The sequence below is a fragment of the Coloeus monedula genome (assembly GCF_965178545.1).
Source record: "Coloeus monedula genome assembly, chromosome: 3".
NCBI classification, from domain to species: domain Eukaryota; kingdom Metazoa; phylum Chordata; class Aves; order Passeriformes; family Corvidae; genus Coloeus; species Coloeus monedula.
In genome coordinates this window covers 11,664,137-11,808,315 of record NC_138783.1, presented here as the reverse complement: position 1 = coordinate 11,808,315, position 144,179 = coordinate 11,664,137, and the positions used below count along the sequence as shown (strand labels likewise).

Sequence of the window (144,179 nt, the reverse complement as noted above, 5' to 3'; positions counted from 1 at the left end):
CCTGAAGTCATGCACAAAGTTCACTGTGAAATAAATGGAGTTTTGAAATGATTGCTTGACAATGTCTTCATACTGATATGTATTTTCATGGAATTATCCCACAAAATATTTTTTTTCTTCCTTAGAGTTCATTGCCTAAGAGCAATACTAGGTTTTGTTTAAGGGCAAGAAAAGAAATGCCTTTGTACAGCTGTAATGATCTAATCTACATGTGAGTAAATGCTCCAGGGAATACCTTGCATGTTGCCTTGCTGGTGCTCTGAAATGCACTTCATAACATGCTATGATATTTGTAGAACCAAAAAAGGGCTTTTAGAAACCTGTTTCTTTTCAGCCCTCTCAGACTCCTATTGCCTCAGCTCGGGCTTTTGTTGCAAGAATTGCTTCTCCTGCTCTGAGAGATAACCCAGGCCATCTGCAGCCAACTTGCTGCCCTTGCATGCACCGTAGTCCAGGATTGGTGTCACAGGACCAAATACCCCTCGAAGGAAGCTGTTCTTACTGCTGGAAACTAACACAAACCATGCTGCTTTCCTGAAATGGGTTCTCTGTAAATATACAGGAGAGGGCTGCTTCTTGACAATCCTTGCTAGCTGAATTCTCAGATTCTTGCTGTTCTTCTGAAGCCAGTGGTCATTCTGAGTGCAATGGCCAGTGGGGAGGTCGCAAACACATATAGTCACCTGCCCACGGTCATGTAACAAATGTTTCTGCTGTAAGAGGTTCCTGAGCTCCTATCTCACTGGAAATAGGCTAGCCTAAGGACATTCAAGGCTTCCAGCAATTTGATTTTACTGTCCTTGCATACAAGCCTAACTGAAACTAGACTGGTCCTGGTGAACTCAAACAGCAAGAAGATAGCTAAGTAATAAAAAAGACTCTGGCTGTCCTAGTGGGGACATAAACCAGAGTGAAGGAAGAGCATAGGGATGCCAAAATGTAGAATAGGCCAATTTTGTTCATTATTAGCTCCATGCTGTCTAATTTACTACACTTTGAAACAGAAGTATGGAGCAAACAATATTCTGTCAGGTGTATGTACTATAAATTGTATTTTGGCAATGAAGTTTAGCTCACTAAGCTCATTTGAGAAACTTTACTCAGAACCAGCTTCCTTTCCATCCTCCCTTAGATAATTCCCCTATCTCACTGAAGAAATGAAAGCATACTAACAAGACATGCAAAAAAGTCCTGACAGCACCCTATTAATTCTACAGAAACAGACTGATTATTTGTGAAAATGAAAAAAATCTTCCCTTCTGAACAGAATTTCCTCGTTTATTTGTTCAATAATAAATGCATGTTAAAAGTCCAAAGTTAATCTACTTCTCAAAATCATTCTTTGCATGTTCCTCCCCCTCACCTTCCACTGCTTATGTAGCCAGTAGTCCTGTCATCTCTACACAAGCTTTTCACTAAATCCCAGTGTTCCTGTGGATTAAACCAAGAACATGAATTCTTTCTGTGTGTTTAAATGCTAAAAATAAAGCATCAGATTTTCAGCTGACATAAATCAGCCTGATTACACTGAAGACCCATGAAAGCAGGGAATAACCCAGCATACCAAATCCAGCTCAGAAATTTCTGAAAGTTGCCCACGTACCTGCTTCAGTGTGTACCCATACAGACAAACGGCAACACAGAGAGAATAGGAAATATAGACTTGCTTCAGTAGGCTTTCCACCAGAAATGCTTTAATTTACCTGCTCTTGATTCTAACATACATTTGCTAAATTTTAACTAAGCTAAAGGTGTACAAAATAAACACTGTAGCAAAGCTAACCATAAACAGGTGCAGAAAGAACCTGTTCACCCGCTTATGTTATTTGCACAGGTAAGACCTAAGCATGCCTCAGATGATACTCCCATGATTTTTACCCCATGTTACCACAGATTTCCATCCTCAGGATGAAATTTGCTGGTCATGCCTCTGCAATGCTGTTTCATGATGTCTGCAGAAGTACTAATAAAAGCAGCTGGAAGGTTTATGCTTTTTGTTAAGTTTGTGACAGTTGTAAATATTTTGTACTTTAATGAGATGATAGAAATCTTGAAACTCCAGATCTTATGCTCTGTTGCGGATTGCACTATTTGGGCCTTAAGGCTTTTGTTTGGAATGTCTCATGCCAAAACCACTGGCTAGGGACAGAGCAGAATCCTAGGATTTACCCAGGCCCCCCTGAGCTTCAGAAAGGGTCACAGCACTTGTCTAACATTTCCCAAGACATATTCAGCAATGGAGCATCCTTAAACTTCTGCTGCAGTGTTTTACTTTCCTTCCTGATAAAAAGATTATCTAATGTTTAAATTTTAGGTTTCTTACTGAAAATGAAGTCTATTACTTCCTTCTTGGCATATTTGTCATGAAGATAGGGAACAGATCATTCCTTTCTTCTGTGCATTCTTCAAGATTAATGTCATGTTTCTCATCAGACTTCTCATATTTAAAATATATAATTTTACCCTGCAAATGAAATTATATGGACTTCCCAATTTCCTTACTTCTCTCCAGATTCTCTTCAATGAATCTGGAAGAGCAGTGGCTGAGACTGAGCACAATGATTCAGTTGTGCTTCTTCCTGTTCTGTAAGATGAGTGTATCTTATAAACCAAACCTGTTGGTACACCCTGGTATATATTTTCCTGGTTTTCAGCAGTATAATTATCTTTACTTCTGGTTTTAGTCTCAACAATTTGCAGGTCCCTTTCCATAAACAATTTACCTGGCTGTTCTCCACCTACCTTACTATGGTAGATTATTCCTACCTAAACTTTGCATTCTGCAGTTGTCCCTACTGACATTCATCCTATTCCCACTAAGGTCCAAGAAAATTTCTCCCATTTTTGAAATAATTTTAAGCTCCAAAACTGTCTTTCACCACTCTGGCAATCCCTTCCTACCTGGAGCTGAACAGGCAACTGCAGAAACTTTGAAAGATCTTTCCATCTTGATAGTGTTATGAACTGTGGCTTCCCAAGTAGTTTCTTTGCCTTTTAATTTTTTCATGCAGGTCCCTCTTCTTTAATTTGTTATGTGCTACAGTTTAGTAGCACAAAAAATGCTGCTAAAACCTTCTTGAAAGTCAGTATATAACATCTGCTATTACTCTGTTACAGATATTTGTTAAATTTCTTTAGAATGAAAAACTCTGTTTACTGTTTTGTTTTGCTGCTGTCTTCTAGCTGCCTGCAAAAATTCATTTAAATCGTTATGTGTGAGGTAAAATAGGGTTTTTTTCCAGTCTTTTTATTCACTTCCATGGTAGTTAAGTTCAGGAAGAAACTTTTTCTAGCAAAGATGACACTCAACAGTGGGATCTTCCAAATTCTTCTTCTATTAATAACATCAGTACAAAGTCCTTTAAGTACCGATTTCTATAGATGTTAAGGTTAGCTCTTACCACATATGGCTGTAAAAGCTGAAACAGTATCAGCTAAGCAGGAAAGAGCAGTGAGAGCCAAACTTAGCCATGTTGTGAAAAGACATCTTGCAGAGGAGGCTGTGTAGTACTTCTACCTTCCAGAACTATAGTACTAAGCAACAGAATTATCCTTGGACTTGTGGGTGGTTGTCTGCTACTTCTGCTTTTCTGTGTGCCTTCTGGCAAGTAATTTAACCTTTTCCTGCTACAGATTTTCTGCCTATATGATGGACATAATGATGCTCACCATCCTTTTTAAAATGTGCTTTAACAGCATGAAAGACAAAAAAATTTCTATAGAGTGCTAAGGTGTTATTTATGAATCACTGTCCCTGGGCAGAGGAAAGTGAAATTTAGAAAATGGTGAGGTTAAAAAACCACAAACAGGTAGCATCCAGGGTAATAAAGGTAATATATATGAAAACACCTAAGAAGTTTCAGAGTTCATTGTTCTGCTCTTAAAAGTAAATGAAGATGTAACATATGCTTTTAACTCCTCTTTCATTTCACCAGCTGTCTCATGCAACCTTTAACTCCTCAGAAGAAATAAGCACATAAGAAGTGCATTATTGGTTGGAAAAAAAAATCCTGTCAAATTTTGCTGTACCATACTCACTCCACAAACATTAATAAGAAATGAGGATTTATGGAGTTCAGTGCCACTTTTTTGTAAGATTATTTTTTTCCCATAAACTTAAGTACCACTCTTGTCTAGACCTTGATGACACAAGGTAAGCTGTCATCTCAAAAACCAGCTATCAATGCAAGCAGCTATAGAGATTCTATGGAAGAGAGCAGAACAGGTCAAGCAATTTAAGCCCCAATAATTAAACTTTTCTCAAGAAATAACAAGATTAAATAAATAAATAAATATTAGTATCTATAATACTAAGTCAGTTATATATATTTTATGACTCATTGTGAAAGAATGTACAAAAAAAACAAAAAAAAGAGAAAAAGAGAAGAAACAAGAGAATGTTTACCTGGGAGCCTTTTTAGGACCTTTGTAAGACCAGTCTGGCCTTGACTAGACCTTTCTTTCAATTTAACTTACTTGAAATATTTGATTAAATTTTGTTTACACCTGTATCATGCCCCTGACTTAAATATCATTGAACATTTTGTCCCACCACGTTCTGTCATATTCCTTGAAAATTTGAAGTAGTTGCTGAAACAGGAAAGTAAAGCTTGAAATCTGACGTGGGGGTTTTCCCTAGTGAACTTTAAAGGTACCCAACACATGCTGGAGGGTGGTATTCCTCTAAAGAACTTGTCGAAGCTATAAAATTATGTGGTAACATTTGTAAATCCCATTTGCTAGAGTGTCGCCAAGTTCAAACCAGCAATGGAAGTGGTCCTCACACACATTTCCATATGCTTGCATTTCTGAAGTACTTCAAAAGGAGTGTCTCCTGCTTGCATATGGCCTGTGGAAGGCATTTACAATTCTGGAGTGCTAACTGTGGGATGGGAAGCAGCTCTGTACAGGAAAGGTGGTTTCCATGTGCAAATGCAAAAAACTAGAATTGTATCCTCATCAGAGACTTAGCATTTACTTTTTCTTTCTTAATTCCCTTTATTGGCATATACTGGGGTTACACATTTCAGATCTGCTTTTAGCTTTGCTGTGATAGTCAGCAAATGGAAGGCCATTCCTAATGTTTTGTTCTTTTATTCTTTCCTCTTTTATTTTCTTAAACTCTCTGTTACTCCCCTTCAATATCAACCTGATTATATCTTCTTTAAAACATGCTCACTTTTGCTCTCCCTTCCACTCACCACACCCACATGTTCATGATAAACTGTTTTCATCAACTCATCCACCAATTTTGAAAATACAACACTGTAATCGTTAGTTACACCCTTCTACATTTCTTATTTAACTCAAATTGTCTCAAGTTTTGTCTTGCAACTCTGCTTTTGCTGACAATGCAATATATTGACATTAAACTTTGGTTTCAGGACCATTCTCTTTATATTTCTCACAATTCTGTTGTATAGTCTGGACTATATCAGCCAAACTACCTTATAAATTCATTGCCAGCTGAATAGATCCCAGCTGAAATGTTGTTTCTCACTTCAGTGTGGATTCTAAGAGTTTTAACATGCCCTTCCTGACTTTCATCAAGTCACAAATGTTACTTGAAGAAGAATCTTTTATTTCCATATGGATAGTCTTCATGATTGTCCACCACTTCTAATGGGGAAGGAAACACTGGCAGTAGGCAGCACAGCTTCGGAATATTCTCGTGAATGGGATACTTTCCCAAATGAGACCACATACCTCAACAAGGACTTGAGCCACACATTCTGAATGGTTTTAGCTGTGCTTTAATTTTCCCCAGGATCTGGAAAATGGGAGTAAACTTTCACTGCATGATCATATAGCTCTATCTGTATCTACAAAAATTGCACAGAAGACATTTGTGTCTGGATTTCAGCATAACCCTGGGAGCAAGATCCATCCCCTCCTCCATGCCACATCGGAACAAAGCTTTCAGTTACATTTGCAATGCCACACTGATGGTTTTGGCAGTGAACAGCCACTACTACACAAGTCTGAGATGTCATCCAGGTTTCACAAGTACCCTCACCCATAGATTTAGATATTTTCATCATGAAAAAATATTGGAAGACATTTGAACTTTCCATTTGATGCATACAGATCGCAGCTGAGCACATTTTGTGATTTTTTCCCTGTACTTGGCACAGAATTTGGTGTACCTCAAATTCTGTGTTTAGTTTTGGGCCTCTCCCTAAAAGGTGAGATTGAGGTGCTGGAGTGAGTCCAGAGGAGGGCAACAGAGCTGGGGAAGGGTCTGGAGCACAAGTCTGATGAGGAGCAGCAGAGGAGCTGGGAGTGTTTAGCCTGGAGAAAAGGAGGCTTGGGGGAACTTTATATCACTCTGGACAACTGCCTGAAAGGAGGTTGTAGCCAGGTGGGGGTCAGTTTCTTTTCCTAGGTAGTAATTGATAGGATAATAAAACAGCCTCAGTTTGCACCAGGAGAGATGTAGAAATTGAAAGAAATTCTTAGTGGCAATGGTTGTCAAGCTTTGGAACAGGCTGCCCAGGAAAGTGGAGTCACCATGCCTGCAGGGATTTAAAAGCCGTGTAGATGTAGCACTTGGGGACATGGTTTAGTGGTGGTCTTGGCAGTGCTGGGTTAATGGTTGGACTCGATGACTTTAAAGAACTGTTCCAAACGAAACAATTCTGTGATAACTTAAAGTGTCAGGATAATAAAATCATTTTTGGCAGATTATTTCTGCCAGGTGTTTTTGATATAAGTGTTTGATAATTCTGAAGGCATAATCTCCACATTTCAAGTTGGTAGGTAGCCTCACTCAAGGATTTCCATAACAAGGCCAATCATAGCTTAAGAAGCAAATGTAAATCAATCACACTAACAACCAAGTAATCAAACAACTCAGCTCCTCATCTGTTGTAAAGAAAGTTTGTAGAGTTCTTGCAAAAACTCTAAGCTTACTGTTCCAAGACTGTTTTTCAGTTCAGTACTGTTTCTTTCTTTGAGCAAGCTCTACAGCCAAAAGTATAAAAAATAAAAGAAGCCAAAAATCTGTCCCAGGTCGAGCCAACTCTATCATGGTATTTCCTATTATAAACAAACCTTTGGAATCACAAATCAAAACTTAGTATCTATATTGTTCTTTTTCTCCCCAAGTTAACTTTGTTCTTATCCTCCAAACTCACTTTATCCAATTATCTTTGAGGGATAGTTTCCTTTATATATACACAAACCATCATTGCAGTGATTGATAATATAAATAAGCTGTAAGCACACATTCCAGCTAGGCTTGTACTGATGTCCATTTGCTTGTAGCATTGTGTCAGGGACATTTCTGACCAAACCTAACAATTAATTAAAATACCACTCAGCTACACAGAGGGAGGATGCCTCACACACCCAAGGGAAATGAAGAGTCTCTGTCACACTTGCTCCGCCTTTTGGACTGGCATAGTTTTTGAAAGTAAGCCTAGTATGAGACCTGGGCTTAGATTAATCCATCTTTTAAGACTGTCACACAAAGTATTTCCATAGTCATTCTTTTTTATTATTCTATACTTATATTTTTTTCAGAAAAGATGATTCAGTTCTTTTCCTTGTCTTGCTAAAGCATCCTGCTTCCTTTTGGGGTAGGCATAAAAAACAACAATCTCTTACTGTGAGGTGTTCTTGCTCTTCCTTACAAGCTCAAAGAGGAATCATTAGATAATAATTTTACAGGTAACCAATGACCATATTTGTGCTTTCTCAGCTAGGCCAGAAATCATTTAGCACCTCAAGTTTTCCAGTCCAGCAAAATCTGTATCAGAACTGTCCAGCTCAGCCTCTACATCTATAGACTGAATTAATGTGCAGAGGTATATTTCAGTGCTCTTCCAAGTACAAGTTTTCACAAGACTCTCATGTGCCATTTTTCTTCCCCTGTGTACTCATACAGGATTCTTTGGTTCTTCCAATTACTACTTCTTTAGGAGGAAACTTTCTGTGTCATCTGACATCACAGACTATGACCACCAGAAGGTCTATTATTGAGAGACATTTCCTAGCCCTTTCCTATATTATTTTCATCTGCAAAACTCAGACTTCTTAGTAAGGGCCAACAAGCCCATAACATCAGGGTGTATCTAAACTTAAAAAGAGAGGATTCAACTTATCCCAAGATAAAAGCAATTCACCCAGTTATTAAGATGTCTCTCTTCATTTGTTCCCTTTTTGATTCCTTCTGTTGTACTTCCATCAGATAGTCCCATAAACAAAGTTCATTATTATTTTATTATTAGTTTTCTAAGATACTTCGAAGTCTTTATTTAATGGAAAAAATAAATCTTGAACAGAGGAGCAAGCTATTTAAAACAGGCTGTGCCACTACCAGTTTCCTATGCTCTCCTGAATTTTCACTTAAAGGAAGAATAAGGAAAAAAATCTAAATAAAATAGGAAAATATTTTCCTTCTGCTTTTTCCCCCAATAGAAGGCTCAAAGACTTCATACCATGCAAGAGAACACATGGCACTTCTACAGATCTTAACAAAAGCACCTACAGTGAAAACAACTACTTTCTGCAGAGGATCTTTTAGAGGTAAAAGGGCTCTTCAGACAGGGCCTCTGAACAGGCTGTTGGTAGGTTCCTCTTCATGAAGAACTCCAACGTGCAGTTGTACCCACCATTCTCTGAGGAAGATAATGCTTCCCTTAACTTCCATTTGATGGGCCAAAGCTCAGCACCAAAATTAAGCTTTCCAGACTGCAAAAGTCCCCCATAGTAGGAGCATGAGTTCATATAGAGCTGGTAGGTCCACAGTTGGGAACGTGGGTGAGGGCCCCAGGCAGGGCTGGTTAGAGCCATTAGGGCCTACTCAAGACCCTATTATAGAGTAAATAGTAAGAAAAGTGAGAATATGGCCAGATTCAGAAATAATAGTAATAAAAACAAACAAAAACCCCGATATTATTCACTTTGCATGAATTTTAAGAGAACTGCTTGAAGAAGATTCCTTGGTAAGGTACCATGCTTTGGGAACTATTAAGTGAAGTTCTGAAGGCTGTCCTTTAATGATACGAGTTATTTGAATAATGAAAGCTTGTAGAAAAAGAAAAGCACCCAGAAAAAAGCAGTCATCATAAAATAAACTACTAACAACACAGAGTGTATATCTCCACCTGTTTTGGTATGCTGTTCTTTAAATTATTCAGCCAGTAGCCACAGACACATCTTCATGTGGGCTAGGAAATATGCTTCACAAAGATTTCCAGAAGACCAAAGTCTTTTTCCACCACATCAAAAAGCCATGCAAAAAAGTATGCTGAAATAGAAAAGAAACTCCAAGTACTTGCACAGACTTCTTTACTTGTTCAGTTCATATTTGTTCATGGTAGCTTTTGACAAGAAACAGGACACAGTTCACTGGATATTTTTTTCAACTATGATCCAAATAATATGATTTTATTTAATTCTTTCCCCACATGATGAACTTATCACACAAAAGTTTTCAGAAGAGAAAACACTCCAGCCTTTTGAAAATAGAAAGGGGAACCAACCGCCAAACTAAGAAGCAAAGATGATGATAAGTGCAATCTGACCTCATCCTGGCAGCAATGTTGGTTGATCAAAGCAAGTTAGACATGAAAATCTAACACATGAGATTTGCCAGTAATTTCAACTCCACCTTTGTCAGTGGTGAGTGAGTCAATGTCCAGCAAATCCATTTCCATACCAGCACGACTGGAATAACCTTTGCATGACTGATAGACTGCTTCTGAAAGGACCACTGATTTTGATCCCTCAAGCACTTCAGAGGGCAGTGTTAGTCCAGTACCTTGAAGAACATAAATTTATAAACAAATACAAGATCAGATCACAACATGCCGTATGCTAGACTGTTTGGGGTTTTTTCCAGCACATTCATGTTATCCAGTAAATAAGCATTTGGAATGTAATAATTTAAGTGTAGGAAGGGAAAAAAAGGCACAAATAGTAACAATCACCAGGGCCATTAATCTCCTCAAAGCTACCTGCCAGATCTTGGCAGTAGAGGCAATAGACTAGTTTTTTTGGAAACGACACAAATACAGTACTGTGGTTGATTACTTGTCCAGATATATTGGTTTGGCTCTACTTATATGACGTAAGTGGCACACATTGTACAGAAAGTAAGTAAATACTTGAAAAACATGAAGTCTTCATGGCAGACAACAGACCTTTAAAACAATCAAAGTTTTCCTAGAGCTGTTACTTTCAACATTGTTGGCATAGTTTATTTTGCCCCCAGAGCAATGGGACTAAAAAGGTAGAGATGAGAAGAGCCCGAACTAGTACATATTAAAAGAAAAACAAAACCCACAAACCATCTGCAAAAATTAATGGGATGATTAAAAAAAAATCTAGCCAGTCAACAGCCATTGCACCTGGATCTGCTCCTGCACAATTTCTGATGGTAAGAAGATTAAAGATGATTCTATCCATGGCACCCAGATAGCCTTAAACTAAATGTTCCAGCTGAAAGGAATGCTGAACATGAGAAGATGAAACAAAAATCCATCAACAACAAATGTCAGTGGTTGGCACACAGCAAAACCACTGCCTGACCTGCGATCGGGGACTGGAGCTCTCAGACATGTGAAGCTTTTCAGAATGTAGCAAATATTCCCAGTCTCCCTTTTGTGATGATTCAGAAGGATTTCTTTGGAGGATCTGGGCTCATCTGCAGAATTTTCCAGTTCAACAATGAGAGAATCAAGGACCTGTTTGCATTCTCTAATGAAATGTAAACTACTTAGGAGGCTTCCCACGAGACCCCATCAGAAGCCAGAACTGTCTTCCCCATGAAGTGATCTTAAAACCTCTCTCTGTGGATATGGTCCATAGGCATGTGTGTTTGTGCTTTAGAAATGTTGATTTATCATTTTAAGTTTTAATACAGTTGCCAGACAGAACCATGATATAGCATAAGGTTAAGATAATGAACAGGGCAATTTCAAGAAAGAGCTTTTCCTAGCAGCAGCATGAGCCACGTTCTTCTTTAAAACAGGGCAACACCAAATATTTCATTTTGTACGAGATCACCCATATCAAAAGATTACCCTTTTCTAAAACACAATACTACTTTTCATGTTGGGAAAGGTTTATGTTAAACTCCAACGACTTGGAGCAGTTATTTGATGCAGTTGATGCAGTACCTTGTACTGCAAGGATCTTATTTTTCCCTCTGGTGACAGAGGCTTTCCTTAGTTTGGAACTGCCTGACACAGTTACTTCTGGAATTGAATATACAGTCCAATCCCAGAGTACAGATATCCCATATCTGTAATTTTATACAACAAAGTAATCTTACTTTAAATCTAGACTCTTCAAAGCCCTAAAAGAAAGGAACACCCTAGCACATCTTATATGCAGATATGGAGGCTGTATGGTTTATTCTCTTCTTTCCAGTCTTCTTCTTGCAAGATGTTTTTCTCACCATCAAGCAAATTATTTCGGCCAATATCAAACTACACTAATACCAAAGCCACAAAAAGGAAAAAAAAATACTGTCCCCACCAGAGACAGTTAGAAGAAGAGCTGGCTATCCTGAATCCTATGGTGGGTTTACCCCAAAGAACCTATGCTTCCTCAGTAATTTTGAAAATCTGTTCTTGAAGGATAAGAGGAAGAATTTGCTGGAGTGACAAAATGCAGAAAAAAAAGTACTACTTCAGATGGACTCGATAAAGTAGCTCCAAACTGATAATATCCTGAAGTAAAACCTTTGCCGCTGACTCCAGCAGAGATCAGATCTCCTCTGTAACTTTGTTCTGTTTGGTGGATTTGGATTCACTTGAAAATATAACATATGGTTGGAATCTACATGATACACATTGACATAGTACCAGTATTTCCAGTTCAGGAGATTTTTGGCCATGACAGGTGCCCCTGAAACGAGTGCAACTACTGTAAACATCCAAATCTTGACAAAATTCATTGTTTCATAGCTGCAGAAAAAACTGGGTCTGAGTGTGATCATCCTAGTCTCCCTTTCATGGTCTCCCAAAGGAATAGGGAACTGGCATGAGAATGAGAGGGAAAGGCTCCAGGGCATCTTTCCAGCTCTAGCTGGACATGCCACTTTTCTCCTGCAGAGCCATGTGTGGGCATACGAATCTCCACACTCCTAACTTTGGAGTCTACAGAGGCACCAGAGGAGCCCAAGTCACACTTTCAAGACAAGGAGTTCACTCAAAGGCACTGAAAAACCAAAAAGGAGGTTGCAGACAAAGTGCGAAACTCCTTCCCAGCCTCCTCAAAATAGATTTGTGTATCCTTTCACTGAGATTCTGTCTTGTTACTTCAGTTCTTCCATAACATTATTTATCAGAGTCTCATCATTTTAACACGGTAAATTTGCCTGCCAACCAGGAGGAACTGAAATTCATGAACTTCCCAGGCCCAGGTTCAGAACTGAAGTACATATTGTTTCTTCCCGCAGTTAGAGACACACAGCTGCTCCTGTGTCAGCCAAAGCAGTGCTCAGACATCCAAAAGTCTGAGAGTTTATTTTTATCAGTCAGCAGTCCAACAGAGGGTTTACACAGATTGGTTAGAATCCTACATTTATGTGTATATTTTATTTATCTATCTGTCTATAAAAGAATATTTATATACATATATATTTATGATACATGCATCTCTTAAAGCAAAGTCAAACCTATCATCAACTGAATATTTAATGCAGATGCATTACTTGCCTAGAAGAGAATCTGCACGAGGGAGTCCTGGTGTACCAGCAAAGTGCATTTTGTACTTTGGTGCAAGATTATCTCACCTCCATTTCCCCTAAAAATCTTGGTAGAAGAGGAAATTAAGGGAGACAAACTGAACTGTGATGCTTAGGGAGTCCCTTGATTCTGCCTGTCACAGTTTTAAGCCTGCTCAGGGCCTCAGGGGAGTCTGGCTGTTCTTACTCCTCCTCTGCCAACCAGACAGTAACGGCCCAGTGCTTTTATTCATTACCCTGAATGTAATGCACTAAATTTAACAAGTAACACACTCAGCGGGAATTTATTGGCCTTTTGCAGCATGATTGCAAGGTAGGATATGGATATGGGTTCCAATTACTGCTGACATCCAGATAAGAGGAACAAAGCCTATATATGATTGTTATTAATCAAAGGTGATATCTGGTATTACGAAGAAAAGGAAAACAAACCAAGAATAATTTAAAAATACTTAACTAAGTACCTTTTTCCTATCAAAATGTCAGTTGTTGAAAATAAAATTATGCTGGCATTTTCTAGCTAGGAATAATAAAAAGGATAAGCATAATATACAAAAATGGTCAGAAAGAAAATGTAAATAACAACTGCTATTGATTATAAAATGACATGCAGAAAATTCACATCCCATGAGATGTAATATGCTGTGTGAAGCCTAAAAAAGAAATATGCCTGGGTTCACAGCTATAGAAGTATTAATAATCACTAAACAAAATGAAAATTCTGTGTAATATATTCCAGGGAGCTGAGATTCATATTCATCTGACAGTATTAAAAGATGGGATAGGAAGAAATTAATTTTTCTTGTTCACATCTGGAGTTTAAATAGGTACAATATGAATGGGCAAAGAACAAGTCAAAGACCACTGCATCAAAATTACAGAAACCAACAGATGTGAAACACATGTGTATCTCTCCCAAACCTCTCCCAGGTGTGCACAGAATCAAACCCCTGAGTCATATGGGATTGCTTTCATTTCATAACACTGCAACCCACAGCATGTTAAATACTACGGTCATTCAGAGCAGCGAGAGGCAAAGGATTTGGATTCATAGTGTTTAGAATTGCCACTCAGCTTGGACCTAGAAGATGAAAGTCCTTTCCGAGTTGTCTAAACTGTTAAGGTCAGTAGAGTGGGACAAGAGAGCTTATGAAGTTTCTTACTACTATTTCCAGTATTCAGGCTGAGCACATCTGAACCATAAGCAGGATGAATTACTTTTCAAAACCAGAGGGTTAAAAAGAATTAAAATTTCTGAAAGACACAACAGTAAAATTTGCTTGAAATCCAGTGAGTCTGCTATTCACTGATAGGCTGCCTTATATGCCTATAACTTATGTATTACTTAAAAAATGAATCAGAAAATGGGAAAATTGTGTTACAAATACCACAGTGGTCCTTCCTGGATCTATCCTAGACTCTTTCTTGCTTCTTGAGAACAATTTTTATTTCCCAGTCCCTTCAGTGTTTGTAAAAGGCAATGTATGTGCCCACTGGGACCAGAACTGACACAGTAGCTGTCTCAAACAAACCATCACAAACTTCTCAGTGAGGCTTCCAGAAAGGAATGTAATGCAATGACCTGCAGAACAAGCTTGAAAGAACTTTGACAATTCTCCAGTCTTTAACTAAAGATTTTTTTCTGCAAGACATCACTGTCACACCCTCTACATAAGGCATGGCATATGCATGAGACTTACAGCACATATAACTGGGGTTAGCCTGCCTTTCATGGATGCTGCCTCTCACCTGTGAGAAGCAAGAGACCAGTTTTTGCTGATATTGAGGATTACATTTTCATCTTGCTTGTGTGGAAAAGTGCCATAAGCAGTGATCATGCCCTACACACACAAGATATATAAAATACAAGCTATAAAGATTTACACATTTCATCATATAAAGAGGGGAGACAATTTTAACAAAGGCCCTTAGTGAAATAGAAAAGCAATCATGTTTTCTCACTGCTTTTTGCTACTTTACCGGTATATGAAAATGTTTTCATTGTGGGTACAGCAGGAAGGAGAAGAGAATAAATAGGAATAACATATTTTTAGAAAAAAAAGTATTTTAAACACATCCTATATACATTATATACTGTATATTATCTATCACATGGCATTTGCTATGTATATATGAATGACGGATTGTATGAGAGTATAAAATCATTTTAGCTGAATTTGATGCTGCAAGGTTTTACTGATAAATATTTGATTACAAATATACATGATTTCAAACTGGGGGACAGTCAGCTCGGTGATGCAGCCTCGGATGTCGAACAGATCTTTTATTTTTATTAATAGCTCTAGCATTTTCTTGCAATAGATGAAGTTTGTCACTGAGGCTGAAACGGAAACAGCTAAAATTTTGATTCATCAGAGCATGCAGATATGTTTATAAATTTCAGCTTGAGATTAGTGCTCACCAGGGCTTTGTAAAGAAGGACTTTACTAAGTAATGACTTAGTAAATACACCATTTCCCCAACATTGACTGCAGATTACTGCAGTAACTACATACTACTTCTGTAGTCCTCTAGCTAAAATGCATGCTAGTGTTTTACAGTCCTTGCTCACAGTAAAATAAATGCACAGAAGGCAAGTTTCTGTGATTGTCTACACACTGTTTTGCAAAGGACATGAAACTAATGTTGTTTCCTCATATTGCAGCTAGAACCTTATATGAGTAAAAGCCCCATGGGTGGCAACAAATGTTGAAACTTCAGTCTTTTGTTCTCAAATGTTAATGACAAAAATCCAACAACATTTTCTGAAAAAGATTACAATTTAAAATGGTAATAGTGCATTTGTCTCAAGAGAATTTGTATTCTGCCTGCAAACCAATCAAGATATGGTAAAAGGATTTAGAGAGAAATCACAGCTGAATGCGTAAAATCCTGGGAACAAAGAATGGTACCTGCATGCAGGAGACAGCTGGCAATACCCATCCGTGGACAGAGAATGCAATTCTCTTTATTCTTCCAAATAAAAAACCTTCTAAATTCTGGTAGTTTCTGCTATATGTGACAGTTTTTGTTCACAGCACACTGTCAAGGAAGTTACTATGTCCTCCATATTTTTGCTAGCCCATAACATGGATGTGTATTAGATCCAGACTCTTCTGATTGGAATAAAAATCACCGAAATGTGGATCAGGTTGATAACTCTAATGTAAAATATTATCTTCTCCTTCCCCCCCCATGCCTCCCCCCCCCGGAATTTCTCACAATGCATTTAACACACTAATCCTTAAGAATCATTTAAGCAATAAGAGTAGGAGAAGGCATCACATTGGAAGGGAATAATTTCATGCCTCAGATGTGTTGTGAAGCATGAGGATGAAGAATAAGTGACTTCAGTCACCTGAGAAGTGCAGTGATTCCCAGAAATGCACTGCCTAAAGTATCTTATTCCTATTATTGCATGGAAATTATTTTAGAAAAGGTCACACCCATGGAGCTAGTAAGGATGATTAGATTAGAGTGATCAAGGTGGCAACCATACAGCTTGTAATTCACTTTTTAATAAATAAGTTCTCCCATCTTGCCTTTAAATATAAAGTGTGCATTTTAAAAATTGAAAAGGACCTCCTTGCTCAGGTGAAGTTCCACCCTGGCCAAGGTCTGCCACAGCAGCTGGGAGAACTCAGTGTTTGAGCCACTGTACCCACATCAGGAGACTTTCATGGTGACGTTTGTCCAAACCCAAAACAAGCATCAGCATTGGGAAGTGCCCGTTTTCCCTTCCTCTGAGTGATTCCTCTGCCACAGTCTTCCAGGATTTAGGAAGGCCAAAGAAGTAAACATATGTTCTGCACCACTGTACAGGCAAGAGACACCGGTGCTCTCTGGGTCAAACATCTGTTTGGGTTAGGAATGGGTGCTTCAAATTTTATTATTAGTTTTGTTAGTTATCACCATTTTGCTCCTTTTACAGTGAAAAATTACTTCTATTCTTCAGAGTTGAAAAAAATGGTGTCTTTGTGCTGATTTCATTTTTAATAAAAAAGAGGTTTCAGAAAACCTGTAAAAATGAAAAACTAAAAAAAATCATCTTTCATTACACAGATAACAAGCTACAGTTCTGCTTGCTGAGACATCATCTCATGGGTCCTACTAGGCAAATTATCAAATATTGAATGGAAACAACACTTTGGTTTTGGAAAAAAATCATCTTTCTTTTGAAATGAATTGAGCTGTAGCCAATTTTTAAAGTTATATCATTAATCTAAAGTTTCATCTTTAAAGATCACCCCTCTCATTCTTGGTATATGTTGTAATTTGACAATACTGTAAGATATATTCTTCCTTATTTATGTCATTTTCTATTTCTTTAAGTCCATGATACTATTTTTTATGACACGATTTTTTTTAATTTGCCTGATAACCTCAGTAAAAAACAAAGAAAAAAAAAGTTAAAAATTTAAAGAGCCAGAGGAAAAGAAAAGGCATTTCAGATTTTAAACCAGAATATTTTGTATTCCTGTTAGTCTGTTATGGCTCTGAGGAACTGATCAGAGTATCCGAAGCACTTTTGACTTTGCTGCCACAATGAAATATTTAAATTAAGGGACTTATTTTTGCTCCCCTGTTCAAGTACCTCATAAGGGTAAAATGTGATGAGAAATCAAAAGGGTGAGGCACACTTGAGGAGGTATTCTCACAGCTTACTCAAGGTACATAACTCAGACATGATTCCACATAACGAAGTTTAGCAGCCAACATACACCACAGAGGCAATAATGTGTCAGAGGATAGTAAAGAACATTATTTAGTTCTAAACAGCAAAGAAAGTCTGATATTCAAGATAAATTTACAGGGCATTTACTGATTGCTAGAATGCAAGAAATGCTGTAATTTCCTCTTTCTAGCCTGAACTTCTACTGTTCCATTTTTAGCAATTGTTCTGGCAATAAAGGGAAGTGAGTGTATTGGTCTCAGCACCTGAGAGCAGGAGAGATCCTGCAAGTGTTTGTCTTTCACATTAGAGAGGATCAGCTGTGGAAGGACTTTGGGGACTCAGAAGGACTTGACAAGCTTTGCATCCTTGGGAAGAGATCTAATTTGCTGCCAGTTGTGGTAAACAGTATATACTGGGCTGGGTAGTGGGTTTAATTACCTACAATAATGGTTCCCAGTATAAGCACTCAAACTGCTAATCACGAAATAATTTTCTCTTAGTCATCATCTTCCCCCTGCCCCTCCCTGCTTTCCTTGTGATCTGGTTTACATGCCCTCATTTGCAAATATTGTTGGGACGATGTCAGGTTGCTTCAGGCCAAACAATGAGATTTCTCATCTATTTTTATAAAACTTAATCCCACTGGCAATATTGGCTTGATTTCTCTAGTGGTTCCAATGAAAACAGTGTTTCATTTGGCTTTAAAACTTTGATCACAGATGAAACATTACAGGACTATGCCAGTCTATGAGGGCCAGGCATCAAAACCAGCTCTAAACAAAAACTGAAACTATGTAGTCTGTATTTTCATTATAAAATCTGAAAAAAAAAAAAAAAAAAGGTAGGGGGATGGGAATAACCCTAAAAACCCCATAAAAGTTTTTTTATATAAAGAAATAAATCTATTAAATAGCAATATACCACTGCTATATTGTAACATGCTGCTGATGTATCAACCAGAGCTGTGGGGTCTCAGATGGGGCAATGTTTATTAACACCCAGCAGCTGGATAGTTTATCAGCCAACCAGCACGCACAGTTTCACACCCCTCTTCTGTAATTCAAGGGGGACCTTCCCCTCCAGCTCACTCCCACTCTGAGTTTAACTCCACAGCAAAACTTTTATGCTATCGTTGCAAGGATGTCTAATCCACACTAAATACACTAACTAAGGAATACCTCCAGGGCCTTTTTGGATGGTTTTGGTTATACATATATGCTAAATCTGCAGCTTTCTGCATTATCCTCAGTAGGAAGTCACCATCTCTGGTTCATGAAATGTCATTTTCTTTGTCTGGTATAATAGGCAGGTTTCAAACATTATCAACAAACGCAGGCTGGCAGATTAGCTCAGAAGGACACGTTCCATAGGGGCAAGATGGATGCGCCTTCTACACTTTGACCTTCTAATCAAGAGACCTTGGCACAAATAATTTGGTGGGGAAAGGGGAGGGAAGCTGAGAAGAAGTGTCCACCCTGCCATAGAATGCACAGAGCTGTATGCAAGAGCCCTGTGATGGATAGTGGTGCAAGTCCATCAATTTTTACAGCCAGCCTCTTTTTTTTTTAATGGCGAGATTCCACAGAAAGAATAGTGCCAATAGGAACCACAGGTGGGATGAGTCCCAGCAGCACTATGGTGTGCACTGCCAGATGCCAAGAATCTGCAGCCTCTGAAAAATAGAAACACAAATCCTGCATCAATAGTCCTGTGCTTCTCTGGAACACCCTCTGGGATCTGCCAGCTTTGGGAGAGAAACCTCCCTTGCTTTTTTAAAGGTATGAAAAACCCATGGACAAATTAAGTAAATAACTGTTATTGAAATTTCATTGATTATCCCTTCCATCAGTAACATTAATTGTGAGTTTTTCATAGAAAGGAGAGGGGTTTATGTCCTGGCTTGAAATCACTAAAATTGCACGACCATGTTACACTGCATATAAATCTTGGGAAAGAGCACATTTGAAAACTGGACTGAAGAAAATGGTGGATCTTCCTCCTTCTCCAGCCTGATTTTGTTCACTCAAAGGTCCATATGGTGAGGTGCTGGTCTGCCTGCACCTACCCCAGGGCCAGGGTGCTGGGCCCTGATGTGTTTTGGTGGCAGGTGCCCAGCGCCTCCAGGTTGGACCCCCCTTCCTCCTGAGGAGAAAAGGAAAATCAGGGAGGCATCTACAGAAACAATATGTCACTTCCTCGTAGCTTTGCTCCCTTGCTGCAGGTACCTAAGATGGGGCACTGTGTGCTAAAACCAGACCTCTTGTAAATATTTCATATTCCTGAGACAAGCAAAGAAGGCCTGTCACCACCCTGTGCATTTCTATTATTTAAAGGGTCACTAATCAAGCAGTGAACTTACCTTTCCGACAAATCTCCATACCAGACAATCAATATTCATCTGGTGCTAGCGGTACCCTTTCCCCGCCCGCCCAGCACAGGGGTGCAAGCCGGACTGTCCTCCTCCTCCCTGGGGATTAACACAGCCTGGGCAACGAGCCCTGAGGACTCAGGAGGGTGTGCTGTGTCCAGCACCCCCAGGAAAAGGTTTGGAATTGTCACCAACTGCCGCAGCGGGTACAGTAGTGGCGGGACTAGGAAGGGTTAAAGTTTTGTCTGTGACACTGAAATTGAGGCCAGCTGTAGGTCATATTCATGTCCCAGTCACAGGAAAATGAACCTGTGAGACAGAACCTAATTATCTGCTAAACCAAAAGCCAGTCTCAGTTCAATAACTTACGACAGAGCTGGCAGCCAGATATAGTGTTGTCATGGTAACGCCGAAAAAAAATGCACTGCAGTAGAGAACAAGAAGGAAAAGAAGGAGACTGTAACCCTAAATATGCTGTAGCCGTTTGATCTTGGACAAGTGGATATGTCTAAAGAGCCAGATTGCTACAACTGTCAATCCACTTTAATATCCTCTATAATTACTGAAATGAAAAATGCAATTACAGTGTGCTCTGAGCTAAAAACCAGGAGTAACTGGCTAACTGGGAATTAATTTTAGAGGGAACAATATCGGTTTCTTTCCCCTCTCAACACTCATGGACTGAGAAGTATGTGGGGGCTGGAGAGCACAGACGCCTGCTTTCTGCTAGTCCAAAATCACTGCATGCCAATCAAACCCTTGCTTTTCCCTATCACCTTCCCCTCCTCCCTCTTCCATCCACAATCCATTACAGACAAGGGAAAAGTTCAGTAGAGCAAAGCACAGAGATCTTGCTTTGTGGACTGCAATGTCTGAACTACGTGAAGTTACAGGCAGCTTGAGTTTAGAGCTCACAGAAAAACGTCCTGAGCGTGGCCCCTTACATGAGACACACAATAAGTAAGAGCACACCACAATGGACCCATGCTCCCAGAAGCCAGGGGTCAAGGGATCCCATCCTCCCAGCATGCTCCTATTGGGAGCTGAGCATAGCACCCTCAAGCAGAGCTGGTGCTGGATGTGGGGCTTTTTCCAGCTGAAGCCCTCCAGGCAGCAAAACAAAGGACATCATCCTTGGATTGCTCGCTGAGGTGGTCAGGCACATGGGCACAGACCAGCAGCTCAGCTGTGGACCACCAGCACCTTGGCTGTGGACCACCAGCACCCTGCTCTGCCAGGCCCCTCGTCACAGCTGAAAAAAAGTTTATGGCAAATCAGACACAAGTGCGTACCAAACACAAAATCAAATTGGGCTTTGAAATATATATTCAAAAAGTCATATATCTATACATATATATATGTGCACATATTGCTTACTGCTCTGAGGACCACAAAACCAATCTCTGTTTGTTTTGGTCAGAGATGCAGATTTGATGTCGGAAAGATCAGCAGTGATTCTGTGAAAGAACATGTATCTGTTTATGTGTATTAAAGACAGAGATTGGAAGTGAAACATCACGGTTAGAACAGTATAATTAAAGCAAATAAGCCACTTATTTGGCACTTCTGTATCGGTGTTTCCAGCTGGCTGCCAGAGCTATCTGTGCTTTTCAGAGCAGCTTGCTGAACAGTGAGACTTCACTCCCAGATGCTGGAAAGTACATGGTTTCAGACTCTCACATAGACATGCTATTCAGACTCAAAATGTTCTTGCCATTATTAATTGCTAGAGACTTCTGAAAAAATTACAGTATTTCAGATGGTCAAGATAGAAAAATCGTTTCCAACCTGAGAATGTGACCAGGAAATATTATTGTCCTCATATTTTTACTCTGCACAGGCTTGCTTTCTTCTGACTGGGCAACTGAAGACCAGATTTGACATTTCTTTTCCAGAAAAAACGCTTTTATTCTAGTAATAATGCTGTCTGAATAAAAAATACTCATTTAAGTATAGTGCCTTCTGAAGAAGGTTATGTATCAATCATTACTGAACAGTGCTGTGTATGTGTAATGAAAAAAATGGAATATTCATTCAGCAGCATGTTATTGGCATTCTAGTTTTTTGAATAAAAAATGCAAAAAAAAACCCCACCAAAAAACCAACCAAAACTCCACAAAACTCCACAGTCAACATATCATGTAGATCTTCATATCTCCATATAGTTTGAGACCAGCATCCTGATCTTGTAAATATTTACCCTTAGTACCCACTCCATGAGTAGTTCAGTTGAGGTAGTAGATGTGTCTGGTATCGACAGAGAAGTGCAGCACGACCTTTCTACACCTGCACAGTTTTTGTCAGCAGTAATGCAGATCAAAGGATGTCCATAGCAATATTTTCAATGAGCCAGCCTGACACTTGGCATACATAAGGTCTCTTAAGGTCTGCAGGTCCAAACCTGATTAGGGTGGTCATTAATTTGGTCTGATTTTCATCATGGAAAATATGAATGACCTCGTGCTTTTCTTTCATTGATAACTGTATTTCTGAAATTTTAGCAACTTGCTTTTGTACCAGTCTGAGAATTGTGCTTAGTCTTTTTAAATTGTTTAAAGGATTTTTTAGGAAAATGTCTTCTGTAACTGCTGGAAATTGGCTTTAATACACCAGTTTTCAGCCTTCAAGGAATCGATGTAAAAAGGTAACTCATTTTTGAGAGAAATTTCCCAACAAGGCCTCTGATTCTTTTCTACAAGGATCACTCTCACAGCAAATTCAGAGGCATGTAAATAGTGCAAAAGAAGAGAAAAATTATTGGGAAAAGGTATTAACTTCAGCACAGGGAACAGAAATTCTGCTTCCATTTAAAAACTAAACTGAAAAAGACCCTGGTCTTCACACATGGTAAAAGGAAAAAAGTCTTGATTTTGCTACTCAAATGTGCTTTGTTTCCCACCTGAGCCTGCAGACATCCTGAGACAGCACTTCCAAAACCAGTGGTCGTCCCTTTCCCTCTCACTTACAAGGATCTGCTGAGGAGAGACAGGCTCATCCTGGGGATGAAGCAAAGGAGAGTCGCAGTGTGGGTCTGCAGAACCTCTGTGCTCACTGTGAGTCTGACAGGGCCACTCTTACAGCTGCAGCTTTTTCGGGAAAGAATCACCCACCCTCACCTGTGATGCTGGCAGCACACTTATCACTAACAAATCCCTGGATTGTACACTTTAAGCTGCTCATTGCAGCTATGAAAGGGGTAAGCTAGAGTACTGATATGTTTACACAGCTGAAATCCAAACGTGCGCCTCAGTTGGTGTTCTGACATTTGTTGAAAACAGACCAAAAAAAAGACCAATTAATGAAAACTGAGAGCACCATTTTGTAGTGGCAGAAGCATTACAGACAGGTATTGGTTAAAAAGTCTACCTTTTAACATCAACATTAAAAAAAACATAAAGAAGAAATTAAAGAAAGAGAAGCCATGACCTGACCATTACAGCAGTAACTGTGGTCAAATGCTGTCTTGTGTCCCTGTATGAAACTCCAGCTTTCATAAACCTAAGCTACACCAATTTTATTAATCTGTGTTTTTATCCAACCTCCTGAAAATACAAACTCAAAAAAATGAAGCTGGTTGTAATAATCACAATGGAGTATTTTAAGGTAGTATTTTAATTTTCTGAACAAAATAGTTTGAAGTTCTCCAGAGTACAATGGAATGGGACAGGTAACACAGGATTTGGTTTCCTATGTATTAAGTGTCTGTTGCCTTTTGTAACGATTTGAAGCGTCTGAGACATCAATATGAGGCTGGCAGATATGTCACACAGTCCCAATGGACTTGCCATCTTTGGGAGTACCACCAGTAGGATGCCCTAAGGCAAATGGCAACTGTAACTTTACATTTTCTAAACATTTCTAATGACTTACAGCTCCTCCAAAGTCCCAAGCACTAAATTTGATTCAGGTCTGAAAGAAATACCAAGTAACCACATGAATCCATTTTGATTTGTCTCATCAGCTGCACTGTAATTTCTCCTAACAAACTGGCATTATACTGCAGAGTAGCTTTATTTGGTCTAATCCTCCTAAAATCAGCACTTACTATTAGATGTTAAATTTTGTTCTAGAAATGAGAACTCAATCACTGTATTAAAAAATGAGAATTGTGAATTACTTCAGGTAGAGTTTTTTGGTAATATCATACAATTTACAAATTTTGATGCTATAGTTCCTTTAAAAAAGTCACAAATAGCTGACATGAATTATCCAATAAAGCTGCTATATTAAAAGCTAAAATCTCTGTTTAAACTAAGCAGTTAATATTTAAACTCATGTTCCATTAAAAATATGCCAGGATAGTTTTGCATCAAGTTAAATGATAAACAGTGAGGCCACTTGATTTGTTTCCATTTTTGTTGCAGTTTTTAGATTCTGAGCAAACCAGCTGAACATTACATTTCTTTGCTTGAATCTAAACAGAACCTTTCAGTCTTGGAATATAGACAATTTAGACTCTTTTTTCCAGAGCTAGCATTCTGCTTTTGTACAGTCTTCAATGTAAACTTCTCATCTTGTTCTTGAAACCTGTAACTAGGTAGGAATGATGTTCTGACAAGGGAAATGCTTTCCAGGGTTCACTACATAGTTCCCCATGTAATTTGGGAATATGTTAAGTGCAAAAGGATCCACCTCATAGTATGGAGCCTTTTGAAAGTGGAAATAGTTTAAGAAAGTGTTTTGTAAGGATGGTGGCCACTCTTCAAAATGTTTAAATTTGATGATGACATTTTAGTGCCTGAAGCCAAAGGCTCGCCTTGACTTTAACAAGGTCGAAGAATTCCTTTACAGAAACTACAAGGCTGCAAGGTACCTCTGTCTTCCAGGACATGCTTTGTACTGATAAAAACATCACAGTGCCAAATGTCACAGTTCTGATCTAATCCACCTTTAAGTCCCTCCATTGCACAGAACAGTGTGTTTCTGGAAAAGTTTGCCAGTAAGCTATATGCATCAGAAAAAAATATTGGCCCCAGGTAAAATCTGTCATATAACTGAACATTAAAATTCTCCCTGCCAAGAAAACACTTAGAGAAAACAAATTAGGTGAGCATAATGTTGCAGGTTACACAGAGGCATTGCACCTTGGAAATCCATGAAAACCACTTACTCATAGCTCCAATATTTTCTCAGTCTTCCTTGGATGCAAATGAATCTGCAGAACATGGAGGTATTTGTAATCAAGAAAAGATACCATTGTTATCACACCAAAAGTTCAGAAAATTAAAGTAATTAAACACATGCACAAAAGAAAGGAAAAATTCTGCCAAGGGTGCTTAAATATGTTGGTACCAGCTATTAGTCACTGCATTGAATTCCTTAGGAGACAGAAAAAAACCCCCACAACAGAGAAGTATCACTTTACTTGTCCTGATCTTATCCCTTTCCCTGGGCATGTCCTAGTGGCTATTGTCAGAGGGAAAGGATTCTGGGCTAGATGCTAGCAATCTGCTAGATTGTTAGCATTTCTTTCCACGCCAGAAATGTTCTACTGCTCCTTAAGATGTGCTGCAATAAAGCCCACGGACAGTGTCTAGACACAGCACAGAGCTACGGCCTTTCAAAGTCATTTGATGCACTTGGGGCTGTGTTACACATGCATGGTTTTAATGAGTTTCTTACAGGTTTTCCAGGAGTACTGTGCAGCAGGCAAGAGACACACAAAGAGAGAGAAATCCTTACCTTTGATTTCACACCTGTTGCTACAGACACTGCAACGTGTTTCACACTATCCTGTTTAAGGGGCTTGAACATGGAATGGCCATCAGATATTTTTAATCCTCTGTATGCTAAGGATGCTTTTCCTTTCTTAGTTTCACAGAGGAATGCATCTGTTGGCAAATTTAGGCACAGCTTACTCATTGGCATAGATTCTCATACATGCATTACCTTATGCCACCTTCCTTTTTTTAACCAGTGTCCTCTAGATGATTTTGTTTTGCCAAGTAAGAAAACTGAAATTTTGCACAACGTGGTAGCTCCTCATAAAACTACTGGAAAGAACATTTCCAGGTTGGTTTTGAACCTTCAGTCACTGGAGGTCTGATGCCACCTCAAAGCCTTCACCTTGGGCAGTGGCCTTGCTCCAAAAGGGGTGTTGTGCTACATATCAGAGCAGCTGAAGTGAAGGAAGCTTGGGATAGTATTTACTTACACTGGTTAGTACAACAGTTTCATGGGTACTACAATCACTAAGCTCATTCCCCTCCCTCCTTGAATGGGGAATATCTCGTCTTTACAGTACGTTCTATAGATCAGGCAAAAGAAAAACAAAATAAAAAGTACAGCTGAAATCTTTAGAACTTCTGGGCCATTTTTGTTACAGAAAGGCTGTTACAATCATGAAAATTTATTGCACAATGGGAACTCCCGGTGTGCCAACACTGCCACCCCTTTGGAGCACCCCACAGGAATTCACATGCAGGACAGCAGGGCTGTGGCATCACATGCTTTGAGCCTGACTTTTCATCCTTCCAGTGCAGGACAGCTACTGCCTTTGGAGGTGGGAAAAAGGTAAGGTAGGTCCAGGAGCTGTGCCCATCACCTTCAGCAGGCTGTCAGAAAAGGGAGTTTCTTTCTCCATGATACCAGGTCCTGTGATGCACTGCACACGTGTATTTCTGTAATCTTGCACTGTACGTAGGAAAACAGAGTTGTTGTCCAGCCAACTAATCCTTCAACAAAATCATGGAAATTCTGAATAAGGCACAAAAAAAGGACCATGTTTGGAGTATCCCAAGATTTGTGAAATGAAATTGATTTCCATTCAAATCAGGTCTTTTACTCTTCTTGAAAATGTCAGGGTGTCAGCCTTGGCCATTACCGGACTGTGATTTATAGTTGAGGCAGAGCGATAATACTCAGGTGACTGTCTGGAACTGCACTGCCGTGTCTGGAAAGGCTACAGATGACAGCTTCCTCCTTTCTTAACCAACTTGCATTGCTTATCTAAGGTCAGTCTTTCCCCCCTGTCCCTGCTCCCCAAACACATGATAGGAAAATGATAAAACATATAGGGTTGCAGATATACTGAGATCAGACAAATAAGCCTTGTGAAGGGACTGGGTTACAGAACTCTGGAGAAACACATTAAAAATAATCCTTTAGCTAGCTACATCCTAGTTGTTTGGATGGATACCTGTAAAATGTGAGACTGATTGCCTGGCTTCAACACATGGGTATGTTTTAATCCATCTGTAGGATCTATTTCTGTAACTCAAGCATACAAGAACACAGAAAATGCTGAAACCAACTAAGCTTTCAATAGTAAGAATAATAGAGCTGCTGTTATTTCCTTCTGAAATTAAACACAATTTGTTCAATAAATAGATTAATGGAGGTCAAAACCTACCTGGTTATTAATTACTCAAAGAATGATAAGCTAATTCTGTTATTTCTCCCATTGACATAAGGTTTTGCTTAAATAAAGGCAACAGAAGTACTTAACAGTTTAGGTGATAAACACCTACTGATTTTAGCTGGAATTGGGCACCTTCAAATACCTCAAACAAGAATTTTACAAATCCTTTTCTCTCTTTATTCCTTTAGCTATACTTGTGCTCTGAGTATAGTGAAGCAAAGAAGAGAAACAATAAGATAAATGAGCAAGTAAGTCAAACAAAAGAGGAATTACTAGCTAGCTAGTTATACCATTCCTGGCATCAGCTCACTCATTCTACTATGCATATTTGCAGAGGATATTGACAAAATGGGAAAGACTCAAACAAGAACAAGCAACATGGTCTGATCTTCCCAAAAAACTTAGAGTAAGACAATGAAGACAATCTCATTTGCTTTTCAGTGAAAATCCTAAGAGGAGGAAGGAAGCAAATGACCATTTAAATTGTCAGGAAATTTTTTTGTAGCTGGAAACTGATGCTAAACATATTCTAATTAGAAATAATGCCTATGTTTTTAATATTGATGTAGTAGACTACTGGGAGACTGTTCCAGGGGGTTATTCTCTGCCATCCCAAATTATAAATATACATGCTAACCAAACAGAAATTGTTGGTGTTGACGTGGGAGTTGCTTGGTGAATGCTTTGGCATGTTTTATGGAGGAAGTCAGACTGGATGATTGAGTTTGCCTTGGCAGCGGACAGGATATTTCTGCTGTGTGTGGGAGACACAAGGGAGGAGAGCAAGGGGGAGGGAAAAGGAGGGAAAAAAAGAAAAGAAAGGAAGAAAGGGAAGAAAGGAAGGAAAGAAAGAAAGGGAAGAAAGGGAAGAAAGGAAGGAAAGAAAGAAAGGGAAGAAAGGGAAGAAAGGAAGAAAGGAAGAAAGGAAGAAAGAAAAGAAAAGAAAGAAAGGAAGAAAGAAAAGAAAGAAAGGAAGAAAGGAAGAAAGAAAAAGAAAGAAAGGAAGAAAGGAAGAAAGGAAGAAAGGAAGGAAGGAAGGAAGAAAGAAAGAAAGAAAGAAAGAAAGAAAGAAAGAAAGAAAGAAAGAAAGAAAGAAAGAAAGAAAGAAAGAAAGAAAGAAAGAAAGAAAGAAAGAAAGAAAGCTAGTTTCTTGCCTAGTCCATGTAAGGTGCAAGTCCTGTGTGGTATCAAGTTTCCTGGTTTATTGAATGGCACACGGTAGCTGGAAGCAGAGAGGATATAGGATGGCATCCATGGGACTCATGGATGGCATTCAGCCATAGGTTTTACCACAGGCAGAAGAGTCTGCAAGTCCTCTCAGAAGACTACTGCAGGTATTAAATTCTGCTGTCATTTCATCCAAGCTGAAGGATTTTTTCACCATGGTGAAACCACCCAGGATTGAGACACACACATTAGACTGCTTCATACAAAAATGATGAGCCAGAGACTTTCTGCGGAGCTACTTCTTTGCAATTTCTTTCTTACTGGCTACTACAGAAGATCATTGGGACCATTAAAAATATTAATCTAAAAAATGTAAATGTGCATGTCAAAACAAATCTGTAGAATTTCAATGGATCCCATAGCTTGTCCAGATGCAACTCTCTCTCTTTCCAACCACTTCAGTAAGTTACTGTGAACAAATGAAGAACAAACAGCAGAAAGAAGATGGTAAAAGAAATGTATAAAATGTTCCCTCACACTGCCACACTAAATCATGACCTTCTGCTTTGCTAATATTTGCTTTATACAGAAGTCTCAGAGCTCCAATAAAAGGTCCCCCTGTGACAGTCACTGCACTCCCATTAGTGAGTGGTGTCCCTCACATGAAAGAGTCCATGGTCTGCCTGGACAGCACTGGGAAAATGGCAGGGAAGGAAAGTAAAGGCTCGAGGGAACTTGTCTGCATTCATGCTGGGTGCCAGGAAGCGACCCTAAATCTTTAGCCATTGATGCAGCAAAGATGAGCACGTAGGCAGCAGTTTGGAAACATTTCAAACGGTTTTAAAAGTGTTAGTTATTGCATGTAGTAATTTTGATTTCCCACTAGCATTTAGGGAATGATTACCAAATTTCAGAAAGCCAAGCTGCAGCCTTTGGAATTTATTAACTCATAAAAGCCTACCAAACCTCAACACTCAGATACTGGCAACACCCACAAGAAATCTAACCCTCTGAGTCAGCCAGGAAAGGTTTCCAATGCTGCACTGGTAACCTGCTTCACTTCTAAACATCCAGCCATTGTTTAAAAAGCGGGTGCCTTGATGGCTCCTAAAACATCAATATTTTGACCATACTCCTCTATTTCAGAAGGATACATAAGTTTGAGAATTAAGATCCAAAATAATATGCCAACATAATAAACAACAGAAAAGCACAGTCTCCTACATTTATTTAAAATCTAACAGTAAATCTAACTCCCTGAATACCCCAGTGTGTGTATATAAATATACCAGCAAGAGCTATAAGCACTGTGTATCCTCAGACTTGTGACAAATCTTCCCAACAGAGGGATGAACCCTGTGTTTGCAGTGGAAAGCTATAAATCCCACCACAAAATGGCTGTGCCAGCCATTTCACGTGCTGGGCTTGCTGAGTGCTGATTCCTGTGCTGTTGGGACACCATGCCATAGGGATGGAGAGGCGCCGTGTCTGGATTAGGCTCATGCCAGCTGCTGCAGGATGGCTGCACTCTGTGAGTTTATGGACCTGCCTCCTGTATGCCCAAAGCAGAACTAGGCTCCCCAAGAGCAAGGGCCCACTGTCAAAACTTCTGGAAATATGAATCTGGCTGAATGCTGGTAGCACAAGTTTCATGAACATCGCCAGCAGAACCTACCCCTGCTGAAGAGAACAGCAGAAAATTATCCCATAGCCTGCTTCCCCAATCACAGCTATTAAATCTGATGTTCCACAAATGAACCTCCATTCTGATTGTGCAGAGATCAGGAGTATCATGCCATTCTTCAAAAGAAAAGGAGAAAGAAGAGCTTTATCTGGAAAACTGCAACCAGCAACCTAATACATAACCTCTGACTGCTGGTTGTTTCTGAATGGAGCCAAGGCAGGAGATGCATATTCTGCAAATATTTACAGGTAGGGGCAATTTATACGTCCTTCAAGATGAACCACTGTGGAGAGAAATGCAAACAATGGGAGAAAGGCTAATTTAAACTCTTAGGAGAACAAAGCCAGCATCTTGTAGGGCCTTACCGTGGGGCTGTGGAAGGGGCTGAAACAAAGAGATGAAGAGAAGAGGAGGAGAGGTGATCGTTACTCACTAGTAATATTGTGATTCTATTTCACAGAATAACTTTAGCAGAAGAAAAGCAACCACCTTGTCCAATTCTCTGCTGTACCTACACCCACATGGACAGAAGCATTTTAGAAGTAGAGAGTAAGTGAGGATCCCACAATCAAACTTTTTCTAGACACAAAGTTTTCCCTTGCACTTCAAAGGCAGTTTGCAGAGGAGAGAGAGTGTAGAGGAACAGACAGTGAACCATGAAGACTTTTCAACTGCTAACTGTCTCACTTGTATGAAAATCAGTATATAAATCGGATAAACAGAATCTATTTTTTTATGCATTGAAGGCACTCACTTCATCTGATTTATTGTCATCCGATGGAAATGCTTTGAATAAAGTGATGCACTATGAAGAAATGCATTCTACTAGGAAATGCTTGAGTTTGAAATTAAATCCTGTGCTAAACTTTTCAAGAAGTATCTACCTTCACTGAAGTCTTTTCATGTCCCTGGTTATTTCTACTTTAAACTTCTCATTTATTGTACTTTAAGCCCCATCAGTGAATGTAAATGGGGTTTCACTATACGTTTAGTGCATTCAAGCATTCTTTGTTACAGTTCCCACCCTGCTGCATTATGTGAGCTCTGCCACGGAAGTCCAGCAGTCGGTTTGTTTTCTGCTATTAATAAAAGAACCTACTTTTCCCCACTTCTTTGAAGAAGTTGAAAGGGCTACATGTTAGAGGGGGAGGTGGTGGGGAACAGACTGTGGTGTAATCCCCAAACGCAAATGCTGTCTAGATTAGAAACCTCCCTGAAGAAAATTTACAAATGCTAAGACTGTGCTTTTTGTGTGATGAACACTAGAGCAATAACTTAGCCACATACTGAGTTCTGCTTAATGCTTAGGGAGCCTACTAGGTGAAAGGAATTAAATGAGAAAAAAAAAATCTTCCAGTTGGCTCTGTGCCGATACCATCCAACCCTTTCAGTATCCGGTGACTTACTAATGCAACTATTTTCATATGTATTTCATCACTGAGGTATCTTAATATAATACTTAGGAATCTGTTAAAATAATAATAACAAACACACAAATGGGATTTACACTTTGCCAGTGTTTTTGTCCAGGAAAAGCTTAATTAAAGGGGTGGGATGTGTCTCTGCTGAATAGCTGTTTTTCCTTCATACCTTCCCATGCATGACACGCACACATCCAAGAAAAGAAGTTGGGGGTGGTGGTGGTGGAAGAAAACCACCCAAAACCAAAACCAAAATTACCAGCCCTAAACTACTCAGCACAACCCTGTTGATTTGCTTGGCCATTTAAATAAATGAACGTGCTCTTTGTAGAGAATCACAGCCCCAGTGCAACAGCTAATGAGTAAAAGTACAGAATATTATCTGCCTTGTTCCCTATAGGATGCTCATATTGCTCAAACTATCATTGCCATATCTCATTTATCCCACAATTACAACTAATCCTTAACTCCTAAATAAGTTGGAACAGGCACTTCTGAAAGCCTACCAGATAAACTTTAGTCTATAATCAACTGTAAGATTCTGCAATTAGTTTTAAATCCTGCTTAATAGGTTAAAAATGTTTTTAAAGATGAAATAATTTTATTAGTGTTGATTTTATTAATCTGACGTTCACTTACTCTCTAAGGCTTCCATACTCCATCCACTTGTTGCTGCTCAGGCACTGCAAGTGAAGCTCATCAACCAATTGAGCTGGATTCTGGTCAGAATATAACTCACCAAAAGAATCACTCTAGTGTTGCCAAGGAGTGCAACAACACAGCATCCAACCAACTCTGAAGATGCCTATTATAATCATCAAACAATGAAAAAACTTAACAAGGTGATGAATGCCTCAGATACATTGTTTGGATAAAACCACTTTAAATGAACATAATAAAATAAATCTGCTTTTAACTGAGTGATACAGTTTCAGCTGGCATTTTTATAGTATTCCAGATATGTTTTTTCTATTGTGTGACTACATAGCTAGTCATAGACCTCAGACAGCATTCTTTCTTATTTTTCTTTTTTGTAGGCTACATTTGGTCCCTAAGAGGAGATGACTGCTTTTCAGTGTGAAATTATGTACCTAGTCAGGAATTGAGCATAATCATCACATGGGCGAATCGAAATGATGGCTACATTTACTGCCTACAGAAATTTCTGCTGCACTGCATATTAACACACTGAAAATGTTGTGTTAGCTTATCGTGGATGTGCTGATTTTCATTACCCACGGAAATGCAGAACATCTTCTGTTAAACCTCACTGACATTTTTCATCAAGTGAATAGAGCAATGCCCTGAAATGTGATAATTGTAGATTCTTGTTATACAACTTCGAGTAAAATATTCTTCCCTCTAATTCCAACAGTAATTAACTTGGATTGGAATTCCCTTGACTCATGTAGCAGTCTTCAGCACTGTATTAATGGATCCTAGAGTTTATATGGTTTGAAAAGGAATCCTGTCCCATATATGTAATATTATATGAAGGTGCTAAGGACTTTCAGGCTAATGCAAAGAATTGATCAAATCACCCCAACTTGAGCTATGAGCTTTTTTTTTTTTTTTTTTTTTTTTTATTGTTTGGGTGAAATATGAAATGCTATATTGCTGAAACTTAAAATGCCTCAAAAATGAAGCTCCAGAAAATTGTTGCATCTCCCATGAAGACTAAAAATTAAAGTAGACAATTAGCATAATAATAACTCAATTGTACATGGCAGACAAAAGAGAAGCTAATACTTCCCTCTGCTTTTTGACTGATGTTTTGTTGGGCTGTAGCTAAACAGCACTTTAAGTTGACAGTAAATTAGCAAACAATATGAGGGAGGAAAAAAGAAAAAAAAATCATGTAGGGGTTAAGATGTTTATGTAAAACAGTGATTTTCCTTTTTAAAATTAAAACGTACAAATAAGCTGGTGTCAGAGCCTAGGTGATCCTTCATTTCCACCGCATTGAGCAGGCTCCCATCAGCAGCAGACAGCCGCTAATATATGCGTCTGGCTCAGTCTGCTCTACCAACTAGGAACCCATCGAATTGTTAATATCAGTCCTTTTTTGTATGCACCACACATCTTTTTCACTCTCTCTCTCTCTTCCTCCCCCTTTGCAAGAGCTTGTGTTTTTGTTTTTTGTTTTTGTTGTAGCACAAGCTGATTACTCCAAAATCACATATTAAAGGGCATTTAAATGCATTTTGCACCGAAACAACATCAAGTCGTATAGAAATATATGATTCCTATACATGGAAATAAATACAAATTCTGTACATATATCTAAGCATAACATACTGAAGATGATGCTTTCTATTTATTTGTGCTAATAGAGACAGCTTTCATGTACTGTCACTGGGTAAATGGGACTGCTTGCTGCATGGTCTCTGTAGGCGTTGTCACGTAGTCCCAGAACATGGAAACACCTTGTTGATCTTGGTGGATATCCTGCCTGAGCGAAGACCCTGCTTCTCCTTCCCCTTCATCTACCCCTGCCCTACCTGTGTACCTGAGGTTGGGCTGGCTGTGGGGAGACTGGGGAAGAAGGGGGAGCAGGAAAAGAGGAAGGCAGTGCGCCAACTTTCCCATCACTGTGGCAAGGGGCAGCAATGAGTATGATGGCCAGAGTGGAGCCACTGGAGTCATCCCAGTTCAAGCAGTAATGCAGAGGCAGGGCTGCATATTTACGACTTTTGCTGGAGCACCAAATAAGCCAGGCAGGGGTTTCTAATGATTCATTTTCTTCTCACTCTCAATGCAGGGCAGAGCGTAGTTGAAATCTTCAGACTGACAGAGACAAAACGTTTCACACCACAGTTTCACCTTCATTGTACATACAGTGCTAAATGCAAAATTATTTCAGAGTGCTGAATGTGAACTATCCTCATTCAAGTAAATTTTGCTGATTGAGAAATAAATGCAATGACAATCTTTAATATGCATAGATGGGTGCATCGTACAGCTGATTAAATCTATAAGGATCTTTATTTTGATAAATACTATGGGAAATTTAAATTGTATATAGATGTATATACCAACACACCATATAGTGTTAGCTCATTATATAGCTTGAATGAACAGAATATGTGTTCACCTGCCCAGTATCTTAAATAACCTCTTTTCAGTATTGAAAACTGCTACAGAATATGTGTAAATTTCTAACAAAGTGCTTCACGAGAGTAGCACCTATCTGAGTGCATTTGTCTTTCCTATACACATTCAGATCTACTTTTCCAATATTGCCTAAACAGAAGCCAACGTTGAATATCACATCTGTGTTAAAAAAGTTACCTCAGTATCTAAATTTTTACACGTAGCTCTTTTGGGTGTTCTTAGCATGTGGGATTGACAGTTTACGAAGAAAAGAATTACATATTTACAGGAACTGTATCATCACTGTAATTGCTAAGGCAATATTTTTTATGACTATTTAAAGACTAATTACATCTTGAGCAACTTGAAAACTATGTACTGTGCATAGTTTCTGTCTCTTAAGAAAACAAGACAAGAAGAAAAAGTATTATACTAACAGATAAGAGCAATTTATTTTAACAATAGTGTTGATGCTTACAATAAAACACAATTCCTCCCACACAAGTGGAAAAAATATACTGCAGCCAAAATACGACTTTTGAAATGAACAAATAGTTTAGATGCCTGATCTGTGTGAAGCCTTTGTTTCAGTGAAGTCTGATGTATCAACAAGGTCCTGCAGCATCTTGGTTAGACACAGGAAACAGAGAAAAATGATTCAGAACTAACTCACTTATAAAATATTAAGAAATACATATCAAATGATGTGTTTTAGATCAGAAGTTTGAGAAAAATAAGCAGTGCAGAATAACTCATGTGCTTGTGAATCTTCTTACGCAAAGTCAGTGAGGTACTTAACACATGAGGGACAAGCTAAAGCTCACACTGGCTTTTTTCAGAGAGGTAAAAAATACAAGAAGTGATGGAGAAGTTAGAAGTTGAGACTGGTGCTTAGAGCATTGTGGGTTCACTTTAAATCAAACAGGTACAAGAAATATGGTTCTGAGTGCAAAGGGATTTTAATGTTGTAGTATGATTTTTAAACCAATATTCTCTTTCAGTTTAAAATGTAAATTAAATGAGAGAATATACTAAATGCCATATTGTGTTCCCACTAGAACAAAGAAAAGGGATGGCAACTAACTACAAAATCCTCTTTGTCCCATGTACAGGAAAAGCTAAGCAACAGTTTTCCTGTAGACTGAAATCATTATTCAAACAATAGAATGAATGTTTTCTAGGCCTTAAACATCAGTGTCTATGTTTTATGTTTTAAAAATCACTTGATGCTGTAACAGTAAGGATGAATATATACTTTGCGGTACTTATATATCAGAATTGTCTACAATAATAATAATAGTAGTAATATTATGGCTGGAAGTCTTCTGTATATTTTAGTATCTCTTTTGAGTGGGGGTTTTGTTGTTTTTGTTGTTTGGGGGGGTTTAGGTGCAAACTAACATTCAGGTTAAATTTTAATTCTAAATATTACTGGACATCTAGTCCAGTTTTCTAAACATATAAATATGTAACATCCTAGTGTTGCACAATGGGTAACAGTTGTTCAGATTTTTTTTCTTTTTTTTTTCTTTTAGGAACAGTTCTGATGCTTAACATTTGAAATAGGTATATTTTCCTTTTTACCCTTCCAGGCAAGGAAAGCTCCTTTGGTTCTCTAAATTCTGCAGAGAAACAATCACAGTCCAAAGCTGCTGGTTCCCCTCCGCCTAGGTCCCAAGAGCCTGACTTGTGATTGTTGCTAAAAACCTCACAAGTTAGGGTCTCAGGGACTAGGAAAAGTCCAATATGATCCAGTAGAATTCGTCTTCCAATAAACTGAATTGTTTAGTAGTCATAATCGCTGTCAGCAAAACTTTCACTGCTATTGTTAAATAGAAAAAAAACCAAACCCGAAAGAAACTCTAAAAACAATGTCCCCCCCCCCCCACCCAAATCACCACCACCTCCTTCCCCCCAAATAAACAAACCACAGTTTCAAGTAGGGGGCAGAAAAGATCAAATAAGCAGGCAAGACGCATACATACATTCAAACAATGTATCAGCTGACCGAACAGACTTTTCTGAGAGTATAGTCCTTAACTTTTGAAAAGAAAAACCAAAGAACACAGGAAAAAAATCTTCACTGCCTTGTCTCGCAAGTAGCTGTGTTACTATAATGCATCAGAGGGAAGCGTCTACAAATGGGTTAAAATCTGCTTCCAGCAGATTTGTACAGTAACAATTTTATTCTCTTTCCTTAATGCCTGAAAGAAGGATTAAATGCTTGTTAAGGGGGTTCTAATTGAAATATTTCCCCATTATACTTTTAGTCCTGCTGTTCAGGTGGGCCCTGGGTTGCAGAGTACTTTAAACCCATTCACGATGCAAGGATAACCTTTGGGCGTGTATTCACTTTTTGCCTCTTCCCCACGTTCAACATTTAATCCTTCTACAGACTGCTAGAAAAAGCTTCTTCCTTTCCAATGGCAAAACTAGCCTTCACTCCATAAGCTGCAGAAAACACTGACATGCAGAGATTGTTGTCACTTGAACCAGATTACTTAAAGCACACATAACTTTCAAATACTGTCGATACAGTAAGAAGAAATGCTCGGATTTCCCAAATAATTTTGTTCTGAAGCCGAACACTTTTAATGGCATAACCACAATCCTGAACTACTTTTGCATTCATTCTCCTCCGATCTTTAGCCTTGTTTGCAGAATGAAAAAGAAAATTTCTACTTTAGGGACAGGATCCATCGTGGCTTTTTTTTTTTCCTCCATCAGATCCCAGAGCAAAAGAAACAGCAGCCATAAAGGTCCTAGCCACTGGAGCAGAATCTGGCATAGAAAACTCAGTGCTCTTCGGGAAGCCGTTCAGCTTTAAAAAGGAAGAAAAAAAGAGAAGGGGGGGAAGAATTAGAATCTCTGCTGGTCGAACAGGTGAACCATCCATTTACAAGAAAGCTGTACAGAGTGCTCTGCTGAAGAAAAGATTTGCCAGTGCCCCCCACCCCCACCCCTGCCCTTCACCCTCCCCTCCAGACTGATACTTCAGATTTCAGAACATTTTGGATTATTTACAATATTATTTCAGCTGATGATATAATGCAACATTATATAAGAGCCGTTTCTTTGTCACTGTGCACCATTCAATCAGTTATGCCTCAGACACAAAATAGTTAAATGAAACAAAATATATATGTATAGCAGTCCCTAGATTTCATTCAATTTCTTTTTTTAAAGCTGATCATGATTTAACAAACAATTTTGACCACAGCTTTCAAATCAATAATTAGAATGAAAAATCTCTCCCCTCTATAAATATGACATTAACATAATTATACCACCCCCATCGCATAGACCCATCCTCTTTAGGGAATACATCTGATGCTCTGAAGATGGAAATCAGTCAGATTTTAGTTGCTCTCAAACGTACCTTTGCTTCTCACTGACTGACTGGCTTTACCTTCCATGCACACACACGGTCACAGCACACACACGCACACACACACACACATGCGCACACACACACACACACGCACAGAAAGGCACGGCAAAGCAGCGGATGCTGACTCAGAGCAGTTGTGTGTGGAGGGGGTGGTATCGGCTGGTATTTTCACTGCACTCATCATTAACATTAACTCACTCTCTAGCATCCACCCTCTCTCAGACCTGCTGGACTGCAGCATTTGCATGACGCTGTCACTCTAGCCCTTGTGGGTCAGATGTTAGAAGAAAAAAAAAAAACCTCAAGGCTCTCATAAGGAATGCCTTCATTTCTTCCAAAGGGTCCCTCTTCTTATTTTTCCACCTTTCTACTTCCTCTGTTGCTGTGTCTCAGTTGTTTGACATCTTTCCGGAAGAAAATGTCTTGAGCTGCAATAAGCCAGTAGTCAGTCGGTCCTCCCCTCACCTCACACTCCTATTCCCACCCCCTTTTTTTCCTAATCAATAAGACAGATCTCCAAATGCAGTTGTGAAAACAGGCTCTGACACACAGACTTTCATCCTCGATCCTCTGCCTCAGGAATAGCAGGCAAGCCAGGCTCACACGTGATGTAGAGAGAAATAATGCCAGTAATTCTTGAACAGTCTTAGGAGTTTATTCTACGCCTTCTTCATTTTTTCCTTTGCTCGAATAAATACCAGTGGGAAGGACAAACTAGCTCTCAAAAGCTACAAGGATTCATTTCTTTAGAAAATAATGAACATTAAAAGACTAATATTAATCTTCCCCAAAATTAATGCTATCTTCCCCCCCCTTTCATTGTACTCTTTATAAGTAGGAATTGTCTCATAGCCAAAACCCTGCCAGGGTCTGAATCACCATTCACTGTGCTGAAATCGTGAGTTTCTGGGCTTCAATTGGCATTTAACTGGACTAAGCAAATTTTTTCCTCTTTTTTTTTTTCTCTTTTATTTTAGACTTCTTAGTTAAAATAAAATAAAAAATAGCAGCTGCTTGCGTCAGAGGGAGCACTGCAAGAGAACAATGGCAATACACCCTCACCACCACACTGAGTACTGAAAATGCATGTTCGAGCCCTACTTGTGTATTTTTCTGTATGGTATTTGCTCCGTTTTGGTAGAGAAGTCTGAAAGCATACACGTACACCGAATACACACACAGAGAAACTCAAGACGCGTATAGAACATACACAACACAAAACAAAGCACAAAGGCTGATAACTGAAACACAGGCACGAGTTGTCTGACAGGCTATGAAAATCCACAGAGCGTAATTATTGTGTGCATTTTTACCTTGTTCCTTTGTTCTTAAGGCAAGGGACTTTAATGGCTTACGGTGTTGACAGTCTTTCGGCTTTTCCCTTTTTTACGCCAACAGTATTTGGGAATTACTTTTCCAGACAATACCACACCACTGTGATTCGCGGTACAGAAATTATTTACCAGAGGGGGGGGACAGGTGATACGCAATTCACCAGCCAATTCTCAGAGCTGCCTGGTGCTGTGGAAGCCCTCGGCATAGCCGGGCGGGCAGGTCCCAGGATGCAGCGCTGCAGTCCCGGCTCAGGTAGCCTTTTGGCAACCTTATGGCAGCAGCAGCAAATGGGAAGGGCATCCACTTGCAGGAAAGGTCCAAAAGAAAATACCACACAGCCCCAAAGTAAAGGAAGGAAGCCAAAATGCCAGGTACACGCCCTAAGCCCGGTTAGTGCGCACTTGGGATCAGCCGTGGTGATGGTGATTAATTTCTTGGGAGAAGGATGGAGAAAAGTAGACAATTAGGAAACAGTTAAGTTTGTAATCTCAGAGAAAGGGAGAGATGGAGACAGACACACACCCACAGACAGAGAGCGCGCGAAGAACGCCAAGCATGAGACAACAAGAACAAGACCAAAATCAGATTTGGGAAACTGAAAAAATACAGGATTACAGCATTCAGCTTAGCATTTACTGAGGTATAAAAAAAAAAGAAAAAAAATTACCACATGCACAGCATGGCTTAAAATACTTATTGCCATCAACAGCCTGTGACGGATGCCGGCTTCTTACTGCTATACGTACATTAGATTGGTCATCGCCTCTTAATCTCCTTTTGCTCAGACCCATCCATTTTTTGCTGCTCCAGCATCTGTGCCCTTTATGCTTTTTTTCTGTATAGTTACCCACAATACCCTGGATAAATTAATGTCATGACCTCGCTACGGCTATCAGACAGAAAAAAAAGTCTACTATTTTAATAATTGAACGTGCGCGTACAGCAAACTGCCTACTGATAGCCCAGCTTTGTGGACTGCCTCCAAAAGCAGCCTTTGCTAGCTCTGCGAATCAGAGACAACAGATGCAAATACTGGCCACAGAGCCCCAGCTCTCTTCCTTGCCTTTTTTTTCAAAAAAACCCACCCTTTGCAGTCTGTGCCACTTCATTTTCCCTGTGCCTGTCCCCTCAGTGGTTAAAAACATTAGCCTGATGAAATTAGAAGCTTCTGAATAAAAGGATGAAGATGAGTGAAAATTATAAATGGCTGCAGATTCTGGGAATTTATATCCAAACAGTGAGTAGGGAAGAGTACCCAGGTTCAAGTGCTGAGCCTCACTTGGGAGCACCTCTGGGGCCAATGGGACTGCAGACTAGATTAAATCAATAGTCGTCTGAAACGAGATGTTGTAATCAATCAGCTCAATTACCACTGTCATAGATCTGGGCTTAAGGTCTTTCCTGATTCCACTCTTCTAATCATTAACCCTTATACATCCTCGTAATAGGAACCCACACTTGCTCTGCTGCCCTACCTTCAGACCATCAAAGTTTAGCTTAGCATTTTCCCCTTTTTTTCCTTTCCCTATTTAAAAAATATAAGAGCGGGTCAACAAGAAATATTTTAAATGTGAATATGGTGAGATTGGATGCACTCCTTTAAGTGTACCTATTATATATGTGCTGCTGTGCACTTATATATTATTATTATGCCTCCGGGAGTGGCTGGGTGGATCAAAGACTGCTGTTTAATTAACATTCAACTCAGCTGTTTCCTTGGAGATTAAAAATAGAAGACTAGTTGAATTAAACTGAAGCTGTTCACTCCTTTCACTAATCCAATATTACAGAACCCTCCTCCCCTCAACCTAGTTAGAAACAACTCATTTCTGGTTAATCAGCCACCAGGAAAATCCATTTTCAGTTTGAAGGTAAGTGTGAAAAAGTTGGAAAGACAGTTTTGTGTGCATGTCTGAATTTCACGGAATTGCCCATCATTTACATTTTGCATTCACATTACAGTAAATCCTCATGCAATGCAAGGAGAAAAGAACCATCAGGCTTGACTATGAGCGGAACCACTTTAAATTCTTGCCTGTAATTATTATTTGCTGTATGAAGATTAAATGTCAACCATTAAACTTTTTTTTTTTAGTTCCTGTGCAGGAAAAGATCTAAGAGCTTTTCATAAAAATGCTCCAGCAATTCTCACATATCCTTCTCTTATTTTCTCAGGAGGAAAGAAAGAATCCAGGTAGCAGGTATCCAGAATTTAAGACTCTTAAACCTGATTTATTCTGTCAGACTTAAATAATAATAGTGAAAGAAAACGCTGGTACATTTACACTTACATCACTGCCTGTACACACTGCCTCTGTTTCCAAGCAGAACCACACCTTTTTTAACCATAGATCTGCTTCTCATCTGGAAAGACTGAACGCACAGCCCCAGTCCAGGCAGCACTGAGAATACCAAATAGCAGAATTAGCTGTGGCAATGGTATTTTGGGAAGGAACTTGTGCTCCTAGAGATGCTAGCAGTGGGTATGGGACAGGGGCAGCAAATAGGGGTCTCACAGCTGAGGCAGAGGCCAAGGTTGGGGATCTGTCTGGGCAGAGCTCCATGCTGTCCAAGACAGGTTATAATTGGAGATCGACTGCTGGATTTAATGACCCAGCTGTTTTCATTAGTAGAAATATAAAAAATTGGTCTCGAAAATGATTCAGCTGCGAGAATAGGTGCTTTTTAACAGGCTCATACCTCAGCCAGGAACAGCCTGGTTGCAGTCACTGACCCCTCACAGATGGAAAAAAAAAAATGACCTCAGCTTTGCCTCTTTTCTGGGAAAGCTTTAGCTGGCAGGGGGATGAGAAACAAAAAGAACCTTAATTTTGTCCTTTAGTAATGCTAAATGAATGCACTGCACCAGACACCACCTTAAACTGTCTGAAGGGCACTGCTCAGTTTTGCAGGCATCAGCTCAGACTGTGAGCATCATCCACAAGGGGACAGCATCCACATCCACACTGGAAAGATGCAGTTTGTGTCTGTGAGGAACAGACAGGGGAGCAGCCATTGCTGAAAGCACCCAAAAATTAAAAAAATAAAATAAAAAAAAAGAGAGAGAAGGAAAAAGAAGGCGTTTCCTGGATTATTACTTCTGGATGGAGAGGGAGGAGAGGTGAGGCTGGATATGCATGTCAGATAGCAGAACCTGCTCAAATACGGGATGAGCCTTTTGTTTCTTAAACAGCAAGAGTGAGGTGATCTGCAATGCTAAGGAAAAATTTGTGTGATAGATAAGGACTCTCTGGAATGACAGATAGTAATGTTAATAGAATGTGATGACAAGAATTAGATACCATTGGAGCAAACTCAGAAGGTATCTAACAGGAAGAGATGTATGCACTAATAACAAATGTTATTCTGATTTTACCGTTCTCATCTTCATATCCTCAGTGTGCACCAACTGGGACATAATGTGCTCATCCCTTTCCTTTTTCTAGAAGCAAAAGTTTCTTCATCACAGTGCACATGGAAAGGATATTCATAAAATAAATATTCTCTTAATGTAGCATTTAAATGACTTAGAAGAGTGACACTGTTAGAATGACCCATGCCTAGAATGACCTACATCATAGTTCTGTATGATTATCCATAACACCTTCTCACCTCACTGATGAACAGCAAGGAGATAAAGACTTCAGAAAATTCCCACAGCTCTCTAGTCCCAGATCTACCTTAAAAAAATCTACCCTCCTATTTTGTTGTTTAGAAATGCTACATCCAGAATTCATCTTGCAATTTAGTACAAGTGCCTTTTTTAACTTAGCTGAAATTCCCACCTGATCATGAAGTATTAAAAATATATATAGCCTACACAATCTATTACAGAAAGGAAATCACAGAAATAAAATTACAGAGAAACAGCAATATCCTTCTCTTCCTACGCAAGCTCCATCTTACTCGAGAAATGCTATTATACCATCTCCTTGCTGACTTGTCAATTTACCTGCCCTTTATTAAAACACAGACATATGACAGCAGAAATTATTGCAGTTTGAATTACTTTGTGTGTGAATACTGTTCAATAGACCTTGATTTTACCAACACTTTCAATTAAAAAAGTAATTGTTTGTGAAAACAAACCACTATGATATTATACTTTTTTTGACCTGTTTCCTTGAGCTGTGAAAGCATGAAATAATGAATGAGTTAACGTTTCTATTTATGTGCACTTTTTATACTTACTTCACTAATTGCTTTGTGTTACTACTTAATACAGCATCAGCACAATGTGAAGAAAGGAAGGGCCCAGTACTAAAATGAAATTCCAACTGTTCAAAAACCCGGTTTTGCCTAAACAGTCAGGTCTGCATTCGCAGTCTGCTCAATAAGAAAGATGCAAAATGCCAAGCACTATTTTAAAAATCCCGCTTCATAAATTTTCCAGTCTGACATTTTTACTGTGTCCTTACATGCAGGTATACCTACTTACACACCCACACACACACACACACACACACATATATATACAATTGATAAAAACACAAGATTACATAGAACTAGATCACCAAAATATGCTGTCTATCCCCAGAAGTCACCCCTCCATGCTGGTTACACACTACTGTTGCAACCACCAGTGGGCCTGATTCTGAAATAGGGCAATACTAGTCCCTTTATTTGGATGGATAATGTCTCTGAAAAGACCTGAGCCATTTCTCCGAGCACTGGTTCCTGGATGTGTATTTGCCACATAAAAATCCAAGTTTGTAAAAGGAAATTAAGGGCATTTGGTAACATGCTGAAAACACTACGAGAATGTACAGACTTCTGATGTAGGAAAAAACACTCTTATTTCCTTAACAATGTAATCTGAAGATAAAAATTTGTGAGAAACATCCAGACACACCATTTCTACAATCTTGTTTTTAGAGGTTTTAGACGTCTGGGGAAAAGCAAAGCATTTTAAGAAGAAAATACAAAATAAAGTTCAATGCCTGCAAAACTGGAATATTTTAAATTTTCTAGACAGTGAAGGTTAAAGCTATCCTGCATTCTCATAGTTCTCTCTCTCCTTTCAATCAATCTCATTGATTTTTTTTAAAGGTCAGAGGCTATACCTTCATTGATCAAAGAAACAGCCTGACACAGCGAAAGAGTCTGCCAATTCCAGACAGATCAATCACACCTTTGTCTGCTTTTGATACATTATGGTTATTTATTCTGCATCACCACGACTTTCTGTCGCATGGCTCTTAATGCAATAATGCTGCTCGGGGACAACAATAAAAGAAAAGGGGGGAGGGGAAATGTTCTATTTAAAATATTTTAAGCCTCTCTCTGGTATTTCTGAGGGTGGCTTATGATGGAACTTGGCCAACTTGTCTGATTTCATTTTTGCCTTGGAACTCCTGTTCTGGTATTTAGCTCTCCTTGGTCAGCGTTTTGTATGATTTTAAAAAGGCGATCCTTTGAAAACAATTTGTGCAAACTGTTTTTAAAAAAGTAATTAGATCTTGATAGGACAACAGCTATGATCTAATCACAACCATAATTTTCCACTTTTATGCACTGTTTTAGAAATGTTTTAATAAATAGGATGTAACTGATACTCAGCTACAGCTACCGACTGCTTTATGACTGTAAAAGGAAACTAATGGTCAGACTAAAATAATTACTAGGAAGTATTGCTGAATAAACAGATATAAGTGCTGAAAAGCTCCTGGCTTTGCAAACTATTATGCTGAAAGCCAGCTAAAGCTTTAAAAAATGCACTATATGCTCACTGCCTGCCATGACTGAAAGTTCTGTGCTATTATTTTGCTCTCCACAAGTTCCTGAAGGAAGCCTTCAAAACTCCTGTTGGTCTAATATCAAATCTTTTGTTCACATTTTGTAGCCTATCACTTCACTAGCAGTTTCACTACTTAAGAAAAATCACTTGTGGGTCTTGGGATATTGGTTATAAGTAAAAGCATTAAAATCCAGTCTTAAAAGTGAAATTGTAGCCTAAGAGAAGCCAGTGGAAAAATGCCCAGTGACTTCAGTGGAGTTGGGACTTCACTGGAAGATGTCAATCTCAACTCCTTCAACCCAAGATACCTGCAGTAGAAAAAGCAGCTTGTGAGATTTCAAAGGACCCTAATTGTATAAAGCTTTTAAAAACCCAACACATTTCTTATCAAAATAGCTAACAAAGCTGTGATGAACTCTATGCACCACTCAGTCCTATCAAGCAGAGTGGAACTGTTCAGTAAAATTAAGCATGTAAATTTTTGCAGAATCAGGATATCAGGTAATAAGACATAATCACCATCGTTACACATTAAAATAAGATATGTGATAATCCAAACACCTGGCATTAGTTTCTGATTTCATTGTCCCTGCTCTGTAAATTATTGTGCACCCAATTTACAATTACATCAGCACTATTATGTAGAGCAAAAGGTAAGTGGTATACAAAGCTGAAATATTAAACCCATTAAAAAGTTATGAGTTTGACAGAGTCCCTACATGTATTTGTGTTCATGCCAAGAAATGCATTTGAAAACCTTTAACAAAAGGAAACTGCCTTCCAGTGATAAACTGCAGTGACTACAAGACATTGCTAAAATGCTACTGCCACTCTCAAAGGCCAAGAGACCTTAAAAATGGTTGCTGGCTGACAGCATTATACAAAAACATACAGTTTCTTCTGTAAAGAAATAAAGCTGAATGCACAACATTTCAGACAAGTTTTGAATAAGTCTATTTGTCCAGCTTACTTTGCAAAGGCTCCGAAGAAAACAGCACCATAAACACTTTCAGTCCCCACACAAGGGCTAAACAAAGAGTCCTCTTTCTAGCCATTTAATCCAGTAATTTATTTTTTCAACCATCACATAAATCGAAACACAGCTGTAACCAATGACTTGCAGATCCAGTTCCCTGCCAGCTGGATCCTGTTCTGCTGAAGCAGCAAGATTTTTACATTGTTCACTTCTGTACATCTGGAGAAATCATTTAGGTTCAAAGGTGACTAGAAAAGCTCTTTAAATAAACTCAACCAACAGTGAAGAGAGGCCTACGTATCTACAAAAGCTCCACAGAGTTCCATTTTATAAGTTTTTTCTTCATATTAGTACATAGAGCAGTTTGCTTCCTTAACTATTTTTGATTATGACTTTTTAATTGAATTCTACATTCAAATATGTATTTTGATAACAAAGAGATATTTAGTATTTCCCGAGAACTTTCAAACAATGTCAATACTCAAAAGTGATCACAATTAATGGCATGTGTATTTATCACATTTAAAAGAAAGACCAGACAAATATCAGTGAAAGGAAAAAAAAATATACCTCAATTAATGCATCTTAGCTGCTGCCTGAAATGCATCTCGACTTTAAATTAAAAAGAAAGCAAAGGATAAGAAAGCATATACTATGCTTGGATATGCTGAACCTGAAATCTCTTAGAAGTTAGTCCTTAAAATAGCCTTACTTCAAAAAGTCTGCCTCATCCCATACTGCATGAGTCTGCAGATTAAACAACAAAAATGTCCCTGACATTTTAAACTGCACACAGAAAATTGATTACAATGCAGCATTTCTTTTAGAAAAGCAATCACAAAGAAAACCAACGGAATCTTTCAGAGGTAAATAACAATGAATATTAAAGGTTTGTATAATCTGTACCTTTGATTACTTTTCCGACAAAACAAGCACCGAAGCACATTTACAAGGGATGGGGTTTGTGCCTAGCCCAGGCCACACTATCAAAAATATTTGCAAAGTTGAAAGTTTTGATGGTAGGTCTTATTTAAAAATTCATAACCACGTGCTCTCAATTACAAATTCAGCTAGAATTTGTCTCTGTATTTGTGTTTCTCTTGAAAGCAGGTAAGCAAGACACATCCAGAACATGCCCCAGTTGCTCAGGTAAAGACGTAGTCCCTGTCCTGCACATTATTAAAAGGCATTTCAAAATTCAGTTCGGCTTCACTACTGTAATTGCTTCTTTTCCTCTTTTAGTACTTACTGTAATAGCTGCTTTGAAACAATGCTGATAAAAGTATCCATTCTGCTTGCCTCTCTGGCCACATCTCTTCACTGCTTCATGTTATTGCCAGTTATCTCTCCTCACAGATTAACTGAGTAGCTACCTCACCTTCAGCTCTTGCTTCTCCTTGTCAACTCTTGCCTGCACTTTCCCCCTTCACTCATAATTATAGGAATGCTATCTGTGCTCTGTTGTGGAAATCGGTGCATTAAAAAAAAATAAAGAAGGAAGATATAATGTCTTTAAAAGCCAGATAAACCAGATTAATCACCTGCAGAAATCAACATGCACAACTCATAACCACATAATTACCACATCACTCCAGGGCAAACTTCAGAGTATTTAGACATGCATTTCTGTCCATTAACATGTATAGATTCACATAAATATTCTAAAATTAAAAGCATCTAGTTTTCAGTTAATTACAATGTTTTTGGAAAGCTTTCTCCCTTCAGTTCCTAATGTATATTTACCCGTAACTGTGGTTGAGTTTTTGCTTGTTAACCAGTGTAAATATCACAAAAGGAAGTGAATTTTGTCAGAACAGAAGCCATCAGTGCCCAGTGAGTGAGGCTTTGCAGGGCTTGCCATGATCAAGTTTGTCAAAATCATCAGCACGATTCAACAGCATAAACTTCATTTACCACCCATTCACCCAGTTCTTTTGTTTCACCAGCAGCACCCTTCTGTAGTTCAGATCTGTCTTGTCAGAACTATTTGACTCAATAGGCAAATGGATAATAAATTTCTATCAGGAGTTATTATCTAGTTCAAACATCATCTATGGTCCATGATGTGACGTTGCATGTTTGCTGCCTGGCTGCCTAGGGTTTCAGCTAAGTTAGATTTGGGTGGCTTTAAGTCATGGTCTGAAATACACCCTTTGGAGGCCCGTGACAGTCTAGGAAAAGTAAAGTAGCCTATTTCTGTCAGCTGCCTTTGGTTACTTAAAAGACCTCACTTAGCTCTCTCACACTGCAGTTGGCAGTACAGATAGTACTCTGATTTATCTAGGAATATAACTCCCATGGCAGATCCTGAGGCCATGGCTTTGGAAGTTTTAATATATATCTGGTTTAAACCTAAGCTCTGCTGAAAGAATCGCCCAACTGGAAATCCAACTCACCAAACTAGGAAGACCAAATCAGGGATTTTGGGATCCCGAAGGCCAATTTCAGAATGTGCTAAGCCAGATATTCCAATTATCTGAATTTTCGTTTGGCAAACATTATGGGTGCTTCTACCTAAGGGTTTGGATAATTATGCTTATCTTCTATAAGGCATTTACTTGTGCCAGATTACATTGTAGAGAGTAGTTTATGTAACCTGTACCACTGGGTGCTTGTAGCAGGGATGAACAGCTTACAAAGCCTGGAGTGCCAGACTTCACATACATCTCCTGCATTAAAGACAGAGCTTGTTAATGGGAACCAAACAGGGGGACAGAAGCTGCTGCCATTTAAAGATGAGTGATGTTGACAATCACTTTTTTGGCAGACTCCTGCTCCCATACAAGGTAGCAACTCCCATTTGCCAGTTCCCAGTGAGTGCGTGGGCCAAGACCTGTAGCATAAATCAGGACATCTGCCAGAAGTGGTGGTCCTTTCTGCTCTCCCACTTGAGCTCACTCATTTGTTCCTCCACCTTGTTTGTGCTGGCACTCTCACAGCTGCATCCTAAAGCAGGTTAAGGAACTGTCCCAAAAAGCCAGCCAGAAGAAGTAAAAGATTAGTTTGCAGCAGATCTTCTGGCTTGCTTAGCAGTCACATAAACTAAGTGCCAGCACAAAAAGCCACGTGGAAATGAATGCCACCAGCAAGAGGATGGAGTTCTTCTTTCAGTGGCAACCTTAACTTATGCAGAATATATGTAGCCTTACACCTAGTTGGAACCAGGAGCTGTATGAACCAGAGCCTCTCCAAGGAGGCCTTTTGGCCTTTAGGATACTAAAATCCCCCATCTTCTGACCATGAATTAGTGTTGCTATGCTCCCAGGCATCTGTGTTGAGCCCTGCAACACAAAACTAAAAATACTTTCTGATGCAAAGGTATGAGACTGATGTACAGCCAGAGAGAAATTAGAAGCCAGGGGATAAAAGATGAGACACTCCAAGAAGTATCATGTAGAAGGGCTGCTCAGGGTGGTCAGAATAGTAAATGAGATATTAGCAACAGTCAAGCAATACATCAAGGCTGTAAATAACTGTGAAATCAGGTATTAACAGTAATCATACAACACACAGAACCGGTGCTCAGAGATTCCAGTACACAAGAAATGCAGATTACAGTAGAGCTAAGAGTAGCTGTGACAATAGACTTGAGTCAAAAATTAGATCTCCAATTTTCAGACACTATGAAGAAATTTCTTTGAACTTTGCTAAAACAGGCTGAAATGTACCATATATATGTAATTACTTGTACAGTCTTCTCCTTGCATGTATCTCATTCCACTTATCCAATTTAGAACAGTGTTCTCAGTCAATTATTTACAAAGATAAAATGGACAGGCTTAGGGTTTTCATAAAGCCCATTATAGCCATAAAGCATACAGAGAAAATCAATAAATTGTATGTTATCTCCACATAGCATTCAGCATTTTCCTGCCTTTTTTTTTGTGGGTAAGTAACACGCCTATTACTGATGTAGTCAGTTCACTTTTCATTGGATTTTGAACCACAGGCACACACCACACAGCAAACATATGCCTTTTTTTTCACAAATAAAGTGCCATCAGCCACCGCACCCATGCTTGTAAATCATTTCCGAGATGCTGTGTTCTCACACATGCAATCTGAGAGCAACAACATAAGACGAAACATATCATTGTGAAACACATCACATACAGGACTTATGAAAAAAAAAAAAAAAAGAGGTGGAATGGCACAATCCACAGCTAGGTTTACGTTGTGCCCTGAATTCCTAAGCAGAACATCTCAGCGCAACGACTGAGCATTTCAGCCCCCAAAGGACCATGCCTCTCCAGGGATCACAGCATTTGCAAGTGCATGGGGATTCCATGTGACAGGAGCATGTGACAGACTCTGCCTGGGAACCCACCAGCTGGCTGGAAGAGACCAGCAACTTTTGCTACCAGGCAGCTTTAAGAATTATTGCACAGACAGAAAATAAACTTCCCATGTCCATGCCCAGTTACCTTTAAGATAGCCCCCAAAACATAACTCATTTTGATAAAGTAAATTTGACCTCTAATGTTGGCTCAAAGCACTTCATTTGCATATCCTCAAGAGAATATGTCCTTGAGCATAATCCTAGGGAGATGTAGGCATCAGAGAATACAGGTATCTTTCCTATCTCTTCTTCTTTTTTGACTATTAGGTTGCAATGGCACCTGTGTGAAATCCATCTGTACGAAGCCTTGCCTTCCCAGAGCCCAAAACTTCAGTTTAGGACAGCAACACAAGGATATTGAGCAAATCCTTCTTAATATACCAGTTTTCTCCATGAAGAGCAGAAAGCTGTGCTGCACTTTGAAAACACATGCTCCCATGCTAGCAGGAGAGATGCCTGTAGGATAACCAACAATAGGAGGAATGTAACTCTCAATCCCTTATGTAGCATAAAAATGGCCATAATGGGTTAAATCCAAGAGCCTTCTTGCTCAGCATCCTGTCTTCAACACTGCATATAAATAGATGCCAAAGGTCTTCCTTTGAATGAGACAAGCACAGATGATCCTTCTAACAAAAGACTGTGAGGTGACTATAAGGAAAAGGAACAGGTTTGTATATTATTAAGAGAGACTCCAAGTGGGAAAAATGAAATATCACAGAATTTTTTAGTAACATTTTTTCAGGAACTGAAGAGTGGCAGAGGGTGCATAGGACAGGGAAGGGGATAACATGCTGTTCTCCAAAACTTACTAAAACTTCCCTGTTCCCAGGTCCTCTCTGTTTTCCATGGATATCATTACAGTGATTTCAAAGCCTCTTTGCAATTCTTTCAGAAAGGTCAAACTCCACACTCTGTTCAACATGAGCAGTGGTAACTGCACTGCCTTTGAACATCAGCTCTCTGGTGCAAGGACTATGTTGTTACCAAAATGTGAACTGCTTCATCAGTCAGACCCTGGAGTCTGCTGAGTAGGTACCCAGATGACAAATAAGCAAAGCCAACAAAACCCAACAACGACAGCTAACAGAGAATAATTATGTTTAATAATTACTTTTGGGCTTTTTTCTCTCTATCCAGGGATCCTTTGGAATCCATCTTGGGAGTTTTGAAAAGAAAGAAAAGCTACAAATAAACTCCTAATGACAAGATCACATATTTCAACTGCATCTAGAAAGTTCAGAAAGCCACTTTGAAGATACAGTCTCTAGGTGAGTCTGATAAACATAGTTAAAAGCTATTGTCCCCTACATGTCAACAACTACACAACTTACAAATTCAGAGAGATACTCTGCTAATAAGATGTACAGGATACTCAGTAAATATACTACTATGTTACATTTCTGAGGCATAAAAGTTCTTCATAAAGCCTTGAGCCAACAACTGAGAGTCTTATAGTCTGAGTTCTTATACTGTTTCCTTTATTAGACACAAACATTATACCTCTGGACAGGGTACAGACACCATAAGCATAGTTGTTTGAAAAATTAATTACCAAAATTTTCTGTGGATTTAATTAGGTAACTGCAGTCTTCCTCGGCTGAAAACAAAAACCTGTGATCTAGCCAAATGTCTAAGTCCCCAGATTTATGAAGTGGTTCAATGCAATGCAGAAGTGGCAGGCTGCTTTCCTAAATCTACCTGCAAGAGAAGTGCCACGTGATCTTTTTCCATAGAAAAGTGGCCCTCTGAATCCGTGATTATATCAGAGTTCTTTAAAAGCAAGTTGAAGCACAGTATTTTTTCAGCCTGCCAAACAGTGTCTTTGCAGCTGCTTCACTCTCAAAATTCAGCAAGTAAGTCAACAGGCATTTTCATTACTCAGTGATCAGCATCAGAACGCATGAGGGAAATACATGAGGACAGGCTTATAACTTCTACCTCTCCATCAATTCTTACAGATTTCAGTTTTTTAAAATTGTCTTCTGCACTCCTGTAGCTACTTTAGCTAGTGAACTGATAGCAGCAGCTGTTAATTTTAAATACCAGGCATTCACACCTCAATAAATGTGCAGCAAGTTACACTACATCAGCACAGTTTCTCCTTGTTCACAAGGAAAACTGTTTCTCAAACTTAGGACTCATACTCTTGTATTCCCAGATTTTTTGGCTGAAGAAACACTGAAAAATTCAGTTCATTATTAATCTATTAATACTTTTCTATCATTTTTGAAAAAAGAAAAATACAATGTCTTGCATTCCTTTAAAACCAACATTCATTTGAAGGAAAAAAACCCAACCCAAACTAAACAGTATCAGATGACACTCCTCATTCATTCATTTGGACTCTTGGTATCATTATTAGTGCTCATGATTGTGAACCCTGGAATCCTCTCACTCTATGTTACTGCAGGTTGTATTCTGCTCTTAACAGGCAAAATTTATCTGACTCTTTGTTTAATCTGAACACAGGAATTTTCTTTTGAATTGTAAGAGTTTCAAATATGATGTTGTTAGTTGTGGGAGTGAAATCCACAGAATCTATGCAACATTTCAGTTTATTACCCAAAGGGTTAAAATAGACTTGATGGAACAATAACATTTCTTTCACAGACCACCCTTTCACTTCAAAATAAATCAAGGAAATGGATCTCAAGCAAAGGGTTTTTCCATATAAACCCAGGCATGTAATTCATTAAGGTCTACTGACTCCTCTGCTTCAGGACTACAGTCAGAATTTACCCAAATTGGCTTTGAACAGAAAGTTTGCACTACACATTTTTCCTATATGAATTTTCTCCACTGGTGTAACCTGTATGCAAACGAAGTGTAGGAAAATATTTTCTCATTTACCATTGCTACCAGCGTACAGCCAAAATTAGCCTAAAATGAGATGTACCAGTCAAATGAATTTTCATTAGCTCATCCCATTCTGGCCATCCTGTTATCAGAAACACTTTGAATATGAGGAAGGATTTCAGAAAAAAAAAAAAAAAGGAGTTGTGATTAGGCCAACATAGTCTGAAGAACTGTCAAGAGAGGTGAATGTTTTAAGCATTTGCACAACAACCTACAAGTATTTTTGGGCAATACCTCCACAGAAAAAGTGCAGAGTTTTTTCATAAAGAGTTCTACGTCGAAGTGAGATAGAAATAAGAATTTCTATTTGTGCAAGAAGGAATTCTTTTTCACAATGAAACTCTATTTCAAGATAATGGCTAACGTGTGAAAAACTAGCTTACACCAAACACAAGTAGGGGACTAATCCTTCACTGGCTCAGAAAGCATAATGGATCATTTTTAGCTCTAGCTCTTATGGGCTTCCACACAAAAATAAAGAAGTCAAAGAGTGACATCACTGGTGAGAATCAACAGAAAGGAGGTACCTGAGAGCATGGCAGCAGTTCAAGGTTTCATCTGCTTTGATAGGGACTGAAAGAAGACCACAACAGCAACATCACAGTGAGAATTCTGCAACCTGCCCTTCCAGGAAATTGAGGTTTTTATAAGGATATGAAAATATTGTAAACTGTGGAAGAGAACAGGAAGTAATTACAGAGTAAGAGGACTATTCAATGACAAAAGAATGATGAAAGCCTTTTGACCTCGAAAAAAATTCAGGAATTTAGAGGAATTTTCAAGTATATAAAAGAACATAGGACAAGATAAAACTACCAGAAAGAAGAAAAGAAGACAAAGAATAGAGTAGTGCGTGGATTTACCTTGGAGTTAAGAGTAACTATCAAAAGACTTAAATTAATTTCTTTGGTTTGGGGTTTTTCTGAGATTCTTTGCTGCAACTGTGATATGGAACAACCTGGCAAAAGTTGAGATAGCAATGTAACTGTAGGTGAAATCTGTACCTTTTCTTTATGCTGAACAATAGATATATGTCAGCATCTTCAACTCATACGAAGTTCAAACGAATTTAGTAAAAGAGTATAGAATCAGAGCATCAAAGAATCATCTAGGTTGGAAAAGTCCTTTAAGATCACCAGGTCCAACTGTTAACCCAGCCCTGCCAAGTCCACCACTAAACCATGTCCCTCAGTGCCACATCTCCAGGAATAGTGACTCAACCACTTCCCTGGGCAGCATCCGACCTCCTACCTGTGCCCCTGTGAAATCCTTGGCACCAGAAGTTCCATCAGCAGAATGAATCACAGCCACCTTAATGAACACCTTTTAATAGATTTCTACAAATCCACTATTTTCCAAATATTTTTAAAAGCACAGTTGTTTGAGTAACTGCACAACTATCTTTTCTCCTTGAAATCTATTTTAATCAGTTCTGTACATAATACTAAAAAAAAAGGATGCTTATTTTACTTTTTCCTTCCTCTCCTCCCACGTGTTCTACTTGGAGGTACACTGTGTAAAGATCCCTGTTGTGGCTGTGTGACTGTCCATGGTAACACTGGCATAGTTCTTGTACAACCATATAGTTAATTTTTTTATAGCATGAGATTTCCTATTAACCTTACCTTTGGACTGGAGAGAGATACCTGTAGCCCAGCAGTTGCAGAGGATGCAGTCTGGCTAATTACAGGGGTAACTCTGTAAACCTTAGCTGTGCTAAGTAATAACTGAAATATAAGCAAGGAAAAAGGAATCCCTCAGCTCTTTCAACTGTGGCAAAGACAGGGTAAATCTTGCCCCACAGAGGGAACAGCAGGACAGAAGGGCTCAATTAAGACCTTCACTGACACCTCCCCTCTCTGAATTTCTGAGAAAGAAGAAAAGTCTCTATGGGATACTCAGCACCCTGAAAGGGTTGATATTAAAAGCACTTTTATCTGAGTTTGGCTTTACACATCTCAATTGTCTTCCCAAATCTAAGCACCTACAAGTTTGGAACCTTCTTGCATTGACTAGCATTTAGTTACTTACTTAATGAACAAAACAATGTTGTTTCTACATACATAAAACTTGTGTCTCCTCACTTTTGCCAAACCTTTACTCATTCTACTTTAGAAAGAGGCACAATGTATTTGTTAAGACATAGGCTGTTTTATTCTTCTTATTGCTTATTTCTTCTCTATCACAGCAGTCAGAATATGAGATGATGCTGCATTATACACTATCAGCTGTACTGGATGTAGTTTATTGCACAGACAAGGTCTTCTTGTCATTGATTCTTGTTTTGTGACGAGTGGATTCTTTTATTTGGAGAATTTATAAGGGGAGGAGAAAGGTTGCTGAAACCTTAACAGAGATCACAGGTTTTATTGAGTTGTCCACAATGACTTGATCTCTTTTTCTGGTATTTCCAAATTAATTTAGAACCCCAGAGAGGTCATAAATAGTTCAAATTACTTCTTTCAATGCCTGCTAGCTTTCATACTGTTGAATTTTGTTTGACATTGTCATCCACTGCTGTAGATCTCAGGGCTCCCTTTTGAAGTTCCCCACATAATGTGTTTTGGATTTGAGTAACCCAGCTAATTGTGACATTTGCAGATGCTGCCATCTCATTGCCTAACTTTATTTCCATTATTTCCATGTATTAAATAACAAACATCATAACATGAAGCAGTGGAGCAGCCCACTCTAATCTTTCAGCCACAGAGGAGGATGGCTATATATTTTTACTCTAGACTTTGTCATCTAGGCATTTTCACCCCATGATGAGGATTTTCCTCTCCCCCAGTGACTACTTAGCTTCCTTAACAGCTGCTCCTGTGGAGAAAATTTTTGCAGTCCAAATATTATGTTGAGTGATTCATTTTTCCCTTCTTTTCTAATAGTTGGTTAAAAAAAGAAAAGGCACAAATAAAAGAGCTAATAGAATAGTGAGGAATTAATTTCTTTTCCAAAAAAAGAGCTGGTAACTATGATATTAGCATTTCAGCATCTTACTCTAAATAGAGCCTCCTCTAATTCCCAGTCTCTATTTCTTCCTATTGTGCAGAATATACTTCACTAGATTAATCTTTAACAGTTTTCTGAAAACTTGTCACAGTACTATTAAATTCTTCAGTACTGAAGAACCTTCACTCTTGGATTTGTCAACAGAGAAACTAAAACATGGCCACATATAAATAGGAAATGTTTATATACTTTATCACATGATTCCAAAAAGTAAATCTCTTTAAAGCAAGAAGTGAGAGGTATTGTCACTTTCACAGACCAGAGACATTGAGACCTTTTAACTTAATTAACATCCAAATACAGCAAGCAAAGCCATTCAAATCAGAATAAAAATCCACACTCCTAGATATTTTTTGATCTCAACCTTTCTGAACTTCTACTTTTATAATATTGAACTGAGAATTTTACAGCTAAACCCTTTCCCACACAAGTGTCAAACATTACCCCCACAGCTGCGGGATTCTTGAAATTCGTATCTGAATATTGCAATTTGAGATTATGTAGGGTTTTTTTGCCACATACTTTAAAGAGTGAAGAGAACAATGCTCACATAAATACTTTAAACTTGTCATTCCTAAGGTGCAGAGCATACAGTTCACACCTTGTGGCAAGTGGAAGTAAAATGGATTTAATCCAGTTTTGAGCCTTCTTTATCCTGGGCTGCTCTGCATCTCCTCACATAATTCAGTTGTCTCTTTGTGTCTGCCTAGGTCTGAGCAGGGAATGCTCAGCTGCCCATGAGCTCCAGTAGTGATGGCTGGGGTTTTTCCAGCAGTGCCTGGCACACTCCGAGTTCTGCAGCCTCAGGGTTTGCCTGGAAAACAGCCTAATGGCTATTTCCTTGCTTCCCTCCACAGCAGAGTTCTTCCCTAGATGGACCTGGAGCTCTTAGGGCTATGTCTGGCAGGTCTAGTGGTCCTTTCCACAGGAAAAGGACCAGGACACAGAGGGTAGAGAACAGGTGAAGTCAGATGCTGTTGGCAAGGGCATTTCTTCAGCTTCCTTAATGAAAAGTCAATGCTGCAGATTATTTAAAGAAAAAAGTTTGAACTTCCCATCACTCTTCACCCTCCTTGTCCATATGCCATATTCCTCTCCTCTTAGACAATGAAGATCAACAAGGGAAATTTTAGTTTTATTTGTACAGCTACTTTTACTTTCAGGATCCTCTGAGCTTCAGCACTTGAATTTTAATCAGTGTTGTTTATTTTAAACACCTTCATTATTGCAGTCTTTATATGTGCATATATTATGTAGCTTTTAATATTTATGACAATAAAATAGTCTTATTAAATGTGTGTTATTATTAAATACAAGAGATACATAAATTTCAAGAAGAACTGTGGGGCAAGCTGTGTAATTACTACATTATAAAACACAATGTGAAAACATCACACTGATAGAGAAAACACATTCCAATGTGATACACAGCTTTCAAACTGTGAGATGGTGCTTTTTAACTCAGAACACAGGGGCTAGGCCTTTAATGTACTGCCTGGAAAGAACTTTCATAAATATGTATTTTGGACTAGTCATCATTTTGGCAAACTCGAAGGCTCATCCCTTGATCCCAATGCTGACCATGACATCCAGCATGAACTTGAACAAACTATTAAATTGTCCAGAGCTCCTGCTTTTCACCATGGGTATCATGTCACAAAAGGATGTCACACTCCTAGGTACATCCTGTTTGTTAGAAGTTGTCTGTGGAAAATTATTAAATAGAGGTAAGGAGCAAGGATCTTTCCTTTCAAAGCAAATCTGAATGCTTTCCTGAGTACAAATGTCCTTAAGGACTTCAGTGAGGTTATCATGGAAGAGGAGAGACTTTTGAAAGATTGTGTATTTCCCTGTTTTTCTAACTATTCCCTAACACTTGATGAATGTAATTGTAATGTCATATTCATGGATGTGTATCACTTAAAGATGCATCATACTTATTCTAATGAAATTTGTGAATCCATTGAATTTCTCAAAGTGCTGTGGCTTGTAGTCCTTGCAGTAAATAGATTTAGTTTTTTCCCATATACTGGTGATAGTAATATTTTTAAGAGGATGCCATTGAACTGCTATATATAAAGCTGGCTTACTTTTAGATAATAGATTTTATCCCACAAAATATGTAGATTAGCGAAAAGGCAACAGTTCAGACAACTAGTTGGCAAACATTACCTGCTGAATAATTATAAAGACGATTTACATTATCCTTTCTATTTTATATTTATTCCCTTTTCCTTCACGTTCTTCTGTTCAATTAATTTGAACTGGTTATGTGCACTTTCAAATGAACACTAGTATTTACACTCCCTGGACAATGTTATTCCAAAGATGCTAAGACACATAAGTACAGGGACTTTTAGGATTACTGAGTCAAGTATTGTGGGATAATTTTCTTTGTCTAATAGATGGTCATTAATGATTTATTTCTCTTTTCCCCTTGGCTACTCCTACGGCTATCAACAAGGCCCATTTCTCTTGGCAGTCTGTTGGGTTTTTTTGTAAATACTTTTTTTCCATTTACTTTTTTTTTTTTTAAGTTAAATTGAACAATTATTTTGTCCCCAGAAGGACTTGACATTGTTAAGACTTCATTTGTACACTTTCTATACTTTTATTTTTTCCTCAATAATGTTCTTTATTTAGTCTTCACTTAACTATTTCCATAAAACACAGAACTGTTGTCTGTCTGCATGCAACTGATTCACGATATCTGGGGGAACTCTTACCCCCAGTTTCATAGAGAAGCACTTAGAAAGGGACAAGAATCCACCATATTCCCTCAATCATTTATCATTTGCCTTGTTTTTATCTAAGAATAAATGAAGAAACTTTTATATTAACAAAGTAATGAATTGGTGAAACTATATTCATGAAAATTTCACCCTGGAACAAACACAGTGTTTTTTATTAAATAGCTTTAAATTTATAAGAAACACGGAGATTCCAAAATTTAAAATAAATTACATGAATTTGCATCCTTGTAGCTTTTTGGTTACATCATTTACCACCATTTTTTAAGAACTTTTTTAGATTCTTTAACAAATCCTCAAGCTCAAGGTTGGCGAAAATAAAAAAAAACCCCAAACCAAACAAAAAACCAAACCAAACCAAATAACAACAACAACTAAAAAACCCAACCAACCAACCAAAAAACAAACAACCCCCCCACACCTATATGCATTAGCAAATGTTCTCACTCCCTTACATACCAGAGAGTTAGAATGTGCATGCTCTCATTAATGAACACTCTTAACTCTTTGTCAGATACATTTCTACACATTTGTTTCAATCCACAGATTTAAAGTTTAAAGCAGCTTTAAAGCTTCTGAAGTCCCCTGCAGTTCTGAAGCCATACAGCAATTTTTAGAACAAGTATTTTCAAATGCTATTGCACTTAAGAAAGATAGTTACATTTCCAGTATTTCCAATACCATGATATGGACACTACTGATAAAAGTGACTGGGACTGAATTTATTTGAATATTTTAACATCAGCAAGGATTTTATTTATTTCTTCTTATTTATTTCTTCTTATAGTGAGGTTTTCTGGTTTTTAAGGTATTTTAGGGTATTGTTGTGGATCTACTCCCATTTTAAAAGAAAAGCTGTGAGAGAAAAATTACATAAATGAAAGCAATGTACTTAATACATTTTAGAGAATTTGACTTTCTCAGTATTTCCTAATTTCATACATGCTAATTGAACTATAGAATCACATTAGCTAACACTCCTCTTTATGCAGGGATCCTGTTTTCATGATCACTAGTTCTGAAATAAATGTTCACTCAAGACTTCACTCAGGGAGAAATTTACTATCAGGTCTAAAAAACGTAGCATCACATTTGGGAAGCTGTGTTGGAGATGCAGTATATAAAATGCAGACAGAAAGCAACACTAAATGGAGGTTTGACTGGTATATTGTAGTTCTATCAAATGGAAAGAAGAGAAACAACTGATGATGATCAGACAAGCCAGTACAATCCTCTAATGCCACGTTAAAAACATTGTAAAATTACTGTAATTCTCTCTAATGAGAAATTACTGTCTGGTAAATTAGGATTGTCTTTTAGAAGACAATACTGTTTAAATATTTTTTTATTTTCCTCCTCAAAACTGCCTATGAATATGGTTCACTTCACTTTTTGTTATACTACTTTTTGTTTAAAACAAAGCCTTTGACGATACCTTATGTGAAGATTAAGGCAAAGAATAAATCACCATTTCATAACCATAGCAAAAGCCTGTTTTACTGATTAGTCATTTTACTTAACAAGTAAATAACCTTGTAATGCAAAACTGAAAATACATAATAATATTATTGCATATCTCATACCATAAATATTCCTATTTCCTCCTTTTACTGGATAGAGAAATTAAGTGTTCATGTATAGAACAGAGAGGCACAAATTCTCCTCAAAACAAGCTTGAATGTAAATCTTCAAGGTCCTTTTGGGTGCTAAATGATCTGATCTCCATCATAGAAAAAGCTGAGGTTAAGATCTTGGTATCTCCCAATGTAGACCCTGCTCTTTTAACAGATTCCATATTCTGCAGATGTTTTCACAGAACTGAAAAATTGGAAGCAGCTAAATTTACTTCAAGGAGATGGAAACTTATAATGATGGCCAGTTTAGTGACATTTAGGGAATTAATGAGATATTCCATTAATTTGTGTCATGTGGAACTGCTATTACACTCTGAAAGGGACTAAGAGACCACTGTTCGGTGTCTGGAAGCGATCAGCAGTCAATAAACTTCATTCTCTCATAATTTTAAAAGGAAAGAAGTTCTGTAACCTCAACAACTCTTCAGTGCATGGTTTGAATCAGAAATATTGCTACTTCTAGCGCCACTGCACATACTGTTCTTATTCACACAAATGTTTAGCGTACTTGGTTCTAACTAGGAATTTCCCTAAATTAAGTTTTGTGGTTACAGGCTGCAAATTAATTACAGTTGACATAAAATCTGGGGTTATCTTATTCTTTTTGATTCAGGCTTTTGAGAGTTTTATATTTCTCATTTACGAAAATAAACTGAGCAGACACCAAGGGAAGAGCACACAAATGAGTTAGTTCTCCCTTATGAGGACATTGTGCAGTTACAGTATGGCCCTAATATAATGACATTTTAGTGTTTGTTGTCTTAGACTAAACTGAACTAACCAGCATCATTAGATACATTGCCTATGTCAGTATTAGTCAGAATTATGGCTATCTGTGTGCCCTAGTGCTGGATTTTCAGTTTATCCTCAGATTTAAATTTTTGGGTTCCTAATTCTCAGTAGTGGGGGGTGATTTTGAGATGGTTTCGATACATCTGTAATGAGTACTACCCTCAGATAATACTTCTCAGAGTTACTACCCTCCAAATTTCTATATTATAATGGGGTTTCTGCTTATAAAAGAAATAGGAATTGACCGTGAAATACAAAAACTTAGTCCCAGGAGGGAATATTCTGTTTATTTATTCTGTTTATTTACAAATATAAAGCTTTGCCTGTAAATCCTTCTTTCTTTTAATATTTCACAGTTACCAAGATGCACCAAAGTGGATGAAGCACAGCAATGTGAAGCTACAACACTCTCATGTCCTTTCCCCATTCTTTCAAGTTCCTTTGTTTCTTCCACCTTCCTGAACTCCTGTGCCTACATGCCCAAAGCATATGCACAGTGACTGCAGTTCCATTCCTTGTAGCCTCTCTCTTATTCCACGTGCAGCTTCAATTTTCTTCCTTCTCTTACATCCTTTTACACTTCTTATCACATAATAATTCACCCTCATTATTCCTTCCTTCTTCCCATACAGATACACTCTGTGTCTCTTGCTGCTTTTTTCATTCATTAGTTAAAGTGCAAAGGTTTGGTTTTGGAAAAGGTAACAAAAATTATCATTAATTAACCTCTTCCTAGCCCCTCTGTGTTTGGAGAATTCATTTCTAAAATTTATGAATATTAATTTGTAAATATTAAAAAGAAAGAAAGCTTGTATTTATAAAATTACTGATAGATTTCAAAATCATATAATCTATTTTTTATGCTTTGCAATCTTTACTTTGAAAAATACCTGCAGCTTGAAAATAACTAGGAGACTGCTGCAGCTACTTTTACAGAATTTGTTCTGCATTTGGTAAACTTGTTACTAATGAATAAAATGATAGAATTCCAGAAGTTATAAATTACTTATTTTCAGTGAAAGTATTGCAATTATAATCTCCAAGATGTCCCCTTTAAAAGCCTATTATGCAAAACTCTAAAAATGAAATCTTTAATTTAGCTTTGAATAGATATTGAGTGTGATAGTTCGGAGGAAAAAATCCACAAGAAAGTTGGCTTTTAAATCGTGGATTTGCCAATCCACGATTTAAAAAGTGAAGTTTAACTAAGAAATTTCTTTCTTAAAATATTTTCACACTGCACCTCACTGACTTGTTATTGAAGCATTTGAGTTCAAGTTCCATCAAAAAATTCCTTACCAAGCTGGTTTTGCAGACTTTCATTAAATCTCTGATGAAGCTTCTGAGTGCAAGTCCAAGTAAATTAAAGGCCCAATCAATAAAAATGGAAATCAGCCTTGCAAATCATGTTGCCGACTAAGAACTGTCATTAAATTAGAGTCAAATCAAATTACACAATAACAAACAACAGCCGCTCCTCACGTATGAGAAGGATCCTTAACACAAACCTCCTCTTGCCTGGAGATGAGCACACAGCCTGACACTCGCTCCGGGCTTCCAGGGTCGCCCCTTGGTGAGGATTCCCACGTCCTTGGCTCCTGGCTTAGGGAGCTGTGTGGGCCCAGCCCCGTGGCCTTGAATCACAGCCCTTATCCGCTTTGGTATTTCCAGCAGCTCACCCAGCTAATAAATAGTACATTCATCAGGCAGACTGCATGTTTACTTCCACAGACCAACACTTGGACTTTTTTAGCCAAAAACCCCAAACTGACTCAATGCTACACTTGATTTTTTTCCTTTTGGGCATGACACTGCATGTCCCTGTCCTTGGTGGGGTGGTGGTTGCAGCCTCTTACAGTGAGAGCCACCCCTGCCCCAAAAGTGCATGAAGGCTCCCGGGTGCCCCTGGTAGGACAGTGCCTGCTGGTGCTGAGAATGGAGGCAGGAATGCCTGGCAGCATTCCCTGACAGCATTCCCTGACAGCACTGCCCTAAAAACAGGAGGCTGGGGACAACTCTGTCTCCCATGGCAGACAACTCCTCCCGCAGTGCAGGGCAAAGGGAGGAAAGGAGTCCTATGTCCTCTTGGAGCACCTGCACGGCTGGCAGCAGCATCAATAGGAGTATCAGGTGTGCAAGCTGCGTCTGTTTTCTCTGACTGCATTGTTTATATTGCCTTTCTTTACAACGGCCAGAGCAGAGAAATTAAGGCACTATTATCTCATTAAAAAGGCTAAGAATGTATTGGCACTCCATGTTTAAGTGTCTCACATACTGAAGCATAACCTAGAGGCAGCTCCAACCCCTTTATATATTCAGCATCCTGTCATTGGGTCAAAAAGCTGTAAAAATGCCTTTTCACCTGAGGTTTCTCTTTTAAAACTTGCCCAGATGTTGTAAATCAACAGGATTCTGGCTCTTAAATGCCCAAGATATTTTGGGAAAAAAAGCAGGATTGCTTCAAAATGTTATACTAAGTAAAAGTTAGGTTCTTAGACTCATCACTAAAATTTACATTTTGGCCATTCTGTTACAGCTACAATTCAAAACTGAAATAATGATAAAAATACCTCTAAATTCTTCCTGTACAGAAGATAAACATTTCAGAAGAGCAATAGACTTTACAATATTTAATAATAATGGCTCTCAAAAATGCCTTTATCACCACAGGAATCACGTACTTCACCAGTCACATCCTGAGTAAATGTCATCTAAATACAAAAATACTTTCACAAACAAAAACCTCCCTAGGGCTGTGGCCAAACTGCCAGCTGTGGTACCTCAGATGGACTCAAGCTTGCAGTCTCGTCTCCAAGTGTTGGTGGGCCATAAACAGCAGAGAATTTTCAGACACTGCCTTCCTATCCAGGCAGTGATGAGACACAATTGCAATGCATCATTTAGGTGGTCTGCGCTTAGTTCTTTACAATACACAACCTGGAAATAGATACTTGGGCAGTAGAGCTGAGGATATTAGAAGTGAATATGGTAAAATACCTCGTGTTGGAAAAATCTAGCCTAAGGATCAAAAGTTAATGTTTGGACAAAGGAGCAAAGAACATTACTTAGCATAGAGCTGAACTGCTTCCTGTTCCCCAGCTCACAGAGATGTACTCTTACAGCGACATCAGCCTCAGCAGCAACCCTCAAACAACTGAGCTCAACATAGTATGGATCATATTTTATTAAAAATTCTACACCCAAAAAAATCTTCCCAATAAAAGGCTCAACACAGGCAAATCAGCAGGTTCAAGGAACTTATGGAATAAATCCCCTTCAGTTGTGCAAACGAAATGCACTTAGGCTTTTTGAAGAGGTGGAGATGGAAATACTCTCTAAAAGTGCAAGATTTGTAGGACAAGCTGTGATATAGAATAGCAGCCAATGATCCTCAGCCCAGGACACGTGAATACCAGAGGCACTTCCAAGCCATGCCTCTATCTCTGCTGATCACAGGCTACCATGGAATCTACTTCCTGGTCCAGACAGAATATATTTCTTGGGTAACTTCCCAGGAAAACAGCCATTTACATGGATTTAGCATGCTCCAAATGCTCCATAGTCTAAAGTGGAAGTTCTTTCAAGCAGCAGTGAAGTTATCATAGTCTAGTTCCCATCTAATGGTTTCTTCCTAACATGGGAAATGAACAAATTTGTCTCAGCAAACTAATTGCAGTGGATGAGACAGAGAATTTTGGGATTTTGTTCTTTTGTTCTTTTCAGTGTAGTGCCAAGCAAAAATCCCTGACTGCAAAGATCATAAAGATACATGTGACTGACAGTCATCTTTTCTCAGACATGCAAATCTGCTTTGATATTGCTGTAACCACAAGCCTGGGTGCTCGTCAGGGAAAAGTGAGCCTTAGACTGCTTTTATTGTCGAGGGACTTTGACAAATGAGAATCACACAGAGTTTGAGCAAATTCAACCCCATGGTCTCAAGGCAGACCTACAAAGGTGATAGTAACAGCTTTATTCTCCTTCCCAAGCTGAAGGGTCATGACAGAAAGGACTCATGGAGAATATGTTTTGAGTAAATTTTGGTTTCTGCTAACGTTAGAAACATGACAGCAATTCCATTCTTCCCTCCAGCCATCAGGGCATTCCCAATTCATCCCTGTTGCTAGTATATCTGCAACATTCTACATTCATTGCCAGGATTATCATGATGTCAGGAAATGAAGAATCAAAAAAGGACCAGTGGAAAAATGTGTGGAGACCGAAAGTAAAAGGAAGGAAGCTGCATTTCCCAGATAAACTGCAGATTAACCCTGATAAATCACTCTCAACCATGGACATAAAGTTTAGTTGAGGTGACTCATAACATTCAGATAAAGACAATAAAACCACAATATATATATATATGTTAACAACATGCAAGAAAATAAAAGTGTTCACCACTCCCTTTTCCCCCAACTATGAAAGCAAAGCAGTACACCAGGCTGTTGTGACTCTCAGAAAAATGATTAGTCAGCTGCTCTGTATTTGTGTTCTTTTGCTGAGGCTCCTGGTGCAAGGGTTGGTGTATGTCCCAGCCAGTCTTACTCAAGCCAGACAACTGCCTTATCCAGAAAACCTCCAAGTACAGGTGTTTATGGGGAGGATCTTTCCATTCAAAAGGAGGTGCAACAAAGCCCATACAGAGAAAAGGGATCCATGCCTATTTTGCTGTAAGATCAAATACCATGCCAATCATATTTGTAAAAGAAGAGATAAGGAGACAGGAATTCCTGAACATGAGGATGTCATCCTAGGAAAAAAAAAAAAAAAAAAAGAGGCCTGATCTTTGACTTTTTACTCAGATTTTGCAAGTATTCTTGAAAAGACTTCATCAATATGAGGCTTGCTCTTACTGTTTCTAGAAGTGGCGTGAAAGAAGAGGTGGAGGAAAAAAAAAACAACAAAGATTGCCTGAAATTTTCATATAAATTATATATTTTACAATGAAATAAAACTGAAATATCCAGAAGCCTTATGCAAAATTAAATTCTACCAAAAGATCACTCTGATGTAAGTATCTTTACTTTGTGATGGACAAAGCTGGAACAATTTCATTCTTCTGTACTGTGTAATACAAAAGTACTAGCTTTTCAAACTTGTATTTAACTGTGCTGTAAAAGCAATACCCACATTTAAGCAGGGACTGCCAGATGTATTTAATGTTAGTTTTATTAAAAATACCAGAAGCTGCTCTTAATATATAAATGAATGTCACATGAAACCACATCCAAAAAATTTGAAAAATTTCAAGTGCACTTCTATTCCAACTTTATCAGTTAGGCAACCTATCCCAGGTCTTGCTGAAGAGTTTCAATAAACAAGTTTTGGAGGTTACTAAAGGCTTTTTGTCATGTTTTAGGGACAGATTTGCAAGCAAAACCTTTTCTGGGATTGCTTTTAAGGATTTTAACACATTCTTTACCTAAAAATCTCTGAAGAACTTCAACTGTTTTGAAGACAAGGAAGTTAAACAGATGAGATCAAGTGAAACTCAGCATTTTCTTTTGCTGAGTAGAATAACAAAACCAGAAATTTGCTCATATGTTTTTGACTACTCTGTGCTATTTCAACAGCACAAAACTACTAATAACTTACTTTACTTCCTCAGGTAAACTGGATTAGTGGCAGCTTTGGAACAGGGAAAGGTCCCAAAATGGCCGCACTCAAAATACCCAAGTTCTGTTAGTGCTTCCAAATCATGGCTGTTAACTCATAAATCTCCTTTTAACTCTGTTTTCTTTGGATGTGCCTCTGGACAAAGACACTGTGGGCTGCAGAAGGAAATACAAATTCTCCCCAGCTCTCTGAAGTGACTTAGCTCTTAAGACAGGCAGGACGTGGTACTGCAGTGGGTTTTTCCTTGCTGTAATTCCTTTGTTGGGAACCAGGGCTAATCTTGGATCAGACTTAATCTTTACCAAGGAAATTGTGGCAAGCTAAAGGGTGCTGGGTCAGAGCCTCTGCAGTTTTTCTTTAGGACCAAAGTTTTGAAACACTGAGGACCTGTCTCCCAAAAGAACCACTGGAAGTTGCCTATCCATAGAACCTCAAGATTTTCCCTGAATATCTTAATGGAGATTTCCTCCAAATGCAAGAAGCAAAGTAAAGGCACAAGAATGACGATGCTCTGCCTTACTTACAGGAATAAGCACTCTCAGATGGGCCCTAGGTTGGAACACATCCACATTTAGCCATGTCACATAGTGCATTTATTTCCTACAGAAGCATCGCATCAGTGTAGCACTGAGTCTAGGAGACACACTTGTATTCCAACCACACTGCAAAGATAAAAACTACCAGACTTCACCTAAAACAGACAATATGTTCTATGACTTTAAAATGAAATCACAAAAGACCTAACTCCATCCAGCTGTTCTTAATAGAGCTTTTTTTCCCCCTTTGTTTTTCATTCTCTACCTTAATCCGCTTCAAAATTACCTCACAGTCTCATTCATTTTTGCTTGTAACTTGATAACTCTTACCAAAACAATGTATTGCACATTACAGGGCAGAAACCTAAATTAAAGAACAGAGAAAGAAATAGAGAAAATGTATATTCATTAAAGCTGGTGATGCTGCAATGAAAATTTGCATAGCAACCTGCAACTAGGCGTGATAGAATTAAAAATTTATCATGCCTTTGAAGGACAGATGAAACATTCCCACATTTTCTGCATCAGTCATTTCTATTCAGTTCAGCTTTGTATAAACAATTCCCCTTATTTTGCAACTAATTGAAGAATTAATATAAAAGGATTGAACACCTGTTGCTCTGCTGGCAGAAACCAGCAATTACAATGTTTCTTTCCAGTGAACGTAAACTACAAAAGAAAAAAATTAAAATAGCAAAAGAAAATGTACTGGTGACCAGACCCTTTTTGAATCCACAGAGGACACTGCAGTTTTTACTCAGATTGTGAGTAGTCCCTGTTAGGCTTCACTGGTTGATGGAGGTCTCCCCTCTATCCTCCCATTTAGCCACTGCTCCCTTAAGTGTTTTCCATCAGCTTGGAGCAATTCTGATTCACTCAACCTCATCTCCCCTCTGTCCCATATACTGTAAGACAGGCTGAAAATTCAGTCTGGATCCACCCCTCAGGCAGATCCTCTTTATCAATTTCCTATCACAATCCTTAATCACTGAAAATAAGTGCTGTTATAAAGGCAAACTAAATCAATTTTCATCTCCTCCTGTGATTCCTTGTCTAGGAAAGGGTTCAGGTAAACCTTAAACTGATAGGAAACAAACATAGGGACCTGTGAGCAAGTGGTTTTTTGAATAGACAGACATGGAAAGAAAACAACAACCAAAACACCTTCAGCCTTCAATCCACTTAAAATAAACATTCTTAACTGTCCTTGCTGATGCAAAACATAAAACAACTAAACATTGGAAATATCAGACATCTTGTTATGTTCACCTCCAATAAAAGTAAAGTCAGAAATTCATGGCTTCAAAATACCCAGAAGAAAGAACTCTTTGCTGGTAATTTGGGAGCTCCAGGAGCAGAGCCCTCATCCCTATGTGGAACAGCCACATTTCACCCTCTCCTCATCCCGTAGGAGTCAGATCTGCCCCTGACCACAGCACCACAGGGGCATTGCTCCTCTCTTTTGCTTTAGCAACAAACTGAAATTGCTTTCCAGCAAAATTATCCCTATGGCTGTCTTTAATGATAAACTATTATTTTTGAAATTAATACTCCTTTTCACTTTTTATGGAAAAGTATGTGGAAAAAGTATCAGTTTTTCCCAACTATTTTGGAATGAGCATCACTGTCTGGTCCAGATGCTCTGACTTTGGCAGTAATGTGTGTTCCATCTCACTGGGGAGGCCTCGTCTTTGAGGTCAGTTCCAGAAGTAGCCCTCTCTTAAAAAATCATGGTGAATATACAGGCACAGTTCTTTTCTCTCTTGCTTCATAGCTCACTCTATTTTTCTTTTTTTGTTAGGATACTTGATCATGGGATGTACATATTAAGGGATTTCTTTGTTTTTCCAGTCTGGATGAGGAAGACTGCAAACCAGATTGAAATGGGGTCACACAAATTAGGGCATAAAACTCCACAAGCCCGACTTGGTCTCCATAGTGAGATGGGGATCAAAGACACTTTTTTCTTTTTTTTTTTGCCTTGGTGCATTCTGGTATTGCCTTTAAAAAAAAAAGGGAAAAAAAAAAAAAAAAACAACCACGCAGACATACAGAGAACACCAGGGTTGAGGAGGGATAATCTTGTCTATGGCACCCATCCTACATGGGTGGAGGCACCCAGTGCTGGGACCTGACACTGGAGGCAGTTTCCAGTGCTTTGGAAACCATTCGCACAGGGAATGTGACTTCTCCAGGTCTTGCTGTGTTAGAAAGATGAATCAAGGATCAAAAAAGACAAGGGCATCGTGGGTCAGGTTCAGCCTGACATGCTGTGTAAGGACACAGGTGCTGAGACCTGAGTGGTGCTGGGCTGAGTGAGTGAATCACAGGAAGGTGGGAACAGAGGTGGGCCTGCATGTCATTTGGATCTGTGCTCATAACACTGAGTTGTTCAGGCACAAAGAAATAATATCATAAATCCAGGGAAGACCAGGATCAACTTGTGACATTGCCACTGCTACCCAAACAGCAGCATGAAATATTTTCTGGAAAGTATTTTAAGGACAAATAAAATTGTTCTTTTCCTTTTCAAAAAATATAGACCTATATAATGCCAGCAACAAAAATCAACTGCATAGGATAAGCTATTCCCTGAAGAAAGAAAAAAGCATTAAATACTTGGTATTTTCCTGAGTTTATAAACCAAAGTAACTTTTAAAGCTTTCCTGTTAATGGAATTAAAATAATCATAATTCTTTCCTTAAGTGTCTGCAGTACATAGTCACAGTCCATTAAGGCAACGTGTCAGCATTGTTCATACAGGATTTAAATGAAATAATCAAGTCATCAGGACTATTTCAACATCAATAAAGCCTCAGAGTGATCATTATGTACAGCCATGAAACAATACCTTTTTGCATATTTCCCTGATCAGATTAAAGTGGTGATGAATTCCTCGATGGCTCAAGTGTGCTCCAAGGAAAGCTAGAAGGTTGTACAGTTAACTCCCAGGGTGTAACTCTAAACCATACAACCTACTACCTCAACCCGGATACACACAGCTTCCAACGGTGACCATAAAGTCTTCTTCATTTCTTCAGCCTTTCTTTGAAATGTGACAGCAGCCACTGGCCTACATATTTCCCATGGGGGTAGGCTTTCAACTGCAGTTATTCCCCTCTTTTCAGACAATAAGGCATATTCTTAGATAGATTTTTCTACTGCAGAGGTAGAACTTCTGTTCTATCCTGTTGACATACGTATAAAGATATATATGTGTGTTGTGTGCATATATATATACATACATATTTGATAGGGATGATGCCAGCCCAGAACATTTCTGGAAAGAAATGAGTACTTGGTCTTATTTTACCATAAGAATAAAATATAAATACCTTATTTCTTTTTGAGTGTAATACCAGGGAATGGCATATTTAATGAGGCCAGGAAATTCTATACCCTACACTCCCTCATTGGAAATGCCTACAATTCCCTCACACCTCTTGCTGAATTTTAAGAAGATATTAAGACAAAGATGCTTAAAGAAACCTATAGAAAACAAATCCCTTAATCAAGTCGGAAGGCAATGGACAAGAGAAGCATTCCAAAATCAGTACATTGTTTTGTACAGTCATTTGGGCTTGTTGTCAAACACCACTGCAGTGGGTGCTGCATGAAGTTTTGCCAGATCACCACACTGACACAGACCCATAGAAGCGAGCTTGTGCAGTGCGTTTCAACACAAGATCGGATCTACGGGTTTATGCCAATTGGCATCGCTGGTTAGGATTTTCCTTTTACAGGGAGTGCAGAAGACTTTAAACAAACAAACATACAATGTGATGTGAGAACGAGTACTCCAGAGCGAAAACATTACCATCTATTGCAAAGAAGGTTGCTTAACTCCTCGAAGCTTAACTGCATAAATGGTGGGGGCAACAAACAAGCCAAAGATTTGTGACTAGTTTCTTTTTGAAAATGGAAGATTTTTTTTTTCTAACAGATTAATGGCAAAAGATTTTTTTTGTCTTCAGCAGGATCTAATGTCCTTTTGTGTGCTCTTTGCCTTACTTATGAACTCTCAACTCCCAGCTTGCATCTGACTATGGTGTGCTCGACTAGAATCAATAACTGGACATCACACAGAAGTGAACAATACAGGTTTTCCTTTGTGTCTGAGCTCATATCATGTACTACAACTCAAAATAAAATCCACCCCACCAAATCCAAGAGGCAATGAGGCAGAGTTGAGTGCCGCTCCCATACAGCATTGTGAAAACTGCGTAGCTATTTCCTCATGTTACACCACAGCTAAAGTACTGCTTGACAATAACTTGTTGATTAAACAACAGTGACTAATCAAAGCAAAGAAGTTAATTTGTCTATTTTATTCACTAGCCCTCCCATCAATGCAATTCCCTAGAAATAAGAATGCAAGTGGAAATGCAATCTTGCAAAACTTCAGGGTTAACACCTACAACAAACTCATCCTTCTTGTGACCGGCAAGCAATCCAATAAAAATTATCCCACACTGAGAATAGGGTATCCTACACAACAGACAGAAAACAACTCCTTTGGGGCATAACCCAGTAATTCAGAAAGGTGACACACAGACACAGTTTTATAACTTTCATACTCTAACCAAGAGCACTGATAAACACTGCACCTTTAAGCACAACACCCGACACGTCAGAATAACTTGCAACACTATAACTGCAAAGGCATTTGTAAAATACAGCCAGGAGATGCAGGTATCATTTTAAAACCAGGCAGTATAGAAAGGGGTATTTTGATTTGAGCAGGTTACTGAAATCTGTGTCTGAACAAAATTTTAATGCCTTTCTTCCACTAGCTCCCACCATAGTCCTAATTCTGCCATTGTCAGTTGGGCAAAACACCTTTCAAGAGCATAAATGTTTGTCAGTAGCAAAGTTTTTTCATCAGGGCAAGGCTTCATTTTCTTTCAGACTTGAACATGTATTTCTGGTTCAGTAATGACAACTGAGCATTAGTGAATTACCTTTTCCTTCCCTTTTCTTTTTTAATTTAGTGGATTAAATCTTGCATGTTCACACCCTCTTGCATTTTAAAATAACTTTAATTTATTTTCTAGAAAAGTCTCTTTTAAACCTGCTTTTACATTATATGCAACACTTCAGCATTCAGAAGGAATGATATTTTTATAACTACTTTCTGCTGACACTGAAGAGAGTATGTAGAGACAAGCCCTCAAACTACAATAGCTATCCTAGTATCAGAAATAAATATGCAGACTGCATATACAACTTATTAAATGATTGTAATAAGTGCTATAAAATTCCATTACCAATTTTCTTTCTTTTTTCTTTTTGTGAATAGAAGATATATTCCACATTTGAAAAATAATTGGTCACTGCATCATAGTTACATAGTAACAAGTATATATACGTACTACAAATGTACTAGTAATATGAGTATACTAGTATACTATACATATATGCCTTAGATATATGATATATCTTATATATTTGCTAGGCATAACCAAAGAACAAATTACGTTTTGATTTTTCAGTTAATTCTTAAGCTTCATGTAAACATACAGTATAAAGCTTCAGCTTTATGTGTCTACAGGTACACAAACTGCAACATTCCCAGCACCAAGTAATGATTTAAAAAGTTTAATACATATCTCTGAAATTATATTTGTAGTCTGTCTTAAGGAAATATTTTTTTTGTTTGAAGTTAAACTGTTTCATCTTCTTGGCAATAGCTTTATTGTATAACAAAAAAAAAAGTATTTAAGATCACTGTATTACCTTCGCTGAATTCTGGTATAATTAACTTCTTCATTTTCCTTTTTCATTTTAATTTTTCTTTCACTAAAATAAAAGAAACAAAACCAAAAAACAGTGAGAAAGATTTTGAAATATCTGTTTTATGTGAGTGTTTTCTGAACATGAAACATACACAAAATTAGTAATTATGCTTTTAATATATAAACCCGACACTGCTGACGCCCCTCCTCAGGGCCATGGGAAGACATGCTGTGAACAAGCATGCTTTGGCAAAGGGACTCTTTCTTTTACTATTTTCTAGCCTTTTTTCAACCTACAAATACTTAATTTCTATTAGGAATTTCAGGAGAGAGGGGGCAAACATAACAAAAGGGAGTATTTTTTATCAAGCAGTGAACACAATGAGGTAATTTGGTACGGAACTTCAGAAAAACACGGGGATAAACGAAGTGACTTAAATCAAGAAACATTTGCAAAAAATTTATGGGCAAAAAAAAAAAAGTGATTAGTCTGACCAGATAGAGAAATTTTAAATGCTATTTTAAACTAATGCAAGCCTTGATTTCTCAACAGGCTTAGGTATGAATGACAAACAAAACTATTCAAACAAACTATTGGGGAGGGCAGTATCGTCATAAATATAAGAAACACTTTCTGGCACAAAATGGGTATATGGAGGTGTATGTGTCATATATATAAGGTCTTCATTCAGCAGTTTCCCAGAATTCATTGCAGAACAACAAAAATATAAAGTAGCAAAATTTGCATAGACTCTTAGAAACTACTCTCTTATCAGTAATGTATAAAAGGTAGAGAACATCTTAAAACAATTCTAGTTCGTAAAGTCATATTTATAAAGCTTTTTATTAGACATACACATATAATGAACATTTTGGAAAAATCCAAACAAATGTAAGAGTTTCTGATGATAGAGACACTGGACTTTCAAAGTAATTTCTAGACGAGGACATCTGTATTTTTACCATAAATTAAAAAGACTAGGAAAATATTAAAAAAAAACCAAAAACAAACTACATAAAACACCGATTTGGCCAAGCTTTTCAAAATCTGTCAGTCAGAATGAATTTTGTTACACACTCTTCTAATTGCCTAGGAATATGTTACAACAGACAGAGAAGCGCCTTAAGAAAAAGGCAGTACTAAATCATCATATGCTCAAAACTTACTTTAACTGTACATGCACTTATCACAAACATCCTGAATGGGTATCTTAAATACTGTTTTCAGCTATTCCTGGACAAGTGCTGCTTTTCCAAATATCTTAAAATAGTTACTGTTACTGGCTGCAAACCAGGCGTGCTTCATGAATGTCCCAATAATGTGCCTTTTATTCCAGTGTTTATCACACTGATTTCTTTGTAATGGATTTAGATACAAACTGTAAGGAACTCATATATGAATTAACTCAGTAACAACTTTAATATACAGGCTACAAGAACGATCCTTTTCTGCAGCTTAACACGGTTTTTTTTCACTTCTCCTCTTTAAAAACTGAAAGCATGAGTCACACTGTAAAAAAAGAATTTAATTTCCTTAGCAACCAGATCTAAATACCCACAACTTTCTTAGAGATAACCAAAGCTTAGACTGAGTAAATGTAACATTAAGGTCTTTGCATAACTCCAGTGCTTAGCTAAGACAAAATGTGCCTAACCATTTATTTCTATAGACCCTCGATTTTTTGTTTACTTTCTATTTTTAGCAGCATTAGATCAAACACACCCCCAAAAGTTAGTTTTAAAAAGTGTGAAGAGATGACTACGTTAAAATTAATACACAAGAACTCAGTTGCAAAACAACATGTTTAAAACGGCTTAAAAAAAAGAAAAAGAAGAAAAAAAGAAACAGAAGCTATACCTGATATGAAAGGTACGTGTTCACCCAGTGCCAAATACTGCTATGTGAGCAATAGTGAAAAAAAAAAGCAAACAAACAAAAAAATTAATTCCATCTTTCTGTTTTCTTTTTTTTTTTTTTTTACTTAAAGAAACAATCTCCCATGCTCATTTTGTTACACTGTTTTAAGAAGCTCTAACACGTCCTGATGCCTCTGTAGTGAAACATGCCAGATTTTTTTTTTTTGGAAGCAGGAGAGTCACTTTTTTTTTCTGTACTCTTGTATGTAGGACAAACTCAGATTTGCTTCTTCTTCTTAGGGCTCCTGTTATTTCTCGGAAGAAGACCAGGATGCCTGTCTTCTCTCTCGCTCGCTCTTCTCGGAATTCCAGGCACAAAGCACTGCGCAAAAGCTGCACCAATCCTTGCCGCAACTGCCTGCCCAGGACAAGAGGTGGGGAGAGACCAGAAAATTCACCTCACCCCTGTGCCGGTTTTATAAACGGGGATTGCACAAATGTGCCGGAGCAAAGGGGTGAAAAGGCAGGGTGCCAGTTTGCTACACTAGGCTGCAATGATCTCATGTTCAATGCTGTCGCCCCGCTTGCCCAGTTCAAACGCCTGTTCATTAAACAGGAGGAAGGAAAAAAAAAAAACAACGAAAAAACGCCCAGAAAATTAAAAAAAATAAAACTTTTATCCTTCAGACACTCAGGAGGGCTGTTCTAAACTACACATTGCCAATAAAAAAATAAAACGTGTAGTTCTAAAATGCAGTTATGAAGTATAATTATTCTGCTTATATTTTCTTTCTTTCTTTTTTCTATCTGGAGATAAGAAGCAGAATTTATCAGGCGTGAAAGGGACAGCCTCCTGGTGGTGTGCCAAAAAAGCCAGAATAAAGGCAAAGTTGTGCTTCAAAGCTCAATCGCTTGCTGAGTCTGGCTAAAGTCAAGTATTAAGATCCACCATTTTCTGAGCCATGTAAGAAAAGAGGAAAAAAGTCAGAACGGGCACCGCTTTCCAAGTCTCCGTTGGCACCATCACAAAATCTCAGCCGTAAGGTCACATGACGCTCTGCCAAATGTGGAGCGCATTCCCATAAACCATTCTGCTGATACTGCGAAGGCAGCTATTGTCTAGTTTATACCCAAAGTTCAGCCCACTCTTCATTGAATTAGCTGAAAAACGCATCACCTTTGGGGGTTGGGAGCCATGGAAACGTCTACCTGGCAGGCTGCCCACTTTTTCTGCCCATCAACCAGAGATGGAATTGTGCTGCCTAATGTAATGATGACGAGGAATGTGGAGAATCGTCCAAAGTGAATCTGATTCTTGCAAAGCCTGCTTCATTTGCACAGCAAACTCTGGCTTCTTGTCGTTAAAAAGGGGAGGGGGGAGGGTAGAAGAAAAAAAAAGCTCCTTTCTCCTAAATGTAGCAATTAAAGGTCTAGTAAACATGCCTAGTCTGCAACTTTCCTTCATAACACACTGAAATTGTTCCCAAAATAAAGCACTTGGTATAACACAAGTTTTCTGATTTAAAACAGCACTTGCTTCTCCCCAAATTAATGTGGCATCCCCTGGACATTTTTTTCTCCCTAAGAAAAAAAAAGAAAAATAAAGGAAAAACCCTACATAGCAGATCTCTCAACCCTTCTTTTTACCCGTTTTTATTACCTTCTGATTTTATCTAACACAAATTATACATGCGTGCGGCAATACCCACCAGTAACAGTGGGGCTGCAATATTGCTGCAATCTCCCTCAAAGCAGTCTCCTGAGAAAACTGCTTGGGTTTCCAGCAGCACAAACCCCTTCATCTGAGCCCTCTTATCTTCACCAGTGAGTAGGACAGCTGGTCTGCAAGTTTGCAAAGCAGCACATTTGAAACCAGTCAGCACCCTCCCTTCTTCAAAACGCATTTAAACTGGATCTTGTGAAAAGAGATGCAGTCGGGCAGAATTTATAAATAATACAAGTTACTATATAGACTAAGTAATAGACATTACTCTTTTGCTACAGACCTGAAATTTCAATTTTGCCCAGCTATTGTTCTAAAGTAAAATGTCACGTAAAATGTCATTTCCAAATGAAAATACCACATAACCTACTGAGCAACAAACACATGCTCTCCCAGCACCTGAAAACCTCATACAGAAGAATTGACCTCAGAGCTCTGTGTTGTGAACAAATGAGCTCACTGTTTCTACACCATGAACTTTAACAGCTATTGCAAAAAGCAACGTTAAAAACATGGCAATTTCTCTGATCCTCCCATTAATAAAAACAGAGCTTTGGGAGGAGTCTCTCTACCTATTAGCACGTTTCCAAATGCTCCTGTGAAGAGGAGGTTGCACGCTAGAGAGCTTATAGCTAAAATCTGGGAAGAAAAGGCAAACAAAGTAGGAGACAACAGATTAGAAACTGCAGTGGGAGGACAGGAAAACCCATTCCCAGGGACACTGCAGGCCATAACTCTCCAGCTCAGCTACTTTCATGTTTTGTTTTACAGTTCTTTCCAGTTTCATTTTATTTACCTGGAGGAAATTGAAGGTTCATTACCGAAGGAAGGAAGTGTGAGAAAGGGGGCTTTGAAGTAGAGGAAGATGATTATGATGGAGGCACAGCCCTCAGAGGGAGGTCCTGGGGCTGTCCTCCAGCTGGGACTGGGACAGTGCAAATGGCAGCCTGGCAGCCCAGGTCGCACCCTGCCTTGCTCCTGGCACATCCTGGAGGCTGGCACCCGGGTTTCTGGGAGGGCCGGTGTGACTGGGAGGAGGCGAACGCTCGGGGCGGCCTCTACCCAGAGGATGGGGAGAAGGTACAATAGTGGCAAGGGGTCAGCAGGAGGTGCTGGGTACAACATCAGGGGAAGGAAGTGGCCCTGCTACGTCTGCTGAGCCAGTGTACATGGGGTCAGCCCCACTCTGGTCAACTGGTGGGAGCTGTCTGTCAGAAGAGAAACTTGCTATGGCCCCAGAAAATCAGTTCATGGCTTAGTTTGCCTCTTTTCCATCTTTGGAGGTTTTCAAGAGCCATCAGCTGGAGGAAAGCCCTCTGATGCAGTGACATGGTGTAAACTCTCTCAAATGGTCTTCCAGAGTGTGATGCCATGTGCATGGTTTTGAATCCAGACATCCTTTTCTTTTTCCTGTGAGCTAAAGATTGCTGAGTAGGTCCTGCCAGTGAGTGGAAATGCTGTTTATCACTCCAGCTACTTTTCACAAGACCCATAACTTGGACCATAGGGAGCACACTGACCTCCAAGGACCACAAACAAATTCTGCATGTCATTACCCCTCAGCCATAAGAATGATGAATGAGGGGATTCTTCCATAAAGGTCTTTGAGATTTAATAATATATCTTTGAGATTATTTAGAACTTAATTAATTTCTCCAGACTCAGAAAACTCAGAAAGCCAAATATCTTTAATTAACAATTATGTAGAAACTGAAACTTGATATTCCATTTATATCACTTCAGTAGTTTTCTTATTGATAGCAAAAATCAAACCAGAGTTTTACTTTTTTTTTTCTAATAGAGAACCTGGGACTCAAGTTCAGTTCATCCCACCTTACATTTTACCATTAACCATAAAAATGTTTAGGCCATAATACATCTCCAGCGGAACCACCCACATACCCAGGTGCATTTTGCACCACAGTGAAAAATAAGGATTTCATTAGAATTGAGTAGAAACCTTCAACTAAACAACAATGAATTAATATCCTGTTCAAATTTACTACTATTATTTAGTGGTGATATGTGAAAAGGACAAGAGAATGGTCTAACTTTCAGATCTCAGAAGAAAATTTGCAAATAATTACATATAATAGATAGTCTGAGCTGGGCAAATCTGACCAGCAGCTTTTGAGGGGTGACAGGCACAGCATCCTACAGTCTTTTTCATTTTCCATGTGTGGAAAAACACTTCAACATGTGGCTAGCCCTCAGTAATGAGTACTGACTTCACCAATATTCAAGAAGGATGTTAAAAAGCTGTTAAAATACCACTTGCATAAGTGCCTGACAACAATTAGAGATGCAGATGAGCCTCAGAGTCCTTAGCCTATGAACTAATGCAAGGGCAACACAAAGGGAACCAAAAAGTTGTTTCTGTGGGAAAATCTGAGAGAGAATGGGAAAGAAACACAACTGTGCCGGTGTAAAGGGCGAGAGATGAAGGGAATCTCTGCTCTTTTACATGGCTATTCTTGAACATGAAACCAAACCTAGCAAGTTAAAAACTTTAAAACTACAAGTTAAAAGTTGAAACACACACAAAATGAAGAGGATATGCAAGTGCTGGATGTATTGCACATTTCTGGATAACTTTAACATACTATATTGCACGGCGTAACACTTTAGAACTAAATGGTCTTGCCCCACAGATCACATTCTCAAAGGCCCTAGTATATAGAGGTGACAAAGATTATTTGTAAAATGCATGCAAATTAAAAGTTATCATCTGCTTGCTACTTTAATTTTATCCCCAAATGGCACTATGCCTTCTGTTTTTTTCTGCCTTAAGGTTAACAGCACCAAATTAAGAGACTTAAGCAAGATGCTCTGTGGTAAGAGCCAAATATGTCATTCCTCTTAAATTTAAGTGTAATTTTCCCCTTTCTGAAATTTCCATGAACCATCTTGTTTTAAACTCCTTCTGTAAACTTTTCATTGTGTTATTTGAAACTTATTTAACTTTTGGCCTTTGGCTGTATGGCTGGGTGCCAGATCTTCACAACCTTCTTTCTGCTTTGCTATGGGATTAAGAAAGCCTTTAGGAATACATCGCAATAGAAAACTGAATAATGCTCACCCAATGCTCTTGTTCATGCAAGAAAAGCCTTGTTCATGGATTTTTTAAGACTAGCTCTTCCCTTAAGTGTGCAGATATTCATAAATAACAAAGGGTACAAATAAAATGAAACTAAACCGCTACTGAAGTATGGAAGAGGGCTTCGGTGGATCGATGCTGCGTTTGTCCCTACAGGGTCCCTCATGGACACACTCAGGCAGCACTCTCCTGGCACCTACGCGCACACAATCTCACCTTCGCGTGTGGTCGTGAACAGCTGCTCACACACACAGACAGTCTGTGCACGAACTGGAGACAGAGAGGCAAGAGGGGTTCTCTACATGCAGTTCTGAGGCGTTTCATGGCAACACCCCAAAGGGAACAGCGGCAAGAAAGAAAAACCAAACAGAAAGCCCACGCCCGTTTTATCCCCACAACTCCCAAAGGTGGGCAGAGCATCCAAAACCAATAGTCTGAGGGCTAAGGTTGAATGACATAACAGGGGCCAATGGGAAAAGGGATGGGAGGGGGAGAGGGCCAGTGACCAGCAGAATCTGGACAAAGGGAGAACTTTCTTGCACTGTGTTGTAAGGAGAGACCACTTTTAAGGCAACTTGGGGGGTGTAAAGTGGGCTTAGCCACTGCAACACTGAAAATTCAGGTGAGCCTTTTCCAGTAACTCTTGCATGGTATAAAGAAAGTACCAGGAGCAAACAGGAGACACCCTTCTCTTCTTCAGAGGGAAGCACAGTTATGGTAGAATAAACAGCATGGCTGCAGGAGAAGTGGTTTGGAGACGAGTTCATAGCAAGGCCTGAGCAAAAGCCAGGCTCTATTGCTACTCACCATCTCTTAAAATAACTTAGCCTTCTACAGGTGATAATTCAGGCACAAAGAAATATGGCCCTTTCTCCACAAGCACCCACACAGTGACTCAGATAAAAATGCCATGGTGTTCTATCAAACCAAACCTGATGCTAGGAAGATCTTTGCCACAGATAATTCCTTCAACATACTTGTTTCAGCTGCAGTTTATTTCACTACTGTCACTCCAGAAACATCATGTCAGTTCACAGCAAGAGGTAAAACATTCAATCCTCTCACATACACCCAATCTTAGATGTAGAAAAACACTTCTTATATTCTCTTTACCTTGTTTGTGTCTTCTGGGTCTAAGTGCAAATATGACTGAGCATTGTCATCACCATTCAGTGGGTGAAATAATCTGAAACATCTTTTTGTTGCCTAAATTTAAAAGCTTTTAGCACATCACTCCTCAAAATTCCTAGGTAGCGTGACAGTTAAATGTTTTTACCAGTTCTAGAGCCAAAGGAACCAAAAAGTAACTTGTTTTCCGAAGCAGCGTTGCTGTACTGATCACAGAATACCTGACATTGCTCAGTGTTAAGTACACCTCACTGAGTCATAAGTACTATCTTGAATTAGATAATTTCTAAATGCCACCCACAGGGTTTACAGCAACTTGACCACTACCTTTGAAAATTGAAATCTGAAGATACCTTGGTATAGTTCCTGGTCATTAGAGTAGGAGGACAGTGCACATAGCAAATCAGCTAGTAAAGAAGGCAAACAAAAACTCCTGACAGCCTTCTACTTGTGATAAACAAAGCAATGTCTGCTTCTTTTCCTAACATCTCTTCAAAACAAGGACACATATAGCCAGAATGGAAACCAGAAACTTTTGCTGATTCCTGATTTAGCAGCATGCCTAAACCTGTCCCGGTGTAAGTCCCATCCCAATGATCCCCTTCAAAAACTGCAGCAATGCTTTGTTGAGTTCCCACCCATGTGCAGAGAATGCCATCACAACAATCCTCTCCCAAGCTTCAGAAGGAAAAATCATCAGGGGCCTGGGATTGCAGAGATGAAACTCAGCAGAAAGCCCAGATGACTTCTTGCTCCCTACTGCCTGGCAACTTAGGTAGCAAGTGTCCCCCAGGGCCACTTAGGACTAGGACTCATTCTTGACCTGAATACAGACCAGTAGTAGAAAGGATGTCAGAGAGGCATTCTTTGTACCATTGATTTATCAATCAGTGATAAAGAGTTGGGTTTCTTTTTACTTCATACTTTTCCCATATGAACATGTATGAATCCTGGCTGCTTACACCTAAAAATCTTATTGTTAATGTTATTTAAGAGGAGCATTTTGCTTAGCTGCCTTGAACCAAAAGTGGAACACAAACTGTGTGTCACCTATCCCCTGACTGCTATAGATGACACAGTCTTACACCTCAATATGGCAGAGTACATTGGCAGAAAGAGAAAATACAAATTTTTGAAACATAACTAGTTCCGGATGGAAATTGCATGCGTCTTTAGGTCCTTATATTCCTACAGTTCTGGACAGTACCTTCCAAAACATCAGAATGTTTTGCTGGTAGATATATATGTACATGTGTCCAGGAATATCCTACACATTTTCTTATTTTAATTACAAAATAATATGGGACCTGTGCATGTACTTTGCTGGGTTACATTCCCAGCAGGTTGAGTTCTATTAGCCTTAAAAACCCTGATCAGGTCATAAATCTTAGTTTAAAGAAAGAACTTGTGCATTATAGTTCTCTGCAAGGTGTGTTTTTGATTCAGCAGACCAAAGGATCAAGTAGTTTTGAAGTAAGAACGATTATAACAGTTTTCAATATAGCACTTTTCAATTTCCCTTCTGTGAATTCTTGATTCTGCAAAGTAATCTCGCCCCAAACAGCACAAACCCTCAAATCTAGATTTTAAAGTACTTTCATATTTAAGAAATTAACACTTCATACATTGAAATATTTTAAATATTCATTCTAGATTTTGACTTCTTCAGTGTTTTTAGTACAAATGGCTACGTTTTCAGGTTATTTTAGTTTGAATTTACTTAATGTTGTGAGGAAAACATACACTTCAAAATAATCAACATCCCCAGATAACCTGAAGAACACAGAGATAGAGGCAGAGGAGATCAAAGGCACAGAGTCTTCGTGTAAGATTGAGCAGGCTATGAGTGATCAAAGGCAGGGAAGAGAGGACTCTGGATCTTAACTCCTACTTCCACTATACATGTATAATTTACAGGTTATTGACTTGTAGAGAGGGGAACTATTTTTACACTAAATATAGTTTACAGGCCTGAAAAGTTATTTGAAATACAAAAATTAACTTTGGTTGTTGAAAACATATAGGCAGTATCTTTTAAAATCCCCTTTTCCAATAGGAAATGCTGTTAATACAAGCAGCTTTCTTTTCAATTTTTTTGACAAAATCAAACAAATAAAAAGGCATGCTATGGCTGGTGCATGTAATCACAGAGAAGGTATTGTGTTGTTTGGAAGTGATAATTCACAGGAATAGTGGAAAAATCACTTTCTGAGTAACAATATACTAATTATATTAATCTTGAAAAAATTTAGCACAACATAAAATCAAAGAATCACAGAATGGTTTGGGTCGGAAGGGACCTTAAAGCTCTTGTTCCAAATCCCTGTTATGGGAACCTTCCACTAGATCAGGTTCCTCAGAGTTTCATCCAACTTCGCCTTGAACACTTTCAGGGATGGGGCACCCACAGCTTCTCTGGGCAACCTGTGCCAGGGCCTCATCACCCTCACTGTAAACAATTTCTTCCTAATCCCTAATCTAAACCTACTTTCTGTCAGTGTGAAGCCATTCCCCCTTGTCCTGTCTCTCCAGGCCCTTGTAAATTGTCTCTCTTCATCTTTCTTGAAGGCTCCCTTCAGGTGCCAGAAGGCCACAACTGGGTCACCCCGGAGCCTTCTTTTTTCCAGGCTGAACAATCCCAATTCTCTCAGCTTTTTCTCATACGAGAGTCCTTTATCTCGTTATCAAGTTACAGTTCCACAGTATCTATATGAAATTCACACTGTGCAGTCATGTCAGGGCATTTCTTTAGCTTTTGTCTCACAAATTTTGGTAATATTCCTGTGTACAACCAGACTTCCTTCCACAAGAGTTTTCACATCTTCCCATACAGGATACTCAAATCAGCACTGGGATCAGCTTTCATGCAATCAGTTGAGTATCTTAGCTACCAGATCCTTGGTTACTTGATTATCCATCTCTATCAGAATTAAGTTCTGTACTGGACAAAACATTTCTAATTAAATTTTTCCTAAAAAAGAGGAAGTATTGCACTCAGGTTTTGATTTGGTCAATCAGTTAAAAAAATTTACTCAGAAAATCCTGAATAACTACATAAAAATAAATACCAAACATTACATGTACATTAATAAAGAATTCAGCGATGCACAGATTCAGTCATGATACGTGAATTCATGTAACTTGTGACTCCACAGCTCATTGAATTTCATGATATTACATATTTCTGCTGCCCCAGACATATTCACACACTGTGAATTTCATGTTAATATCCAAATTTTCTTTTTGGTGGAGGAGCCTCATCACAGCCAATATTACCATAGTGTTGTTGAAAACAGATCTGACTTTGAGAGATGGTTCTAGTTCACACTCGACAGCAAGTTGCAGATTTGGACAAAGGGTGACATGTAAATAAGCACAGAATGATTATTGAAGAACCTGAAATATGCTGAACCATTAACCAAAACAAGACAGCAGAGTCATTGGTTTGAAATTTTCAGTACTGGATGAATGACCGGCATAAAGGAGATTTCAGAGGACCAACAAGGGTCATGCACCTAAATGATGTTTTTTTCTTTCCTAGTAATAAGTAGAAGACCTTTATTTCTTATTTCAAATTGTGACAAGAGTCCTGAGCTGTCTTTCAACTTCTGCCTGGAATTCTGAACCACTGGTTTACACAGACTGCATGAACTTAAGAACATTAAAGTGTTTTTACTTTAAACTTGCACATTACTTGGGTCTTTGGGATCAAAGGCAAGAATTTGCATTTTTTTATTACAATAAAGACATGTAAAGCAAAATTTGGACAAGAGGAATCCAGTATGAATATAACACTTTTTGATCAGTACCAGGCATATCCTGGCTTAAAAACTGGGAGGCAGGGCTCATTCCAGTGGCTCAGAGATAAGGATCTACAGAAATGTCTACAGTTTGGGTGGAGGGAACTGTCTGGTTTGCTTTTCAGAAAGACTTGGTTGCTTGAAGAGAGTCAGTTTATAGCAGTCACAGGACAATCATAAGGTATACATTCAAAGGGTTGGCAGCTGCAGGGTACCTAGAGGGATACTTCTGGACTTACTGACATGCCATCTTTTTTATATTTTTCTGACTGTAGCAGGAAATTAAAGTTTAGTAATGATTAAATCTATAAATGCATTGCTTTCAATTTGTTAACAGATGGTTCATTCACCACAACTGCAGTGGACTATATTTGATTACGCTTCTGCTTCGTGAAAAGGTATTTTTCTAAAACACTATGGTAACCAATGCTCACAGAGCATGAAACCAAGCAACAAGATTTCTGGAATGCATTTCTGGATAGCTTTTATCTAGTGGGAAAGAAGCAGAATGCAATATGTAGGCAAGAGTCCCCTCAAAAGCAACTTAGTCCCCTGGTTTAGTTCTGTAAGCAGAACCTAGTTCTGTCCTCAGAGATAAAACAGCCATGAGATTGTGAATTCACAGAATCACAGAATGATTTGGGTTGGAAGGGACCTTGAAGCTCATCTCATTCCAACCCCCTGCCATGGGCAGAGACACCTTCCACTAGACCAGGTTGCTCAGAATTCCATCCGACCTGGCCTTGAACACTTCCAGGGATGGGGCAGCCAGAGCTTCTCTGGAAAACATGTTTCAGTGCCTCACCACCCTCACAGTAAAGAACTTTTTTCCTAATTCAAGAGAAATAAACTTTCACAAGGAACGCAAACATCCTGTATCAGTTTGAATGATAAACACCTGATTGAATGTAATGCTGTGCACAGAGCACGCAGAAACCTTGTCTTCACCCAGTATTTCCCATGATAAACCTTTTATTTACATGTTCTGGGAGAGGAGTGGGGCTGTATAATGTCTCTAGGCCTTAATCATGCAAACTCTTGCACTTTATTAATCTGTACAATTAGCCTTCTCATTGAAATTAGAACCGTCCATATGAACGTGAGCGAGTCTGCAGAGCTTTATTGAGTACGGGAGCCTTGAAAACAAAGCCACCTACAACAGATATTAGGCTTAATTACGTGAACAAAGAATCAGTGTAGTGAATTCCCTTTAAAATACTTTATTGAGGTCTTTTGTGATGATCAAAACAGCAACATAGAACATTAAGATGAATCAAAATATCCATCAACATGTCATAGTCCACCTCAGATCATTATCTTATGCTGGTATCTACTGACAACTTGTACAAGTTTCAAATAACTCGCCAAGTGGCTTTTCCTACATATATGGAGGATCTCCCAATAAATTGCCTCCTTATCCACATGGCAAAAATTTGTTTTTGACATGAGCAGTGTCTACTTGAATCTCCTCCTCCATTTCTGTCTTCAAAAGTATCAGCAATCTTTCTTGTTCAGGACATAACTGTATATCTGGATGTCTAATGAAGAGCCTGAGATACACCAACAATCTAAATAAATAAGGCTAGAGTACTGCTTTGCTCTCAAAGGATTTGGCAACATACTAGCTGTACCCAATAATGAGAAATAAAACCAATCTAGTATTTGTATGCATTTTTGGCCATAATGGAAATCCTAATCTCAAAGTGTTTGTAAATCAAGCTTATCACAAGAAATAGCATTTCCTCCAAAAAAAAAAAGACTTCCTACCACAGCATTATTTTGTTTTAACCGCTTTTTGTGATTTTCATTCTGCAAACCTCTTTTTTTTTTTTTCCTGTGGGAGACAAATTATGCATTGCAACCTTGTACATAACAAACTATTTCCCTTCTTTATTTTGGCAACTCCTCCCAAAAAGTCAGTACCTTTTGAGTGAATGTGATGTGACCAAGCCCCCATTTACTCTGAGTATTAGGGAGTTACTTGCCAACAGTGACTTCTGTTCTGCAGTTGTCTGGCCCATCCCGAATGACTCTGTAGATACTGCAGTGTGTGTGTACACTCAGACACGTGTGTAGTCAAAGAACCCTTGTGAAAATATTGCCTGGCAGTGAAATGCATGCATTACTGTCTTGAGTCCAGTGCATGACAGAATAAATACTTCACCTCTCTCACACCCCATCTTTCTCTCATGAGGCGCTCTTTGGAACGAGGTTCTGGAGCAAAGGACACAAGGGAGACTAGTACGGATTTGTGGGTGCTATAAAAAATTAAAGCTCTTTACAGATAACTAATCAATTTTTGTCTGCTTTTGGCATTGTCCCCACAGTACTGTAAGAAACTGCAACTAAGAAAATTCACTTCTGGAGAGAGGGTAATTGATAGGCTGCTGCAGTTGAGAAAACAGATTCTACAACTGACATCATGTTGTTCAATGTAAATCATAAAGTCTGCAAAAATATTTCTGCAGAAACAATTCCAGCTTCAGGTAAGGTCAAACTGTGAGTTCCTAGAGGTACTATTCACATATGATGCTTAACAACTGATGCATCTGCCTGTTGATAACATGCCTTTTCCACCTATAGTCTGGGTTAAACTACTCTTATCTGACCCCTTAAATATCTCAAGTCACTCAAATCAGCAAATAATGCATATTACAATGAGGAAAATATGTAGCTTTGCCTTTTCAGGATTTGTGAAAACACGTTTGTTCATAAACTGCTTTAGGTAAAAATCCAGCACAATTTTAAATGATACCTGAGACTAAATCCAAGCCATGTATTATTTTCTGAATTTAACCTAGAGAGGGTGAACACTGGTATTTCAGATGCTGTGCTCTTTCTAGTTAAAGAAAATTTGCAAAATGAAACATCCATTTGATATTTGACATAACTCTGAACTCTGTAATGGCCATGAGAAAGACAGTTGCAACATTTACAAAATAACTTGTGACACAAAATAAAAACAATGCAAGGACATCCTGTTCTCAACATGCTTCTCAGACTCCTTTTGCAAATAACAGGTTTGTAAGCAATTAGACATGGATTAAAATAAACTGATCAATTAATTTTGAAGTCTGATACAGATGAAGAATTATCCATTTAATTAGTTGGGAATTTCTTTAACACATACTGTACATGCATATTTTAAATATATAAATTTAGAAATTCTTCAGAAATTTTCTTCATTGAAACAATTACTGTAAACCTAAAATTTTCTTGGACTTTCCTGCAGAAACTGACACAAAAATACATCAGGATTGCAGAGGTTTTTTTAAATATCATAAAACTCAGTTTATATTTGATGGAAAGAGTCCTTTCAATTGTTTAATATATTTCTAATCCACAGTTTTCTAGCTTGTATTTATTTACAGAGGCCTCTCAGCCTGACTGCTTATATATTTTCATCTTCTTTTGGGCACAGAATACAGTTCTATTTTTGTTGGGTTTTTTGGAGGGGGATTGGGTTTTTTTGTTGGTTTGGTTTGGTTTTGGTTTTGGGGGTTTTTGTTTGTTTTAGTTTTGTCCTTTTTTTATTTTTTTATTTTATTATTTATTTTTATTTTTTTAGCTTAATTGCATTTGCTTAGTCTCCCTATAAATCTTTCTTTGAGTATATTCTGATTGCAGTTTGTCTGGGTACCTCTCCAGCATCACTCAGTGAGAGCACAAGGTCACAGGTTTCCCAGGTACAACAATCCTTGCTGGGCACAGGAGCATTCACCAAAGGTTAGGGTCTCCAAAACTCTGTCTGCCCTGGGAATAATCCCACAGAAGACCTACAATGATACTATATTCTGGAAACTTTTTTTCCTTTCCTATTAAAATATTGAGTTGATTAAAATCCAAGAGTTGAAAATTCTGGCATTTTCTGTAGGTTGTAATACCTTCGAACAACCTATCAGACATTTCTGAACTACTCTTGAAACAGATACCAACCTTCATGGGCCAAACATCAACTTCTTGATAGCCTAAACTTCCAAAAGTCTTTGCTGTGTTAGCCAGCAAATGTCAATGTGTTTTCTTTCACCCAGTCAGGCATCATTTTTATTCCTGCTCTTTCCTTCTCTCATTTAGTATTTCCACATGTAGAATTTTTTCATATTTAAGCAAGTTTTCACATCTTTCCTACTCCTCCTTCCCTCAAGTCTACAGGTCTCGTCCTGCAATGGCAGAGTGCTAAACAGCAAATGCTAATCCCATAGTGTAATGCACCACCAGAAAGTAATCAGATATTATGATGACAAGAACTGTATCATATCCTATGTGGAATAAACTAAATCATTGTTCCTTCTGATCTTCTCTCCCAGTGAGGATTTTTGTGCTTTGAGGGAACTTATTTCCTGGAAGTACACCTATGATGTACTATTTAAATGACAGCATCATTAACAGGAATTCTTTTCCTCTGTATAATCAAGTCTATTATATTGATAGCAACTTCTAGGAATATTTAATTGCCATTCAAACATTTAACCACACAAATACCTACTCTTTATTCTAAAATGAGGTGTAATTTATCTGCTTGTTACTGCTAAAAAGTTGGGTGCAGGGAAAAAAAATACTGTTCCACAATCCATGTGACCTGTATTTCATAATTTCTCATTGGTAAAATGTTTTATTTGGATTAGACAGGTCCATTTGCTCTCCTTACTTCAGTTTGCCTTTTCTTGTTGGAATATAATCTAATCTAAATATTTTCTTCCTCCTTTTGCTCTTCTCACTTCAGAGTGTCAAATGTACTTAATGATCTAGATTTCTATCAGATATTAACTTCTCCTGATATCAGTTCCTAAAGATTTCTACTTTCTAATTGGAATACAAAACAAGAAATCTCAGTATATGTAAAGTAAAAAACTGTTGCATTTTTTTGAATTAAGGGAATAGATTATAAAGTTTAAACATAAGTAATAATCTTATATCTATATCCTACATATATATACCTATTACATTTTTACATATTTTCAATAACCTTAAATAAGTATTTCATAGATGTAATTTTATTTGGTTTTATTCAGAACTGTGCTTTTTCTAGAGTACCTATTTTTTTTTTTCCTAGAGGAATGAGCAGGTCTGTGAGCAGTACATTTTTAACAAATTTGGATAGAGAAACATTAGAAAATGCAATGCTCCACATAAAATATTTTGCTCATTTCAGAATTAAATTCAATCACTTTAAGTGTGTAAGAGGATATTTTTCCTGCTTAAACTGAAGATACATAACCATGATGTTGCTGGTGATATTTTCATAGTATTGCCATTACAACTACATGCTTATAGCCAAGTGTGTTGGTTAATTTATTAAGTCTCCAAGCAAGACTTCTTCACTGCCAGTAGATTTCCTAATTCGAATCAAAGTGGTGTTTTTAAACTACAATTGCTTTTATATAATTTGTCGAAAAGAACACACATGAATTGAAGCCTAGAATGTCCATGTAAACAGAACATGAGCAATATTCTGCAGTACTTCACAATAAAAATAGGTTCACAAATGGGGGGAAGAAATGCTAGCACTACAGGGCACAGGTACACTGCTATTAATGGGAAGCCTTGATCAGAAAAATGAAATACTGACTTTCAGATGCTACCAAGATTCTACAAAAGCTGTGATTGTTTGCAGACTTTGGCGGTTCATTTGCTTGCTTAGCTGTAGTGTGGAATTCTGGCATTTAAATCCAGGTGTTAAGAACAGTTCAAAAACTATGATGTTTGTGAGAGACTGGCGGGAGAAGGGGGGGAGTAGGAAGGTATGGCCTAACCCTGAGCACCTAGAATTGCTGCTTCTTTTCCAAAGTGAGTGACAGTATCATATGCATAAAGGTAAGTCTGAAGTGGGAGTACAAGAAGGACTCAGAATTAAACCCTTTTTTTCTCCCGTTTGCTGCTTAGGGGCAAAACATAGTAGTGCTGTATGCAAGAAACAGCAAAAGCAGTTCAGAACCTGCCACACAGGAAGAAATTGATATTAAAAATATGTCTTTTTGGTAATGCTTGAAATGTATAATCTATTTTTAAAGTGCTGAGCACAATATAAATGCAGACTGTGCTAGATTCTACTAACCAAAAAGCCTAGTCACAGCGTTATGACAGCTTTATGACATTTAACCATCATAGCATGTGAAAACATGGAAGAGATGGCAGGTGGGAGGAAGTACTTGATATTCAAGAGAAAATATTAATGGATGTGTCTAAAATGTAACTACTTCTTAACGTGTCATGCTTAGGAATATTTGCATAATATTATCCTTTAAATTGCAGTGTGTACATATTAATTTCACAGTGTCACTCCCAATAAGTCTGGCATCTGTACATTCAATGGGCCCAGTCTAGCACACTTGCATCTCTTTATCGCAGACATTTGGAGTCTCAATTTAACAAGTGGCTCAAAAGCAAAACAACCCAGACAGGCATGAAGTTTGTGGGGAAAAACTGAAAGCCCCCAAACACATCATGTTCTAGGAAACCTATGTGTTGCCATGTGAAGGGTTGTCCCAAGACACCTTCTGCCCCTTCCTCAAATATATTATTTCTTAAATTACTCTTCTTCCTCTGGATGATGCCTAAGTACTCAAAGTCCAAAGTCTGTTTAAACCTGCAGAAGAGGTGAGAAAGAAAGGAGTACAGAATAGTTTAGAAATAGGATGGGGAAGTTTAAAAAAACCCAAACAAAAAACCTCAGTGATGAAGAACAATAAAGCAAAGCATAATGCTCCATATATGCCCTTAGTGCTTGGTGTTATATAGTTCCTAGCACATTTTTACCTCTTTCATTCTGCACTCTACACTTTTCCCTAGGAAGTACATCATTAGATGCATGTGAAATGTGGCTGTAATTTTTTTTCTCCAGTTTTAAAAATATTATGCTTTTTATTCACAGAATAGGTCAGGTTGGAAGGGACCACTACGGGTCATCTGGTCCAAGCTCCCTGCTCAAGCAGGGTTATCCCAGAGCACATGGCACAGGATTGTGCCCAGACAGTTCAATGCTCAACAGAAATAGACAAAAAAACCCCAGAGTTATGTGTGTCTGATCTCATTATACATATGAACAAAGTCTTCTTTTCTAGATGATGGCATTTTGGACTTTAGTTTGGTACCCATTTGCAGTGGGAAGCAGGAGTTGTACCACAGATCCTGTAAGCTCAGGCTGACAGATCCATGATGTTTTTCTTTTGCTATATGCCACACCATTAAAGGCACCCTGCACATAAAAACACCTGCAATATTTAAGGTTTCTACTCTGTTTACTCTTAAAAGCATGAAGGGAACATTACAGTCACTGAGACTCAAGGAGACTAAGATACACATACGAGTATGAATTTGAGCGCCACAATTTTCTAGCAAGTCCCTTCCACCTTAGGTCTTCAGAGTGACACATGGAGAGCAGATTTAGACCTGTAAATCTGCCATTCACTTGCTTTCATATGTTTCCCCTTGTAACACAAGCAACTTCCTTAGAACAAAATTTCTTCACAGTGTAGTTTCTGTTTAAGAAGAATTAGATGCTCCTGCTAGAAAACATTTTGTTTTGTTTTAAAACTTTTGTAAGCTAATAGGATACAAAGTCTTTAGGACATATTAACATCTTAAAAGACAGTTGGCAGAAAAGCTCTATAATCTCCCTTCTTTAATTTATTTTAGCTGTTGGTCTTTCCAACAGGGCAGTTGTAGAAAGGTTGGAAAATATTTTAACTCATTTTTATCAAGCCATCCCTCCTCATCCTTTCTGGAATTTTCTTCTTTACTGTTTGCTTAATTGTATTCAAGTAAATCAGAAAAAAAAGTTGTCAATACTGTGTAAAAACTATCCCCAGAGAGGGTATAAAAAGTGAAACAGTTGAGAAATCATGAGAAAATTGTAGAACAGCTGTTCATTTTTGCTATATATTATGAAAAGTAATCAAAAAACTTCAGACATGAAAGATGCAATAATAAAAATAGCATCTTGAAAATACCAGTTCAAACTACAAAATAATACCGCAAGTATATTTAGATGAAATTTCCCTTAAATGTTCCAGGAAAAACTACTTAAAACTAAGCCTTTGGACATATGACAGTTTTTAAGATGCTGTAAAAATGAAGCAAGTTAGTATCTCATCCAGTTATTCATTTTGAGAAAATGCCAAAGCCACAATAGTTGTATCTCTACTGTTCCAAGATGAGGCTTGTAGCTCTCAGCTCCTGTAACTTCTGACATTCTACTGCCTGAAGATATTTGAAGAAAAAAAAATCACATAACACTATCCTATTTTTACATGTCTGACTAATTTATAAAAGTAAATTGGAAGCTCTACAGAACTAAATCAATGAGATATTTCTGCTGAAATCTTAACACTTCAAGTAACCCATAATTTATGTTTCATTTGCCACTTCCTTATGAAAATAAGAAAATGTAGAATGAAGAAAAAAGTCATAACAAGCAATTGCCTTAAATACTTGCTTTACAATTGTTTAAAAGGTATGAAATTATTTTTCAGACTTCTTTCTCCTTGGAGCCATGATTGCAAGACACTGCATAGATGATGACATTTAGAAAAAACCAAAACAACTTGGTGCTTAATTTTGAGTCTTGGATATTCTTTCTTTTATAAACTCTGTTCGAAGTCTGAAGTTAGTATGAGTCTTTAAAATCATCCTCTCTAACTACTAGGCAAAGTTAAACTACAAAGTTAAAGAGAGCATGAAAGGAGGAGTTCTTTCACACTCACACCCAACCTCTGAAGCATTAATGAAATTATCAAACTTTGCAAGATTGATGGCAGGACAAAAAGAGTTCCCAAGTTTTCTGAGAGCCTGACCCTGCAAGTGGCCTCCTGTGCTCATACAAAGATCTGTCAAAATCTGCGTTTTCTGAAAACAAGGGCTTCTTCTGTCTGGATGTAACTCCAAGAGTAGAGCCCATATATGTGTACGCTGACAACTTTGTATGAGAGCTTTGCATAAGGAATATAAAAAAATATTTTAATTGGTTAGTTAGCTTAAAGCCTTATGGTTAGGCTTTCCCAGGTCTATAGACCTAGCACAAAATGCTAGGACACCTTCTATTCCATACCCGTCAGAACCTATTGTTCCAAGGCTTGTATTTAGTTTCAAATGATCTCAAAATAATCTCATTTTCCTTTAAGAAAGGAAAGTGGCAGAGCTACTTGAAGGGAGACAGAGGTTTGGATCCTGACTTCTCAAGTGTACACAGTGGGCCAGGACAGCAGCCCTGATCTGGGAATGAAGGCTGTATTTCCCTTCCCTAAGCATCTCTCTCCCAAGGACGGAAGCACACACTACTTTTATTCTTCAGGGGCGGCTCCTCTTCCTGCCAAGGTGAGATCTGCACAGGACAGCTGGGGTCCACCTGAACTAAAGTTGTGTTTAACTGTGTGGGTGCAGGACCTGACATGTGAGCAAAGTGAGGGGGAATTTCTGGTGATAACCTCCTGCTGGGAAAAGGCAGATATATGTGTTAACACCCTGAAGAAAGTCACTCAGGAGCAGAAAAAATGTGGAGACATTTGCCATACAAGTCATCCTCAGGATTTAGCATAGCTGACCAGCAGATATTACTACATAAGAAGGGAAAATGCAAGTGAATCTAGGACTAGTTAAATAAAAATACTGCAAACAAAAATATATGTGCAAACGTAATGTGAGTTCTGGGGTCTTCCATTACCGATATAAACTGAAGAGAAGTACCCTCTTAGCAAATCAAAATGCCATGACAGCAAAACCCACAGGAAACCTTTTTATAATCACTTGTACTAAAGTCCATATTCTTGCACACACAAGCTGAAAAAGAAACAGCCCTTCTAACAAATTTAAGCCTCTCTCAAAAATGCACATATTCACATGTTCTTGTCACCAATTAAAACAAAGGGCCCAGAAGAGCAATTATTTACTGCTGGGAATTATTAAAAATTTCTCTGAATTAAGTTATTTTCAATAATTGAAATTCTTAGCACATGAATGAAATTGCATTTTTTAAATAAAAACGCTGCCTTTTAAAGGACTTTTTTCACTCAGCCGGAGATTTGTGGAATTCTGAGTACAAATGCGTGCAAAGCCCTGGACTTAGTAAAGAAACTACTCCTGTTTGTCTTACTGTTGTTAATTTTTAGGGGCAAACTGAAATGATTTCTTCTGTACTGATCCTGTATGAAACTCATCCCTTTGCACAGAAACACACAGTTTTATGCCATACATGACTTCAAAACAACAACAATATAGGAACCACCACATGAGATGAAACCTGAGGCTTGTAAGTCCAGTACAGAGTTTCTGAGAGAGCCAGGACCAGGTATTTCCAAGAAGGTTTATGTGAAGCACAATTAATAGAGAACCACTGGTTTATTTAATTCCAGCTTGCATACCTTTTTGTTTATAGTTTATGAATAGGTCTCCTTACGTATTTGAGACCTGAGTGAAGAGAAATTAGGTGAATCCTGTGGTTTTGTTCAAGTGTAACACTGGCAACCAGATTCCGCTTGTGAAAACTCTGAATCCAATTTTCACCCCCGATGGCTGTTCCTTATAATTTTTTCTGTATCTGCCAGTAACTTGATGTGCTACAACAGTCCTAGCTTGCTAAAACTTCTGAACATTTCAAAGAGGCACTGTCAGAGTACAAATAACTTCTGAAAAAATTGCCATGACATTTACCAGAGCTCTCATGGAACACACTTCTATGATACTTTTTTGCTTCAAAATAGCTATTTAGAGCTTTTATTTTTCCATACAGAACCCAAATTTACTCCTAGTAATGGAAATATAAGATGCCACTAGTTGCTCAAAAGATTTAAAATTAAAATATTAAAAATAAGCCTTTTCCTGGTTCATTTTCTATGTCCATATAGATAATTCCTGGTTCACAATTTGTGTACTGCACAGAAATTGTATAATAACAATGCAGCCATACTTTCATCAGGCTTTCAAAGCCTCTGAGAATGCCAGTAGCCTGGTAAACTTTAAAATACAGCTTTTTGCCAGACAGTTAATTCTTGTAAGAATTGTTGCCTATTAAATATCTATGGAAAATTCTGCTCTTGCACAGTATTGCAAGAGCAATCCAATATCTCAGTCACCAGGCAGTCGTGCAGGCTCATAGCATCCTACCCCACAAATATCAACAGAATAGGGGCCTCATCAAAAACATGAATAATCTTTAAAATACTTTGATTCCCATTTTAAGTTGGTAAAGAGATATGAAAGGTGCCAAATCAGCTTCCATTTCAATACTAGTATTAAAGACCAGCATTACCCTCCATGTTGAGCTGCTGATCATCACCTGTATTCAGCCAAGCCCGTTACTTCATCACAGACTTGTTCATTAGCTGGGATACAATTAATTCATGGAAATGTACGGAATACGTCCAAAGACATATTATGTCCATGGAGCAGAAGTATCTATTTTAGCTCATGTTTTCTACTTCATAAAACCTACAGTCCCCACCATTAAGGTTAAAGGTGGCCATAAATGAAGCTAGTAAAGAGAGAAAACAGTTCTTAGAATCATAGGATGGTTTGTGTTGGAAGGGATCTCAAAGTTCATCTTGTTCCAACACTCCTGCCATAGGCAGGGGTACCTTCCACTAGACCAGGTGGCTCAAAGCCCCATTCAACCTGGCCTTGAACACTTCCAGGGACCCTCCACTGCTTCTCAGGGCAACATGTGCCAGGGCCTCACCATCCTCACAGTAAAAATCTTCTCCCTAATATCTAATCCAAACCTACTCTCTGTCAGTTTGAAGCCATTCCCCCTTTGCCCTGTCACTCCAGGCCCTTGTAAATAGTCTCTCTCCATCTTGCAGGCTGCCTGCAGGTACTGGAAGGCCCCAATTAGGTTACCCCAAAGCCTTCTCCTTTCCGGCCTGAACAATCCCAGTTCTCTCAGCCTTTCCTCATGGCAGAGCTGTTCCAGCCCTCTGATCACCTTGGTGGCCTCCTCTGGGCTGGCTCCAGCAGGTCCCTGTCCTTCCTGTGCTGGGACCCCAGAGCTGGATGCAGCACTGCAGGTGGGGTCTCAGCAGAGCGGGGCAGAGGGGCAGAATCCCCTCCCTGCCCTGCTGCCCACGGGGCTTTGGATGCAGCCCAGCACACGGGGGGTTTCTGGGCTCCCAGAGCACACGGCCGGGGCATGTCCAGCCTCTCACCCACCAGCACCCCCAAGTCCTTCTTCCAGGGCTGCTCTGGATCTGTTCATCCCCAGCCTGGATTGGTACCAGGGGTTGCCCTGACCCAGGTGCAGCACCTTGGACTTGGTCTGTTAAACCCCATGGAATTCTCATGGGCCACTGCTTGAGCTTGTCCAGTTTGTATGAAACTTGTTTTGAGGATCTAATCTCTGCCTTTGGACTTGTTTTCTTGAAAAAAATGTCACTGACTGCCAGACGTATTTTATCCAGAAACATAGACCAGGCAGTCTTTGAGAGTGGTGGCCAAAGAAAAAAGAGTATGGAAGGTGCTGGCATGAGGTGGGAGAAAATAATTTATTCACAAAAAATAAAGTTCTCATGATGAATTTTATTTCAGTCTTTTAATTAAAATAATTTTTAAAAATTGTCCTGTCAAAGACATATTTGGTGAACTCTTACTAAATTACATTGATTTTTGTTTCAGAAAAATGATTAATGATATTTAAAGAAACAGAGACTTAAAAAAATTAAATTAAATTAGCTATTTGAACCATAATGATTTGTTTTCTTGGTTATCTCATATTGACGAATAAACCAATTATTATTCCAAATAAATCCAAGCATTACAATTTCATTACAATTTATATCTGTAAGGCAAACACCATGACGAGTTCTGCAGGAGACACCTTGATATGAGAATAAAAAGATCAGACAATATCAACAGCCATCTTTTTGCTAGAGCTATTAAAATTATATTATTATTGGATTCATTTACTGTTGATCATTTTATCTTGCAGTGTTTTGAACAAAATACCATAAAGAAAATTTGAAGTCTCCAGAATAATAGGTCTTGGAGAAATGACTGATTTGGATAAGCCAAAGATCCAGAAAAAGAGTGCACAGTTGTTGGGGGAAAAAAATTAAAATTGTTTTATTCTTTGATCACTTGTCCAAACTTTTAATATGAAGTGCTTTTGAGAAGTTCTCAAGACTAGCATTTGAAATCACTAGGTATTTTTAAACCAAGATTTTCTCCTTCCTTGCAAGGGTGATTGCAGACTAATTTGCAAACAAAACCCAGGAATATCAGACTAGGCAAACACAAAAGGCAGCACTAGCTGAAGCAGACATCCATTTTTCTAAAGGAAATAAAGGGTATTGGGACCAATGGGTCTGAAACAAATTTTCAGAAGATCCAAATGGAAGAAATTTCTCCTTGGTGAACTGAGACTGAGAAAGCTTTCTCAGTGTTGGCAACACCACAGAAAAACCCAATGTCAAGAAGGTAGAATGATGAGAGGATGATCAAAGAACAGTTTATCTAAATTAAAGGTGAGATGAACAGTGCTGATAAAAAGTTAGAGCTATGGAACACTTTAATGTAAAATAAGAGAAAGACTTGCAAAGGAACACCGTGATCTTATTTACTATTTTGGCTGTATTTGGTTATTCTAGACAGGGCTAGGAGAAGCCTATAAAAAAGCACAAAAACTTTTCAGCTAAGGCTGAAATCACATCTATATACTGTGAACGTAATATTACGTTCAAAATAGCAACTTTAATTCATTTTGTCCACATCACTCTATTAAAAAATATCAAAAATTATCAAATTTGTGTAGGCAATATTAAAGCTGCACTGCATGTAAATTAGATTGCCCAACTCCCTCATTAAAACTCATACTGGTAAAAGAGATGGACAAAAAGTGTTTTCTGCAAACTACCTACAACAACACATCCAAACTGAAATTCCATCGGTAAAACACAGAATCGTGCCTACAAACCTGGGCACAGTAGGAGTACAATTTGGTGCTTTACCTTAATTGTTTTGGTACCAATCAAACCATATCATTAGCTGCAATTTCATTAATTTCTGAATTGCATTTTGTTAATAAATTTCTAAAGCCATCTCTACTTCCCAACAGTCACTGAAGCATTGCTTTGCCATTCCCATGGCATTAAAATATCATCCTTTAAGTTCTCAGCAAACAGTTTTATTTGCAGTGCTGAAAGTGGTAGGTAGAGGGAAATTGATAGCAAAAAAAAAGGTCCACTTGTAAGACTTTGAAGAAAACAAAAAAAAAAAAAAAAATGTAAAATGTGACAAAACAAGTACAAAAGAAAAGAATGGAGAGAAAGAATAAAAATACAAACATCTGGAAAATGTGGAAAATTGTCTAATTGAAAAGGGTAGAACTCTTCAAATTCCAACTTTTTTTTTTTTAAATTACAAACTAACAAAGACATTTTGAAAATATTTATAACAGATTTTGCAAATTTTCTTCAACAATTCAGAACACCAGCCTCTCAGTTGTCAAGTGTCTGGAAAACAGTTCTGTGAAAAAAATCTATGCATATTTGCTTACCTGGTCAGTTAAACAAAATTCACTGGCCTGAGCTGAATTGTAAAAAAAACCTGCAAAGAGGAAAAACAAGTTTAATTATAATTTATTTATCTCTCTCATATTTTTGATGGAAAAAAAATTAGTAATGAGTGGTTACTCTTATATAGAAATTGCAAGCAGCAAAATCATTCAAGTCATGCTATCCAAAAAAAGGTTTAAGACTCTCTGTTTTATAGGTGGTATCAACCTTTGTGTATTTTTATTCAAATCCAAATGTATAACTGTCATTATAAAGGATACTCAGATGTTCAACTGGTGAAATAAAAAAGCATCTATTTCTCATTAAATGTTCTGCAGGCACTGAAATATACAGAGTTAATTTACTTTCTATAGCATTTCAAACAAACACCATGCCAAAAGAACATTATTAAGACTGTAATGTGATGAATATGAATGTCAGAAAATGCCAAGAGTTAGCCTTCCTGAGCAACTTTTATTTCTTCAATGAGTACAGAATATGCTACAGCTGTTAATTAGTCACAGTATTTCCATGGGAACTCCTCTTCAGCCCATGCACAAACAGACATTCAAGAAGTTCAAGTACTGATATTTTGTGTAAATTTCATTGATTAACGTGTGGTCTGAGAGACATTAAACAAGTAGTATTCAAATCTTCATAGAAAAAAAGGTGATAATTTTGCTATGGCCCATATAATCTAATCATGAATGCTTTGACTGTGTTGCAAACACTGCACAACTCAAGTTCAGCAAATTCCTTTGCAGGAATAACATTGTCCCAGATGAGTTCCTCAGTGCCAAGAGATCAAGCTGAAAAGTGAATACTTAATTTGAGTCACATGGACTCATTTTTTTCAGACAAGTCAGCATTACACCAGACTTTATATATTCAAGGCCCTGCTCAAAGGTTTCAATTGCAAACAAACACCAGGCACGTTGCAAATAATTCTCTTGATAAGTAAATTTCTAATCAGTGTGCTTGGATTGGATAGAATCTTCACAGATTCTGTTAGGAAGAATCCTAACAGAATTATAGATATATAATTCAGATATATACAGATAATATATACAGATAACAGTTGGTATCCGCCAACCTCTATTACCAGCTCCAGTGCTGGAAGATGTAGATGATCCTCCTCAAGGTCAGGGAATAACTGACAGCACATTCCATCCTTTCTGCAAACTGGTATGGCAGAAGGGTTTTTTGGGAGCGTTTCACTAGACGCTTATTGACCCCAAAGAAACAAACACAGTTTTAATCCTGGACTCTGGAAACTGAGCTTATAACTGCAAGTGTCAAAAACAATGCCAACAAGAGACTCTTGAAAAAAATATTATGATGACACAGAAAGAGAGTTCTATCACCTCTCTACCAGTCATCAGAGACAGCAGTTTCTGGCATATGGAACATCATTCCATGTACTTGTATTGGCCAACGCGCCTTATGTTTTTCACTAAAAGTGAAACCACCAACCATGATGCTGAGAATTTTGGGATGGACCAATAAACAGGAACAAGAAAAGATACAGACAAAGTGCAAACCCTGTCAAATCAGATCAGTATGCAGCAAACCCTAGAGTGTGTCCTGCTTAAATAAAGGTATCTCTTGTTACATTAGCAGCCTTCTGATGTAGTCAGGCTAGTTTATCTTAATTTAAAAACTGTGATTTGGGTCAAACAACTTTGAACTGAAAGAGTCATGTCCTCACTATTTCCTTAGCCACCTGTCTGTTTGTGACTTTTGGGAACATCTATCTCATTTCAGAAAGATTTATCACAAGTCCTAACCCCAGCCCTGTTACTGGGTTTGCACCACTGGACTGTGAATGTAACTGTAGATAAAACAGTTTCTCTGCTCAGATCTAATAGCAGGGAAGCAGTTTAACATCAAGAGAGTTTGAGCAAATGCAAAAACAGTGAAAAGATGACTGATGACCGGATAAATGATAAATTAAACTGGAGACTGTGGTTTTGTAAGATTTGCTGTATGTAATCCTTTACTCTGAGGTCCTACATGGGAGTGGAATGAGTTTTACTATGAAAAAAACAACCAAAAACCCCCTAATCTAAAACCAACAGAAAACATAACCAGAATCTGTATAGTTTGAGAAAGCCATTTTTGCCTGAGAAAGACTATCACTATGTGCACTAAAAGACAACGGCCTTTGCTGATAACTGTTCGTCTCCCTTTTTTCCTGACAGTGTTTTTATGTCACCAGTTATGTCCCACCAACCTCAATCACTCATGGTTAGACTCCAGAACCAAGCATGGATGCTCCTGATGATTACATTTGTTTGGCATTAGAGAGCAATCTTTCCCTGTTAGACTTCTGGGTACTTTTGCTGTTCCTTTCAGTAACAACATGACGTACACGAAAACTCACAAGAGTTAATGCATTGATGAGATACAGGATGCAATTTGCTGATTTGGCCAGGTCTCAGAATTGTGATGGCCGCCCATCCCTGCTGATGCTGGCATTGCTGCCAGCACTCCTGAACCAGCCAAAAGCTGGACTCTGCTCTGGGAAAAAAAAGCAGCAGCTCCACTTCCTTCATTATTTGTGTCAGAGCAAAAGATACTGCTCAGTCCTCCTTAGTCAGCTTATCTCTGCATTGCTTAGAGAAAATAATTTAGATTCTTTACCTTCTAGTGAATCACAAACTGTTATCCTCACTTTCTCTGGAGGAACAGGCATCATAAAGAGTCTGATGAAAGACTGGGTTTTTTATTTGTGATGAAATCCAAGGAAGAAATGAAGCAAGTTTCCCTTCTAGTTTGCAGACACAGTCACCAAATTCTTATTTTCAAACTGAGCACATATGATGTAAAAAGCATCAAGTTACTGAGACAATTATCATGCAATTCTAAAGATACAATTTTCACAATCCCTTTAGAGGAGAATAGTGTTTTTATTCTCTTTTTATCCCTCAAACATTTAATAATAATCCTATTTTATGCATATTAATCTTAAGTCATAATGAGATTTGGAAAGGTATTGATTTCAATGGGAGTTAAGGGCTAAATATTGTTAGATGGAGCCTTCATCCTATTAAATCTCTACATTTATTGTCTGCACACAAATCATTATAAAGCAGGCATTACTCAAGAAAGAGCTCAAAACCAAGAGAAAAGCCCAATTAACAAGGAATTCAATGCAATTATGGAAGTTCGGAAGTTGCCTGGGGTGGTGTTTGCCTGCAAATCATTGGGGAAAGATAAAAAGGGAAGAGTTTGTTTCATCCCTGCTTCCAAAGTATTATTTTCACTTCAGGTCTCCATTGTTGATATTTAAACCCAAAGTATCAGGACTTCTACAAAGCCATGGTTTAGGAACAAAGATGCCATTAACTGGGTTTCTGGGGGATCTTTATTTTGCAACACTCATCAGTGCTGGGGTTACTCTTATCAGTAGCTGGAGTTCTTGTCTATAGCTCTTGGATGTTTGTACATAATTAAACTGGCTTTTCTGACCCTAGTCCTGTAGACATTAAAGTCAGCTCAGCACAAACAATCCTGGAATGCACATTATAATGCCTGAAGTTCTTCCATCCCATTCCACACCAATTTATGTGAAGAAAGGAAAAGAAATAAGAACAGAGGGCCAACAGAAATGCACACTAGATAATTAAAGTAAGGAATTTTGAAGTATTAAAATCAACCTTATTTTATTATTATGGACTCAAGTCTTCCTGTAAAAAATGGCTTTGCAAATCCTCCATCTAACCATGGATAAGAGAAACCTCTCAGTTTATATGCCTGCTTTAAACAGTTGTGGAAATGGGAAGCATCCCAGCTGAATACCTTTGTGGTAGCATCAAGGCATTTCAGGATGGCACAGATTTCATTGCAGTGTTTTTATGGCCTTTTTTTTGTCTAATACTGCAGTGGGCTTCATGCATCTTATACCACCAACATACTTGGCTGGTTACAAACACAAGAACAAATATGTTCACTGAATTTTGAAAGCTGCAAATTCCTGCCTTCCAGCATGCAACTGTTTTAACCCGTGTCAGCTACCCACAGCTTTCCAGCTTGGAATCGGGTTCCTGTTCTCAAGGTGGATTCAGATACACCGTGGTGCATCACTCTTGGGGGCATGATGTTTATTTCCCCAGTTTTTATCTGTAGCACTACCCTAGAATACAACCAATTGAACCTAACAAGTGTTAACAGGGTGCCCCCAATGCTCCTAGGACCCTGGCAGCTCTACTCAGCATGCAGTGACACAAGGCAGAGATGCTGGTTTCTCTACCTCAGTTCTGCTGGGAGGGATAGCAGCCCTACACTGCCAAGAGTGAAGGGAAGAGACAGGTTGGAGATGGACCTCAGACTGGCTAAAGCTCCCATGAAATGGAAACGTAGCTCAATGGAGTGAGGGATGCTCGGGCTTTACAACTGAGGCAGGCTGGAGCTGAACGCTGCCAAGGGTGAGGGGTGACTCCAGCTGGTGCTGCAGACAGAACCCTCACTGTGGCAGCTCTTGGGGGCCTGGGAGAGACCAGCAACACCTCAACACCAAAACCGCACCTAAATGGGTTCATCTTGCTCAGCAGGCAGAGCTCTGGTAAACATATTTTTGCTATTTGCAATAGAGATAATGCAACCAACATGCAAGACAGCATCCAAGAAGGACACACACCCACTCTTCCAACTGAATGACAGCATGTTTGTCAAACAAGACTAGGTCTGACCCCACAGAGAAGCTACCAAAATTTAAAGTTATAGTTCATGGTGCAGAACTCAACAGTATAAAACAGCCTAAGAAAGTGATATTTCAAATAAAACGATTTGATTTAAAAAAACCCCAAAAACCAAAAAACTTATATTTTTCAGGAGGAAAAGATTAATAATACTAGAGATGGTAATAAGTGCATGCCCATACAGCAAACAAAATCCTCTAAATTTCATCAAAAATGATGACAATTGTTGAATTGTCATGAATTGAAATGTTTAAAAAAATACCCCTTTTTGAAATGCATGTTTCTAGCTGAACATAGTCAATCTGAAAAGACTGAGAAGTCATATTTAATTCAAAAAAACCATTAAGAAGTCACCTACCAATACCTCAGATACCAGTAAACCTGGACTGGATAATTTTGTAGGGAAAAAAGGTGTTCGTGGTATTTTTTATATTTCAGGTAAATACTGAGGTATGAGAAGAACCAAACTCTCTTTCTGCCTTTCTCATGCATTTGTGTGAAAAAAACCACAAACTTTTTAGAGGGATTTTAATTGTATGAATTTAAAAGTTTAAAAAAAATATTTTGTGAATGGTTATGTCTCAAAAGCATAATAAAGAAAAATGAACCAAACACTTCATTAAATGAATTTGAGTTCTTCAAGTTTTTGCAAATTATTACTGATTTGGGGGCAGAAACTTAACTCTTTTTTCCCCAGTGAGATCGATTCTACTTTCAAGATCAGTTCATAAATTAGGGGTAAAACTAGACTCAAGCATTGGCTCTGCTATTTGCAGTCAGATTCTTACAATACCCAAACTATGATCAATTTATCAACACAAAGCTTATATAATTGTTTTCATTTTGTTAGTAGTAGTTTCACTAACTGCTAAAAAAAGAAAGGACAATGTCTTCTAAGTCTTTTTTACTCCTAAAATATTTAAACCAGCATTGATTGTAATATATTTGCTAGGGGTTGGATTGCGCTCTAAAGCCATTATAGCAGAAAAAGAGAGAAGTAAAACCTCTTTCGTGTTTGGAGGAGGATTGGAAGACACATCCACACCTCCCACGGAGTCAGCATCCCCTGCAGCTCACTTTCCATTGCAGCCGCTTTGTGGGGCACCTGGAGCAGATCTACAGCCAGGCAACCACCCTGGAAATCACCCTCTTCATTTGCCTTCAGTAGGCAAACAGCAAATTTCTGCTTTCCTGTTGTTGCCTGCAGCTTCTCCAGGGTCCAAAGTGTCTCCCCATGGAGAAGAAACCCCTCATCCAAATGCCAGTAGGAGGCAAAAATGTCCTACATACCTGTTCCAGACTGGTGAATACAAAATACTACACAGGAATAGTAGCTTGCAAACTGATCTGAAATACCTCACTATAGGTGCAGAGCAACTCCGTTAAACCATACACCAGAAAAAACAAAATACATCCCACTCAGCATTGGCTTATTACATTACCATTTCTTTTTAATTAAGAAAAAAAAAAAAAAGCAAACCATTAAGAACTATATTAGTTATTTATCTAGTAGAGTAACTTGGTTAAGATTCTTGGCATTATTTCAGTTGAGCTTTGTAATTTGTCTTGTAACATTTTTTAATATACCACATGAATGGAAAGCTGAATTTCAAAGAACATAAAAGCCACAAGTTACATAACAAAGGCTGCAAAGTGGAATGTTTTTTAATTCATAATAGGTATAATTAACTCAATAGAAAATAATCATATTATGTTTCACTGCATCTTTAAAATGTTCCAGATGTTTTATGCTTTCAATACTTCATTTGTATTTACTTAAATCCTTCTTAAACAAGGTTTGTACAGGAACAGTACATAAACCTGACAGTTAAACGCCAAATTGCTCATTTTTTCACTAGTGTGACTAAACAGGAGAAATTTATATTCTGTTTGCTGCTCACCCCCTCAAACAAACCAAACAAAAACCTCAGATAGCAAATCTATCCAAATATAGTGTTATACAGGAGGTGAGATGGGATGACACGTCACTCTGTACTTTTGGCTTTTTCCTATGAATCTGAATGGTTTTAGCAAAGCAAAGAAAATAAAAGCACAAAACAAGGAAAAAACCTCTAATCCCTGAGAGTCTCCAAGATAGTACTTGAATATTACATCTTCCAAATCCAGTCAGAAACTCTCTATACTTACACTTTATCCTAAAGATTATTCTCTACCTTAAAATTTTGATATCTGTTCCTAGAAAAATTCCAGCTCATCTTTCCCGGTACAGATTCAGTATTCCTGCTGCTTTCCCTTTTGTTGACTGCCTCATCTCTCAGTATTTTTCCACACAAGTCACATCCCCCACCCATAACTATTTTTACATGAGGAACCTGTTGCTTCCATGGCCAAATACTTACTTACGATGCACTTTGCGTTATCCTGACTAAGGAACAAGCTGTGATTCTGTCGCCCATGGACAGCCTGGCTCCCTCTCACAGCCAGCCTGAGGTCTCCTCCCAGGGCCTGGTGCAGACAACTGGAGCTGGTGGAATTTACAGCACCACCGTGACCTCTGCCTTTAACCTTGAGAAAGCTCTGTTATCTCTAAAGCACCCTTCTTCCCTCTGCTAAAACAGATTCCTTGCAGAGGTTTTTCAGCTGGAGAGAAGTACTTCAATAATTATTCTTCCTCTGACTATTCTAATACAGTAATCTTCTCACACAAAATGTTTTTCTTTGCTGCAAACTATAACTCTTCTGTTTTCTGATCCTTCTGTGATGTCCTCCTCTGCACAGCTTCATCCACAACACTAGTGTTTCACCAGTCAAATACAATAAATTGACATCAGCATTCCAGTAGCTGCTACTGTTACTCTCTCCCTCTTCTCCAACATATTCTTTCTCTCCTTTTCCAACTCCTCAGTTTTGTGTTGAGCTGTATAATTTGCCAGAAGAAACATCCTTCTGTTCTTATATCCTGTTTCCTGATTTTCTTCCATTTTTTGTTCCTGTATATCTGACTTCCAAAAAGAAGCATCAATTATAGAAATATTCCCTCTTATAAAGTACTTGCTTGTGTTGCTCCTCCACTTCCTCCTCTCTCAATGGAGAATTTCATAAGAGCTTTCTCTCATTCCCCAGCATCTCTTTGGACCAAGCAATTCAATCATTTTCTTAGATCATGTCCAGCCACATCTTGCAGAACTGCCTTCCACCAAGAAGTGTCCCTTGGTTCTTACACGAGAGCTGAGCAGTGCATCGCTGATCCTTCCATCCTCTAAGGTGCACTGGCCCTCTGTCCTCCAAGCTATTAAGGAAGTCCCTGGTGCATGGATATAGCATATACACATTCCAGCCTAAACTGTGCTTTGAGGTACTTAGACAAGCTTCATTACTGAATAATCCAAGCACTTAACAAGCTTTAGGTATTTATCCCCACAACGGCCCTGTAAGAGATCCCTATTTTTACCTGATGGGGAACTGAAGCATAGGAAAACTACTTATGCTACTTAACATCGGGATATCGGCGATAACTCAGGAACCATGACTAAGTCTCTGATAACCCAGACTAGAATGCCAATCTAAAGACCATTCCTCCCACTTCCTGAGTGATAAGGGTTCAGCAAATCTTATGTATGTGGATTTTCCCCTGCTGCCCTTGGAATGTTCTGTGCATAGATGAGCTATCTTGGCTGGCTTGAACACAAAAAATGGTGTCTTTTCCTCCCCGTATACGCCTTCAGCCAGAAACTAGTTAGCCAGTAGTATTTTGCTGTGCGCAACATTTTTTAGTCTTTGATACAAAAATTGATGTTCCTATAGCTATTCACACATGCAGTTAAAGAAAAGCAAAAACAAAAAGAAGAAGAAAGGAGAGAAGAAAGAAACATGTTATGTGTGGTTTCTGTACAGAATTCCAAAGCAACTGTGAAATCCGTGTTCTTCTTAATTCCTCAAAAAATTATGTCCCGTCACACCGTACTGCTCCATGCCCTTTTTCAAAGCTTTCATCAAATATGGAGCAAAAAATAAAAATTCTAAACATTGCTCTGTTTGGGACAATGATAGCCACTTTCTTTACTGAAGACTGGGATTTTCTCCCTGCACCTGAGTCTGCTTAAATGAGATAGCTCCACTATATCATGAAGAAATACTGCCTACGCAGAGATAGCAGCCAGAGGTAGCCACTATGACTTTGCCAGTACAACTCCTCAGATACAGAGTTATTACAAATTATTATCTCTATCAGACAGGTAAGTCTGCTGAAGTGAGGGGAAGAGACAGGAGAATGAAGAGGAAAAGGTGATGAAGGCAAACACTGCTCGTAAATCATGTGCCTAATGCAGACAAAATCATAAATAAAAATGATTTCCAGTGAACCAGTAAAACTTCAGGAGCTAAAATGCTTTTGTTCCTCATCAAACAAAATTTCTGTTTCCTAGGACTGAAACTGTAAAACCCCTATACCCAAGTTTATATGAATTTCAAAACAAACCAAATTTCTTTCTAATTAGCAGCAGCTTTGTTAAACAGGATATCTGCTTTGCTGATAATAAATACTTACCACATCCCATGTATGAGCTAGTCAACCGTAGGCCATTGTTTATTCTCCAAGTTTCTCAAAGTAAGAGGAAGATAATACCTGATGATCGTGAGTCCATTTAAACAACTTAGACTGCATCTATATTTGTTGTTTGGTCCTGTTACCATAACAAAACACAGGTGAAACATCTCTTATCTAGCTCACTTTATCATTTAAAACCTACTGAGCAATATCAAGAATGTTTAAAATAGCAGCTTAAAATTTTATCACAGGAATAGGAAGAAATGGCCAGTTGTCCTCCAGGGAAGAAATAACTAAGTGTGTTGCTAACTCATTTAATATGATCATGAAACTGTTTTTGTATAAAGGCATAAATATTACTGCAATGATCTGGAGGAAATTTTGAGATCAATTAACTTCTAGAAATACTATAGCAGCAAATATTCTTTATGAGAATCTATAGGACCACCACTGCTGCACTGCTGGGGGCACATTATACTTTTACAATGTACAGACAAGTCAGTTCTACCAATATATGATATCCCTTGTTTCCATGTACACATTAGAGCCACAATGTCCATTTATGTATAATAGAGCCATCTGAAATTACCCTAACTGGTGGATGTGTCCTATGCTGCAACTTTTAAGCTGGGCCACACTGAATCAAAAGGGAAAAAACCACAACCAACGAACCAAACATATAAAACAAGGCTCTGCATGCCGTGAAGTCTGGCACAATCTTAAACCATGACAAAGCCATGGATGAGCGTATGGCATTCTCAAGTACCGACACACTAAAATATATCTAGCTTGATATATCTTACAGATGGCAGTATTTTGCCACAACAAGGAGATCTTGGCAGGGAAGCACAGAAAACAATACAAGCTGAAGCTTTTAGAACTGGATATTCAAAAACTAGCCTCCATGTTTGAACATGGTCTGGAAATAAAGCTTTTAATTTCCTCTGTAGCTGTTGCCAAGAACACAAAACCTTGAAAGGAGAGATGAGTGAAGTGGGTTGTGGAAGGTAAGCATTTGCAGCAGCAGGATGTTCTGGTGTGACCCCATGGCAGAGGAGAAGACACTGAAGCTGGGTCTCTATGCAAAAATCTCAGACTATTGGAAGTAAAGCTAACCACTAATTTCCCCTCAGTATATATGTAGAGGCTAAATACTCTAGGATACTCAGCCTTGCAGCACTCGCAAAGCCCTTGTAGAAGTACAGTTGCATCTTTGTGACTCACCATTAGCTTTCCATGATTCCTATTTATCTACAAAACCATCTTAACATAGCCAAGGAAAAGAAAAGATGGCGTGACTCAAAACTAGCACCAAGAAAAAGCTGGACCTCAGTCAGCAGAAGACTCTCCTTGCTTCCAGTGTGACCCAAACATTGCTGCAACAAAGAACTGTCTTCTTCATCCCTTTTTCACTGGGGTTGGAGGCTGCAGGGTCAAAGCCAGGGACAAGGGATTGCCAGGGTAATGTGGTCCCAATCCCTCTCCAGCCCCTTCCTGCAGCTCCCAGTGAGGTCCATGCGGGATAGTGGTTGCTCACTCTCTCTTCCAGTAGGAGGATTTACTCCTAACACATTCCCTGTCCTCCTGGAAGAGAGGAGCCAGAAGGCATGGTGAATCACCACTGCCTACCTTCATGCCCTCCAGATGCATCACTTCGCCTCATCCTCCACACAGGAGAACTGGTAAAATCCCACATGATGCCTGAGAGATTTCCACTTTGCAGTCTCCTACTGAAAGCAGAATTTACCATCTAGAAGAAAGAGCAACTGTGCACAGAATGCTTTGTGGTTTGGTGGGCAAGGCTCCTGGCAAACATAGGAACCAGGCCTCCAGCCTTCTGTGGTCTTCCTTGCAGCACTCCTCGACATACTGACTAAAAGCTGCTGGTAGCCTGTAAGATATCACAAGATAAACTCCAAAAATATAGTACGATTTAAAAACAGAGAAGAAAACATATGCATATCTCTGCACATGCAAGCCAGTACACAAACAAGTGGGGAAAACAAACCTCATAAGAGCTTCCAAAGTTTTGCTTCATTTTTATCTATTGGTAAAAGAAAACCACTGCACTATCATTAAGAGGAAGGGCTTTGGTTTGTGTTCCCCAAAAGGTTCAGTAGTCCTTTGATTAAATAGGATTGGGAATCACTACTATAAAGCAATCATCACTGTAGCAGCAGAGAACCTCCCTAGTAAATTAGATCTGCACAGTACAGCACCAACTCAATTGAAAGGAGCTATTTGCTCTTCAACCCATTCTTTAATGTGTTTTTTTTTTTTTTTTAAAAATGTTGAGAGACTGAAAGAAAGTTTTATAATCATCATTCTGCTGCTGGTAGTGGAAATATTTTGTCAAGAAAAGCTCTGGAAGATGTGTTGGAAGCTAGTCTTTCTTATAAGATACTCATTTATGGAGGATAGTATTTTAGAAAGCCAGTTTGTCATATCACAGCAGTTTTCTTTTCATTTCCCTGACCATTTTATGTTCAAATAAAATTGTTCAAATGATCTCATCAGCTCCTGTTTGGTTTTTTTTTAATATCTTTATTTTATATCTTTGTCTTCTTATTCAGTTTCCCAGCTCCTGAAATAGTAACCATTACTGTTATGATAAGCAAGCTAACCACCCTGTTATCATGCATAAGCGATCTAGTCCCACTTTCCTTGTGACATGTTCCAGGTTAAGGAAGAAAGCTAAAGGTTATAATGAAGTCATGAAACAATGGATTTTGTGTCTTGGTTTTATCCTATTCAAGAGCTCTTCCCAACAGCCATTAGCCATACCTTCAGCTTCCAGCCTGCAAATCCTTCCAAGGAAACCCTGCAAATCCTTCCAAGGAAACCCTGCCCACAAGGCAGATGAGCCAAGCCACAATGAGCAGGGTGGTGCACATCACATACTGAGATTTGCAGGTAACAAAGGGAAAGCTGCTACATTTTTGCAACACTATGAAAGTCTGCCTTCAAATCTGCCCAGAGCTCATCAGAGATGGCTGAAATTCCAATACTTTCTCCAGTGAATTGCTCAATACCTTTTTCTTCAATCTGCAATAGATGAGAGCTTTTTAAAAAATGAGCAAGCATGACTCATTTTTATGACCAATGCACTATTCGCAAAATGCTTTCCAACCAGATTGCAGTTCAAATAAGACATGTGTATTGTTGCAAAACAAAATATGCTGGCTGAACAGAATGTATTCATCTATATTAGTTTTTCTTTCTAAATCCAACACACTGGGAGCTAAATTAATCTGCTGAGTGCTAAATTCATCTACTGAGAGCTACTGTAGATTCAGGGAAATGTTTTGAGTGCTGTAGCAAACAAGTCTCCCTCACTCAGGAACCCTCTGTGGGCTGTTGGTGTTTTAACCATTTTGTCTGCTTCCAAGCAAGGGAGCAGCTGATAGACGAGGGAAATGCTCACTGATTTGCAGTGGCAGCACCACAGCCAATCAGCCCTAGAACGAGGCACAAGCACGAATCTCTCCAACTATGCATATTTATATGCAGCTGTCGTACCTCCAAGTCTCCAGTGAATACCAAGTGCTTGTGTGGCCACCAAGACACACAATGCTATCCCTGCAGCCTGCTCTCGCTTCGCTGTGGTAGGGGAAGATGGAATATACAGGAACACATTTCATTATCCCTGGCTTGGCTACCCCAGCAAATTACATGCCTAATACAAGTACACTGTAGTTGCATGAATTCTTAATCCAGAGGCATTTTCAAAGGGCTAAAGGAAACAAACCTCTTGCAAGAATATATTTTCAGTGGGGGAGGCTGGGCTACAAAAATGGAGTAACAGAGACAAGCGTCTTGTCAACAGTGTCAAAAAGCCCTGTGGTATTGAGGGGAGGGTAAGGGAAGGAGCCTTCCCTGGTGCTACGGTGGTGATGCACGGGCAGCACCCAGAGATGTGTCTGTGAATGGGACTCCTCAGCTCAGAGGTGGGGCTCAGGGATTAGGAGGAGTGACATGGGGTTCTCCTTTTGGTTTCGCAAACTCTAAGACTTGAGAACATACCCAAAAAGAGGGAGGTCTGTGGGTCTGAAAGAGAGAAGTCCAAGTAGAAATGCAGGTAGAGAAACAGCTCTGTGAAAATGAGAACCCAGAAATCTGGCACTTAAAGGAAGGCTGGTGAAGTAAATGTACCAAGGATTCAGAGAAGACTAATTATTTAATGGTCAAGCCATTACTTGCCTACTGAAGTAGAATGGTATTTAAAGCTGTTTTTTACAGTCTATGGGCACACAAAGCTTCTGCAGACTTGTATCAAAATCAAGAGCTGGAACGCAAACTATGCAACATCCAAAAGTAATTGAAACAAAATCCACAGCCTCCATGTTCAGGTGAGTAGGGCTGCCTGTGCTAAGGTTCCCCACAACTGGGCTCATTGGCAAATCCCTTGAGGAAAGTTAATCCTGGGATGAGTTCTCTTGTGTTCCTAAATTACACAGAAAACTCCCTTCCCCTCCCTTCTTGCTACTCAACAAGGTCACACTTGCAAACACTAAATGTTGAAATATAAAATCATTACAAACCAAAGCCATAAACAAAAATTATATATAGAGAGAGAGACATATATATACACATACATATATACATATAAAACATCTCACTGTGTTGCTGGGAATACTTACATTTGCTACTCCCTTGCAAGCAAGCCATACTAAGACATAAAAGGGGAAAAAGAGAACAGGATAGAGTATTTTCACATCTGGTATTTACAATTGAAAACGACTACAATCAGGGTTTATTTATGGTGGCAATCACATATAAACTTAACTCCTACTATGAAATTATTCTCATATTTTCAGTTCCAAAGAACAATAGAAAAAGGCTTCCACTAAATGTCAAAAGAGAAATCTTCTACATAGCGTATATAGGCTGAATAAAACTGCTAATCTGAGAAAGATTGTTACAGAAATCTACAACATTATAAGATCAAACTCCAAGTGGTATTGTATCAAAATGATGAAAATCTTGTACGGATCAGGAAATGAAGCAAATGGACCTATTTTATCTTCCAGTTTATTACTGAAAATGGGTTTTACAATTTGCTGTGCATAGTTAAAGTGCTACCCAGACAAATTACAGCTGCTCTTTTAACCTGAACATAAGATGGCACAGTTCCAGCCAATCTGAAGTATGGTTTCTAGGCAGGATGTCAAATCTCAGCCCCCTGGGTTCCAGAATGATGGATTGAACCTTGAAAGTTGCAACAGAGCAGCATATGTGATTTCTGTACTGTATTTTGATCACTCATGAATATATTAAAACATGTCCATGCATGTTATTCAAAGCTTCAGTTTACTGCTTTAAACTTAATTCCAAAAAATAAAAAAAATTAAAAAGAAAAAAAGAAAATAGGTAAACAAACACATACTAAATATGCAATGCTAATTTAAAGGCAAAAGAACCATTTATAAATTTGGGATTTTTTCTTTTTTTACTGAAAAGGACATTAAGATAATGATGCAGTGAAGGGCACCATTTTAGAAGCCATGTCTCACACAGCTATTGGCATATAGTGCCAATGAATTAGAAAAGAAAAGAAAAGAAAAGAAAAGAAAAGAAAAGAAAAGAAAAGAAAAGAAAAGAAAAGAAAAGAAAAGAAAAGAAAAGAAAAGAGAAAGAAAGAAAGAAAGAAAGAAAGAAAGAAAGAAAGAAAGAAAGAAAGAAAGAAAGAAAGAAAAGAATCCATTTTTGCATTATCAATAACAATTAATCTTTTTAAAAACAGTTTTTGGCATGCAAATACACTATCCAAGTGTTAGATATCAGAACACTCCTCCACCTGCTCATTCTGATGCTCCAAATGTGTCACAACTCCATTTCTTAATTTATTTTCCTTTCTTCTGTGTCCCTTTTACCTTCATGAACAGTTTCCCTAAAAAATTATAATTAATCCAAGGGAAGATATACCCCAAAGTGCCCCTTAGAAAGCTGGGGGAATGTGTGACATACCAATGTCACACATGGAAGCTGTTGGGGAGTTCACCCTGACTGTGTGCTTGAGGAAAAGCTCCTTGGGCAGGAAAGTCTCCTGCTCTGTGCTGAGGGCACCTAACACAGTGAGGGGCTCTGAGCTCAGGCTCTGAATGCCATCCCAGTACAAGAAATAAACCTGTTAACAACATTGTCGTATCACACTTGTACCCCACTGAAATCTTTAGCTCTCCACATAAACACACACCAAAGTTGTCTGAATCAGGGACAGAGCACAGCTCCTAAAAGACTGGGGCAGCTTCAAGGTGAAAAGAGGCTTTTAATAGAAGAAAAAAAAAAAAAAGTAGAAGGTCAGCCTACAACAATTTTATGAATGATCTGTGCAACTCAGCATTTTAAAAGATCCTAATTTACATGCTTTTCAGCAGGTTAATGTCTGCCTCCAGGACATGGTTTTAAACACGGTATTAATATTGTGACTTCTCTGGTTTTTCAACCTCTATGATTTTACTCTTCAGAATCCTCTTGTTTATGATGACAATTAAAAATACTTCAATTTTTAATTTAGTAACAGAGCTACCAAGTTCTGTTTTAAGGTTGGCTTTGAATACTACCCTTAATACATATTATCTATATATTTTATATAATGTAAGTGCAAATAATACAATTTCAGATTCTGGTTGATTTGTATTTCTGTAAAGATTATTAGCTTAACATCTCCTACATTTTAAAAAATTATTACATTAGCCAAGACTGTATTACAGATTCACACAGAAAACTGAAGCAGGAAGGCACCTCTGGAGATTGCCTGGGCCAACGCAGCTCAGAGCAGGGTCAGCCAGAGCAGGTTGCTCAGGGCTATGCCCATTAGATTTAAAATACCTCCGATGATGGAGTCTCCACAGTGTCTCTGAGCATCCTGCTTTAGTGCTGACCACTCCCAGGTAAAAAGCTGTGATTTTTTCATATTGCCTTTAAATAGAATTGCTTATCAACTTTTCACTGAATACCACTGAGAAGAGCCTGGCTCCATCTTTTGTACTGTATCACATTAGTTTTGTACACATATCATGCACATAATGTGCTGTATTTAAACATGAGAAACTAAAATGACTAAAGTTCATTAGCTTGCAAACATGCCTTCCCATCTTCCTAGTTAATTTTTAGCATGCAGTTGAGGGCATGACACCAAGAACAACAAAATAAGGAAACAAATCAAGATGTTCTAACTTAAAGATGGCAGAAATTCTTATTATCTTAGTCTCCTGATCTTTGCTCGTAAGTATGCACAGAGAAACCAGAAATGACTGGGTGCGATTCAGTTTAGATCCTCGGGGTTTAAAAATACCAGATTTTTTTTATAAGTTTCAAAGGAGAGCACTGAGATCACTATAAAACCTAAGGCATTCCAGGTGTGAAAAGCAAGCCCTTTAGGTTTTCATTTGTTCTTTAAGCAACACTGTGGACTACAAAATAGGTTTCAAAATTTTACTGTATTTAAAGTTTTGAACATCTTTGTCGCAACTGAACATTCCATAAGAAGGGCTATGAAGAAACATCTCTTAAACTGGAAGTATAATTACACTGAAGTTAAAAGGAAGCTTCAGTCAATTTCAAAATTAATTCAATAGATGTTTTCAATAAAGGTGTGGAAAATTAGGAATGTGATTGTCAGACACTACTTGGAATTTGCAGTCTTTTGAAAGTTTGTACTTTTGAAACTTGATTGATTCTATTTGCAAAAAAAGTGGCTACCAGACAAGTGGCTACATCACTGAGCAGTTCACTTTTTTATTAATGTCCTAAATCTAGGTATGTTGCCATGATATGCAGCCCATAAATAAATCTACCAATGGGGTTAGGTAAAGCTAATTCATTAGCTATAACGTTTGACATGAGGATCACCATGGTTAATTGATTATGCTCTATATCAAAGATAATTTTGAATTAAATCTGTCTAATGTATGCTGCTGCTGCTCTTGGCCAAATAAATCACCATGAAAGAATGACCTCCACAGTTCCCCAACAATAGTATGAATTTGGTTTTTATTTTTAATTGAATCATTTGGTATTTTAACTGGCCAGCTTTCCAGGCCTAGGATCCTACACATTATCATCCTTATGCTTAATTTGGTGCCAATTGCTGAGACTTTCTTAGTTATTTCATTCTTTGAAGTCCTACAAAACTGGTATACTGAAGTCTTATTTACTAAAAGTTAAAGCAGAGAGGACATAGCATCACCAACTCCTTCGAACTGTTTTTGCACCGCTTCTGGAAAACAAAAGTAATCCAACCCAAGAGAAGACTACATACCTTTCTGCCTGTCCCATCATGTCAAACTGTGGCACATCATCAGATAGTCTGCTGGGAAAGGCACAAGTGGCAGGGGTTGGATCCTGCTATGATACAGACACAGGGACTACAAACATTTCAACCAAGGCAAGCCAAAGAGGCAGCTTTCCTCTGCTTGCCACAGACTCTGACTCAGGCTGTTACTTATCACACCCCAGCACTGAAATTTTGACTCTACTGAAATCAGTGGCAAAACCCTTGTTGAGCAAGGCCAAAAACTTGCCTAAGTTTATTACTGATTTTATGGCAGTGACAAAATCTGATATCCTATTACCAAACTCTTAAGGCACCAGCTGCCTTCCTGTTTAGGATCACGCCTTACCATCATGTTTTCCCAATTATTTAATAGATATTTATAGCCATAAAAAGGGAACCAAAGAAGAAATAAAAAGGAAAGCAAAAACAAAATAAAGGACTACTGCTAACAGTTAGCATATATTCTCTAAGTACAACAAATGAATTTTCCAGTGTAAAGGCACCAGTTTATTACCAAAAGGCTTCTTTTCTTGGGATGGAAACTAAGTTCTCTTTTGTCTTTTCTCTTTTATATTTTATTTTTTGTTACTATTCATTATCGTTAAATTTCCTGTAATTAAAACTGCTGAATTAGAAACACATGACTGCTTATGAAGTCAATGTTTCACAACATACTGAAGTCCCAGAACCATGTTTGGCATGAAAAAACAAATCAGCTTTAATTATTGCTATAGGATTTATGAAAATTTAGTACAGCTACAAGCTCTATCTACTGCCCTACCTGTACCTGTAACAACTTGAAAGTCATCACACACATCATGACATTATAACATAAAAATTCAACTCCCAAAAATATGTGCTGATTTGACTTCCAAGAATCCATATAATATGTTCTGCATATCCATTGTTTTAAACGATCTCAAAAACATTGATTTTTATGGGAAAAAATCAAGCAAATACTGCTGAAGCAATATATATAAATATATATATATACACCTCAGCGGCTCAGTAACTTTCCTGCCACTCCCAAATTTTTATATAGTTTGCTTGATTATTTAGCAATTGCAAATTGCAGTTTGTAATGTGTTATTTACCCATACCTGCACCTCTTAGGTTTTACATTCTACCTGCAGGCCTAAAGAAGAATTACTTATTATTTTAGATCAGAGTAACAAAACAGTAGAAATTCTGTACAAACAACAGAGCAGCTTCTTTCAAAGAAACAGAGAATCACTGTTCCTAGAGAGAGATGCTGCCTAAAGATAATGTAAATGTGCTCCCAGGTTCTCTTGAGGCCAACTTGCTCTGAAATGCCATTCTGGAGCTACACAAGGGCAATTCCAACCATGTCTGGTTTTCACCTCCAGTCCCACCTCTGATATGTAGCAGAGCTCTTAATGTATTATCTGACTGGCATTCAGAAAAAAATGCATTACAGAAGGTTTTGCAGGATGCCATTTGTGTATTCCTAACAAGCAGAAAAAAAGTGGGAATGAAATTTAAATGGGAAGAGCAAAGGACAATCCTTTGAGTACAAATCTCCCATTCAACTCTTATTTTATATACTTGGGCTATTTTTTGAAACACACCAAAATGGCAGCTTTTGCATCCTTCATATGATGAGCATTGCATGTGTAAAGGCACAGCCCAACTTCTGTATTTAGCTTCATCCTTCAGATGGAATATTGACATTTTCTTAGGTTTTCAATAGAAGTTATAATGATGTAGGAGTTGGTCGCCAGGAACACAACTGACTAAAATTTGTATCGAGATACACAAATGAGAATCTTGCAAAGTACAAACTTTCAGCAAATATCATGGGGCAATATGTTTTCTGGGACACAGAACTTGTTCTTTCCGGATTAAAATACAGAAGGTCATTGTTTGGGGTCATGCAGGACTGTCCCTAAATAAAAAACAATGCAGATTTCAAAGCATAAGAAGACTATGCACTACTTCAACTCCTGGAGAAGAGAGTCAGGTGGGAATTTTGAAACTTACTTCAGACCAGTTATGAGAATCCTCCTCTAATTTTCCTCAAGCTTAATAACACACGTTACAAGAGCTCAAAATGAAGGGCAGTGATTTTCCTATAGCTCGGCTTTTGGTACCTAATCTACTCATTTAAGAAGGCACATTTCCATGCCCATCAATGGACAGAGAGGGCTTTTCCAAAGGGAAACTCCAATTGTCTCATTTTCTGAAATGTCTTTTAACGTCAGATTACAGAATATGCCCCGAACTCCCCAAGAATGGGTGCCTGAGAATCATATCACAAGATAAAATATTTCAGTGAACGATTATTAATTTTTTCTTCTTTGTCTCCACTGAGGAGGCAGTAGGTAAACTGTTTATCCTAGAAACCATAGGAAATTTTTCAAATCTACAACTGAACTATAAGAGTAAGGAATTAATTCAAACTGTTAGAAAATACTGTGCTGCATGAGTAAAGACAGACCCAGATGAGGTAAAGCACTGTAAGAAAAACACACAAGGATCTCATTTAATTACCTGCATAAACATAAACTTCAAATAACTTAATTGAACAGAAAAGCCTTATGACAGGATGCCACTTCTTTATTTAAAAGAAACCAAAACTATGCCTCATAACCACTATTAACAAAAGCAATCATCAAAGGTCTGTAAACAAAGAGAGAAGTGCCCAGTGTATGTGTGATACAAAGGTTAGCCCGTGTTTCCAACACAGAAAAAGAGTCAGGAACACCACTGGGAATGAGCAATAGGAGGGAATTGAGCAGAACAGACCAAGATGTAAGCAGGACAAAAATGAGATACCCCAAAAGCGGCATTACAGGGAGCATTGGACAATTTCAATATCCAGGAAAACAACTTCCCAACTGGATTTCAAAATGAAGATGTGGCAAACAGAAATAACCCAAGTTTGATGCGACTACAGATTTCTAGAGTGACAGGCTTTTATTTATTTAATGCTGAATTTTAAATGCACTGTCCTTTTGGAGATAGAGCTCTAAAGAAAAACAAAAGAACAGTAACTAAACCAGTAAGTTACAGGGGAAAACAGAAAAAAGTTCTCATAAAAAACCCATAGGAATTATACACAGAAATCTTCTATTTCAAAACTGAATTCTTATTTTAAGACTGAGGTCTTTTGCTTGCCTGCTGCTAAGAAGGTGGTGAAAATCACTTTGATATCACTTTTGTGTTCTCAGAGGTAAAGCCTGAAGTGTTTGACCATCAGCAGACCCAAATAAATGAAAATCATCTGTATAACAAGACCGCTATTCCTTCCTAACCTCTTCTCAAGCAGCGCATTGGAAATAAATCCTTTCAATTTTATTCTGGTGTATTTTCCACCAGGTTATGGTGCACACAATCTTATCTGGGCCATTTTTCTAACTATTGTGACATCACATTAAACTGCTGAGAAGTGAACAGTTGTTACACAATCAACAGAACAAAAAAAAACAGAGTCTGTTTTCTTGTTTTAACTGAGACTTGGGGTATGTATAGCTAGCAAGAAGAAAAACAGAAATGAATGTTCATGACTAGAAAATAAACAGAAAACTGCTGAATGAATACTGTAATTCTAGGATAATGGGCCTGATGCCTCCTCTTCTGTTTTGTAAATATTTTTTCAAGTATTTCCTTTATTTCCCATTGCAAGCTGTTTTCCTGTTCTCAGTTGTGTCTCATTAACCATATTGCGTATAAGGTGGAAAGTGACTTTGGTCTGGCTGGAAGATTATCTGTAAGATGACACATGATCCACTCCAGGACATTTAAAAATTTGTATCTCTGAAAGCAATATTGACATTTAACTTGAGATTTGGAGGGCAGGGGGAAGCATATTTCAGGTTCTTAGTACCAAAACACTTGGTTTATATTGTTTTGCAGAAATGCCACCTCAGAGATGAAGTAAAGCAGCAATTTCACTTCTAATTTCATCCACCAGTTATTCTGGTCTGAGAGCTGTACATCATCAGTCTCCCATGCCACCATAATCACTTCCTGGGCTGTGTCATAGATTCCTCACCCCTTACTGGCTCATTACTCAGGAACACGCTCTAACAAAGTATTCCAGTTTAAAACACATTTTTCAACCGACACTTCTCGGATGGAACGTTGCACTGGTTTGTAACAGGCAAAATGTCAGGGACCACAGAGATTTGATTTGGGAGTGCTCTGAAAACTTTGAAACCTTACCCAGGATTATCCAGCTCCTTGTGGTGTCCCTTCCTGCTCTCTGTTTCATAACTTTGGTCACAACAGACCCCTATTTGTTTCCTTCTCTGCTCCTCGATTTCTACAATCTCATCACAAGCCTGACATCTATTGTAGATACTCTTGTGTCCTTCAATTCCCAGAGTAAGCTCAGATTTCTAAGTTCTGATTCCTTGGATATTGATCCGCTGTGAGATTTTTTTTTGGCAATAACAATTCTTCTCAGCATTTTCTTGATTTTTAAAACAATATAAAAATAACAGTTTGCTACCAAAAAAAAAAAAAAAAAAAAAAAAAAAAAAATCAGTTGTTTTGTGCTCAGAAGACAAATTATGCTTTGAGTGAAATACAAGCCCAGCACAGAAGGGCAGCAGAGAGACCAGATACTGTCTCTTTCGTACACTTGCTGTATCACAATTTTGACCTTGTTTGTCATCTTTAAGGTGTTCAAATAGAAGTTTTCAGCACCTTGGCAAATCAACCACACCAGAAAAAGTCAGGGTGCAGGCAACATCAAATGTGTTGTCTAACACCTGAAAAAAAAGCATCTGTGCTTAATTCAATGGTGAAAATCTGGAACAACTTGGGAGGACTATAGCTGATAAGCAATCAAACAGTTTATGAAAGGAAATAGTTTCTTTTTTTTCCTTTTTTTTTTTAAATCCAAGAAAATGGAAAAATTTCTAGCTGAGAAGATAAAAAGAAAAATGAGGTTTCAAAGACCACATCACACCAGTGGATTACACTGCTTAAAAATAAGCAAATACTGACTAGAAAAGCTCTTTTCTAAGATTCCTCTTGACATTCTGTGATACTACTGCACAGTTTCAACAGGACGAATTTTAACAAATTTACCTCCAACTATGAACCAGGATCTGGTCATCGGCTGGTCATGTTTTAATGTAATCTAGATATGTCTTTAACTGCAAAGAGTTCAATTTGCCTTTGAAAACTCTAGTTTTCAGCGCACACAGAGATTTTAGTGCACACCTTCTACTCAGTAACCTCACAGTTCCTAGTGATCTGTAGGTAATATGAAACCTGCTTCTACCTAAACTTGCTTTCTAGAATCCTTATCTTGCCCAATTCTTGCTATATTTTAAGACCACATGGCCTTCACTCCATCATAAATTATATTGTTTTACTTTAGTACCTCCTTTCCTGTGTTTCACAGAGTTGGGTTTTCTTTTTCCTACTTTTTTTTTTCTCACTTGTATTCAAAACACCGCAAATTGGAATTTTCTTCATTTTCTTCAAGAAAACAAACATCTCCAACACACCCTCTGCTCCTTCACTCCATCTATTTTTGTTGGTGTTTTCTATTTGCTCTACCAGACTTGGTTTGGATGCCCCGGTGTATTTTGTCTCCATCCTATGTTTGCTTTCCAGTTTGAGAACTTCCTGGCAGACAGGGTCTGTAAATTTGCTTTATAGAGCACTGAGGCAAACAGTCAGCACTTAGTGAGGAAGACACCTGGTAGCTCAGGAGGAACAGGTGGTTTTTATCATATAATGGGACATATTCTGCCCTACAAACTCCCCAGTCCACATCAAAAGAGAAAATCTGAACATTACTTTGAACAGTTTTGACAAGAAATTACCTATATAACTTTGATGACATTTGATTAATTTCTCAGTGTCCAATATCCGTCATATTTTAAAGGAAGATGCAGTATCCTGGTGCAGCTCTAGCTTACACAGTATGACTTTACAGCTCACCATTTTTGTCAAGGGTTTGTCATTTGTGTGTTCTCAAAGCTTAATTACAGTATGTTACCGAATGCATTGGAAAAATAGAATCCATGTACACATGGTTTATGTACAAAGGGATTTGTTTAGCATTAGACACACATTCTTAGCATTGTACATGTCTGTTTCACTTAGTGGTAAGAAAAGGCTAAAGTAAAAGCCAAACAAAATTACCACAATGTTCAAATTCCAATTTATCTTCAACTATTCTGTAAGTACAGGATCTTCCCATGGGCACTTTCTTACCATTTAGGAAGCTGCCATGCTGAAGCCAAAATATTTATAATTGGTTAAGGGTTTGGGGTTTTGGGTTGTTTGGGGTTTTTTTCTTTGTTTTGGGTTTTTTTTCCTCATCTATCCAGAATTTGCTAGATAAGAACTTCTCACTATTTACACTTTTCTGAAGCAAGACTTTCACACTGAATTTTCAGTGGCACATTGCAGATGCCCATGGGATGGAGATAAAATTAAGGCAGAGAGAATTTGCTCCCAGACTAAGAGCTCCAAGAAGGTTGTTCCTTGTTATTTCAGAAAGCAATGGAGGTATTCAGGCACTACACCAGGAAATACAGTTGGAAATAGGAGCAGTGATAAAGGCTGAAAAGACTTCTTTTAGCAATGCTAAAGTAGTTCTTGCCATACAAATCAGTTTGCCTAACACGAGACGTTAATTGTAACGAAAGAAGTTAAATTTTCCCGACCAACTCTTTATAAACTTAACAACAGGAAGCACTGTGCATGAATGCCCCCTGACAAGTTAGAAAACTGTATGTGTTGGGGTGGGCAGTAATAGGAGCATGTGGAAAATGGTGGAGGGAATGGGAGGATAGACTGAAGAGAACACATGGGATCACACTCTGTGTGTCCACAAGGCACCACCAGTTATTCTCGTCCTTCCTAACACATTTTGCTAATGACTCCGCTTGATTCAAACATTCCTTGTAAATCAGACCTCCTTGTAAATCAGGATCTCTGATTATTGTCACTGTACTCTGCCCCTTTCTTGCTGTTGAGTGCCCAAAATGGGATATAATGCTCCAGACTACCAACGCAGTCCCAGCTAACAGGGAGTGTCTGTCAACAGCAACTGCACACACTGCACAGACATGCCTTTTAACTGAGCTACTGACAGAAACTCATGTTCTGCCCCTGAACAGCTAAAGCTCTTTTCTCAGAGATATACAATATCCCTTTAATCATCCAGACTTGGAAGGCAGGTCTAACAAGAGACTGGATAGCTCAAAATAAAAATCTCCCCTAGCTGCATCACAGAAAAGTGAAAATAATATTCAGAACATATTTACCCTTCTGTATGTCTGGTAATTGAGCCAGCACTGATCAGAAGCAACCTCAACTCTGAAGCACTCAATTAGCAAACAATAGAAAAGGTTATGCAAGACAGGAGAGGAGGGGATATATTTGTCTTCAGTGCTACTGCCACAACTGATGACCCTGCACAAGAATAGAAGGCACAGTGCTCACATTTCTGGCTGAAAGCAGATATTCCTTCACAAGAACCGTAAAAAAGCAAGGTATAACCAGTTTGAATGACAATGCTATTAAGAGCTGGGCCTTTAAGCCTTCCTGAAACAACACTGAAACATTTCAACACAATGATATTAGGAAGTAGCAAAATACCAAGGGATTTCCCCCCAGTTAAATGGAGGGCTGATGCTGGGAGAAGGCAAGTGATCAGTCACCCAGCTGGCAGTAGAATATGAGGCCTCCTCGGAGAACACCCTTGGTATCCCAAGGACTCTGCCTTGCTGCTGTTCACACTGCTCTGGCTCCAGACATGCACTGCACAGGTTTCCCAGGCACCAGGGGAAAACCCAAAGGAGGTGAAAGCTCAGGGCAGCAATTACTGCATGGCTGTATTCAAGATTATTTGCAGTGTAACTATCTATGTGCAGGTCCTATGTAATGTATTTATAATGGTGTAACACATACTGACCTCAAGTAAATCACTAAGTACACAACTTCTGGTGGTTTCAGTGCTCTTATTTCCATGAGTGTATGAGACTTATCCACAGCCAAAGCCTTTGAAACTAGATTTTCCATACATCTCTGCTATCACGTACTTCTTTCTCTCTAAGAATGAACATGAAAACTCACAGCTTAAAATGATAATTAGTTAATGCTTCACATTGTACAAAATCACAAGCACAACAATTGAAGAAGTGCAAAATATATGTTTGTCACATGATAGAGTAAGCAGGAAATATTTTAGACAATTTTGCCTCAAAAAAAGGCCCTTTCTTTAAAAATAAAGTTATTTGCAAGGAAATGTGTCAATTTGCTTTTCATTTAAAAAAGCAGAGAGCATTTTGAAATTGCTCAAATATTCGACTTAGATACTTTCAAGATTAAAAAGTTCTAGTTTTAAGTTCAAAATTATCTTTTTGGTTTTCTTCCTCCCGAAGACTAATATAGATGTAGAAAATCAAGTCAAAATGATATATTTCAATATATGCTGATAGCAAGTATATAATTTCATCTGATTCACCTTTCCTTGACCTTTATTTATAAGATAAATGATAGTTTATCTTTTTTCTATTTCAGAGAGCAGAAAGTTCTGAAGCTTCAACAAAATCTTGACACACATGATAATTACTTTTGATCTATCTTCAATTCTGTAAAGTCATTTCATCAAAATATTTGATGAATACTTGTAGCAATATTTTGGATGTGTCTTTCTTTCTCCTCCCTGAATTTTTTCATCTTAGGGACATACTTTTTAAAAATCAGTCTTAATATTAAAGAGTATTTTTTTTTTTGCTGTGGCTTAGTCTTCCCAAGTCCTTAGCCAATGACTTCTAACAGTATAGACCATATTCTTATAGCAACTGATTGTGAAGCCACATCCAGAAGTCTTTAATTTAAGGTGAAGAATGGGCATCTGGGAAGCATAAAAAGTGCTGGTAGTGCTCCTGATTTACAAGAAAATATTAAAATCAACATTTCAAAGCCCAAGACAAAAAAAAATACATTCTAAATAGAGATAAAATGCAGCATGAAGCAGGGACTCTTGATTCTTTTCTGGGTGAAATAAGGAGCACTGCACTTGTTGAATCTGGAATACTACCTAAAAAACAGGACAGATTTTCAGAAGAGGAAATCCTTGCAAAATTGGAAATACATAGGAGCAATGGTAACAGATTCTCCACTCACAGTCACCAATTCCCTGGCCTCTTATAGAATTGTACTGTACATCTGGCAGAGGTTTATACCCCAGAGGAGCAGTGTCTCATCTGTTTGAGCTACCCTGGACAGATTTGCTGCCCTTGGGGGTGATACACTTTGGGAGGCTGTCTCCTACGTCTATCAGTCAGGGCAGGATCTTCACCCTCCAATAAAGCGCCTTTGTTGTGCCCCTTGATGCACAAAAACACCCCAAAACAATTTTCGTGCCCCAAAACCCTTTTTGACATCTCCCCCACTCAGGGCAGCCTTTTGCTTTTGAAGTAATAGGTATGTGAATAATCAAAAAGCACTCAAAATTCTGCAGTTGCCAAGGATGCAACCTCCCCAATATTTAAATAACCTATTTTTTCAGTAAACTATTTCTTTTTACTAACCCACCTGACCTTCTGTGGAAGCTGACCCTTTATACAAAATGGTCATGTACAAAACCGTGAGGGTCTGGCCAGGGCTGGTCTCTGATGTGAGCAGCCAGTTCAGAGGAGTGACTATTAACAAGTCTTAATTGCAGCAGAGTGTGATTTAAGTGCCAGGTAGTGTTCATTTTGCACATTTTCACATCTGAATGTCTGTATTCTTTTAGACCTTTCTAAGTTTGATGTCAAATGGCATTTTTCCAGAAAAATACCCAAACTTATAACGGTTCAGTGCTAAAATCCTACCGCCTGGGCAAAGAGTGATTTAAATGGGGTTTAATATTAAATGTATGTGCATGTGTTAGTAAATACATCCTTGTAAAACTGTCACTGAAAGCACAAATATGAAGTCTTTGTGCCACAATAGAGCATTTATAATATGCCATAGCCATCACAATGTATATATATTAAAAAAACCATCAGATGTGCTAGTAGCCAGTATTGACAAAATCAGCATTTTCACTATGACATTATTAATACTCTTCTTATTGATTATCACCCATTTCATTGTATCCTCAGTGTATCCCCATTCACAGACAAGATGCAATGAGCTGATCTGGACCCTTTGTCTCAGAGGCATGAAATTATTAAAGTCAGAGCACTCTTGTTTAGCAGCACCAGGACCACAGCAAGTTATTATGTTATTCCATAAAAATCAAACACAAAGGGCAATTTGCTACCAAGGTTGCTTTTTGCATCCCTCACTGAATCCACCAATGCTTTTGTAAGAACTTACAAGGTGTCAGACAGAAAAGCTAATCCAAAAACTTAAGTACAGACTACATGTTAAGTTTTAAATTAAAAATTATTTGGTCTCAGAGGCCGTTTTTCTGACTAAATCTTCTGCAAATTATTCTGATATTCACATACTTCAAAAGAGAGTTTAGATTCTGCTTAGTCAAGAAAGAAAGATTTAAATGGAAAAAACAACTGCTTTATGAAAGAGTCCAACTAAGAGGAAATATCCAGAAATCCATTTGATTTACTCAGTGCCAGTATTTCCCTAAGATAATTGCTAAGGATTAGACTCTCACTTGAAAAGGGAGGCTACAAGTCACGTCTGTGGAAGTAAAGAAAACCTGTGCAAACATCAAGCAATATTACACAGGACATCCTAGAAAATCTTCTCTTGTCATTTAGCAGCCTGGCCACCAGTCCAAGACCCCCAGAGCAGTAGATCACATCCTTCATTTTTTTCAAAATCAACTCAAAATCATAGTTATGAGTAACTGCAGTGCTAGAAGAAGAGTCAGTAAGAAGGTGGCAGGCACAGCATTCTTCCCTTGTGCTTGTTCCAAGCAGCAGCAGTAATTAAAACTTCTAGAACTGCAAAAACTTACTTCTGAAACAGGGATTTTATTTTAATAGCAACATTTCCAGGGGAAATACTAGCTTTAACAAAATTAGTGGGATGTTAGGGCAAACATGTTGTTTAGTTAGCTAAAACAAAAGGTCTGAAATCTTCTCTTAGCAATATTTTAAAGCCTAGCACATTTTCTAATTTTTTTCCTGATTTATTTTCTTCCAGATAGCTCAATTAAGGATGCATCATGGAAGCCTATAAGTAGAGTTTTTTCTGCTTTCTGTGTGAAACAAAATTAAAGGTCTATTTTTAACATATCATATTTTTCTTGTTTCCTGATTATTACCTCATCTTGAAAATTTGTTTAAAGAAACGAAATCCTAATCTTTTACAATATCATTTATTATCTGCACTGAAAACAATCAAACAAACAAAACCATACAAATTTGCTAGATCTACCTGGTAAAAAATGAAATCATTAGCACAGAATGAACTCTCATGTTTTCATGAAATAAGTGTTAACTTTTGTCCAGAAAAATTTTGCATATTTGCTACAGCTCAACTATGAACTACTCACAGAAAAAATCCTAAGAACACAACGTGAACACAAAATGCTGTTGTCTAAAGACACCTCAATTTTACAGTGGGGGTGTTGATGCCTCCAGCTTTTTTATTACCTGAAAAACCATCAACAACTTTATAACGATGAATGCAATACAATTCAACTTGTAATTGCAAAATTCCCCTTTAAAAGTGGCAGATGTGTGCCAACACATCTGGAAACCACTTTTAATTATGCTTTCCTCACATGGGACAGCAGTAGCTTGTACCCATAGCAAAGGTTTTATATCTGACCACACAAATACTTGCAACCACCTGTGCTTTACACTGATTTTCATTATAGACTGTATCACATTACTGCCCTATTATTCCAGAATGCCATTTGAAGCTGTTGTGTGACTAAGCTGCATCAAGTGTGGTCTTGAAAAGGCCTCTACTCTACAAAAATGTAATAAACTTGATTGCAGTTAGGGTACTTACCACTGCAGGTATCACAATATGCATGGTCCTCAAGTTGGCTTCTCTTGCTCTGAAAGTCATAAAGGGGATACAGTAACAATCATTATTACCAGTCTGGGAATTGAAATTTACCAAACTAATGCATGTCCCTAAATGAGATACCTTGTAAGTATTTGGAATTCCTTTCCAGTGTTTGTTTCTTTCCTACTATTAATACAGTGGTATTTTAGTCAAAGACTCGGCTGCTTCAGCCGTGCTCTGAGACCACAGAAAAGAAATTTCAGCTGTGATCTGCCAGCATAACACAATTTCAATTCTGTCATCAATATTTTCATAGGCTGCAAACACTGTGAGCTACACCACTAGGTTGGGTTTTCTAAACTCAAACCTTCCTCCCTTACTCCCCGTTGCCCCACTCAAGTATAACAGGTTTTTTTACATCACTGTTCCTCATTTCTCACAATTCAAAAAAAGTTTCAGATGTCTGCAAAACTCTTCTTCACAAGACTCTATATTTTGGAAGACTGCAATGTTGACATGCAAGATTTTGTACATCCCGGTGGAAGGGAAAGATCAAACATTTGTAACACTCAGCCCTTGGGAGATGTGGCATGCCCAGGGACAGACTGCTCAGAAACGGACACCGGGATGTGCAAATTTGTAAAACACAAAGTACACCATTTTACAGATCATGTTTTAGGATAATTTGCTCTGCTGACCTGCACAATGTGCAGGTAACTTAAAGAGCACCCAAATATCTCTTCAGTATAATTTATTCTGCTTAATAATCCATTACTGTGCTTGAAAGAAAGGTTTCCACATAGTTATATATATATATAAGAACCCACATTCACCTGTCTCATATTTTCAGCCTATAATTCAGGTCTTAAATTTTGCTGTAACTCATGAAGCCCCAGAGGATCCCTCACAGGACTAAGCCTTCTCCCAGTGCTCTGCCCGCATAACTTCTCTGCACTCTGCCAAGGGCTCTGGGATCACAGCTGCAAGACACTGGCCCCACTTTGAGAAAGGCTCAGAGCAGAGCTCAGATCCTAAACCAGCCACTGTGCTCCCTCTCTACCAGGCAGAACAAATGCTCTGTACAGTCACAAGTGCCTTGGCTTCGCTCCTGCCCTCGCTCCGTTCTCTCTCCCGCCTTGCTCCGCGCAGCTGCTCCAGGGCAGCGGGGCCCAGAGCCCCTGGCTCAGCACCCCTGGGAGCTGCTTCTCCTGCGGCAGGCAGGACTCTCTGGGTCAGCAGAGGGGGAACAGCAGGCTCTGCTTTAATGCACCTTTTTGTTTGGTCATCTCAGGGCCTCACGCACGACACCTGGTAGGCGTTTCAACATTCAGCCAAAATTAAAAGGCATTAAAATTATATAGGGGGTGTTCACTGGGTCATATATACTTTTGCAGAAGTATCTATAATATTCTAAGATTGAGTATTTCAACTGTCCGTAACCCCACTGCTGTAAAAGCACAACTTAATTTCACACTGCAAATACATTTATTACCCATGCAAAGAAGTCACAATATTCCTTCTACTATTCTTTAGTTTTCTGTGGTAACATTTTAACATTGCTAAAAAAAGTGTTCATTTCTATGAATTAATTTAAAGAAAAAAGGATCATTGTCTACTTTAAAATAAGACACACTCTGAATATAACTTGTTAAAGATTTCCCATCTAAACACATTTATAGGGCAAACAAAGACTGAAGCACCCTACGGTACTCTAAAAAAGATAAAAATATCCTTTTTTTTGTTTGAAGATGAAGGTATTTTGGAACCAACCTTGCTGAAAGAAAATTATGTCTGACTATCCAAACAATAGGCCTAGAATGTAAATTCATTTCATCTTGGATATACACAAATGCAGCATTTTAATGGGGATGCACTAGAAGACAGGTAGCTGCACATACTGAACTCCACTTGAAATGGTGATATGAATTGATAAATCAAGGTCAGGAACAAGAGTCATTTCTAGAAGGGGAGAAGGACAAGGGAAAGGACTGTAAATACTCAGACTGCTTCTTTACAACACAAGGACGGCACATTCAAGCCTTTTGTTCAGTAAACCTCCCTCTTTGAGGAGTGCCAACGAAGACAAGGAAGCTGCTTGAGTTAGGATGGCAATGATAGTCATGCTAGTGACATCAGGAACTAAGGGGGAAGAGCAGCCAGGTCACAGGGTGTGGGATCCAAAGACACGTAGTCAGGGGGATTCTCTCTGCTGACTGCCATGGGCACTGGATCAGTCCCTTGCCCTTATTCCTCTTTAACTATCCCACTTGTAATGCTGTCATCATGAGCTTAAGGATGTGACTGGGAAGGAGAGAAGTAATGTCTTTGAAGTCACGAAATACATCCAAGATTCTGGACACCTGCCATTTTAAAACACTCAGCCGAGCACACTCGGCCTTAGCATCAGGTTAACAGTTGGGAAGCAAGGAGCAAACAGAGGAAAAATCCTACCATGGATGCATCCTCTCTGCCTCACTCTGATTCCAGTCATTTTGGGCGCACTGAGCCATCCTCCCATGCCCAGCCAGTCAGGCAGCCCCCACGTCTGCAACCATGCTGGAGCCTGCCCATCGTGCTGCCATCCCTGAGCCCTGCTGGAAACCAGCTCTGGGGCCAGGTGCAGGGGCTGGTGCTTGGGGCTGCACATATCTAAGGAAAGGAAAACATGTGGGCTCAGGTTCAGGGTGCTGGAGAGGCCAAGCAGGCAGAGGGATTGCTCCCAGGAGCAGGGAGCAGTCGGCAAAGAGGCAGCGTTTTCCCCAGAGCAGGGTGGATGTCGTGCCTGTTCTCCTCTATAGCGAACTGACTGAAAATACTAAAAAGTCTTTGCAATCCTATTGGTCCTGCCAGAGGAGCCTGACTGGCAGGACAATGCATCTTTGTTCTCAATTAAAAACATTATTTGGGGGCAGTAATTATTTAAAAGCCAACAGGAAAAAGATTTTGTGATTATAACCACAATTTCTCAATTGAAGCAAATGTTTTAACAATCAAGGTTTGATAGAGACAGACGAAAGAAGAAATAATAACAACCACTACTATGACTACATGTAGCCTTCATCCAGCCAGTACAATTTTACTTGTATTCTGAAATCAATGCACCATAATCACAAACCAAAAACGTGCCTGTAGTGAAAACCCACATACAACACATGCAGATGTGGAGGGATTCCATAAGGACATTACATTACTGGATACTGTAAGCACCCTGCCTGCTCTGTTCTCCTTTTCCTAGGAACATAGAGCAACCGTGGCTATTCTAATATTGAAAAATGGGAAGCAGAGCAAGAAAGAAGTGGAGAGAATTTGTGTTAAATTGGATTTTCTTGTCTACTCCTGTAGTTTTTATCACCCAGATGACAAAACATTATCATTAGCAGCTTATACCAAAAGTTAACATTTGCCCATGGTTTTCTATTTTCTCTAAACCACAAAGGTTGGAGCCTGTTATGCACTCCCCTTATCTTACTCTGTTACTTTAGAATCTAAGAGAGCACTGTGCACATTAATCTTTCATGGCAGAGTTCACTGAAGTTCTGCCAAAATTCAATAATTATGTTCCATCCAATCCAGCAATTTATTTATCTCATTGCTGGAATTTAGAACATATAGAACAAAGTACTTAGTTTATATGAATGAAATCCATGCTAAAAAAACAACAAACCCATAAGACAAAATAAAACAGCCCTGTTTCATTTCTAAAGTTTTAAAACATGCAGCAGAATCTACTGAGAAATAAAGCTATTTTTACAAGACCAATGTTTTGATAAACTGAAGGTATTCCACGATGTTAAGGGTTCTTTTTCTTTCATGTAAGTGAAAGTATTTTATAAATACATTTGTAACTTTTATTCAAAAGCATAAAAATATGTACCACTTACACTGCACTACTAAAATATGAATGTCTAATGATCAATAAAAATACCAACTAAAAAGCAAGAATTTGTTTTCTGAATGGAAAATATATTGATTTACTGCACTGAAATGGGTAACTGAGAGTTCAGCAGTTCTGTGGAGCAAAATCTAAGATACAAAATTACAACGAAGTTAAGCTTTTTAATTGCACTCTTTCTCAATATGTTTGCAAACAAATAGAAAACATAAAGCCCTCCAAGTAGGAAGATTAGAGACACATTATTTCTGAGGGCTGTTAAAAATGAAAATGGCACAATGGACAATACTTTATATTCTTCACTTTTTGTAATCTCAGGAAAAGTAACTAACCAGTTATTTATCAACCTATTTATAAAGAAACATTAATCTACTGGTTTTGGATTTAAAAACAGAATGCAGTGTCTATGCATTTTAAACTTCTGAATACAGAATGCTGATTTATCTGATGAAAACATGACTTTTTAATGTTCATACTGACAATAGATTTCTTGATGAAGGAAAATGTTTATTTGGTGTCTGCAATCAAAAGCCAAATTTATAAAGTTTTAATTTTTTAATTTTTTAAGAAAAACCTTGTTACTTCATATATTAGGTTTTACATTTCAGTCATGCTACCAGAAAAAAAATATTCTGGATTTAAAAACTGTTCACAAAATTTTTGGAGAATAACTTGCTGTGATTTAAAATACAGCCCTTCACCAACCAAAATAGAAAAGAAAACCTCTAGAAGTAGTACACTAGGATGTGTTCATTATTTCACAGTAAAGCCTTCTAGGCAAAACTAGGAATATCATAGTAAAACGTTTTAAAGTTAGTTTTACAGTAACAAGGTGGGTTTGTGCATATTTTAAATTAATAGTACCTAATTCAGTAACTCAGGAGAAACTACTTCCACACACCAGCAAATAAATTCCATAATGATTTGCAAAAACTCTACTATCACATTTACATTTGCACCAAGTATGATCATTTTCTGGCAATGCTTTACATTAAAATAGGATTCAACGGTGACATATTTTTCCCCTGTTGTAAAACTTTACAAAAGCCCCAGAAAAATGCAATTAAGTTATATGAGTATTATTTTACTAATGTTCTCCATCTATTCGTTTGCAACATGTTCATCTTGTCTGCTTATTTTCATCGCAAATACAACTTGCTATAGCTAAACTTGTAGGAGACTTTTGAGTACTGTAACTCAGTCTGCTGCAATGTAACAATGAACAAACTCTCCCAGCCAAGTTACATGAAAGTACTGATTCCGGGAGTCTGTAAAGCTCGAGTTGTCTCCCAGTGTAGCTGTGTCTTGCATTATGTAATAAAGGAAAAACACACACACACACACACACACACACACCCCCAACATCTTACAGAAAATACAGTTTAACAGAAGAAACACAATACCTGTAAAGCCCATTTTAACAGCAACAAAAGGGATCAAGGCTGGGGGCAGGGGGCAGGGGAAGGTGAGAAAAGGCTGTTCCGTATCGATATTGCTGCCGAAAGATGGTGTTGCTTATAAATGAACAACACACATAGGAAGGAACGAGCAACTCCTCGGCTACAGCCACAAGTGCAGAAATCTAAAATAAAAATACCTGCCAAAATTGCTGCCTAATGCATTTTGTCTTTACATTGAACACATGTCGAAACGACACTGGGGTAGAGCATACACAGCATGTAATAGGAGGTCCTTAATTTCCAATTCACGGATTAAATTCACAGAATGTTCAAGTTTACAATAATAATGTATTCACCTACAGTGCCAAACTTGTTTATATAATATCAGTGAGGAATAATCACCCATTTATTGCACTGATGATCTCCACAAATTTCAGAACTTTGAGCACACTTGAAACGTGAACTTTTGCAGCTCCTTATTAATGTTTAGACTAACTCCCTTTCCCCCTTTTGAACAACAAAGGACTACCCAGCTCCTGTTCCCCGTTTCACAGATCAGACCCATACCCAGATTTCAAGGAAATGGAGTAAATCCAAAGGTACATCCAAGATTTTCCTTGCAAATTTCCCCCCAGTGGATCCAGGCATGTATTTTTTAAATAGATATATCAAAAAGCTCCTCTCATACAATTCAAACAGAGAAACTTCTCGAAAATATCATTACTTACTGTTCAATGAGCATAGTTTACTGAGATTAAAAGTTTAAAGATTCATCTGCTTTAAGTCTACAAGTGTTTTAAGCAACCCCTAATACTGTATCTTGCTTAAATGTGACAATTAGTGCTGCTTTGGCATGTTGAAAAATACAAAGATACCAACGATCCTCATTATGCCTTAGCTCTCTGTAGCCTGGTTTTTGGAGGTGCGTAAGCTGCGGAAATTTAGAATGATAATAGCAACAATTTGGTACAAGAGGAAAAAACAGACCCTCCCCCCCAAATGCTTCAGATATACTGTATAAAGTCATTTTGACATGCCTACACAACTGGTTGTGGCAGCTTTCAGACATGATTCCTAATCACAAAAAAATGCTTCAGGTTCTTTTAGAGAAAGCTTGCCTTGGGAAGTTGATTTTGGCCAAGTGCCAAAATCATGTGCAAAAGGGGCCCTCATTACCAATTCATGGCAGCCTTCAGTGCTGACAAAAAATGTGACCCAACAGGCTAAAGCAACAACTAAAATTAAAAAGTATGAGACAAAGACAACTTACTTAATATTCCTTCCATCGCCACGTTAAACTTTTCCGTAATTAAACCCTTGTTAGTTCAAAGCAGTTTTCAACTACTTTTAAATGATTGCACAGGCAGTCTGTAACAGTGGAAAGCTTTCCCTGTAAATTCTCCCCAGCCACTCCACTTCTAACAGCATTTGGGTCCGACAGCAGAACTTTTTTGCCTCTGCAAGAAACCCCTCTCCAAAAAGAAGCGAAGCGTCCGCGTGTATTCCAGCCAAAACTAAGCAGATCATTACAAGCTTTTGCAAGCAGTAAAGGCATAGGAGGAGTGAGGAGGAGGGAGGAGAGAAAGGGCTCGAGACGCAGGAGCAGCTATTTCCTAAACTTTCTAAAAAGCTTATCAAAATGGGCATGCAAACTTGAAGCAATTGCAATTAACAGCGCTCGCTGCCCCACTCTCCCATAAAAGCAGATTTGATACACGGCCTTACCTAGATGTCGTCTGGCTTTTCTGTGGATCAAAAAGTTTCCTGCCTAAGCACAGAGATATTCTTTCACAAACCATAAAGGCCCCTTTTATTAATCCAGCACTGTAACAGCCCGCTTTCTACACCACGTTGAGAGCAGGATGCGTCAGCTTTCGAGAGAAAAACAGTCTTAACATACAATTAGTGGCAGATTGTATAATAGACGATTTATCTTAAAGAGTGAAAAGGCATTTTTTAAAAAGCAAAGAGGGTGCGGTCAGATGTTAGGCTATCCCTGAGAAAAGGGGCCTAGGCTGCACTAGTACCTAAATACTAGCAGAAGCTTACTGGGAAGGGAGCCAATGGAATGACTTTGTTTGACCCAGCTGCCAATCTCTCCTGAAGCACTGCGCCAGACTAAACACTGACACTATTTTAACTCAAATCAGGCTACAGCAGCTGTTTGCTTTCCGGCTCTCAGCTATGCACCATGGCCATGATGACTCTGCACAGCACATATGATAGAGCTGGGGCACTTCTGCTAAAATGTGTTCCATGTTTGTGCTGGTGGTATAGAAGTGGGGGCTGGCGTAGCTGTTTCGAGGGGGGTTTTCTTCCCTTTCTTCTTTTTTTTTTTTATAATATCTCTGCCACCATTTTCCCCAAAGTCAACTAAAAATGAGATTTGGGGCTTGCAAAAAATTCAGAATTGAAAGTCAGGGGAACAAGAAAAAGTTCCTGCTTGTGACAGACAAGAATTGAAATACATTGTAAAGGTGTGTGTGTGTACATGATTCCAAAATCCACCTACTACTTAAAATGATTTATTTTCCTCCTGTTAGTTGCTCTAAAATTGATCAGTATATAATTAATCAACAGATTTTCCCTCTCATTTTCAACTGTAAAAAGAAAGTGCTTATATATATATGCAAAAAAGCAAGCATTACATATGTGCATACGTGCACACATTTACATATGCATCCAGATTCTGATCTAAATTACACCAGTGCAAATTGCACTGTAAGCAATGAAGTTATTACTGGTTAAAACTGAAGGTGGAACTCGATAGTCAATTTACATATGAAAGCATATGAGACTGAAAAAACCCCGTAGGCATTAGTAGTAACAGGCGCATGGCATGGAGGTTGGCACGTCTTTTCTAATTCAAAAAAAGTCAGGGTCGCAGCAACAGAAACAAAGCTCATACACATTTAAAATCAATGGAGGCTTCTGAAGCACTGGGCATGTTGCACAGTCTAACATGGCACCTACAGGTTTTTAGTATTTACACCTAAACTCAGGCACAGTACTTAAGCCAAAACTTTGTTTCCTCTCACCTTGCCAGAGAAGGCTGCTGGCTAGTCTCAAAAACTGCATGTCATGATAACATCTGCAATCAGTAAAAAAAAAAATCAGAAGAATATACCCACCTAAAAGCAAAAGGCACAGAGAATGAACCCAACCCTTATAGTTAATATAAAAGTGTGTGGAAGGTCTGGCTCCTGACATGTGAATGCCTTCAGTAAGCACTGCTGAGTATCTCCAATTCAATATGTATACTCAACAGAGATAATGGAGAAAAAAATTACTAAACAGAAATGGAAAAAAAATAAAATGAAAAAACCCACAAAAAAAATCTATTCTGTAAAAGCTGAGCCTGTTGCTCTGTCACAGGCTGTTGGCACCAAGAGATTTCCATGATCTGTGCAACAGCCTCCTACCAAAAACCGGTGGAAATCATTCATATCGCACAAGCTTAAATCTCACTAACTACCCTCCCCTCTAACTTGTCCTCAAGTACATTAACAGTTTAAGAAAAAATCCTGGAAAAGATCTTAAATAATCCACCATAAAATGAATATATGTTACAAATGGAATGACTAATGGCTAGCACAACAAATGTCAACGTTCCTATCTAACATGGGAATTGAAATGGAAGAGCAGACCTGTACTATGCCTGAAACACCATGAAAGAATGTGATTACTACAAGAAATGTAGTTACCTACACCTGAGAAGTCTGAAATCTTAACATAGCAGATAGGTGAGGCAAACACAACAGTTTTTGCAGTCCCTCTCCTCTCTGTCTCTCCAGACAAATGTTTATCACAAGATTATTTTGCAAGCCCCCTAAAGAAAATGTGACTCCTCAGGTGTTTGTTCTGGGAACTCACACCTCACGTTGCCCTGCACTAAAGACAAAACCACAGCAATAGCTCTAGAAAGACTTCAACAGCACTGAACTTATCATGGCTGGAAAAGAACAGAAGTACAGATAAAAAACAAAATACAGGCTGGAGTGAAGCTTTGCCAGTTCCTTGAGGCAGAAGAAAAGGCCAAATCAACAGACAAAATTTGAAAATGACAGGAAGGGAAGGATGTTCTCAGTGAAGCCAGCAAGGAATATATCCAAGACAGGATAAGATTAGGATGCAGATAAATTATGGTGGATAGACACTCTAAACCCAGTCATAAAAAAAGACAAGACTATACACTTAAGTGTGGAACACAAACACTTTTCATTCAAACACAGTATAACTAGCAGAAATCTTGCACAACCTTCTCCTTCTTGAAGATTCAATTGAAAATTTATTCCTGTCTCAGTTTGTAAAGATGGGTCCTATTGTCAGAATTGCTCCAGGGTGGCTGCAGGAGAGGAGGGTGGTGTCTGGCATTTCTTTCATTTTTAAAAAAACTTTTTTCTGCTTTGGGCAATGCATTAAGAAACATAGGGAAGCACTGGAACCGTAACTAGTAGAGCTTTTCTGACAAATACAAATCTCTTTCCTTCTAGAAAACTGTTTTGAATTCTTATTATCTAATAAATGAAGCATTATTACAGCTAAGCATATTTGCAGTTCCTGTTGTATAAAATCTCTGTTTGTTCTTAAAAGGGTTCTCTGTTAGAAATAACACATTCATTTTTTTCCTTTGATTTTGAGGTTGGGAAGCTGAGTGTGTATGTGATTAAACCATGGGCATCTATGCCAATCTAACCTCTTCAAATTGTTGGCCAATATTGATCAAATTTATGATCAGAGGTTTCAGGTGTATTTTATAGAAACTCAGTAGTGTTGGGATCTCCATTCCATAAAAAATATAGGTCAAATGAATAGAGGAGTAAAATTTTCTTGGCATTCCCATGAGTAAATATGGAAAATCTGTGGAAGAAAAAGACCTAACTGCTTCATTACGTGATGGAGAAAGCTTCCACCAGACTCACATACTATTTTAAATACCAAAGTTCAGTTAACCTCAAAAAATGGTTTCACAAGAAAACAGGCTTCACTGGTCATGAACTACCTTTGTTTTATTGGGGAGCTGGTAGAAAATATATTGAATGTATTGTCCAAAGGCTTCTTTTGTTTTACATTTTGATTTCAACTACTCAATTAGAGTAACTTATTTTCAACCTTATTTTTTCTATGTTTAGAAGCACAGTTTTGGCCTGGTACTTTATGACCATATGATTCCCCACTTCATGTCAATGACAAAATTCTAATTGATTTAAAAGGGTTTTATCCTTTTCATCCCCAAGCCTTATGTATATTGCCAGGAGGTCCCAGAAAATGATGATCTAGAGCACTGTGCAGGTTGTGATCTACCTATTAATCGGTGTGAGGTAACTTCCAGCTTCCACTTGTGCATCAGTCACTTCTGGAAGAGATGATGGCCAAAACTATGACACAACACTCTAAGTCAATGGCACTGGAGGCTCTGAGCTCCTAAAAGGCTGTGCGTTTCTTCACATACTGAGCCTTCTATTATTTGAACTTTCAATAACCATCACTGCTAGGCTGGAAGCCTTTCACTAGTAAGAGTCACTGGGGAAAGAGGAAAAAGAAGAAATTAAACACAGAACAGAATGTACATTTCATTGTTTCAGATACTTCAGGGGAGTAAGTTAAATTTCCAAAACTGAAACTGACTTCAAACAAATTCATTTCCCTACCTACTGCATTAGCACATCACACAGCACTAACTTTATTAGTATGTTTCATTTGTAATATGTTTATTTGAAGCTGGAAGACAATGGTAAAATACAAGAGGAAAAAGAAAAGAAAAAAAAAGCAACAGCTGCCTCCTAGCAAACAGGAACACATGCTATACTCCCTATTAAAAAGTAAGAAACAAATAAATCCAAGAGGCAGTCACCTATTCATGGCAAAATGGAACCCAGATGCTAACAGCTGAGAAGAAACTTGCCTCAGAAATTTGATTGCATAACTATCTTTCATGAAGGATTTTTGTAATCCTCTCAATAAGCCAGTGCCCACCACACCACCACCAGCAGTAGTGCACTAGACTTTTCAGTTCCATTTTGTTAGGAAATATGGGCTTGCTGTAGTCCATAGACCTTTTAAACAAGAGCAGAAAACATGGCAGTGATTTTTGTAGCTATGGAGTTAGTTTAATTCAGACTCTAAAATTAGTCTTACACAATCTCATCATCTCCAGATGCTCCTTTATGCTCATAAATCCACTAAAATGTTTATATTGTCCCATGCAAAAGGGTGAATGCCTGCTGTGGATTGTTGCTCCAAGGCAGCAATAACTTACTATGTCTTTTCTGTAGCAAGTTGCAGTGGTTTTTTGAAGTACAATCTATAGACATTTGCTCTTTCCATCACACCTCCCACATTTCCACAAGCCACAACATATTTATGCTTCAAGACATCTTCTGGAACAAATCAGTTTTAGTTTTGAATTAGAATACTGCATGACATGAGACAGATATAGCTGGGGTTTCTCCCAAGAAAAAAAATTGTCTGCTTTTAGAGCAGAGAACAAGCAAATATCAAGCTTGCATATAAGCCTCAGTTCCAAGCCAAGGAAATAGCTACCATATGTATTAAAAAGTCAGTATCAAACATAATTAAATTAGATATAACACAACTGGGCCCCCAAAGACCACCATCCAATCTTACTCATTCCTTCTTTGGGACCAATTATCATGTTATTATACTGAGGAGTGCTGAGAATCCATCAAGGAAGAAGATCCTATTGTGTTGCCAGACAAAAAGGCAGTTCTTGTCTCAAACATCATCCTACTATTTTGTCAGTCAAATTCAGCATTGGCACATAAGATCCCTGAGCTCATACACAAGCTTAGCTCTGTTCTCCCACCACCATAATTTCTTTTGCAGTTATGACTTCCGAAAAAGGGAGACATTTCCCAGTTTTTCCTCTGTGGGTAAATACCTTGCATGGACTTACTTTCTATTACTTTCTCTAATAAGAGATTAAACAGGATAAAGGGAAAAAAAACCCCAAAAATTAGCAGCAAGAAAAATAAAATAATGAAGTTTTTTGGTAATGAACCCCTCCAAACACTACCATGTACAGCATTGCACAGTACTGAGATGCGAGCATTTCTAGGGGGAGTGTGCGACAGCAGCTCAAGGTGACTAGAGATCTGGATTATTGGTGCTTATTTCTCCACTGATTTCAGCTGATGAAAAGGCACAAGGCTCAAAAGGCATGTGAAAGGACATGCAAAGTCAAGCCTTTGGTTTTCTACATCTTAATTTCTCTTAAATTGTGGCAGACAATATTCCTACTGATTTCTAATCAAGTAATAATGTATTAATATGAAAAATATTAATTCTTTCTAAGTGATTTAAGATCCACCTTTGAAGCAATCAAAGAAACTATTTGATCATAAATTAATGTAAACTAAACTCAATTTCTGAGCCTGTAATTTTTCTCAATTTTTCATTGCCTGTAATGTTCGTGTAGAGTAGAAATAAATATTAAACAAGGTTCAATTGAATATCCAGAATAAACTTGTGGTTGGTTGAAGTGCTGTTTTTGTGTAAATTGGAGAGACAGGGCATCAGATTTAGTTTTTCACTGCATACTTCTCAAAGATAGTCCTAAGCACTAATGTCTGGAGTTTTAAACTACCTGCTTCACTGCAAAGCTTAAATAACCAACCACTCTGCCAATGCCTATGCCTTTAAGTCAATGCTGTGTTGACTCTTTAAATATTTTCACTCCTTAATATAAACTTTTCAGACAAAAATTTCTCTTAGAGAACAAGGATCCTACACAACCAAAACGGAGAGAAGTTACCAGGTCCTGGTTTTTCAGTCTCACCTGTTTAAGTGCAGCTGACACAGCACAGATGGATGCATTGCTCTTGTCTGGGGGAGGGCCTGTTTATCAGCCTTTTAATGATTTACAGAAGGAATCACCTCATTTAGGAGTCATGATGGTACTGACTATTAATATCAATCAGAAGAGCCTACCAGCTACACCAGGAGATTGAAAAAACCTGTGTGTTGTGTTCTATTCCAGCCTCTGGAGAGAAAAAAAGGCACTTGGGATTTGCATACACTGATAATTTCAAAATCCTGCTCAGCAGGAATTTCTTCTGCTGCATACTTAGGCACAACCAAAATTAAACCTGGCAATAGGAGAGAAATTCTTCAGATATCCCACATCAAAATAGCTGGTCTTCATGTGCATCCTACACCAAAATAGCTAGGTTTCCAAAATATTGCATCAGAGGGTTTGGAAATTAAAGCCTTTATTTGCATAATATAAATCCACCTGTAAATTGCCTGTAGAAGAAACATAACATGCAACTGAAATAACATATATAATACTATTACTGTATTCTTCATGCAAAACTGGCTGTCTAGAGCCTTGTCCTTCCAAATCCAACACTAGACAAATGGTACATCTCTAGAATGCTTTAGTCTTTGCCAACAATTACCTAAACAAATAAGCAGTGGATAATGAAGCTTAGCTATTACCTGCTATTATTGCACATCTATGAAGGCCCAAGAGAAAAGACCACCAGCTCCAGCCTCTTGACTAGGTAAAAAAAAATCATAACATTACATGGTTTTTCTTAGGTCTGTGGTACAGCAGAATAGATTTTACAAAGACACAAAGTAGAGGAAAGCAATGTAATTGATCATTCATCAAAACAACAGCAATAAAATACTGTGCTGGAAAATGTACTTAATAAGTTTTGTCATAGTATTTTGATGTTCTGCATTTTCATGACTACCACTAACTGTCAAGTGAACGTTCCATGAAATACAATTGTTTATACAAACATTAACCTCTGCATAGAGACTACCTTTCTTGATACAATGCCTCCTTATGTATAAACCCTGCTTTTATTCCACGCCCATCTGCATTTTATTAGTTATTTTAGACAGCACTTTACTGTCACTGGAGAAGTTTCAAGTTTAATCTAAGTCAACTTCTGCATCCCAGCTGAAAAAGTAGCAGCTACGAAAAGTAATTTGCAGTTAGTCACATCATCACAAGTTGGTTTACATTTACTCTATATGAAGTTAAATTACCATTCCAATGGGAAACCCAGAAAACTGGAATTCACTTATGACGAAGGCCTTGCAAAGCCTTTTTCAAGTTGTGAGCATGGTCTGTCCCATCTGCTCAACACATATAGTTTCCATCAGCATTAGAAAGCTGATGCAAGTCCTGATGGGGAACACATGCTTATTACTGGAGTCTCCTGAGTAATCACGTATCATGAACAATCAAATGTAGAGGTTTTGTTTATTACTCTGGGTACATTCAAAATGTAGAAACTCAGTATGTTACAGTCCCTCTGACATCACAATATTTAAGGAGCCAATATTTGAGGAATGGGTTTCACAAACTTCTACACATGCCAAATCTTTCTCAAATATTGTATTCTCTACAAAATAAAAAAATTTCCCCACAGTAAGAAGAAAAGAAAGACAGCAGTCTGCTCAGTTTGAATTCACCTGCACTCAAACTGATGCTGGAAATGATGGTACCTCCAGGTGCATGTGGTTTCTACATATGCTCAGCATATTTAACAAAAACTACTTCAAAACAGTGACAAGTGCATGCGAAGATCTGGAAAGTAAGCTGACTAATTTTCTTCAGTTAAATGGTGTTTCAAAAACTTCAAGTATCCACTGCTCATCTGACTAAGCAATGGAGAGAACACAGAAGAGATGACATAGAAACAGAACAAAGGAAAACTTTTTTCTGGGCTTCAAACAAAAGAATTAATGTTTTCACAGCTTTTGGGGGGTAGTAATTGAGTCCCCAGACTGGAGGGGGAGTAAAGGAGTAATAGTTCATCTTTCATCATTTGGTGCAAAAGTCTAGAAAGCTGCTTTCAAATGTAAGGATAATGCTCAAGGGCAATAGGACCAAAATTGGGGTGGTGGAGTAGAATGAAATGATGAGCAAGAATTGTGGATACATTACTAATAATACTAAGAAAGTACAAAAGGGAAAAAGACAGAAGGTGGTGGTTTAGATGGAATAGAAAGAAGAAGAGAAAATGAAAGGGACCTTTTTTTTCCTTGCTCATCAAGCCTGCAACAATGCGGCAGGAAAAACAGAAACTTCAATTCTTTGCTGCTTCAATTCTATTGTTGGACAGAGCTAATGATGGACGTCTCACAGGTCATTCAGTCCTAGGAATGAACCAATTTGGAAAGTCACAGAAAAGCTTTCCTAGTAAAAGGCACCTGCCAACTAATAGCAGTAGTTGTGTCCCTGGAGGT

At 38.3% G+C, this 144,179-nt stretch overlaps 1 long non-coding RNA gene across 1 annotated transcript; it reads right to left on the bottom strand.

Moving 5' to 3' along the window:
* Nucleotides 1–36,711: 36,711 nt before the first annotated feature.
* Nucleotides 36,712–135,880, bottom strand: LOC309571370. The gene is made up of 5 exons (XR_014226304.1): nt 135,678–135,880; nt 128,661–128,709; nt 99,265–99,314; nt 73,182–73,244; nt 36,712–37,289 (listed from the first exon to the last, which is right to left on the bottom strand). It is a non-coding gene; the product is annotated as an uncharacterized lncRNA (long non-coding RNA).
* Nucleotides 135,881–144,179: the final 8,299 nt, after the last annotated feature.